Source organism: Dermacentor albipictus, chromosome 6, assembly GCF_038994185.2.
Source record: "Dermacentor albipictus isolate Rhodes 1998 colony chromosome 6, USDA_Dalb.pri_finalv2, whole genome shotgun sequence".
NCBI lineage: Eukaryota > Metazoa > Arthropoda > Arachnida > Ixodida > Ixodidae > Dermacentor > Dermacentor albipictus.
Genome location: NC_091826.1, coordinates 25,799,697 through 25,943,875, shown reverse-complemented (window position 1 = coordinate 25,943,875; position 144,179 = coordinate 25,799,697). Strand labels below are relative to the sequence as shown.

Here is a 144,179-nt window from a genome sequence, read left to right as displayed (position 1 = left end):
TCCCGTCTAGTAACGTTTGTCAAAAAACTCCAGGAAGGGAGGAAAAAGAAAAGCAGAAGGCAGTGAGGTTAACCAGAATAACGTCCGGTCGGGTACCCTACATCCGGGGAATGGGAAAGGGGAAAAGAGGGATGACAGGGAGAGGGAGGAGGGAAGGAAAGAAGGACGTTAGGCGGCGAGTTCGCTGACTCCGTGGTTTCAACTGAGTGCATGCGTCTGCTGTTCCGGCGCCATGGGACGCTTGGCCCTCGCAAGACCGGAGGCGGTCCAGTGTCCGAGCGGGGGTTTCGTACAAGGGCCGAGACTGACTCGCGGTGTTGGTCGACCAGGGATTCGGGGCCCTGTCCGGCGCTCATTAGCGCGGTGCGGTCGTCTCCCGGGACGAGGCATTAGGCCGCATCGGAATCACGCCCGACTCCCCGAGCAGCAGCAGCAGTCGTGCCTTCGATGCTTCAGCGTTTCGTTTTTCTCACTTATTTTCTTTTCTTGTGCCACACCCTTAGAGTTAGTTGGTCCTCACGTGCGGAGTGCTGTCGTTCCGTGAAGTTGGCCGCCGAGCTCTCACCATTTGTTGTTGTTGTTGTTTTTCTTTCTTGGTCCGTGTTACGCGCCTAATTGTTGGGTCATCGGCACTTTGGGTGCGTAAAGCTATATGTGTAACCGTGACACCTTCTTCACGAGTGACAGAAAAGCCAGCGTCAGATTGGCGCGCTAACATTTCCTTTTTCTTTATTGTTATGTCGATGAAAAAAAAAGATTTCTTAGCTGCAAAGCTGAGTTGAGTCGGTAAAACAAACGAAGCTTGTTTCAGTTAGCGAGGTTATACACAGAGAGCGTCGCTCCAGAAAAGCGTCATTGTATATCGGAGCTCTTAGCATGCGGTGTCGCTCCCTAATACGTAAAAAAAAAATTAAAAATAACGAATATTGTCGTCGCGGACATTGCGCGTAAATTTGCACAGTCAATATATTTCTTGATTGGACATATCGGTGGCAGTACTCAATCTGCCGAAGGAGATCCCGTAGCCACTGTTAAATTGGGGAGCTCTAATAACTAATAAATACAAGGTACACAGTACAAACGAGGGACAAAAAAATACAACAAGCAAATCGTTTAAAGTTATTGCTCAGAAAAAGTGACACCTGCGCGCCTGTTGCTGAAGGAAGTTGGGGCGTGGTCTGTTTCATGTGTCGCTGTGGATGGCTTCAAGTCCATGTTATCCTCCACAGCCCTCCCACTTCTCTGAACTTGCGGCGTTTTCTAGACCTAATGGCAACTAGAATTATAGCCTAGACGGTTAGAAAAGGTACTAGGCCTAAAAAAAAAACATTGCATGGGTTACAACTAATTTCTGAAAGCTTTCGTCACACATAGGAAAGCGCAAGGACGGCTACGTTGGCAATCACCTCCCCAGGGTGAGTGCTATGCATACACAAGGGACGTATAACTGAATTTGTACGTCAACCCGTGTGGGAACGCCAAGGGCCAAGGACATTTCGGGAAATGTGCTAGCCTAATTAGGTGACGTCGTTCGAGGACGTAGTCCTGTCACGAGCTAACGTCAAAGAGACACTTAACGCAGTATGGAGTTGCACATGTGAAGCTTCTATAATGAGTCACACTTAGTCTGACGCGTGTGTATGATGACACCTTTATTGAATATCGCGCAAATTGATGGCCTGGGTCTAGGCCAGCCTGCCTTCACTTTACCCACTTCCACAAAGAAGTATGGAGCCAACGCCTGAATACATTATCCTATATCTGTACGCTTAAAAAGTAGCGGAGAGAAATGATATATGGCAATGTTTCTCCCAGTACCCGGGGAAGTCGCTATGCAGCCATCTGACACCAACGAACTTGTAGGTCTGCAAATACGGTACGCGAACGCGCACACACAAACACCGCACACGCACACACTCGCCCACATACATCATCTACCTGCGCACGCATACACAAACACACCCGCACACGCATGCACAAGCGTCCAGTCTCCACGGACGGAGAATCAGAAGACCCTCGGGATCGCCCGTTGAGTATTCCAAACTATCGCGCGGACGCCGTTGTTTGGGCGCCTTGGAGACAGCACGCAGTCCGGAGGAAGTCACGGTCGCGCGGTAATCCCGGAGCATTGGCGCGGTTCCGCGGTAGGCTCAACGGCCGAGTGAGTTTCTAATCGAAACTGGGTGCCTGCGAGCGTGAATGTGAGCGTCGACGGAGCCCGAGGCGTGCGAGCGTGAAGGCGAGCGTTGACATAGCCGGATGCGTGCGAGCGTGAAGGCGAGCGTCGACAGAGAGCGATGCTTGCTCGAGTTAAGCTCGCTGCGTTAGATGGTTAAGTGCGTCCTCATTTCTGCGCGTCCCGTATTGAAATCACGCAATAAGGAACAGAGGTGAGAGAGGAAGAAAGAAAGAAACGATTCGTTAATGGTGCTGGAGCCTTCCAAACGTCGTTCTCATCGGTTTAAGTCTACGAACTTGTGGCCAACTCTGTCTTCCTGTTCAAACAAGGTTCCGTTGTACACACGATGTGGCAACGCAATTAAATGTTGTTGGAAGTCAGCGCTGTGCATGTCGTCTTCGCAGTGCTTGTCTTTCGCGCTGTGCGTTATTTTTGATCATGAATTACCAACTAGCTCAAGCAACCACCCTAGTTCAGGCTCCGTTGTTTTCTGCTCAATGCTCGCCTGCGTCTCCCCTGATGGCAAGCCAAAGTATTGAGGCATCTGCGTTTTCTTCACCTCAGCTTCAAACAAAATTAAAGGCACTCTCTGCGACTGCGTCTACATAAATGTTGCGCAACCCTAGCGCATTGCGTTAGGGCTCGTATATTCTGCCAACGCGTCAACATTTTGCGCGATTGCGCATATCGCATTCGAGAAATGGTGCGACACCTAGTGCCAACTTCGCATCAAAATAGGTAGGTTGGGGAACTGCTGTGGCGTCATTTTGTACGATTTAAAACGCGGGGCAATGACGAAAACGTAAACGCTTGTGTGATCTATCATTCGTATGATGTATTCAAGAAGTGGTCGTCAGGACAGCGAATCATGCCATTGTGGCATCTCTGTTAAAGACCGCACTCGAGATATACACGCACCGTGCGGGCGGCGCCAGCACAGAAGAGCGCTTCCGTATGATTAAAAAAAACTTGATTTGATGCTATTCATTCTTGTTTTCACGACTCAATGCGTGTACGCAGATCAAGTACTTCATGGACCCAGCTGTGCACGGACTGCAATACCTGGACGTGATCCAGATGAAGGACTCGACGCACAAGTCACACTTCTACCACAACCTCAAGACGGCGCTGCCAAACATACCAAAGGTATGCTTTATGTTAAGGGGCATTGAAAAACAACCGGAAAACAGTGAAATAGGGTTTGATTTATCGTACATGCATAATGAACAAGTGTTGCAACAGAAGACCCGCGTACTAATGTATGTGGTCGACATAGTGCTACTAACGGAGAATGCAAGAGATCTACAGACACTTACGAATATCTGCGGCAACGCGGCGACAAATCTAAGCGCTAAGTTTGTCTGTGTCCATGTGTGTCTTCTTTTGTCCCGTCTTTTAATCGCGCTACCGTACAACCCTATAAGTTTAGCACTGAGAAATCGGGAATTGTTGTATTTAAGGAAGGGACGAGAAACTACGCGGTGTCAATTCAACAGCAACTCATATCCACGGTCAAGCAACACAAATATCTCGGCGTATGCATAAACAAGCATCCGCAAAGGTAATATGAAAATAAAAACGTAGAGAAATGGAACAATAGTGAAACGTAAAGCACTTTGGATCCGCGATAAATATGAGGTTGTGCGTGGAATAGGGAAAGAGGTAATGGTGTCGCCGCTAACGTTCGCAAACGCCATTATTCTGTGCATAACATCGCATATCTTGTCGGGGTTGGAAATTAACCAAAGCTCGATAGGCAGGTTGGCTTTGGTAGACCACGGTAAAACCTCAAATGAGGGAGTGCATAGTGACATTAATTGGGCCTATTTCGAAGTCAGAGAAGCGCAGAACAAAATTAGTTTTGAATAAAGACTCAGGAACATGGATCAGAATAAATGGGAGGCTAAGGTGCACAAATATCTGTACCCGAAATACGTGGACACGGAATGGAGGAAGATATCAAGGAAGTTGGCAACCAAGCACACGGTAATTGAAGGTGTTAATACACAACCAGGATTGATCAGAAAGAAAGTGAGTGAAACAGAGACAGCGAATTCAATGTAAAAAAAAAACGAGGAACAAGGCTGACCGAGGAGATTTAGAAGAAATAGGAGAAAGAAATTAGAAGGCAAAATCTGTAGGACAACAGAAAAGGGCAGTGCTTTCCTATGTGAGGCTCGAGAAGGTTGCCTAAGGACAAACATATACTGGAGCAAATATTCGCAACAAGATGAGGCATGTGTATGCTACAGGTAAAAATCTGGAGATCATTCAGCACATCCTAACGGGATGCGAAGGGATTCACACAGTGAGACCTGTAGCTAACGTACACCTTCTAGAAGCACTTGGATTTAAAGTATATGGAAGCATCAACCAATCAGCAGTCGAGATAAACAAGAGATGTTTAGAGTATTGGCGGAACAAAAGCATGGAAGAGATTGATACAACCTGATCCGTTACAGGCATAGATAGCGGTACAAGGTATATATAGAAGCTTTTAGGACGACAAGAAAATGAAGGATTGAGAAGGTATAAAAAATATTGTAGAATGAAAAAGACGTATATAACACCTGAATAAATCAAGCAGGCAAGGTGACAATTTGTCTCCGCCCAGTTTTCAAGGGGGTGCCAATAAATCCTAGCTATCATCACTACCAGGTGGAGATCACTCTCCGCCATTTTCACTCGTAGCGAATGCACCGGCTATGCAATACCAAATCGTGGCAGAAAGAAAGCAACAGCAAAATAGTAGTAGGCTATATGAACAGAACGAATTGCGTAATCGTAGCCACACCGGACATTGAATTATTCACAGTAGTACTGTATAATTTGTACCATTAACCGATCATGCAACACATTCAACACGAAAAAGAAAAACAGCGGAATCGCACTTTGTAATCCAGCAGTGAAAACGTTACCGTAATTTTAGAGCTGTCATCAAGTGATAAAAGACAGCAGATATTAGGATGTATTTTTTCTAAGTGGATGTAATTTGTCTAATGACATTTATTTATTCACATACCATAAATGCCCATTGCGCTCATTACATACCGCCGGAGACAGCTGTAATAACAAATCTGTAAGAAAAACAGCATTAGTAAGAAGCAGTGACATATTTATATACAGAAAAAACAACATATCCTAGTAAACACTGAACACAGAAACAATCACACATTTAGGAAAAGCTTCAACTCGTATTTATGCGCAAAAAAGAAGCGGAAACTTAAGGTATGCATCAAGTAGGGCGGGCACTTAAAGTACAACACTTTTTGTTTCACCTTAATTCTTTATTTATATTGCTATAGTTGTTGTCCGAATGCTCTTGAATGTTTCACACGGTTGCAGCAAGGTAGCGTGAACAGCTGCACAGAGAAAATATACTGGAATAATGGCAAGAAAACGACCAATGTATGACAGTACTCGTTTGAACGTGCAGTCCAGAATGCTATCAATAGAAATTAGTGTTTTACCGTTGTCGTACAATTGATAATGGGTGACACGTATGGGGTCTCAACTAAATACAACACATTAGGAGAAGAGGTTAGAATATTACTTTGTGCAAAAAGAGCATCGATCTGTTTGTGGCTTTCAGCGTTTTACCAATTTTGATGATGACCGTTTACAGTCGTCACACTCATCATCATTAGCATCATAATATTTATGTGCACTGCAGGACAAATGCCTCTCCCTGCAATCTTCATTCACCGCTGTCATGCGCCAGCTGACCTCCTTTCGTCGCGATTAAACTTACTTCTTTTTTTTAATTAGCTCAAGATACAGCTGACCCGAGGATCGCTGAAGCGCGGGTTAAATGTACGATGTACACAAGTGATAAGTATGCATCTCAAGTAGCGGTTTCAACCAAACGTTAACCAGCGCTACTCATAAACATATATAAATATAAAGAATGCCACAAATGTCACAAATTCTGATGGTATCACGGTCCAGCCATAAGTGCGATCACAGATCGCAGGGCAAGTCGCAAAGCAAACGAATAAACAAAGGCAATTGTACAAGGTCGCTGTGCGGAGAAACAGGAAAAAACGCCGGAGCGCAACATGTGGTACAATCACGGCAACACTAAGTTTTACTGTGACGTCAACTGCCGGAATAAAGAAAGGAAAAAGAAGGACAAAGTGGCGATGGAGGATTTCGACACAGAGTTCCATTGGTGTTGTCGTTGTTGTTTTGTTTTTTTAATGGAATAATCCTCATCGTAATCATTGTCATTATATGGTTCCCTCGTTCTGTGGTTTTCCTGCCACCATGTCTTGACTGCCGTTTCCGCGCCACTCAGAGGTGGAACCGGGACGTCTCTACGGGACTTCCCTTCTCTCCTCCTCGCAGAAACTCTGGTGGCAGCACGTGCTCCCCTCGCTCAAGATGGAGCTGCAGTCGCCCGAGGTGCTAGCTGCCGCTCTGCAGCCCCTGCTCTTCATCATCGAGGAGAGCACGGTGGACGAGTACCAAACCATCATCTTGCCCATCTTCCGAAGCGTCTTCGGCATGCCCAAGTCTGTTCAGGTGCCCGTCTTAATTCCGCAGGGCTCTGGTTTTATTCCTCCATTTTCTTTTTTTTTCTTTATTTCGGTGAAAAAAAGAAAGATGCTTCATTCGATGGGCCTGACGTAAGCTGTAACAAGATGGCATAAAGCATGGCAAGCTTTTTTTCTTTATTTTTTTAGCGCAACCTTTTCCAAGCAGAATGAATATTTCTTTTCCGCACTAATATTCACGTGACAGATAGCTTTCATGTCGTAAGTAGGACGTTTAAGCAAATGTCCCAAATATTTAGTGGAGCCTATATCGACGGTAATAAAGAGGGATACGTGGCATAACAGAGACCAGAAGCGCCGCCGAAGGAAGGGTCGTCATTCAAGAACATTCTTCCCACACAGGTGCAACTCGGTGTGTGGCGCATGTTTTTTTTTTTTTTGCTTTATATAGGTTCTACTTAGTTATCGGGACATATCTGGAGCTAGGTTAAGCGTGTTATTTTGTAAGAAAGGCGCATGTAATTTAAACCCGCGCATAATACTAAGAACAAATTTGTATTTGAGAAATTGCAAACATTTCACTTGGGGAGACAGCTTGCGTACAATGCAAGGGAAAAAGAAAGGAATTCGACGGTCTCATACAAATAAAAATTGAATGACGTACTATGGAAAAAATGAAGCATTGATAAGTGTTAATGGAAAGATCGGTGCTTTTCACCACAGATTGTAAGGTCGGATTGCTTTTTTTTTTTTAACTGGAGCTAAGCACACTATTTCTTCCAAGTGGATATGACTTCATTACTACTGGGCGTGAATCCTGCGACTAGAGAATGGTGTGATCAATGCGATTCGTAATGCAAGCGTTGCCAACCTCTTCAAGTAATTCATATAGTGCGACAGAACTGCACTATCTGCCACAGCGGATTTGTAGTGAATCCGTTCCCCTTAAAAAGGTCATTCGGTACACATAGAAGGTTGAGGGACACCCGCATGTTCGACCGCTGCTTACTTTCAAAGACAGTAGGCTGTGTTTCCGCCGCGAATTGTGTTAAAGTTTTAATGAGTGCTACAGGCTTCGAGTACACAGCAGCGTGGTATTCTTCGACTTTAATGCGTTAGAATTTCACGGGACTGTGTTGTAAGTGGTGTCGAAAAGCGAAATTTGGAATGGAAGAGAGAGCTGGCGCGAGCGAAGGGAACGACACGTTGAAACAAGACAAAAAAAAATTTAATGCCACAGGAAGGTGGATACAAATAGGTCCACAATAGGTGATGAAAGGAAACTTCACCTTGGAGTCAACGCCTTGGCAAGGACAACTTTGTCTTCGTCAATGGCCGACATGTGGACATGGAGACTTATCTTGCTCAGAATATATGACGTAGACAAGTCCCTTTTATTGGGAACGTTTCCCAAAAGCTGACGATCCCTTTGTTCACCCGCTGTCGGCCACGTCAAGACGAGCAGACGTGAAGTCGTCAAATCGTCACCACGACAGCTATGTATCAACGAGCCCGACGTCGTACTTTACTGAGAGGAGTGACGCAGGAGGAATGTCAGAGGTCACGTGAGAAAGAAGGAGCGCGCGCCCGGGTCTATGGCATGCGCGGGAAGGTATAGGTCACGTGATAGGAGCGATAGCAGCAGCAACGGCAATCAAAAGAGGGATAGTTACACCGAATCTCGACGGATTAGAATCGGATGGCAGCAGCAGTAGTGCTAACGGCTTATATCTATATAGATTCGAGACCTAAGGGGTTTTTTTTCTGCTTTTTATTCATCCATGAGAACATAACGCATACATGCACTTACACTAGCTAAACTAGAAGAGGGGAAATATTGCAGAAGGGTATTGCTTAAACGCCGGCCTTGCCCGGCTACTGAGGTCATGGTGCGCTGTGCTTACACTAGCTAAACTAGAAGAGGGGAAATATTGCAGAAGGGTATTGCTTAAGCGCCAGCGTTGTCCGGTTACTGAGGTCATTGCACGCTGGGTTCCTTTGTTCATTTGATTCTATGGCAGCTGAACTTTGAAATGCGCTCTCGCAGGCGACGGTAACGCTATTGGAGAATCTCGACGTCCTGATGAAGAAGACCCCCAAGACGGACATCAAGGCGGACGTTCTTCCGATGCTGTACAACTCGTTTGATTCAACAACCCCGCAGATTCAGGTGCGTCCTTGCAGCGTCACGCGGTGACAAAGAAAGCTGTCGCTATTGTGGCTTCCTTTATTGATTGCTTTCGGTACACATGCAGAAATGAAAGCCCAGAGGCCGAACAGCGTGGCGGAGGCTATTGCTCCGAATACAGTTTGGCATCCCGGCCTAATATCAAGGGGCAAGCAACACTTCTTGCGCGAAACTCGGGAGAAGTAAATTCAGTGTATACAATCTAGTTTGTGTTCACAGGTTGAATGTGAAACAATATTACAATATTACCAAAAATATTAAAAATGCTGCAGAGCTGTACAGTCACAAGCAGAAAGAAATATATACACAGAAAAATAAAATCAACAGTGGCATGTTGATGACAATTTAGCAAACAAGAAAAAGAAAACAATATGACACAGGTTTAAGCATTAATCCAAACTCTGGTACGTTGAGGTTGCCCATGGCTTTTAGTAACGCGCCTCTTGTTCTTGAATTTCAATAGAGAATCCCCTAATTATTATGCTGGAAATTCAAAGTGAAAATTGATTTACTTTTTCTCCTCGGCAAACTTTGTATGGACATAGCATTACAGGGCATATTATACCATAATATCGCTTCGCATATTCTTTTGTATACAGTGCAGTAGCCGGCTGCGCCCTCTCGATGCCAGCAATACAGAAATTAATGTAGGTCGCTGTGTACAAGTGTTCGCTCGCTTTTTTTTAATTGTTCGATTCATAGTTGATTGTGTTTCAAACGTTGAAAACCAAACAGCCCTACAAAAATCACATTTCTCCAACGATCCCATATCCGATGCTCTCGATATATATTAATATATGTAATATCCCAACTGTCCCGAGCCATAATTTAAACTTATGCAAATGCCACTTAGCTGGAAAGAACCGAGCTGATGTTGTTTGGCGTCGCTTGGAGATACTCAGATTATTTTTTTCATTCTGTCTAATTACATGATCACCCTAAATTATTTATGATACTTCTTAAATTTTATAGTTTCTTTCTTTCTTTCTTTATTGATTTATTTAAGACAATGAACAGATTGCCTTAGGGGACACGGCTAAAGGCAAAACATTTGCCTGACTAGGCCGTGCCACCCGTACATTGGCAGCAACATGCCATGTACGGGTAACAGGTAAGAAAATCTACGTCGCGTTGTCTGAGCTGAGTAATTGTTGTTTAAACAAGTAGTAGTCATTCGAATAGCACTATTTCTTTCTCCAATAAAGGCTAAAAGAGGTTCTTTCTCCCTAAGATACTAAAGTTTGCAAAAAGTAGAAGTGCTAAAAAGGGGTCCCGAAACTGAAACACAAACCTTAATGTGATGCCAACGTTTTTTTACCCCTAAATTCCCTCGTTTCATCACGATTTCAGCCTCGCGTAATCAAGGTTGAAACGGCACTGTACACCATACCCTTAAGCAGCGGACCGCTCAAGCATTGCCGTGACACATTTCTTTCTTTATTTTTTTGCCACGAGAAAGGTTACGGAGCAGCGCTCTTCTGCTAATGAACGTTGAAACCGGTCAATGGTTGCCTTCGTCTTCACTAACGCTGCCGAGAGCGCAGCGAATTGCAACCTATCTGACGAGCCTGCTTCAGAAAAGCTCGCGCCAGAACCGCTTTCGGCGACGGCCTTCAGATGGCGCAAGGTTCGAACATCCGGAGCTGTAACGTCACGGTGGCGCGTGCGTGTATTCGTGGTAATTTATGCTACGGCGTACTAAAGAAAAAAAAAAAGCCAGCTGGTGCCTGCACGCCCCTCCAGTGAGGCAACTGATACGGCATTCGTTTGCTCCACAGTCCGGGGCTATGTTAGCGAAATCAATCAAGTAGTATATACATATATATATATATATATATATATATATATATATATATATATATATATATATATATATATATATATACATATATACACATTTAGTTCCTATATTTAGCTTCAACTTTCTTTTCACGCCGTATTTTTTTTTTCGGTGTGTCGCATCGCCGGAATCGTCAATTCAGCGATTCTCTTGTCATTTTGTGGTAGCCACCATGCTCTCGGCCATTTCCCCGCTCCCCAGATACGTGTCGCGAACCTATGCCTCAGCAATCAACGTTAAGCACGCGTAGCTGCTTAATATCGCGCAGATCTACACCAACTCTTTGGCTTTCCACGTGGGCACACCTATCGCCCACGCAGCAAACCGAAATTTTCAGATGAGCGTAACAGGCTTTGTCGCTCGTCGCCGCCGCAGTTCAATATATCTTTTTTTCGTCGACACTCAATTGAGATTACTGTTTGTGAACTATCTTATCTTTTATGCGCTGCATATTGCAATCACTCAGTTCAGCCCTTGGGCGCGGCCGGGCAGCCACCATTGAGGGTATGAGCCATCGTTCATTGCTGCGCGTCTCATATGTGGGTCTATTCTCTTTTAAGTTTGCTATGTTTGTTATTAAGTTGCTTCTATTCTTATGCGTTGCATATTGCAATCACTCAGTTCAGCCCTTGGGCGCGGCCGGGCAGCCGCCATTGACCTTTAGCGCTACCACGTGACGTGACGTCACAACAGCCGGAGGAAAAGCTGGGCCCCAACTCGCGCAATATGCAACGCATTCTTGGCTTAACCAAGCTAAGACTGGCCATCTTTCTTTCTCCCCCCCCCCCCCTCCTTATCAGTGTGCAGCGATGCATGCGATAGCGCAAATTGCAGACTACCTCGAAGAAAGTGCTGTGCGCAAAATGGTGCTGCCGAGGACAAAGCAAGTCTTCGAAAACAACTCCGGAATCAAGGTAAGGTCCCTTTTACGGCGTTTTTTTTTTCTTTGCCCAGCATGAAATGGCGTCCCAGTGCTACTGCAAATACTGCTCCTGCGGTATTGGAGAGGCCTCACTCAGTAAGATTACGAGGAGCGAATAAAAATTATTAAGAAGGGATGTCCCAATGGGTACTTTTTGCTCATCGCAAAGATAGCGACACTTCAAACGGCAAAACAACATTCTTGGACGCGCAAATGACAGCCGTAGCCCCCGTCCAACGCAACTTCCTAGTCTATGAGCAGCCTTGTCTGCTAGAAACGATCCCTCTGCAATATGTCGACAACGCTATCACGCTATCTTTCGGGGCTGTAGTTAGCGCGTCTTGACTAGTTCCACCGGCATAACCTTACACAGGGACGACATTAAAGGAACAGCGCTAACTAAACTATATTGTAAATATGCAGGAACTTGTTTAGCAATGCCAAAAGAAAACTTGTGCAGAAACCATCGGAGATGATTGCAAATGTAAGCGGATAGCCGAAACAAACGAACCAGCGATGGGAGATTGCTCGTTTGGCGAGAGGTAATCTCGGTGAGGTGCAGCGTACGAGCGAGATGGCGAGTGAACGAGAGAGTGAAGGGGAGAGAGAGAGAGCAAACGTACGCTTTCTCTGTCGAGTCCGGCCACCGACCGAACACCAACCAACCATGAAAACTGTCGAAGAAGCCAAACAAAGTTGTTTTGCTTTAAAAGAAATCTACAAAACGTGAAAATACGTGCAGCAGTGTATCTGCATTATATTTCCATACAAGTTTTACTCTTACTGGAGAAATATATTCGTTTTTCTTCTATAGGGTAAGCGATTAACATTACATTAAAAATTACATTCTGGATCCTTATTCGCCAAGGCCATGATCTGATCATGAGGACACCATAGTGGGGGACTCTGGATTAATTTTGATTACCTCCGGTTCTTTAGCGCTCGCCTAAATTAAAGCGCACGAGCGTTTTCATTTCTTAATTTTTCATTTCGCACGCTTCGAAATGCGACTGCCTCGGACGGAATCCAACCCGCGAATACCAGCTCAGTAGGAGGGAAGGAGAAAAGCAGATGGCAGGGAGGTCTACCAGAATAACGTCCGGTTGGCTACCCTACAGCGGGGGATGGGAAAAAGGAAAACAAAGATGACAGGGAGAGAGAGGAGGGAAGGAAAGAAGGAAATTGCGGTGAGTTCGCTGACGCGTGTGGTCTTATAGAAATTGCATTAATAGTCACAGATGGTCACACAAGCCTGTCGTCCTCAAGAAGCACAAAAGCGCCTTCACCGCTTTATTGGCCGACAAGCGATGGGAGGCGGTATTCCAGCAGCACCTGCACAGAAAGCACACTAACGCAACGCCGTAGCCAAGGGCCAACCGCATAGGGTGGCAAGGAGATTCACGGCACGCTCATGGGCACGAGCGAGCTTAAACGTCTAAAAATGAAATATTGATAACGTTATTTATCGCTACCGAACGCGGTCACCTACTGGCAAGCAGCCATTACGAAAGAGAAAAGCTTTCCGAATTCGAGACCCCGGTTCGCAAACTAGAACTTCAATATTCGTGCCCATCTCCCAAGCGAAGACTTGGCAAATCTCGGCAGCCGTTCTATTCGTCACGAGCACGACGCCGCAGCACGTAACCCTTGTTTTCAGCCTTCGTTCCTCGGTAACGGTAATATATATATCAAAGCGTTTATTTGAAAGAAAAAAAAATGCAGAAAGCGAGTGGGTGGAGCCCCTAGTCTACGGCCCCACTGGCTTGAGCGGTCCGCTTGAAAGGATAAGGTCGGTTCACCACGGTCGTTTGATGTTCCATGGAGCGGCAAGGGACGAGATCAATTGTAGGGGCGGGAGCTCGAGCTTTTTCGTTAGGACGAGGGCCTCGAAGGGTTACGCGTAGCACGATTAAAGTCACGTGTGTGGGCTGGATTGAAAAGAAATTTAGCCGGAGGAATAAATTCACAGAGGCGTCGAGCCTAGGTGGTTATTATTAGGTAAGCGCGGATGTGTCACGAAGGCCATGGAGTGGTGACTCACGGGTAATGAGAATCGTTATTAAAATAGCCACACTTGTTGACGTGAAAGCGGGTATTCTTGATGCTGGTAGCCGATACTCGAGCTTTGAGCTTCTAGCTTCCTCAACTTGTAGTTGTTGGTAAGGCTTGTAAGTACTGGCGACAAACAGGAGGGCAACACTGGCACAGAAAGGAAGAACCCATTAAGTCGTCGCATACCTTCTTTAAAATATTTTTTTTATGCGCGACTATAGCTAGACACCCACATCTATTTATTCTTTTTCTAGAGAAGATGAGATCGCAAAGCGTGCTTTTTTTTTCTTCTTGTGAGCGACTGATTGTCATAATGGAAAGAACATTGTAAACACTGCTTATTTTTCTCGAATTAGATACAACTGTTACTAATTTGCTGTTGTGTGCCTCGACCCTTGGTCACAATGGCGGTAAGGATTGCTCTTGCATCCACGGTTTTTTTACAGGGTCAAGGCGACTTAAACTGTAAATTGTAATACCCTGAATTTCTTTTTCTATCAAGTTTAGATCGATTTGTTATTTTTTAAATATTTTTTTCATATCATGCATTACTAACGTAAACTCATTCTCTGAGATCAAATTTTTCTTCTTTTTAGCTATTCTCAACCTTCGTTTGATTTCTTTCACATTTGTTATTTCTTTTATTGACTGGAAATTAAAGGATAGGTTGGCGCCTTTATACAGACGCCGCCTACCCCTCTAGGCAGGGAAAGCGAAACTAAAATCACAAGAAGGGTGAAAAAAGCACAGGAGACTCCCAGATATTACGAACATTTGCTAAGTTTTGCACGCCAGCAAACGAAGGCACAGAAAAGAGTAAAAAAGCACACTAAAACATGCGCACAGTTCTTAAACAGGTGAAAGTGCACCCCGTTTTCGGTCAGCCCTTCCGAGTGGGTACGTACCACTAACTCCAATGTTCTACGTATACGCCTCTCTCTCTCTTTCTTCTCTTTCTCTCTCTCTCCACATCGTAGGTGCAGGCTAACGCTCTGATCTGCATCGAAAAGATCATCGACAAGCTCGAGAAGACGGACATCTTGGATGAAGTCCTGCCCATGTTGGGAAAGGCCAAGCTCCAGGACCCGGCCATACTCATGCCGGTCGTCCGTAAGTATACACACGTGCACTCCGTCAGCAAGATAGTTCGAATCCCGTTTCTGTTAACACCTCGACAGGGATGTATACTATGCAGAGGGTGGTGGTAGGAACGTAGTTAGATTGTTCGACGCCTCCGGATTTGGAAACCAATCCTATTTCCCCATTTTACTACTCACTAACGCAGATCTCGTTCAACTCAAAGTTTTAACGAGATCTGCGTTAGTTAGTAGTAAAATGGGGAAATAGGATTGGTTCCTTGAAGTTACGGAAGACGCAGAATGAAAGTAATGTTAGAGTTGAGAGCAAAGAAATATACCAAGATTCGATGGTTTGCCAACCCGAAACACGTACCTTAAGGGCTCAGAATAGTCGCAACAGGATGGTCATAGTAACGCAGTTAGGGGTATTAGACTCCACCCCGATTTGAAGAAGATGCTCGTGAACAAAATCCAGTAATTCAATTTATGACGAAAAGAGAGCCGCATAGGTACCATAGCAACGCTGACTCGTGGGAATAGCTTCTACTGACTGACTCGTGTGAAGCACTGGACTCATTTTTTTGTTTTTTTGTTTTTTTTTTGCTCCACAAAATTGACAATAGTAACGGCTGGTACAGTCTTGCACCCAAAACTTGGTGCAAACTGGCACTGAGCCATTTCATCCAAGGCCAGCCGGCTTGGCTTATTTTGCTCCAGCATGCCAGTAGGTGTGCCATCTTCAGTGGCGCAGCCAGGGATTTTTTGCCGATGCGAGGACAAGCACTCGACTCGGCACGGTAAGAGGGTGCTTTCATGATTGCATTTCGCTTAGTGTTACTCTGACGAACACAAGGAACAAGGTGCGGACGTACGTGGCGCAAACTACCAACTTGTTTAATACTAATAAAGAACACGCTTGTATACAAGGATATGTGGTGAGGGGAGGGGGGAGATACCAAAATATGTGACAAGGTGACGACATGCGGTGATGCTTTGTGCCGGAAAAACATCGTTCCCTTGCACCCGTTCGCCTTGGCAAACTCGACCTCAGCTTCGATAAGCATGATGAACGGGCCGCTTGCACACTTCTTTTCTTTTGCTATCGCAAGTGTCTCCCATATTTCTCGCTCCGTTTTTGTTTTTGATGCGCAAATTACCAAACAAATTGGTAGTTTGCGTCACGTACATCCGCGTCTTGTTCCTTATGTTCATCATTGTAGCACAAAGCGTATACAATCATGAACGCGCACCAACTAGCCCCGCTTATTGCTTTACTAAAGGAGGGTGCTTGGCCGGCTGCTATCTATCTAACAAATGAATTTCGGGGGGACGGGAGTTCGCGTGTCAGGTGGGCCAAGATGCGCCTGACAATCGTAGATAAGGACATATATCTGGAGGTAATTTTTAGCCGGGAAGGTGCTGCACTGTTGTACAGCCGACAGCCTCGCTCAATTTGATGTCCGCCTCTGTGAACACTGATTGAGTCTGTGCGGTGGGCGTGTTGTGTGCGCAGGGATCTACAAGCATATGCTGAGCGACAAACGATACGGACTAACGGTCAACCTTCTCGCCACCAAAGTGATGCCAGCCCTGATACCCGTCGTAGTCAGCCCAGCCCTGAAGCTCGATCAGGTCAGAAGCGACACCACTCTTTGGTATTTCCAGCTGATTAGCTATTGAGAACCATTGAAGCTTGACTTACGAGTACTGACTGCGGTACTCCTGCTAGCTCTTTCTATGCTATTGGGGTTTGCCGAAGTGAGTCACTCGGATATAGAGAAAACGACACATTCTAAACCTCAAAAAGACTTGTGCCCATTTCTGCTATTTGCCTTACTACAACTCCAATACTTGCTTAGAACACAGCCATGCCTTCGTTCATGGTTTGGGTCATGTCATGTAAACTTACTTTAACCGCCTTTGGCTAGAGACTTACCAAGCCAAGGTACTCCATCCCTCAAACGCTGTACACAGAACGTTACCTTTCCAGAGCCGAATCGTATTACACAATCCAACAGTTCCGAACCAAATTTCTACATAAAGATGAGCAGAATCAAAAGACTCCTAATGGTATTTTGTTTTTAGTAATGTGTAGGCTGTTAGTCGCAGTCTCGCATGCAGCCATTTATACTAACAGAGGACGATTTTAGTTCACACTCACCTGCACTTGTTGACGCCGGCTCAAGAGATGTCAGTCGAGTTTGTGTCCGGACCAACTCACGTTTACAGGCACTCACGTTCGTTCTAGCATCAAGTAACATTCGTGAGAACTTGCCCGCCTGCCAAGTCTTTTTCACTAAGCACTTACGGGCAAGATCCAGTTAAGAACAACAGCCAATCTCTGTTACCAGCATCGACTCGCTTTCGAATTCTTCCCTCCTGAAAGAGACGGGATGCGTGACTCGCTTCAACACTACGCTGTTAAACACGCTTGCTATTCTTACGTCATCGCCTGATGTTAAAACTAAAAATAACCTTTCTTTCTAATTTTCAGTTTACGAGTCTTATAGAGTTACTCCAAGAAATGCTCGAACACGTCTCCAAAAGCCAGCGAAACAAGCTCAAGTTGGAAAAGCTGTCGATACCTTCGACGGACATGTGAGTATGCAATCTCATGGATTTTCTAACTGCTCTTTTATATTAGACATTCGAAGTTGGCGACAATGAATGGTATTATCAGGACATTGTTCTGATGGCTACGTAATCGGAACGCAAAGAATGTCGTCAAGCCGGTGCTCTCTAGCTTTTGCAGCTGACATGATCTGATGACTTCGTTGAAGCAGATAGTGAGTGAGCATATTATTGCCAGACATTCCATCGGGTGTGAAGTGTTTTTTTTCTTTGTGCTGCGAAAAAAGACAGGCACAGATGAGTGGCCCATAATAACACCCTTGTATTTCACACTTCCCAAGGGACATTTTTTACAGTTCGTGGCCCTGCAGAGATCCGCTGACACTCTGAAACTCTCATCCACTGGTTTCATATCTATCACAAGTGCATGGCACTCAGGATAAAACGTATTGTTGCTGTAAATGCACCTGCGGTCATTGTATTTTGTTTCTTCTATATGTACTACACTGGGAGATATACGTATTTCCGTTGTGACCCTGCAATAGGCCCTTCGAGGCAAAATTTCTTCAAGATGAAGTTGTACGCTGCTAAGTTAGAATGCACGGGGTCGAATCCCGACGGTGGCGGCTGCATCTCGATGGGTGCGAAATGCAAGAATACCCGTGTATCATGAACGGGAGGCACGTTAAACAACTTCGTATGATCGAGATTATTCCGCCCCCTCCCCCCTACAGCATGCCTCATAATCACGACGTCGTTGTGGCATGTAAATCTCCCAAATTTAATTTAAATTTAAGATAGGTTGAGGCTCTGGTTTCCGTCAACAGGCTCCCATTACAACGCTACAAATTATGCGCGAGACACACAGAAATAACTCCCACTTGAAAGCTTAGGGCCTCCCCGAGGTGAGGTGGCATTCACCTTTTCACTTTTGACAGTGAACGACTGAAAATTCCTGCCCAACGACGCTGTGCACCACACTAGTCCTGATCACTTGAAGAAACTATCATTGTGTGTTGTACCCAATTCCGTAATATTATACCGAAATACGGGAAGAATCGAGGTGCATTAAAGAGAGGAGAAATGGGAAAGTGGGTATGTGGACCCGAGTTTTGGGGATCTGTGGAGCTTTGCGGGGTAGCGAACTCACGGCGATGTGAAAAGCGTGGCTGTTTGGGCGAGTTGGTATGCCATGACTCCTTTAGGCTTGTAGCGCAGCTCAGAAAGAGGAAAAAGGAGGGTTGAAGGGTACCCCTTCCACCTTCCTTTTTGCTCTTTCTGAGCTGCGCTACAAGCCTAAAGAAGTCACAGCGACGTGGAAAAAGGTCCACGACTTGTTTCAGTGCACCTCACTCAAAGATCAGTGATCTTACACGCTATGTTAGCAACTGTTGTTCTTGAATGAGTCACTCGCTCTTGAACTTGGTAACAGCTGCAATTGGAAGGGAGAGAAAGAGAGAGAGGTGAACAGGTGCTGCAACGCCGTTGTTTTTTCCCAAACAACAGCGCAACGACGCCAGACGAGGCGCAGCAACACCGGGTCGTGAGTCCGCCAGATAGGTGTGTACCGATAAGCTGCGCGGTCGCCCGCGGAGTCCAGTAGATGGCTTTGCCATGCCCGGCCCGAACCCCTTACGCTCGCTCTTGTAGCCTGAACGCGCCCCTCCCCAGGAACGCGCTCTTTCCCATACGCGGCTACGTGGGCTGCCGGACGTTTGCAGTAGAACGCTTCGCTCTTGCATCGATCCGCACTGGCGTGGCCTGGGACCTGGCCATGCATCAGCATATCAGCACGTGATGCCAGTTTTGCCCTCGATTGCGAGAGTGGTGTGTGCGCTTGTTCTTTTTTGTTTACTTGCGATAACAAGCTTATCACAGTGTTTGGTTGTATCTCTCATTATCTCTCATTCAGTTCAGTTCAGCTTATTTTCCGTAAGGACCTCTGATTTCAGGGGTATTACATAAAGGGTGGGTACGAGATTCCAATTTACCCTCGTTTTTATAAGGTTCAAGTTCAAGCGTGCATATATATACACATACATAGTACACATATTTAAGTATATTCGCACATGTGTACACATCCTCATTTTTAGCTAATATTGCTTGTTGAATGTGTTTTCTTTTTTCTTCTGTTGTCGAGCTTTTCTCATTTGTTAATGGTAGGAGTGCGGCACGGGAAATGTTAAATCACGAAGTGTGATTCTCAAGAGCGAAAGCTTGACGAGCTTTGATTTTCAGAATCGTTGTCGTGGTAGCAGGCTTGAAGTAATTGTGATTCTTAAGTCATTCAGGTCATCCATGACAGTCGCGTACACTGCGCTGCCATCACATAGACTAGGTGATGAAAGACCAGAAGGAGGGTGAGCGAAGCAAGGAGATTGTACCTCGATATCCACTTTCCATTTAGCATGAGCAAAATGGCACACCCATTCGTGATACCGAGGTTTCACAAATTTAGTTTTATTTAGAAAGTTCTGTTCATAATTGGGAACACAATGAAACTCATTTTTTGTGTGCGTGTCTAGCACTGACTTTTTGCTTCCGACCCCGTGTCCGTTTATCGACAGAGGCTTTGTGCGATATGTGCTGCGACAAAAGAAGATCCTTGCTGTTTATTAAACGGAAGACCGAAACACACTGCTCTCGCAATCAGTATCAAAACTCGCACGCCGTGTTTACTTTCTCCTCGTTCGTGAGAAGATAAAGCAGCATCAAAAGGTTGCGTCACAGATTCCAAGTGACGCCTATCACGTTTGCATGACACCCTTTGCACTTTACTGCGGACAAAGCGACTGGCAAGTACTCGACGAATGACAGCCGCTGTTTATTTTTTTTATTCTGCTTCTAACTGCAGTTTCTGTCAGAATGCAGTTGTCAGTGTCTGGTGCGTCGTAGGAAAACAAGATTTAGGTCGCGCTTCTGTCGTGCTCCACAAATGAAAAATCAGTCGTTGTAAAAGACATTGACGTATGCGTTAGCCACGAAACAGGTGGCCCCTATGCTCTCAAATGAAATCGAAACAGACATGTCCCTAAAGGACGCGGATAAAAATATGCTAATCGACATCAGGAGAACAAATTGAAATGGTCAGCGTTGACCGTGTAAGTACGGACGCTGATCATTTGCCACTCTGGAAGTTTCGATACATATCCTGGACAATATTAGCCTAGATTGCTTGCTCATATGAGCGGTCCTGTGTAGGATATGTATTTCTTGAGGATTTCAAATCTTGTTGAGCTGTGCGGAGCCGAGGCCTGAACGCGGCACCGTAGCCCAGACACATTGTAGATAGAGTCCTCCACATCTACACCCACAGCATGGCACGACATTGCACAGATCCGGTAATGCAGTGCACGTAGGCCCCCCCCCCCCCCGATTCCTCACAAGCGCCTAAAAAAATCAAGTCACACGATCCACCTGCATTGTTATTACATTGCACTGTGACAGGATTCACGTTCTGGCGACGCGTTAGCAGTGACAACGTTCACTTTGTGTCAGAGCAATTGTATCCGTGCACTGCGGGTTACGGTGTTGGCGAGAAGCGGAGAGAATACCCCTTAAGACGATTTCTTATTCCGGATTGAGCTTCCGTTGAAAAAAAAAACAATACCCGCAGCTACGTTTCCAGTGCGAGGCGTCTTCTCTGCTCAAATGACTGAATTCAAATTTGTTTTCGCGGTTGGTTGCTTTTTAGCATGGCCATGTTAGACCCGCTTGCATTTTGGTGCCATCTTGGCGAAGAGACGAAAGCATCCGCAAAGCTCCCAGCGCTATGGGCTGATTTCATAGATTTGCACGTGCTTCTGTGGCCGCAATAGATATGCGCACTATGTTTGCATCTTGGTGCATATTTGCTTAGCCAATAGTGCGCTTGCTTCCGGCTGGAGTTCTTAAGAACTCTGATTGCTTCCTAAGTGAAAGCGCTTTTCTTTCAGAGTCTGTACGCTCCTGCGTTTCAAATACAAATGGTGGACGTAAGAAGAAAAAACATTTAGAGTATTTTTCATAAGCACGCCTATCGACGACAGTGGTACTTAAGGCACTAAGCGTTTTCAGATCCATGCTTCCGCTTAACTACATAAATATTAGAAAAGTAGTCAAAAAGATTCTGATGTGTATCACCATTCGACGTTTCAAATTGCGAAATTTGAGAATTAGGCCCGCAATTTTTCCTAATGCTGAAAATCTCAATTCGCTTTTTGACACTGCATAATGATGTGTATGTAACACAACAATAATTTTCGCAGGCATGGTTTAACAGTTAGAAGGTGATAATAACTGCAAATATGCAGGCAACAAACACTCTGCAGGTAAAACACATGTATTTACTGTGCCCGCAAAATATAACTGTTCATATCGAATTTCACTCTACTATGCCGCCATGAGTATGCATCAGTTGTACAAGCTTGTAAGACACGCCATTGACTTTACATCGAGAAGTAACACTCGTGAGCAGGTATGGTGAAATATTTTCGCCCACTGACATACCATGACTTCAGAAGACCAGTTTGACGGGCCAGTTCCTTCATGAATACTCTACAAAATGACTGCGCGAATACGAATAAAAGGACAGCAAACAAAAAGATACATAGAAGCGACGCAACCGCAGTTGTTTCACTGTGCCTTCTGCAGTGTCCCAACCTCAATAACAGACGCAAGAAAAAGGCGTACTGTGAGAAGAGATAAATCTATTCAGCCTTCTTTAAATACAGCATTTCTGTAAACAACGTGAAGGTTTAAAAGTAATACTTGAGGGAAAATATGGAGCCAACATCTATCTGAGATTCCCTAATGGACTCTGTGCCACCTTGTGAATGCCGAGATATGGGTAGTCGAGACTTTTTCCCGAACGTGGCTTGGCCTAAATCATGGTCATACTGCTCAGGTAAAACGTTCTTAAAACGAAATCTTCAGAAAAGGTTTCGCTCAGCTTTAATGCGCCTTTCATTACAGTTTACTCACAAGATTTGCAGCACGAGCAAATGAGGAAAACTAAAAACGAACAGCTTAAACTGCCGCACTGTGAGCACAGACCTTTTTCGCCTGTCCTCCAGCTATAGCGGGTCCGCCTGTACATTTCACGTTTCATATAATTTTATGTGAAAGCACAAGTGCTCACGATTGAATTTTAAAAAAACAGGAGTTTTGCACTATATTGAATAAAGCACCTCTTCACGAGCTGTTTCTGCAGAGAATGAACCCTTGTGACAAACGGAACGGCGCTCTAGCCAGATGCGCCTGCGAGCGGTCCTCGTTCTCCGAGAACAATGTCAAATCTACAACCACCACATACATCCCTGTATTCCCACGAACACAACAGCGGCATCATGAATTCGTTTCGGTGTGGCCTAACTAGAGCGTTGAACCAGAGGAAGAACAAAACACACATACAATGCTGTGTGTGTGCGTGTGTCATCTTTTTCCTGTGTGGTCTCGTACTGGTTGCGCTATACCGAAAAGCCTTCATGACGACGCATCAACAATCTCAAATGTTTATTTCATCATCAGTTCAGCGTACATATCCAGTGGTACAGCGGGAAGGGGTGGCGAAAAGGCAACTGAATGCGTGACAATGCGCCAATCCCCGCCTAGACCACGATATATTGCAGTACACTCAGCCTGTAATACATAATGCATAAATAGTATACTACATAATGACACATAATGTAACACTAATACATCATGTAATACATAAATGCAGAAGAGAAAAAAAAGAACTAAGCCGAGGCTTTAATAAGTGAACTAATTAACACTGAATGACAGCAGCAGTGAAGCAGCGCCAGTTAGCCCTCTAGGCAATGTTGTAAGAAGCTCTACGGTAGAGAAACAACCTCCCCCCTTCCTCCCCACCGCTGAAAAGTTACGCGCCGCTGTAGCTGGCCTATAGAACACAATGAGCAGATGCACGCTCAGCGAACCTTGAGAAGGCCACCCTGCCGAGCGTTACCCGTGTGACAGAACCGTGCCGCGCGCCCCGCCCACAGGCTGCCCGTGCAGACGCCCTACAACATGGAGCAGCCTACAGGATACCCACACCGCCCACCTTCACTCCGCCTCGAGTCCCGACGAACGTCCATCAGCATGGACGACGTCGTCCGCAGGACCTGCAGTTCAGGTGGGTCTCTCTTCACGTAATGGCCAAACGCATTCCATATCGCCTCTCTTTCTGTTCCAGTGATTCCTGTTGAGAATCATTATGTCTTGCAGGAAGCATACGACGTCCTGCATTCGACGTCCAAAAAAAACAATAAAGACAAGCGATTCTCTGAAAGGTGTCAGCGATGCTAGTTACGTAATTTGTCGACTTTGTGCTTCAGATAAACAGGGCTCCCCCTCGCATTTCACAGACGCTCGTGCTTCGCATTCACGACGAAGTTAGGCATCTGTGCTTTAGCTTTGAGAGCGAGTGAGAGAAATAGCAGACAGGAAAGGCAGGGAGGTTAACCACACGCACCTCCGGTTTGCTATCCTGCACTGGGGAAAGGGGGTATGGGGATGACGAGAGACAGCACAGTTTTGCGCACAGTTAAGGTTCGCACCAATCCCGATGCCTAATGCGTATAACCTCACTTTGATGGCACAAAAAATTGTATTCAAATAATTTGTGGCCATGTTTCACACCGTTGTGGTTGTTTATGAATATATGTGAAGAACCAGATGCAGCTTACAACTTAAGCTGATGTGAGCTCATGAGATAGACCTTGAATTTCATTGCCAGAAACTTCAATTAGAATATTTTCTATATTTTCTCCGTCTTTTGTTGTTTGCCGATTAAGTGGGCTAGTTGGAACTTAGACAAATGCATGTGTCAGAGCGTAATGAAAAATGAAAAGCGGTGCAGAGACAAAAAGGACGACAGAAAACGTACGCACTGGAACATGTCTTTGTTTTTCAGGCACACCTAATATAAGACTGTCGCTTCATTAGATAATTTGGATCATAATTAATTGTGCAGAAAGTTGCGTCTATAAGGAAGCCGAGTACACGTTCGCACTCAAATTCGACACACAGGAGGGATATTGTGATGCACGAACATTATCAGCACGTTTGAAATCGTTCATTCGGTAAGCTTTTCGTTCGTAAGACGTGTTTGCCGTTGACCTGCCTCCTTAGCTAAGGATACAACTAACATCACGTTTGGCTAGAACTTGCACTTATGGACAGTTCTAGCATAAAGAAACAGCGATCGAGCAAAGGATAACAGAAAGGCTGGGAGGTTAACAGAGACTTGGCCGGTTGAAGCAGTTTCTTTTTTTTTTTTGCGAATATGGACCCAGAAGTACCCGTCGTATGCTGCGACCTGAAACAAAAGAGAAAAAAAGTTAAGTTGCTGCAACTTAGCAGTGACGCCATCTGTCCCTGCTACATCAGAACACGATGCTCGCCATGTTTTGCCATAACGATGACAGGCGGCGCCACCACTCACTTCCTTATTCCACGCTGCACCAACTTCTTTCATTTATCCAGGACGATGTGGTCGAGTAAGCTTTGCAAACCACTGGCGGATTCGCGACAGTATCGAGCTTCTAGAGAACCTGTCTGAATGGCATGGCCTACTCATTCTCCTCCCCTCTACCCTATCCCGTCCCCCTCCTCCTCCTCGCAGCTTCGTCGTCGCCAGACTCGAACCTGCTGCGTGTTCAGGCCACGCTCCCAGGGCGGAGGCACTCGGACAACACGATCCAGCCCCCGAGGATCCTGGTGGCCCCCTGTTCGCCCGAGGGCACCGTCAGCTATACCCCGGGGGGCCTCCCCGTTCGCAGGCATTCCAGTGTCGGGACGCAGGACTCGCGTTTTTCGGGATTCTTCAGTTCGCCCAAGATGGTACGCTCACTTCGCCCACTGCCTCGCCTTCCGGTGGGAAACGGAAGACGTTGGGATGTCGGGGCTACAAGTTGGTTCACGTGGCTATGGTGTTAGGCTGCTGAGCACGAGGTCGCGGGATCGAATTCCGGCCACGGCTGCCGCACTTCGATGGGGGCGAAATGCGAAAACACCCGTGTACTTAGATTTAGGTGCACGTTAAAGAACCCCAGGTGGTCGAAACTTCCGGATTACTCCACGACGGCGCGCCTCATAACCAGAAAATGGTTTGGCATGTAAAACCCCATAATTTAATTTTCTTTATTAATTTGGTTCACGATGACAAATGTACGTTGCACGAACAGTATAGTCCAGCATTAAAAGGAACATTAGTAGTCTAACGCCGATTAGATATCTCATTTCGCATAAAATCCTGTAAAAAACAGATTTTTTAACAATGAATATTAGTTTAGCGTTTCGCTTCATCAACGGTTTCGTCTGATGTAGTTGGTTCACGATTACTGGTGCGTACAGCCAAAATTTGCAAGCAGAGCAGTCATGCGCCGTGTTGCCTCCCTCATGTCCGGTTTGTAAATTTTGGTTTCGCGCTGCATTTCACGTCAGCCAGTGTTTCCACGTACCTGAAAGGTTGAAGTTCATTTGTATGCAGCTGTTGCCTTTAGCAGTGTACCGCATTGTACATAGGGGGCTGACTAGCATCTGAATATTTTATTCAAAATGGAAATGTTTCATCGGAGTAGGGCACTATACAAGGGCACTGATTGGTCAGCGCTGAACATCAGAGCCATGTGTATTAGAAACGTGGCTTGAAAGAGGGAATATTTGTACACGCTGATTTCGGCCTGGAGGTTTGGGCATGTGTTCACACGCAGCCCCACGGTTAAAGCACCGCGGATAGGTGACGCAAAAAGCGGATTTTTTCTCCTTGGCGGATACCGGCAGTGTCCTGTGGTTGCTGACTTCGCTGTAGGATCAGACACCATCTGCTAGGTGTAACTGTGCTGGAGAATTTATTTCGTAAATATACACGGCTAAGAACCGCTGAGTAGGAGCTTTAAAGTGGAACGATACAACAGTGATTGTCAGCAGCCTTTCAGTGTACCTGTATAGAAAAGAAATCGAATATATTCGCTCTCTATATAACGGGCTCTATATATTAATGGGAAAGTTAATTCTTGAATAAAGCGCCATGCAATTGCGTATAAATGTTGGAGCTCCAGGAAGAAATCTCAGAAAGCATTAGCAAGCCCACGCTACCCGGTAGCGAGTTTACCAAGGATTTATCGGTGCTGATACGTGTGCCTCCGTCCTTAAGATTTTCTGTAAATTGAAACTTACCTCTTGGGGACCGGAACTATTTATCTGCATTGCGGAAAAGCCAATGGATGGGCACCAGCTCAAACATGTCTGTGGGAGCAGAAACCACACACACACACATATGATGATGTTGATGATTCAGAATCGAAAGCTGTACAGTCGGGACTACTTGTCCCAGGTATACGCAGTTGCGCGTAACAGTTATTGCCCTTTGGTGTGGAAATTTCATCATCATCAGCAGCAGCAGCAGCATTCATCATCATCATCATCAGCCAGTTTTATGTCCACTGCAGGACGAAGGCCTTTCCCTGCGATCTCCAATTGTGCCACTGCCACAAATACTGTTAAACTTGTAGACGGAACAACGCTATAAAGTCGTGCTTTTTGCTCGTTTAGAATTTATGCTAATAGGACCTGTGTGCCACCCACACGTGGCTCGTCCTAGATGTCCTAAAACGCGTGCCTGACTCTCCGGCACAGGCGAGCCCCAACCTGGGCGTGGACTTCTTCAGCTCGAGCAGAGCCAACGTAAGGCGGTACTCCGCCGCTGCAGTATGCGGCGCTGCAGGACTGCCCAACGCCGCCAACCAGGCATCCAGTTTCCTGCAGCAGATTGGCTCTGGAGTTGTACGTACTATCCCCCCACAAAACATGCTTCTCGCTGTCGTGTACCACCACCTCCGCTGTGTGCTGTTCAATGCTGCCTTTCTTTCCAACTGTCTCCCCTGTCTTTCCCACCAACCGCTTGTGCCACAAGTAGAATTGGTAAACATCGCGGCAGGACACTTCATTCTGTTCACCACTCCGCGGTTCTAGATAAGCCGCCCCCCTCTCTTGTTCCTTGCTCAGAAAGCAGCCAGCAGGAGCTGTTGATGCATTTCCCGAATATTTACTGTGGCGATTGTCAGCATTTACCATCCAGTCCAAACCAATGCCTGTAGAACAAAGCGAATTTATGAGAAATTTGCACTTTTGCTGAAGAGCTTTCTGGATAAGTTAACCGCGGACAAGAATAATTTACAAAGCCACGTTCTTAAATTACAAAAACATATTTTAAGAGACGTTTCGGATTTCAGGAATTTCATATTGATGCACCACTACATATTTCGAATGTTCTTTTTCCCTAAGTGAAAAAAAAATTTGTTGGTGTGTCTCACAGAAATTATTGTCTGTTCAACGACTACATTCTTTCTATACCGCAGAAAACTAGAATAACACAGATGTGAAGAAGAAATGAAAAAAAAAGTCATCCAAGTGAGAGTAGCACAGTACCACAAGATAAACCCAAGCGGGTTTTCTTTGTAACGGAACGAAAGCAGAGTAAGAAACTTTTGGAATTTTGAGGCGGGTTGAAGACATTTCGCCGTAATATAGCGTGAACAATACTTCCAGACAAGCTTCCACAAGTTTCAGGCTGATGAATGTCATCAGTCAATGTCAAAGAAGGCGAACAAGCAAGCTGTCAGTGTATACGTTCACACAGTTTCCTGCAGTTTCGATAAAGGTTAACTGGACACGATTTCACATTACGCTATGCAGCACGTCTATTCTTTTAAAGGCATGTAGTTTCTCCACTGGGTATCATGTTCACCTAACATGTTAGTAGTCTGTGTACTTAGAGATGTTACGCACAATGTTGTGAAGCCCCACCAGCAGAGGTGCATTGTTTTGAGTCTCAGTGCCTTGCAAACAATGCTCCTAAACCATGCTTTCAATAGTTGATTGCACAGCAAGTGCTATCTTTATAAAGGTTTGTTCATTCACGTCACTTTAGATTTAGCGTTGCCTCTCAAGGTTACTTCGAAACGATGACGCCACGCTTACCTTAAGCTTACCCGAACAGGTAGTTTTAAGGTTGGCTTTACCTTAAGAGGTAAGACTGAAAGCTGGGCTTGTTGGCGTAGATCCGTGCTCGAGAACAACACAGCGCGAAAAACACTGAGACGAAGAAAATATGTAGAAAGCCGAACGCTTTCGTCGTCTGCTTCTTTTCTTCGTCGTCATGTTTTTCGCATTGAGTTGGGCTAGTTGGTACGGAATCACTTCCCTAATACAGCCCGAACAAACAATATACAGAGAAGCGCGATTGTCGTTTTTCCTTTCTTTATTGTCTCTTTGTGTCGTTGTTTGTTCAAGCTGTATTAGGGAAATGAGAGGAGAAACTGCCTTTTAAGGGTGCCCTAAGGTGGTTGCACTAAGCTTGCCTGAACGTTACCTTAGGCGGAAGCTTTAGCTCGGTGGTCCCTATCTAAAAATAAATGAGAACGGAGAAGGCGGTTTTCTCGTCAACCATGATGCCGAATATGATGAGGTTTGTTATGTCTAAATGTACAAATTAATATCTACTTACAGTTGCAAGCAGAATTCTGATTTCGGCCATGAATATTTATTAAAATTGTTGAAGATCGATAAACTTTTAAGAACAAAATAGTAAAGTTAAAATTCTCTAACTCAGCAATGAAAAAAAGATATGACAATTGAGCGAAATGCACGTAACAAATATAAAGCGGACAAAATGTTGTATTGTACACAGTTGCTATATATGCCATCATTACGTGAGTAAGACTTTTGCAAGAGACTCATAAACACTGTAGCAAATTTACGTAAACTGTAAATTCGCAAATAAAAGTTGTCCGCTTTAGATGCTCTAAGAGCAGCATTTGCAGAAAAGCAATATCTGTTTTTGGAAAAGTGACGTATTTGTAAACGTTGTGGTTGTATTTTATTAAACATGCCTATTCGGCAATTTTTCTAAAGCTTCTTTAGTCCACGATAAGAAATCCACTTGAAACCGCCAGTAGTATGTAACTTTCTCACTAAAATGCAGCAAGTTTCATTCAAGTTGGTCTCGGAATTGTTTCATAAAAGCGTTTCTGCGTTTTACGTGTATTTGAATAGGCGACATCGGAGTTGGCCCCTAGCCAAAGCTTCCTTTTAGGAGGTACTGTGTAGGCAAAGTAGCCTGCTATGGCTCACCTTTAGACACATGAACTTTTTATAGCTCAAGTCAATGGCACGCGAAACTACACTTTGCCTGTGAGTTGTCGGCGAGCTGCCTGCGGTAGCGTGCTAGTTGGTGACGTAGCGCTTTGACGGGTCCTGCCGAGGTGTTATGATTTTGTCATCTGCATGCTTTGCACCCTCTCTGCATGTTCGGCTCACGTCTGCCTTGCACACTGTTCGTCACTTTCTGGCTGTTCTGTGCATCTCATTTTGGCTGGGACATGGCCACTTTAGTGGGGCTAGAGCCTTGACTTCACAAATTTCTTGATGTTCACCCAGAATGTGCCTTGAAATAAGGAAAAAGAGTGTAACCTTAAGAAACGGTTAAGTGCTCCTCTTCGTAATGTTATGGAAGTGTATGGAATCATAGCCTTCCATAGAGGATATCATGTTATCATAGGGGATCAATGGATATAGCCAATATGAGATATTCTGGTTCTTTGATAAGATAAAGTTGCTCCGATTGGATGTGCTAGTAAAAGAAGTGTGATTCCTGAAATCAGTCCTAGTTTTTATGTTTAGGCAGGTTGAGAGCAAGTATGTACAGAATAACACTTTTGTCATGAACAAGTGTAAGTTTACGGGCGTTTGCTCCCTGGAACTTCCCTGTTGAAGTAAGGCTCACAACACTATTTTTGTGATATTTTTGGAGAGTATAAATTAAGGAGCAAGAAGCATGCCAAATGGGACAACATAATTTGTAAAATGAGACTTTGTGACATCAAAAACTCAAGTTACAGATCTTTACAAATACTCAAGAGATGTTCGTAGCTCAAAGATTCACAAGGGTATGCCTGAAAAAAATGAACTAATAAGCAGTAAATTAAGCATGCAATAGCATTTTTAGAAGTTCCTCAGTAAGGCACAAAAAAACCTAATGTTACGGAATACAGTCGAATGTTTGGTTACTGAAAAGATTTATTCTTTTTACACTTGTCACACAAGTGGTTTGATGTGTTCAAGCCGCGCAATGTACCGGTAACGTAAAGAACCTTCTTCAGCTTTGATTGCTGCCTAACCACAAATACCTTTATATCTTTTGTTTCTCTTGAGGGTCTGTCGCAACATTTTGATGGAATCGATTCCCAAGATCTAAAAAAATGCGATGAATTGTTGAAACAAACAACTGGTAAAATAGTTTTTCTTCAAGCCCTATATCTTAATATCTCTTCCGTCCTCGGGCATTAGTTAAAGCACTTCATACGCGAACAGAAAATTTTGTCCAACATTGCAACTTTTATTGCAAATGAACTACAATATGATCCCTGACTCCGCTATGTTAGGAATGTAACCTTTTTTAAAGCTGGTATATTGGCTTTCCCGGGAAACTCGATCACGGAAACATGGTGGCAATGCTAATCACTAGGTTCTTCACATGTTGCTTACTGCATTGGAAACCACTTTTGAGTGCTACAATCTTACACTGTTTGTATAAAATGAACCGAACTCCGCACATGGGTAAAACTTGAACGGTTCGAGGACCACCAAGTTTTGCGAATGTGCAACTGCGGGAAAGCTACCTTGCTGCTTATCGAAAGCCTTATCGCCATTATAGCACATATTAAGCTAGCACTATATTGACTTGTGATACGAAGTTCAGTTGAATAGTATTTTTTGAGCGTGTTGCTCTGCACGTGTCTTTTAAGTCGCTGCGATCACATGTTTTCTGGGGCGAAGGCACGCTTGAACGCTTGCTTTTGTGCTGTTAGCGGCAACCTGTTTAGAATCTTTGTTCGGGCATTGTAAGAGGCTTTATGCATTCTCTGTCGTTGTCCTTGCCCTCGGTGTTGCTATATGTTGCTGCTGAAGTCCGAACACTGTTCTCTCCTCGCACAGCCGGGCACTTACGCGTACCTCACGAATCTCGCTTCGCACCGCTCGCACCTGACTTCTCCAAACGTCCGTCACGTGTTCGCGTAAAATGTGGTCTGCTCTCGAATGCGGAGACGAAATTCTCGAATAAAGTGCACCAAAATGAATTTCCGAGAACGTCGTTAATCTGAAGGAAGAGTCGTCTGCACTGATGCTTGCTGGTGCAGCCATATTACTCGAGATAAGGCCTGCTTGGCATGAAAAGAAAACTCCGAATACAACAACAGCACGACCACTGAAACCACACCGAGGCGATGACGCTTTAACGTTCCTGCTCATGCGATACCCAAAACACATAACTGCTGTTGGGACTGGTTCTGTGTTAAGAATTGAAATGGCACAAACAAACATGTCCGAATTTTCAGAACTGCAATGAGAAAATGAGAAATTCAGCCATCATTTCAAGAATTTGTGACGAGATAGAAAGTGCAGCAGATACTTTATTGATCTTTTCATTCTATCGCTTCCTTCTCCCTGTGTCAGTTGCTCACTCCTGTGGCGCAGGCCTAAAGCCATGTAACAAGCTAGACTGAATTACCTCTTTTGCCAAGAAAATAGGCCAATTTCATCAGTATAACGGGATAGGCCCTAATCTTTAAAACTTTCTCAATCACAACACTCAGCTTCCTTGAATATAGCCAACTTCAAAGAAAGAAATCATCCAAATTACACGAGTACTTTTGCACGAAATAAAACAGAGATACTTTATATGTGCCTGTGTTGTACGAATGTGTCCTTATCAGTTGTTACAGCCGTGTGGCCTGTCATACCGAATAAACAATGATCCCGACGAAACGAAATTACAGCAGGTCTCCTGGCACTCCGCAAATGCTATTAAAGGGGTCACGTTCTTGCGGCCAGTGAACGTGTAGCTGCTCATCTCCTAGGCCCGAGCCGTGGGTTCTGATTTCGGCAAGTCCCTGGCGAAACGCATTTGCCAGGATGTGGGAACCGAAGGGTTCCTCGCCATATGTGTGCGTCTTGCGCGGAGAGAAGCTGTGTTCCCGACTCTGGGCTGAATGCGAAATGGCTGTGCGTAGATGCAGTAATCATGCTCCCTGTGTGCTGTCTTGTGTTTTCTTGCTCTGGAAGCACGCTACACTCTAAAAAGCGCCATTAGAAACATGATGCAAAATTTTTTACAAAGCCTGTACATGTCGAATTCCTGACATGTAAAAGTTACGTTTGCTTTCCTCGATCTTGCTTCTTTCAGTACGTTTTGTTGGCACGACATTAAACGCTGTGGTGCTTTTTTGGTCAAGCGGACTGCATTATCCGGTGTCTAAGAAAGAAAATGTGCATTTAAGCAGCGCTAAACGCTTTAGCGTTTCAATACTAGCCAACTTATTTTGTAGCAACCCATCGATTGGCACCACGTAATTTATAACTTCTATTTTCGCCTCTTAATTTCTTTGCTGACTTTTGACAACCTTCTTTTTACCCAGACTCCAGACATTTTGGTCAACTGGGACAAGACTGGAGATTTTTAGAGTGTACATGAAGAGAGAGAAGCTTTTTTGTTGCCTTTTTTTCTTCTCTGGTACACAAAAACATAGTTTCGTTTTCACTGGGACGCTATTGGAACAGTACCCAGATATCAGATTTTCAGAATTGGGAAGTTCTTGAACTATTTTCGATCTCACCATCGTAGTGAGCGCATTGGACCTCATTTCTCCCCCACGTGCCAAATAGTCTTGGGTGAAATTCGTATTCCCACAAATAAAACACGTATTATGAGTACAGCGTTGACATCATTTTTCTTTATTATTTTGAAAAGTTGGCGGCGATGTCACATAAAACGGATTAAAGACTGGTTTGTAGTTTCACTCACGACAAGCTACGATGTAAAACAGGCCCTAAGTTATTATCTCGTGTGCGCAAATTCGCTGGCAGTCTCAGTTCTGTTAAATAATGGAAAAAAACAGCGTATTATTCATCACCTTCAACATCACAGAGGCTAATTTTGCTGCTTTAGGTGCTGTAAGGCAGATATTCAGCTTTTCAGTGGTCATCCGGATATTTTTAAATAGGAAAAGAATCGTGATGGGGTACTTCACTACTTTCTTGCGATTGGCTCTTGGAACGTTTTATACATCTTAGGTACTTGTCTTAATGAGTCCTTAGTAAAACAAGACAAAACTTAGGTGTAGTAACCTGCCATCAGTTACTATGTCGGCAGTATAATATAAGAAACTCAAAAAAGACTCGTTTCCACCATGGATGTAGGTGGTCAGCTCCATGAGTACTCGTGGTCATTTCCAATTCGAGTGATCATTTCAAGCAGCTCACTAAATTACTGCTGACAAACCTCCTCCATTGCGACGTTTCCGACAATTTGGCTTAAAACGCATGGATTGAGATCGCTTAGCGTTGATGACCATTAGCAACACAGGGATGTACTTTACTGCCAAAATATCGCGTCCTCTTCGAAGCACGTTATGCCTTGTTCAAATCTCTGAAGTGGTAGTCACTTACACGCAATGAATTTCACCTGCCCGGATTTTGCAGGCACCTGAAGCTTCGCCATTAAAGAAGGCATCATGATCTGGCATGCAGAATTTGACTCATCTGGCCTTAAGGAGCCGGAACGGAAACAAAAGCACCCAGGGCGCTTCTTAGATTACACCGATCAATACCGAAAGCTTGCATCCCGTCCCTGAAACGCCTGCATCGATGTTGTCCCCCTTGCATCGCAGAGAAAAAAAAATTTAACTGAATTTGCGCGCTGCGGACGGAGAAAATTGTTAATGGCCTGTTCACATATCGCCAGCGCCGAAGAATAAAACCACTGCTGGAGCAGATCCGCCGCAGCTCCTCTTTCCTTTTTCTTCTCTCTTTTCTCTCTCTTCCTCACCTTCCCACCCCTCCACCAGTCGCAGCTGTTTTCCGGCAAATAGCTTGCGTCTTGAAGTCGCGGGCAGGCCGCGCCCAGGCCAGGGTTCGCAAGAGCACGCAGACAAGGGGACACAGGACAGCATCCCGAGCCGTCGAGATTGCGAAGAAAAAAAAAACTCAAAAAAAAGTGAAAAAAAAGACAGAACTCTCGATGCCGATCTATCTGCGCTCTCGTGTTCCACCCACTTCTTCCCGCTCTTCTCCTCCTTCTTCTTCGTCCTCTGCCACCACCGCCACCACCTCTTCCGCTGTTCCATCTTCCACCTCCATCCTCCCCGTCCCGTTTGCCTCCTCCTCTTCTTTCGATCTCTCCCGCTCAGCATCTTCCAGTGCCGATGCCGCGGGCCTCGTCTCCGACGGCGTCGCCCCACCACTCCCCGCGGTCTCCTCTGTCGCCGCGGTCGTTGTCGCCCAGGTCGCCGCTGTCGCCGCGTTCCCCGGCGTCGTCGAGGTCTCCGTCGTCGCGGTCTCCGTCGCTGCGCTCTTCGCCACCGAGGACCTCGCCGGCGGTGTCGAGGTCGCCCTCGCCCAGGGCCTCCAGGAGGCTCCTGCCGCAGCCCAGGATCCCCTCGCCAGCCGTGGGAAACCCCACGCAGGCGTGAGCGCGGCGACCCTGCATACACGGCCCTACCAAATGTTTTTATCTTTTGGCACTGATCTCAAGTAGCAACCACTTACTACGCCACTACTAACAGCAGGGGAGGTGTGGACTGTGCAGGTTAATGCATTTCGATGAAGCTAGGAGGGTGCTTTTCGGTTTATCTTTATCAGAAGGTCTTACGCCACAGTGCGATCGTGGTCTGAGCGAGCTTAAGGCTCTGTGCTGGCGCTGCTGTCACTATCGTTGGCCTGCTTTGCTGCTGGAGGAGTCGCTAGAGGCCTAGATGCTGCTACAGTGTCGGATGAAAGCCAGCACATGGGGAACGTGGCGCAACCGCAAGCCGTATGCCCATATGTACCGCAGCCTCGTTGTTCGGGGACCTCTTGAGATAAGTTGTGCTTCTGTTAGTTATCATCTTCTGTTAATGCAAAACATTTTGTGTTTTCTGCTGAAGCGCACCAAATGGTACATATATTTGCATGTGTCTCACAGTTCTTGGAAACATTTATGTCAGCTGTAACGGTGCTCGGGACCCCAGCGAAATGTCCGATTCAGCAGGATTGCATTTGGGCTTTAGAGACCTGGTAAAAACGAATGCCATAACGGTTCCGTGCAAATGAAGGACGCAGGCATGTTTTTTTTTTTCAATCAGTGTGTTCACGTGTGCCGGGCTATCCTCAGTGAAACTTTCACTTGACATGTAATGAAGTGCAATTGAGGAGGAAATGCGTGAACTTGGTCCGAGTGAGCACAAATTTCCTCTGGCTACTTTTTTCCGCAAAATTGTATCTGTGCCCGTGGCGGATTTCATCGCACTGTGTGTAATTTTCCGCATCGTTATTTTTACTGAGCGGTGTGCACTGTTACACTTTATGTGTAATCTCACGTTCATAACGCAAGAAAAGAATCCAGGGCGACAAGAATGGTTATACAAGGATGGTGCTTTCACATCTAAAGCTGACGTCACGCTCATTTCTCAAGCAAGTAACCTTGAACGTGCAATTTGTGAACTTGAAGCGTGTAGTGTATTCGGCACTCTTTGACGTGGCGCTAGGCTTTTCTTGCGATGTCATCTAATTTTGTTTGAGTAATCGCAAGCTGATGTGCAAGTGAACTGGAGTACGAGATGATGCATTATATCATTTTTGTTCTCGTAAGCCCTTAATGATACTCTAGTAGGAACGCTGCTGAGAACACACCACAAGATGGATACTTATACGAGTCACGATTTCAGTGACGCCTTGTAGGTAGCCTTGTTTCTCATTCTCCAGCTTCAGTGCGTAGCACGTGCAGTACTGATTTCTACTTTATGTCACTCGGGACTGTCGCCGGAAGGTGTTTATGGCTCGGATGTCGACGTTTTTCGCTACCAGTTTTTCCTGACACTGGCCCAAGTGGCGCCTGATAGGTTTGACATTGCAACAACTAAAACATGTCTCGTACCACTATGACTACAGCGACGAAAAAAAAAAGAAATAACAAAACCGCACAGGGTCTCATAACGGCCGGCGACTGGTGTCGATGCCGTTTCTTTACTATGTGTTGTCCTTGGAGCAAGGAAACATTGCGGCTACACACTACCAGGGTGCGCATTCATTTTCGTTATCGCGACCTACCTGTTAACTTCTATAGAAGACCGTAGGCACATGACATATACAGCCATGTCGAGACTATGATCGGAGTGGATGCTTTTCTCACCAGCCTTTCCTGAGCACTCGGCCCGAGTGGAGTGCTAGTTCCAGCCAGGCTGCAACGAGCAAAGCAAGAACACTTCGCTCAAAGAGTGGTCTTCTCCTCAAGGCAAAGCGTGTAATGCATGCAAGCCTATCTTTTCGTTGAGCTCTCACAAGAGGGCGTTGGTATTCAGTATTTAAGCTACAGTCATAATTGCCAACCAGCTACGAGTAACGCTTCCTTTGACAAACCGCTTGGTATAGTGGGTAACTTTCAGCCAGCCATTCATTTGGGATGAAGTAGAGTCAGTATTAAACTGTCGTCAAATGGGCAGTAAACTAGGAAATAACTCTAGTCTTGTTACGCGGCATTGAACATCACGAAACGGTGTGGTAAAGGATTGTGCTTCAGATCGTTGAGGAGGTAGCAACCATAGAAGTGCAGAACTGACAGCAATGCTGCTCAATGACTACAAATTTATGTCATCTCGGCATCCCATTAGCTACACAGAAGCGTTTTGTGCAAATTACTCGAGGTTTGAGAAAACATTGAAGGATATATTACGACTACCCCTACATTAACCGAAGTAAACGCTCGCACACTTTCCGTAAACATGCCTTGTTTTTTTTTCGTATATTTATCGGATAGAACGGGTTCTTTCTTGTCTATTGTTTCAATTTCTTAAAGTCATGTCTTGCTGTGATTGCTATGAAAGTAGCCTTAAGCTAACTCAGGATTGATTATGAGTTGTGTGATATAAAACTTGTCGTTGTATTTTCGTTTCGCTTTCCATAAATTGTGTTAACACTTTCTTTATAAAGCTAATTTTCAGATGGTATTGTAGAAATGCCTCAATTGTTTTAGTCCATTCTCTATGTAAGGTTGTAGCCTCATCGACGCATACTAACCAATGCCAACTGAGCACTGCAATGGCTCTTATTTCTTTGTTTCCAAGTTAATATGATAGGTTATTCTGGTCTCTCATAGGTACCCTATTCAGACTGTCCAAGTGACTTTCTTAAATGCAGGGTCAATATAGTGCAGTCGTCACTATTCAAAAGATTTATTTTAGGATTCCCAGATATCACATCCTGTTTGAATTCTTCATTCGCTTTGCAACGCGCCAAATAATCTAGCCTGAACTTGGCAGAAGTTGCCGAATATGTCGACCAGGAATAAATATTCCCCGGATGTTGAACCTTATATGTTACTCATTTGTTGACCTGTACTCCCGCCAGCCCGCGCAATCGCACGACACATTTCAGTGACCCATGAACGCTGACCTCGTGAAAGGCATTTTTCGCTTCGCAGAAGTAAGAGGCGCCCGTACTAAATAGCAGTTTCCATCTCCAAGCTCTGTAAACTTCGTGAACCACTCCTCGAAACTCATGCTAACTCGAAATACAACGACGACGCTGATTCTGAAACATGAGCTACAGGTTTGACGATCATCGAACTCAAAGCGAGCGTTTACCGTAGATGTCGGCAGTGTGTGTGTGTTAAGCCTACACCACCACCCGCAGTGTCACCCAAACGAAGCTGGCGGCTGATCCTAGCGCAGTACCAATACACGCGAAGGCAACATTTTGCCCATAGCACTTGCTACACCTGCACTCCTGTGACCAGAACAGCAAAGGCGACTCCTTTTGACTCCATCGATTTGCGCTGCGGAAAACTCAAGGGGCAAAGCCGGCTGTCTTTATGGTTCAGAAGTCGTGACAGGCGGTGCTTCATGTGAACTTGTATCAATAATCACAAACTACTTTTGTTGTTGGTGACCCCTGTGTCTCCTCAGTGCAAGCGTGAATGGACTCTATTTTGTATCCGTTAATCGTGGCTTGTTGCAAACCTCGATTCTGGTTAATGGCCCACTAAAGCCAGCACGTTAATTTCCCCGTGTGACCATGTTATAAGCTCACTGCAAAACGTAACGCGCCTCCTCCCCCTTCAACATCCATCCTTCCTCTTTCAATTTCCCTCGCCTCCGCATTCTTTATCGTGTGTGAAACCACCCCTGAAGGTCTATGCAAGCGCGTCAGTAGTACGTAGCATGTACACGCGATTTGTTGCTTGCCCGAAAGGTTGGCGGAGGGTGCGGAGTTGCTCGCATATAACCAAGCTTTCATCGCACCGGGACAGAATGATATGTCTCATCTTTGTAAGCGCCAAACAGCGGTGACCAAATTTTTTAAATTTTTTTTCAACACCTAGTGCCGAAATATTTCACCGCCTCGTTAAAACTAAGGCACTCGCAGAAGCAGTGATCCATTGACTTTTTTTGTTTTCCACGCAACGAAATGTTTTTATGAAAACTACTACGGCTCTGAGGCTACAGACATTTTCATTGATTAACAGTGGTGGAATACGAAGCGTCGCTGAGACCAGCGTTTCGACAGCAAGATTTATCCTTGTAAGGGCAGCAAACGCTGCACTTACGAAGTTCCCTTATCGACTTCGGCGAAATTCCTTGTTCGACCCCTTTTTAATCACTTCAAGCTGCCATCTTCCTGTAAAGTTACCTCATGTTGAGAGATAGTGTCATAATAAACGTTGCAACGTCTTGTCACAGAACCTACATCTCTGTGACAACTTTTAAATTTTCATAGCTCGATTGAAATAGTGCCTTTCACTTATTTTCAGCTGAATATTACCTGTCGTGACACAGGAAAGGTTCGTGTAATAAAGACCGTACAGACATTTCCAGCATCATCAATTCTGACTCTGGGATAGGGGCATTGAAAATATCAAACGAAGTTACCAATTATAAACCTGCAGTAGTTAAGAGTCATGTCCCTGCTTCTTCGTATCGCTGTTCAGTTATGAATGCTGATCCGTTTGTTCAGGGCGCTTCAGTGTATCCATGATTTCAGGGATGTACGCCTATCGCGCAGAGGGAAACGCCTATGTAAGAGACGTCGTCAGAACAAATTTTTCATGGCGGGCACTAAGTCGAAGGCGTTATCACTGCTTCTTCGTTTCTATCATCTCTGCGTGTGTGTCACGTGACGAGGCGCATTCTTTTCTGACAATCCATCGAGCACCCTCCTAACCACTCGGCCCTTCGTGCTGACGTGCATGTGCGGTACTGTGCTCTCTGCACCTTTCACACAACCATCGCTGTTGCTCACACACTGTTGTTTTCCTCGTGCCGACGTTCCTCTGACGTGCTTTCATGAGTGCACGAAACGCTTGCGCCACACGCTTGGAAGCAGAGCATCGTACATAATCACAGAGTTTCTCACTATAACACGTAGAGGGTAATCTGGCGCCACCGTCTATGGGAGTTTCTTAAGGGGGCACCGTGCCGTCATGGGAATGACGGTATATGTGTCTGCGAGGCTCGTGCTGGCTGGTGTTGTAAAAGGCTTCGTCTAAAACGTGGATATGGCTACGCAAATAACGCGTTCTCAAAGTAAAATCTTCATAAAATGTTTCCATTCACGCATATTGCATCTTTACTCACCCACGATGCATGACCAAGCGAAGAAAAGCAAGAACAGACGACCAACTGTTTCAAAGCGAGCGCGAACCTTGTCGTCTGTCCTTTAGCGGCCCGCTCATACTTTTTACGTAACATGTAGTCGTACACACAATAACAAGTTCTCATAGTTAAACAAAACATGTTTTCGCGTAATAATAAAGCTAAAACAGCTTTACACGTGCTGTTCTAGTAGAAAATAAATCATTGTGACAGACGGAACGGTATTTGCCAAGCGCGTCTTCAAGGCGTCCTGTCTCTACGAGAACGATGCCAATCGGAATCCACAATATAACGGCATTCCCATGCATACTACAGCGCAGCAGCGCCAGATGTCCCTCTAGGCAATGTAGTGAGAAACTCTATGTACATAATGATCCCAATACGAAACTGAGGGAATTGCATCACAACCAATGCGGAAACCCCGATTCACCTTGTTTCTGTACCATTCGAACGCACATCGGGCACCGTTCCGAAGCGGGGCGTCAACGCGTTTCAAGGAGGATTGCATTCTCGCCAACTAATGACAACGTCTGTACATTAGCGGACAACTTTCTCGGGCAGTGAAGGAAAAGCTACGAGTGTGGAGCTTCTGCGCATGTGCTAATGCGCCGAGCAGTCCCGTAAAGTTTGTCAGCGCTTTCTGTTTCGGTTTCTGAGAGGACATACTGGATTTGCGTAACTTGTGACTTGCGACAGTTTCGCATTCCCTAAACATATAAGAGAAGAAAACAGAAACATAAGGAAAATCTAAATCCCACACTCGGTGGTCTCAATGACGTCTCATTTTAAGGGAGAGATAGAGATATGAAAGAAAGGCTAAAGGCAGGGATATTAACCAGTGCAAAAAGTTAGGTTTGCTTCCCTAGACCGGGGACGGGAAGTGGAAGATAAGAAAGATAAGGAAATGGAGAGATACAGCACGGGCTTATGCTCACAGCCGTTCACGGCGTACGATAATCCTTAACTCTGTTCTTAAAGTCGCTTGATCAACCTTGTTATCCTTGAGAATTGTAACAGGGTTTTGTTTCAGTGTAAGCGCTGTAATAAAAAAGACGATTATGGTTTCTGTTCTCCAGCTTTTCTACAAGCCTGAAAGAAACAGTGGAACCGTTTTCGGGAGTGTTGTCAGGCGCGCGCTTCATCACGGCAGCTTTTCCTTCACTGCCACAAATAATAATCCGCGAGCATGCTGTGAAACATGGGGCAAAATTGTAGACTTGAGTACAGTAATCGTGTTTATTACGAATGGGAATCTGCCTCACTTGTGGCACGAGCGTTTGGGGCAATATTTTTTCGTCAACACCCTCAGCGCATCACGCAACTAAAGCAGCCATAAGACGGGGAAAAGCGTAATAAAGACGTGCGAAACCACAGGCTTCGATGCCGCCTTAGTATCCGTCACTTGTATAGACGCCGTTATAGAGACTGTTTTAGACGCTGTTACATTGCCCTGTTGAATGCGAGTGTGACGTTGAGCCGCTGTTCTCGCTCGTAGAGCATGCACCTGCGTACGTGTATACATAGTCTACCCATGCTACAGCATGACCTATTGTTAGAAATCTAAGATTTGTGTGTTACCGGTGTTGTTGTTGAACATGGTGTTTGTTAGAATGTCATATTTTGCGCTGAAAAATTGCGCTGCACTGTTTTGGAGATTCTTTGCAATTGCAGATGTCTCATGAAGGCTCTCAAAATTGTCGGTGCTCTGTCCACATCATCTAGAAATCCTATTGCATTTTCGTGCACCACTTTTTTTCCTCTTAGCGTACCGAGGAATGCGTGTATCTTTACAGCTAATCCGAAAATCTTGGCATAGTATTACTCATTGCATTGTCGCGAGTACGACCAAACCACAATTTTGTTATCGTCACGTTGACAACAGCATGAACAACGCACGATTATTATGACGTAAAACGCCGGCGTTTATTGATTTCACCTGGATGGTTTCTATTTTTTGTGGGAGCCCGTCTTCAGCTCCTAAGAATTCACGTTACTTGCCCATATGTGACCAGATCATTTTGAAACCCTCTGTGAGAGGCTCGCTAACAGGTAAATCTATCGGATTCTTGTGCATCCAATCAAGCATATGTGCAGGATTGCGGCAGGTTTGTGCGATTTTTTTTTCTGAATAATTATCTTTCGCAGCCCATTTCTGTCTAAGGTCGAGCCATATCGACATTTAAGGGTATAATACATATCTCTTATATAGATATCATATAGAAAGATGAATGCGACTTAATGCATTCCTTTATTATTGCTAGTGCGTGCTAAAATTGAGCATCCGCTCCGTTGATTATTCGAATCACGCCATTTTTGTTCACATTTCAGTGCCAAGTGTCCCACTTTTTCTGTCTTATCAAAGACTAGCATTCAGGTGATATTTTAGACATGGACATATCTACTTGTATTTCCTGGCTCATATTTTGACGAAGCCGGAGTTATATTTATGAGAGAAAATATATGTCGGGGAACTTAACTAAAGAAAAAAAAGCCAACGTCTAGGAGCAAACATTACAAGATGTTTGCAAGTTATTTCAGGGTACTTAGTTTCTCTCTTTTCTTTCTGAAAAAGCTGAAATATCTATGCACAGGCTCTGAATGCCAAGCCCTTGCCTCGCGCCCTCCAATTTTCGTGGTCGAGTCCGATCTCGCTAGTCCTTCGCCTCATATATCAGCGTCCTCGAATTTGATGCTCATTTCAACTGCTTTCGTCGGTCATATTATTTGGAACTGTGCGTAGAGCTGACGCGAACCCACGCGCCTAAAAAATGGGGCGGAAAGTACTGGCATGAGTAAAACCTAGTACGTTCCATGGCATTCTCGATTTGCAAAAACAGTTGTGTTGCATGTCATCCTGCGCATTTCTCCGACTAATTTTACTCAACGAAACGCTAATTGCAAGTCGACATTAATTTGCTGCAGTTTTCGGATTTACCCTTTATGGTTTCCCAAATCGTGCCCATTCCTCTGCGGCTGTGTAAAGCTAAAAGCACTGCACCCCTTTAAATTCCTACTTTTCGTTGAAGGACGCGTCCCCGAGGACATTACTGACTGTTGTAAAGTTCACCAGTTGTGTCGCATCGAGTCCACTTTTAAACTGCTGTGTCATGCACACCTTCGGGTACAGAGCACTTCATGTACGATACGATCCGTTTCTGGCACATGTGTCGTGACCGGTGTGTTGCGAAATCGCGCATTCCCCGTCGCATCCCATGAATCTTTGCAGTGACGCTCATCCACGCCTTTTCCGGCAAATCCGGCACGCGTTCACACGTGCGACTACGTCACCGCACTGCCGCGCGGCACACTGTAAGCACCCTCTTTCCCAGTGCGCTAAGAGCTCTCACCCGGACCTGTGGCGCCTGACGTTGACACGGCCACATGAAGTCTACGAGTCGAAATCTTGAGACCTGCGAACGTGGAGGCCCCTGTAGCATTTCGCTCGCTTCTACACCTCGCATGCATCAATGTCGAATGCAAGAGTGCCCAAATTTAGTTGGTTTCTCGATGAATCAGCCGAATGCGTGTAAACAGAAACTGACATCTGAAGTGCACGACTTGCTCTCGAATCTCAAGCAGTGATCCGCGACGCGGCGATTCGGAACGCACGTGTGAACGCAGCCTGGCGTTCACATCACCGTACTTCGTCACTCGTGGATGTGAGTGTTTTGAACGCACCCCCCACCCCCCTTCTGCACCTTTGTGTCACGGCAGCCCACTTTACGTTCGGGGTCGTCTCTCCATTACCCGTCGCTGCTGCCTTGCACGAGTGTTTCGTCAAACACGCGACGGCAATTGGCCGCTCGCTTTCTCCCTCCCACCACAACGTGCCCGGTTTTCTTCCCCTGCGGCGGCTATGAAGCACGCGCGCATTGAAACCAGGAACTTCAATATGCATATCAGCTTCACGCGAATGCAGCGGCCTGTGTCGGCACGCTGTGGAAGCATCTATCACGTTTCGGTCGGTCGTGAGTGACTTGTGTTGACGAATGCACAAGGCAAAGCGTCTGAGCCGGCGTTTACTTACTTCTAAAACCCCTCCCACGCACCTGTTTGACGAGGTTGCTTGATGCGTCCGCAAATGAGGTAAAGTTTTTCTGCGTGTTCAGTAAAGACTCGATGAGACTTCGCTCAACCTACCAAAGAAGTGGCACAGTTAAGTTTAGCTGAACAAGGACATGGCAGCGTATGGCTTACCGACGCTGTGACAGAAGTTAATTTGACTCATGGCTTGAGTTGTTTAATTTATCCGAAACGCTTCACTTATTAGAAATAACTTTTCTCGGGTCAAGTTAGCCTGCAGACATGAAAGCAAAAGTGAGCCATAGGTAATCAGCCTTTCGTGCTTCAACGCATGTTTTAAGTGGTACACAAGAATGCAGCTACGCAAGAAGAGAAAAGTAGATTAACAAAACAAGCGTTGAATGCGAACAGAAAATTTTACGCGAAAAAGCAGGCGGCGAGCATATCTGTTTTTGGAATACGAAATATTTAGTGAAAGATGAGCCCAGATAAATAAATATATGCAAGCGTCACCAAAGATAACAACATGGTCAGCGAAACTACATCAGACAGCCATGTTTCTCTCATAACATGAATTTTCGTAACAAGCCGAGTTCCATGTTTGTGATGTAACTGGCACACTCGCTCGAAAAACAAAAACAAATTATATTATTCCTTACGGAATGTTTTTGAGCACAGTGTGCCCAAAGTTCTAGGCGACAGTTTATTCGATCAATTGCTATATGTTGCTACTGTTTTACTAGTTTACTACAATTCGATATGACGGTGATTACGGATGCGTTTATCTTTATTTTTACATTTCATTGCGGGGAACTTTAGGCCACATCTATTGCCTGCCGGAAGAAATGGACTTTAAACTTTTGAAACGCTTGCTTTTTTGCCTAGCTCTAATAAAGCGGGAAACATTAACCATCATAACAATCACAAAGGTAACGCTTGTAACTACTCTTCTTTACATCATCATTACCATTTTATCTGGACACTTTGCCCTGTCCAATCGTCAACTGTTTGTCGATGAGTAACTCTTTGTTCACTGTTTCCCTTGTCTGTGATGTCGAAAGTACTTATGGTGAACCTTTTTACCTGTGACTTCATTCCGTTTGTTCCTTGAAATAACATTTGCTTGAGTTGAAGTTCTTGGTACAAATACGTTTCTGATTTTGTATCTCGTTAACTTGAATATTTAGTGACAAAAATAAACTGCGCATGGACATGGCAATGGCACCCATAGAATTGGTGCCAAGTATCAGAAGCAGTGCCTATTGCTCACTAGTTGTTTGCGAAATATTTTCTCACACAGTGAATCTCTGTAAGAAAATCACGGGCACAGCGTTTTCATAAACTATAAGGCGAACGCATTTTGTTGTTAGCACTGATGTTACTCAGTTGAGCTTTAGTTGCTTGTCTACGATGAGGATAAGTATACAAATCATGATGAGCCTCACATAGTTGATTTCCCAAGCGCTAAAAGCATAAATAATTTGGGCAGCTAGCAGACTGATGGGTTACTTAATTAGGTACAATAAAAAATTGGCCAGGTACCATCTGAGGATTATTGTCAAAGTGAACCAATGGCTTCCCAATATACCTACTAAGATATGCTGCCGGTGACACTTACTGATTAGTTCTGCTGATTAAATGTTATTATCTGCAGCGTTGCACTTACTCCAGGGTCGACCCGCGTTGCAAACTAGAATGAATTTGTTGCGAAAACAAATCTCGGGGACAGGAATTAGAACCGGCCACCCAAATCACCACCTTTGATTACACTGTATCTAAGATCGGCCCAGTTCACTTGGCCACAGAGCCGTCAACGCAAAGTTAAGGGAAGAGCCAAAGAAAGCTTTGCCTTAAAAAGTTGTGAAGCGTGTCGAAGGCGGCAATCTCTCCCACAAATTACGTCATGTAGCTCGTTTCCAGGTGCCATCACCATGTCTATTCGCATTTTACTTTTGTTAACAACCATGCGCTTTTGCGGCGGTTTCAAAGGAATAATTTTCCCGTATTTTCTTTTGTCAGAGTTCTTGCATAGTCAGACAATATCTACGCTCTTCTCTGTACAGCTGTGATGACTACAAAACAAACACCAGTGTACACTGATGTGCCATCTGTGTGTCCACTCTTCAATCTGATCCACCTCCTAGTCATAATGGGCAGGAACAAAACGCCTGTGTCACCACCTAACGTGCACCAAAACATGGAATGTGACCCTTTGTATACGTTAGTGCACCTGAAAGCCAGAGTAATCACGTGATCCCCGTGGCGACCTTTGACATGTTTTTTCTGGTGTGTGTGCCGATGCCATTGATTTCCTCCCTGTGCCTCCTTCTCTGTATCGTCAGTTGGTTCCTCTATGATGCCACTGACCACTGCGCCTAAAATAGGTATGTTTCAGCCCTTTGCGTGACTTGAATGCGCATAATAATTCTTCGTAAAGAAGCATTTTAGTGATCACACTAACCTTGTGCGTCTTTATTTTGTGCCTGTCAAGTGTCATACGTTTTGTGTTGGTGCAAGGTACCCGTGCGGTTTGCTTATCCACTGACGTTTCCGTCTCATGTGATACACCATGGGTCATTTGACAAAAAAAGAGGCATTATTTGCATACTATACGTCGGTTCACATTGCCGAAGAATCTGCTTGCAAATAGAGTTAGAGTCTGCTGTTTATCTTCGATGCGATGTCGTAGCGTGGTAGTAATGAATAGCACGACCGAAAATGAATAAACTCTCGTTGAAGCATCCTGAAGCTTTGACAACCTGCAAACTACACCACAAAGGGGAGGTCGTCCCGATAAAGATCAGCAGGAGGCTCTCAGGCGCATGCAAATAGAGGCTAAATTTTAGCTTGAAATGATTGAAGAAGGCTTATCTAATTTCTTAACTGTAAGCATCATGAGCTTGCTAATGCTGATTTATTCTTATTGAGTACATTAATTACTACATTAATTAGGAGCAAGAGACGGTGCGCGTTTGAGAGTGGAGGCAGTAACCTTTTTTACAAAGTGTGCTGCGCGTTATATTCAAAATTAGGTATCTTCTCCGGGAGTCGACGGAAAACTAAAAGGTTACCGATCATCACTGACAAACAAAAGGCATTATATTCAATAAACAGTACCTACGCTGTTTTGTTCTTCAGAAGACCATTTATGAATTCAACAACTGACCTTTCTTTAAAAAAATTAACATTGGTAAGGCAATGGTAAAGCTCTCAGTGTTTTGTCAGTATCACGCATTTTATACACAGATTTCAAGTTAATTCTTCCCAGCAATGTTATGCCGGCGTTTCCGCAAGCTGAGATTGTCAAGTTATGAGAATAACTTTCGTTACGCGAACAACTTCAACTGCCTATCGCCAAATAAAAAGAAATGGGCGCATTAGCGTGTCCACAGTTGCCGCTAGGGTGAGTCACGAGGCAGGATGGAGTACCTCTTTTATGTCAAATGACCCGTCGTGTTCGCCGCACGCCCTGTCCGTTCGCAGAGGTCACACGTATGCCGACAACTGCGCATAATCTCGTTTCGGCGTCGACATCGCCAAGAACGCACCTCGTGAAGCAAATTTGTGCCCACAATCGAGCGAATGTGCTGATTCCCCGCGCAACACCGCAGCTACGCTGCCGTGAGGGGGAACCTTTCTCGCCCTGTTGCTTTTTTTTGGACGTGTGTTTTACGCACAAAGCCACCCTCGACGAAGACACCTCACTCGAGTTACGTGCAACACAGCAGCAACTAACCACGCCGCCTCCGCCTCTTCTCAAACCGCGCCAACCAGCCGAAGCCCTCAGCAGGACGCAAAGCACCTTCTAATCCCAGCAAAAAAGAAAAAAAGCTCGCCGCTGCACGGTTTTGTGACGCATTTGCCTCAAGGAACGACGTCGACCGTAAGAGGGGGGAAAGATCAGAGCAGACGATGGCATGCAGACGATGGCATGCAGACGACGGCATGCAGACGACAGCCAGACGTCGGCGAACGTCGAAGAGACCGGTACTCCCAGAAGGATGACGTCACCAGAATTATCTGGCACGGCCGAGAAAAGAGGGGAAGAGACGTAATCACTGAAAGTGTAGCGTAGCAAGGCGAGCGAGCGAGCGCCACCTTTACCCTCTGCTCAAAGAACTCTCTCGTTCTCTCACTCCGCATAGTGGCCCTCGAGGAACATTTTGTTTCACTTTCCCGCCGCGCAATGCCGGTTCGTGTGTGTGTGCGTGTGTGTGCGTGTCCCCTGGACCCAGAACTGGAAAACGAAACCATGCAACGTGCCCTCCTGTGAAAAGAAAAAAAAACAAGGCCGGCTTTGTTATCCGCTACCTTCTATCGTTAAATCTCGCGCCTTGCTTTTCCCACTCGTTCTTTTTTTCTTATCGCGCCGAGAGTCTAGCTTCTAATACCGTATTATCATGGTTCTAGGGCATATCACTCGTAGACGAGGCTGCCTTCCCTGGCACCGGGCTCTTATGTCATGTGGTTTCGCCAACTGTGATCCGCCCGCCCCGGTGGGTAGCCCAGTAGATCAATGCCGCGTTTCTGGCGGCCCCTCGTAAGCTGACTCACCAAAGACATCTTATTCAAGCCACGGAAGCCGTAACCTGGCGAAGTGTTCGGATGATCTGGGAGCGTGTTTGAAAAAAAAAAAGAACTATTAAGCTAGAACTGTTCGCAACAACAGGTACCTGCCAACCGTCATATTGGACGTACTGGCGAAGGCAGCCAGTAACAAACAGCTGTTACGAAGGAACAGCTTTGGGATCTCAACCCCTCAACACTGCAGGTGTCGTGACGCGTTCAATCAGCAATGCCGTGACAGTGGAAGATTGGCTATAGAATAAGCGCGATAGCCTTGCATCACCTCATGCATCGTTTGAAATGCAGATGTGTCGAAACGTCGCAGCCTTTGTTTGCGTTGTTACTATGTCCCGGGTCGCTATCTGGCATAAACACAGCTATCTGGCTAGGAAATTTGTTGCGACGGTTTACACTACACTGACTGCAAATGAAAGGCTCCCTCTTTAACACCGACTCAATCGCAGCTACCGCTACTATTTGAAGTTGTATCGCAGCAGTGCGCTAAAGAAAAGAAAGTGGCAGTAAAGCGAGTAGATTTACAAGCAGAAGCAAATGGTAGTTCCTTTAGGATATGAAACGTAGTTAGATTACCAAGAACACAGAGACTGATTTTAGTTTTGGTTAAATGAGGTTTTTATGGCAATTTCTTGCGCATGCATAGCAATGGGAATCTGCTGAAACGTACAATTCACCTATTATTGTAGAAGTTGTGTTGTTTTCTCTATGAAGCCGTAGGCAGTTTGCTATATGGAGAGTCCTTTTTCACTAGCTCAGTTAAGGTATTTGGACTCGTATGACATATACACTGTTACAATATTTCGTATTCGTGACAGTAGCTCTAAGTTGAATGTTGAAGGCTTCTGTCGCGAAGGTAATTAGAGACAAAAAATTTTATTTTTGTTGCATTCATGCAGCTGTATCTCATACGTTTACTACTATACTTAAATTACGAGCTTTCTTTATTTACCAGCATTTTAGTGCTTGCTACGTATCCGTATTTCGCATAATTATTTCAGTAATAACGTACACGCATCCAACAGATGTATCAAGAAAGCCTTCTATCCATAAACCTGAAATCTTAAGTCGCTGGTCGTAAGCCGCATATCTTGCGAGCCGGCCTGATGTGATATCTTTGGGTCAGCTTCCGAAAGGCCGCTTGCGATTGCTCCTCGCTGTCTCTCCTTCTCTTCTTCGACCAGTTTAGTCTACTTATCATGACTTAACCTAAAGATAAAATAATAATTTCCTCAGTGTCGCAAGTGCCGTTGAAATAACCTTTCTATACATAACAGGACCGGATCGCCCGCGCTCATTCTCTCAACATCTCTGCCTGTCCGTAGTGTCGGTGTACATAGTTGTGCATGAATCCGCAAGATGTTAAAAGGAAGACGCCATGCCATCACACGTTGAGAGTTGCGTTTCTCTCGCATTAAGCGAGATGTAGTGGTTGTTTGCGGAGCTGGTGACAAGCGTGCTCTTGCGTAGGCCATTTGTATCGTGGGTACCTTTTTTATTTTTATTTTTATCTTCTGTTACCTCGTCCTTCTTCGTAGACCTTTTGTCCTACCTTGGCTTCACGAGTGCGTACGCAATATTTCGCAGATGTTATCGTTATTGAATGTGTTATCGCTTGTTCGCATTTTTCTTTTCCCGGCTGCTCGAGAGTGTTCATGTGTACAAGATGTGTTCGGGTTTACTTCCGGTTTCACTTCCTGGCTGCTTACCCAACGTGTGTTCCCCTCGGGTTTGCTTTCCCCGTTTTCTCTCGCGAACCTTGCACGTTTCAGTGAACCATTCGGCCAGCAAAATTGAGCAGCCCCCATTGTTTAGCAGTGTTTTCAAAGTATACATGTGTGTAACAAGACATTCTCGAGTGTGTATGCGCCTACTATGACTCCAGCTGTTGAGTAAAAAGGTTTTAAAAAGAACAGGTCTACGCCTCGCTTCTTTTCTGCAACTTGGACCCCGATGGCGATGACTCCAAGCAGCGACCGCACGCTTGTAGCCGGCGTCGCGAGGCATGCGAACGCGCGACCTACAATAGGTAAGCGATGGTTATGCCTGGTAGAAACGTGTAGGTTAATACCGAAACTTCAGGAAACGTTAAGGACGGGGCAACGAGCGATGACACGAAAGATGTTAGGCGTGACCTTAAGAGAGAGGAAAACAGCTGCGTGGGTTGAGCTGTGAGATGCTTTGGTTCTTGCTTTGTGAGATACTTTGTGAGATGCCGTAGTTCTTGGACAGCAAACATGTAATGATCTGTGCGATCCCCTGGCAAGCAACAGACCCCTAAAAGCTGGACGCTTGGCCACAGGTTGCTAATGCCCGCCCTATAAAACCATGACTATCCGGCGGTGGGTACTAAACCACGCACCATCCGCAGCTGAGCTGGGTGTCCTACCCATTGGGCCGTGGTTTCGGTGACAAGTACACATTAAATAATGCCAGATGGTAAAAATTTATTCGGAGCCCTTCAGTACACGGCGTCTCTAACAGCCCCAGCGTTACTCTGGGAACCTTAATCCCCCTCAATTCAAAAACATAGTTATTTTTAATAACCTGCATAAAAGCGCTGCAGTTACCTTTTAGTTTGCAGTGCCCTCATTTTTCTCGTACGCTGCGCGTAGCCGTACATGTAACGCTACTCCACAGATACGCTTCGTTTCCAGGTTTTATAAATATTACCCTATACCTCCAATACCTTTTGTTTTGGCGCAGTTGTATTAAACAAGTTATCAGGCGAAAAAAAAACTGAAAGCGCCGGTAAACAAGGACAAAGCGCGCGCAGGAATGCAGTGTCTGCGTCCCCTGCCTCCTCTGTGTCGCGATTTCTCCGCACTACCACGTTACAAGTATTATTATTCTTGCCCATGTCAAGCTGTCGCTTTATGGTATCCTAGATATCGCATAGCACGTATTTTAGTTTACGTTTACTGGTGGTAAGCGCCACATGCATGTTACTTATTTCTTTGTGTTCATCTGTAACAAGCGTGCCTGTACTGAAACCTCAGCATCATAGTCTATGAGCAGACTGGTTATTTCACCACGAGCTAAGTATTCAGAACAAACTGTACACTCACACGAAAAGTAATGTACAAGAGGGGTAAGGGCCACCTTAACGCGAAAGACGGGGCCTGGGGCATTTTGGTTTACGTTTACGGGGTTAAGCACCAAATGCATGTTACTTATCGTTCTATTTCAGTCTGTAACAAGCATTCCTGTACTGACGCCTCGCTATCAGAGTTTCTGAGCAGGCTGGTTATTTGAGCACGAGCTGAGGATTCAGAACAAACTGTACACTGACACGAAGAGTAATGCCGAGAAGGTGCGAAGGGCCACCCTAACCCAAAAAGACGGGGCTTGGGGTTTGGCACAGGAGGACTCTGTGAAGTGCTCAAGGTGCCTCGGTCCCGCGTTTGCTATGTGAGTGTTCAAGATATGCTGTGGCTGGGCCCAGGAGCACAAGCCAAAAGAGAGAGAGAGAGAGAGAGAGAGAGCTCAAGAGTTATCGGGGTACGGACAGACCAGCCCGCACGCTAGGAACAGCCATCTCTTGCTCATTGAACAATGTATTGTTGTGGAAAAGCTGTGCGACATAACAGTTGCAACACTTCCAATTTCATCAGAACAAATCTCTATCACAATTATGGACAATAAGTTCAACAGGTAACTTGTGCCTGCGTCTTCGCGGAGAAAGGCCGCACGCATTAATTGAACCATATTGCGCCCTTTGACAAACCGTGCAATATAAAAAAAGCATAATACAGACAGGTAGGACCAGGCACCGGCTTGCAACCCCCGATTTTATTCCATAGAAACCAAATAAACCACGTGAGGACAGCGTCACTGTCCACAGTGTAATACAATTAAAGAAAAATATCTCGGAACTGAATTTTATTTTTTCAATCAGTGATGTGGCGTAGATACAACCGTCGTTTACCAATCTGATAAAATATGCATCCGCCACCTCTAGCTCAAGCCTACCGCAAGGCATTTCTAGAAACCCTAGTCGCTTCGATGAGTGCGTTGCGTTGGAGCTGCGTGCGATAGAAGGCATCCTCTTGCGTGATCCTTCAAGCCAGATAATATTCATGTGCACACTAAGTGAAACTGCTGTCACCCGATTCATAAATGTAGCTCATTGCATAAATTTACAAAATGTCATATACTTCACGACTTCACGGTTCCACTTAGTAAAGTATGGTGGGCTTTTTTTTTGTTTTTTTATCTATATCGCCACAATGTCTGCGCGCTTTTCTTGGTATCTAACATGTCGTTTTCAATTTACCAAGTCAGCGTAAATTGTCTGCACCATATTGCTACCTCCTTCCTCTAGATCGCAACGTGCATATATATATATATATATATATATATATATATATATATATATATATATATATATATATATATTGAACGATCATGTAAGTGTCTCTAGCCGTGGTGGCATGGTAGGGTACGCCTTTTCGTTGCGCAACTTTACAGTGCTGTGGACTGCATTTGCTTCTTCGAGTATGAGTAAGCGAACGCTCCCTACTGATAAATAAAACACTGTTATCGCATTGTGTACTGCACGTCCACTGATTATGCATTGCGAATTTTTGTTATTGATTGCATATGCAGCTTTTTTAACTACCAAGAAAAACTGAATTAAAAGTGCTGTCTCTCTGTAAATCATTTGCATTCAAATACACATATATACGACTTTGTTTAATCTGGTTCCTTCGTGATGTGTCAGACAGGTACTTGAAGCAGGATCCCTTGATTCGCGTCTTGTCTATCGTACAAAGTGATACCTATGCGAAAAACATGCGTTACCGTTCATCTCCATGAGTCTAAGTGTGATTATGATCGGTCGATCTGGCGATACACCCTAGAGGAAAGTTAGAAGCAGGCTTTCGCGCAATGTGCAACTGCCCGAAATGTGTCGGCGAGAACATTCGTGCAATATAGAAAGGAGCGGTGTATATGCAAAGCATCCCTGCAAGTTCGCGGAATGCCTAAACGGGTATAGTTTCACAACTTTTCTTTAGCTGCGATGACGTTATTGTAGCACCGACAAGTCGTTGCATCAATCAGAGAGTATTTGAGCATAAACGTTCGTTGACGAGTGGAACACAGTCCAATTTTTTCGGTGCCCCATTGCGATTGCAAGTGTACTCCCAATTTTTTTTTTTGACAGTACGGCTTTCTTCAGACAGGAGAACGAATAAATTTACTTTATGCGCGAGGCATGGCGTATCGTTAATGAAGGTAGCACGTGCGTAAGTGAATCTCGACAAAGGATTGCCATGCTTGACCAGTTATCTGCCACGCAAGTGTCCTTGATTGACGGGCTGGCGCTGTCTTTCCTGCAGCATGCGCAGATAAGTTTTGTGTCATCTTCTTTCTTTTCTTCCCGCCATTGCGCGACTTCTCAGTGGATGGTCGGCATTTGTGTTGCCTATTTCTTTCCTTCTAGTCTCGCGTTTTCCCCACCTGCCGTTCAGTAACACCAATCTTTACCAACTCCTTCTAGTTTCATTCGTTATCAGTCAGTGGAGTCCAAGTTCACGGCCGGTGACGGCTCCCTCTGGATAACAGAAACACATCTCGAACAACGCTAATGCCGACTGCATGCGCCGGAAATTATTCGGAAGCCTGAAACACGTCATAGACGCCATGTCCTGGACATTATGTAATTGCTGAGCCACTGCCTGTAATAGCTCTTGCTTTCGATGAGGATAGATCGGGATGCTTTCGTACGGTAAATCTGAAGCGAAGGCATACAAGAAAGCAGGAATAACAGACTAGCTTGGCATTAATCAGCATGGTAAACCAAGGACGTGGACTGGAATGTCGTGGGCACTGCGTGCTGCGGGAATGCCAGCTTGGCACTACGCTGAAAGGATCTGCAGTAAACGCCTTGTCAGGATGCTAAGCGGGAGCCTCTGTTGAGTCATGGATGGTCGCTTGCCGCAGGAGTTTTCTTCTTCGGACTCGCTCGGCGTGCTCCTCCTTGGCTTTCAACTTTCGGACCATATCCTCCAGCCGCTTCTCTCTGAAACGTTGAAAGGTAGGCAGGCTTAACTTCGATGAAAAGCACACCGAAAAAGTGTACAGGGTGATTATTTTTAGCATTACCAGAATTTATACACATCGCCGGTCGAAGATAGCATAGCTCTAGTCCTTGAGCTGGAGTATTCTTAGAGGAGGGCATTACTTAGACTACAAATCAATACACGCATCCAAATAATTAAAAAGATCACTAATTAACTTCTTAATTACTTTAAGGCACATATTACTATTACGAATTGTAGCTGGTGGGCTTGCAAGGAGTATCCAGTTGAAATGAATTTGCAGAATGACATCAGTTTGGAGATACGCGCCATCAAACTCGCAGTGACAATGCACTGTTGTTCCACTTACGTTTTTAAGAAAACGCTTTTTTATGCATTGAAGCACAAAGGTAACTGGAACACACATGTATTTCGACACACCATTTGTGGAAATACTATCTTGAAACTGGTGTCAGCCTAGAGATTCATTTCAAGGGGATACGTCTTGCGAAATTACCGGCTACGATTCGTTAATTTAAATATGTGACGTAAAGTAAATAATTAAGAAGATCATTAGTGAATTCTTGTTCATTAGCTGAATATGTGTAGATTTCTCGTGCCACTAATGTCTACCTCTTCCAATAATCCAGCTCAAGGACAACATTTAAGCTATCTACCACAGGTGAAACTTTAAAAATTACTGAAAACGTTAAATTGGATCACTTCATTTACCATAGAAGCCCATGAAATAACCGCTGTATCAAAATAGCTTTTATGTCCAAGCTTCAGCTAGAAAGCCCAAAGAAGTGTTTTCATATTACTCCAGCGTCTAACCCGTACGCCTAAAAGTTTATGTAGCCAAAATAGTCAATCTTGTGCGAAGAAAGCGACAAGCCACTGTCGGCCGTCTAGAGCGGATTTTTTTAATTGTTTTCCTTTAAATATTGGGTTCTACGTGTGAAAACCAAGATCTGATTATGAGGTACGCTGTAGTGGGAGATACCGAAATAATTTCAACCAGCTGTGGACCTTCAACGTGAACCCAAAGCGCGGCATCGCATGCTTGATTTTTTTTTTGCATTTCTTCTCTACCGCAATGTGGCCGTCGCGGCTGGGATTTGATACCACGACCTCGTGGTTGGTTCAAAATAATGCCGCCATTATAAAAATTCGGCAATATGGCAGCATTTGACAATGTGCAGAACGAGGAGGCGTAGGGGGCTTGGATCGGGGGGGGGGGGGGGAGGCGTGGCAATCTGTCCACTTGGCTTCGCAGTATTTGCAGCCGAACACACTGCGTGGCTCTAGACGCCTCCTAAACCACATTGGGAACTCTGGCGCTGCGGTCGTCCAGCTACCATAGGAATGGCGGTCAGTAAGTGAATTTCCCTGACCTTCATGCTCGTTACTTCACGCGTCCTTGTGGCTTTGTTTTTCTATAATTAACTTGCCTGAAATGGCCTAAATTTTGAAGCAATCCTGTATTTCTAAACGCACGAGTAAATAAGACTCTGCCATCCTGCGTTATCGTTTGCAAGCTGCGTCATTTTATGACGCAATATTTTGTTGGAGATGACCAGTTTGCAAATTCGCGAAGCCGGTTGAAACCGGAAGGAAGAAGTTTACGCAGATCCGTGTTTAATGCCGATCATTCTCACGCTAGCAGAAGCATCATGCTTCTGTAGACACTAGCGCCAAAGTTTCCTCTAGCAATTTTTGTAAAAAGCTCTGTCTCCTAAGCCTCCATGCGTGGACAGTGCATGTGCCATCTTTAACAGGACAGCACGAAGGCCCAACTTTTAGCGTTCGTTTAACTGGCATCGCAGTAAAATAGTTCTTCCCCTAATCCACTCAATAAGCACAAGCCAAGCTTTATGCGAGATCTCTGTAAAACTGTGCAACTACTTCACATGTCTGTAACCTAAGTTTCCGTTTCGTTTGTGGATAAATTTTTCCTCGTGAATCAGGTAAAAGTGACCCCAGAGAAGTAGTCCTGGCAGTCATTTGCAGGGAACACAAGTGAAGTACCTTTTGGGTGTCTAAAATTAAACTATAGGTTTGAAGTAAGGCGACTGCAAAACCACTCAGAACGCAGTAGCACCCACACTGTAAATGTGAAAACACAATCATGACTTTCAAAAGCACCTCTAGATTATTACCTGCTTTCTGCCTTGGAAGTCATTTTTACAGCATGATTAACGTTCGCCTCTTCTTCCACCGGTTTCCTCGCTGGGCACGTTTCTTCTAAAAATGCCTTTGCCTTTCGAACCTTTTCTTCAACTTGTTTCTAAAGAGAAATTGAAAAAGAATAAAAAAAGCATATAATTTTCTTAGCATTTCCTAAACACAAGCACTCTTCACGCTGTATAAAGTGTTGTGTCAAAGCATTTTCAACAACGAGTGACTACAAGGTCACTCTTATCTGGACATACCGTCCGTAAATAAGGAAATAAAGGGTCAACCGTGTGTCGGTGCTCAAGAAAAAATCGACGTACAAGGTGGTCTAAATCATTCCATGATTAAATGTTCCTTATATATCTCTATTATGTATCCATCTGTTCCTGTCTTGTGTTCATTATTCACTTATTTCGTGTCTTATTGGTATCGTATTTCAAGGACAATTAAATCCCCATTGTCTTCTATAGAGTGTACACTTGGTTGAGCATTTCTTTACCAAAAGACCGATCGCGGAGATAGTGCAGTCTATGGTGCAATGTTATTATTTTCGTCTATGTCGGTAGTGCTATGGTGCAATGTGGTTATTTTCGTCTATGTTGGTAGTGCAGTCTCTGGTGCAATGGGGTTATTTTCGTCTATATTGGCGCTATTTTTGACGTACAGTTAATTTTCCTGACTCTGCGATTATATCTCGCTTCTTTTCAGCGCTACCGAAGCTGCCTTCCAGAAACTACAGACTTGCGAAAGCCGTGCTGAGTCCAAACTCCGTCCATTTTCCAAAAGTGTGCCGTACGGTGGCTTTGCCTCAACATACTAATATGCACGGCGGTGCACCCTTTACAGGGGTAGAGTGCAATGCGGTTGTTTTCGTCTATATTAGCGCTAATTACGCCTGTATCATTAATTTTACCAACTCTGAAACTATATCTCACTTATTTTGAGCACTGCTGAAGCTGCCTTCCAGACACTGTAGCCCTGCTTTGTCCAAACGAACTCAATCTATTTACCAAAAGTGTGCCGTAAGGTGGCTTTACCTCAACATACCAATACGCACGGCGGTGCACCATTTACAAGGGTAGAGTGCAATGTGGCTGTTTTCGTCTATATTGGCGCTAATTACGCCCGTATCGTCAAGTTTACCAACTCTGAGACCATATCTCGCTTCTTTGAGTAACGCCGCGGCTGCCTTCAAGACATTGTAGCCTTGCGCATGCATTGCTTAGTCCAAACGAACTTAATCTATTTCCCAAAAGTGTGCCGTACGGCGGCTTTGCCTCAACGCACTAGTATACACGGCTGCGCACCCACTACAAGGGTGGAGTGCAATGCCGTTTTAACGCGATACTGTTAAGGGCCCCGTGTCGCAGAAAACCCAGCGTTGGAGTCCGGAGTCCCACGTCCTGCGCCCAGCGTCAGACGTTACTTCGGCAAAAACAATTTCGAACCACTCTTACCCAACCACGATTACCCTACATGGGGCGCAAGGAAGTTACTGCACCGATTGAATTTCTCAAAGCAAAATACGAGGAAACATTGCAAAGTACGACTTACACACGACCTACAAACATGATAGCATACGGATTGTAATTAGAATTTACGAGAAAACATACTTATGTTACGCGGAAACTGAAATACAAACCCCTTTTACCGCAACAACGCTTTCCAACTGCCGTTTGAGGTATGTCTTAGCAGAAGCGGCGCGGCGCCCTCGGTTCCTTGCACACCATGAAAAAAAAGAACCACAACGCCCGCCTTCATGCATAGCGTTCGCCGCCAGCCTTTCCCGGTAAACGTTACTGTTAAATAAGTCGCAGTTGCCGGGAAGCGTGAGATGCACTCAGGAATCATTGAATACTATCGCGTACCACTCTAAAAGGCGAAGCCCCCTTAAGCGTCCTCCGAGTTATTTTCGTCTATATTGGTTCTAATTATGCCCGTATCATTAATTTTACTGACTCTGCAACTATATGTAGCTTCTTCTCTCGTACACAGCTACGTCTTTATAGCTCTGGCGACTCGCTACGACACTCTGGAAGCGCGAAATCGCTATTTGTTTTCTGGAAGTGGTTACAAGATACAGAGACATCAGATTCGTCAAACCAGGGTGAGGTCAGCTAAGAGGAGCTTGCCTTCAAACACTAAATAATTGCATGTACACTTTCCGCACACTGCCTCTGTTATTTGTGGATTGTTTGAAAATATTTCTACGTGCATATCGTGCACACTTGAATTTCTTAAGAGTGTTTCGATGCTGTGGAGTGTAATCGAAGAACACTTGTTTTTGTTTGCTTCTTTGCTTGTTTGTTTTCTTTGTGTATTTTTTACGCAACACGAGACGGTTGCTGGCAGTCAACCAGGCTACAAGTGACGGGGTTATTACTATTTTTTCAGAAACCCACCTTCCGCCGGTCTTCCGCCTTTTCGAGCTTGTCGAGAATACTTTCTTTCGTCACACGAGTGCGTTCCTTGTTTTTTCTCTTCTTCTGAAGCAAGGGCGGAAGCTGTCGCACGGGACCTTTGGAAGGCTTTACCTCGCTTTCTGTAGATACAAGCTCGAACCTATAAGAAAGAAAATGAGAATTTCTTTGCTGATAAAGGATTATATTAATGATGAGGATGATAAGGAGGAAGAAGAAAAAGCTGACGATGTCGGCTGCAGGCGGATCTAGCTTTGCTGGGATTGACGGCAGTTGCTGCGCCCCAGCGTCCCCTTTTACCAGAGTTTAGGAAACCTAAAATCTATAGATATGTCTTTCGGTGAAACTAATTAAATTATGGGGTTTTGCGTGTCGAAGCCACCATCTGATTATGATGTTCGCCTTTGTTGGGGACCCCGGATAATTTTCACCACCTGGGATTTTTTAACGTGGACCTAAATTTAAGTACGCGGTTGATTTTGCATTGCCCCCGCCCCCCCTCTCATCGATACGCAGCCGCCGGGGCCGGGGTTTGAGCCCGCGACCTCGTATTTCGGTTTATCCTCGCTCAGAGCACACCGCGAGACGGACGAACAACGCGAGGCGCATGACCATCCGGGGCACAACGCAAGCTCGTAGCTGGTGAGCCATTTATCGCACACTGCCGCCCCTGCCCACCCACCCCCACCACACAACGTCCCGAAATCAGCCTGCTAAACTTTACCAGTTACAATTGAAGTCCACATCAGCTAAGAACTTCCGTAGGAACCGGAACAACTCCTGCTTAAAGGTCCAGTTTCCTCGCGGGAACAACATGTTTTCTCGCTGATTAAATAACGTTCTTCTAGAGGCAAACAATGCACTCTGTGCGTGCTGTTTGAGACGGCTGTGACGTGGCAACTGCAATCGCTGCCCAAACCGACTACTGCGCATTTTCTTTGGCAAAATCTACGAAGATACCCGGATTTAGTTCACGTGCAGTTTTCTTGATCCCGTACACCGTTCCTCCTATGCGAAAGAAAGGGACGATTGCAAGAGAAGTCATTATCCCGCGTCGATCAAGTCACTTCTGGCAAGATTAAAACACCTACAAACGTCACATTAAAGCTATTTGTTTACAATCCAAATATTCGTACTAAAATAGAGCTAAAACGTTTTAGCTTAAGCAACTTACTGCGGTAGCCGGTAGTTACTCTGCACTATGTTCATCTTCCACAGATAAAGCGAGGTGCATTTGGTTCTACTAGTGCTCTCTAAACTTTTTTTTCCATATAGGATACGGTAAGCAAGTGCACATTTTAAAAATATGTTTCGCTCGCTGAGTTGAACGTACTGAAAACGAAATTCGAAGTCTTACACAGCAGCAGTTGTGAGGAACTCCACCAAATAAAAGCGCCAGCACTCAGGGACATCACTTTCGCATAGGCCCGATCAACTTAGTAACTTGATTTCTGATCCACCTGAAACCGCTTTTCTCAGGCGCCCATTGATAGGCATCACGGTAATGGGCAGTTTACGTGGTGTCAACTCGTCGCATAGTAATTAGGCAAAAAAATCACATAGAAGCATTCAGTAGTGAGCGCTGTGAGCGAATTCAAGCATTCGTTTACAGACAGCAGGCATACTGTTATTTTCCAGCACTGTCATTGTTTCTTTGTTAATTTTTCTTTATTTCAAACCTATAAAAATGACATAACTTCAAACCTTTCTAACAATAACTGTCTTAATTCCCCTTAACACATCCTGTTTGCCATGCCTGTTGTGGACTTCTTCGTAAGTTCCTTTTTTTTTTTAAATCAAACATGTCAGTATGACTGAATCTGTCTGTGCAAGTGCAAATAAATAAACTTCTCCGCAATCCATCTAATGCACAGATACATCATAGCTTCACTTACGAAATTCCGCCGGAGGCTTTACTCTCTGGTCGTAGGACGAGGCCTTCAGTCCTGAGCTTGTTCAGGATGGCTTCCTGCTCGTGCCTCTCCCTGTCCTTGCCACTCATGCGACGAGGACACTGCTTTCCTTCGACGACCAGCTCTGTCGAAAGAAAATGCAGCAACAACGCAACAAGATGCAGCAGCAACGCCCGACTAAGCGCAACGCTTGTTGACGCCTCCAAACCGGGAAAGAAACAAAGCCCAGGCGAGTTTAACGCCGACCAACTGCAGCGTCATGCCTATACGCGCTGGGCGTGTAGCTCGTGTGCTGCAGCAGCGAAAAGGTGTGTTGAAAGCCATGCAGGGCCACCAACCGGGGAGAGTGTAGGTGGGGTCGACACGGAGGAGTTCCAACAACACCCGCTTAGGAAGTGCAACTTCAGGAGGCATTGTCACGTGTTTTCGGCCGCGTCCAATGACAGTTTTAAGTGGCCACAATGTTCGGCTATTGAGCACAAAGTGTAGGATTCGGTTCCAAACTGCAGCACTGCGATAGAATAGAGCGCAATACATATATATAGGATGCCTAGCTTGCGATGCACCATGTTCCAAGCCTTCAGTGCACATGAAACCAAATGCGTGTTCTTAGCCGCAACCTCAAGAAGCATTGAGTATTGCTCATAACTAATTAGTTTACCATGAATACATGTTTTTAATTTATTATACTTCAGCTAGCCTTAACAGCACTATGTTGTTGAACACATTCGAAATCGCCAAGCGTTTGTGGCGCCCTGTCTTCTGCGCAGCTGTTTTTGTAGCGTTCAGAAGAAAGCTCGCGGAATGTACCGTCTCGCTTCCGCGTGCCTTAAGTGCTGCTCTCAAACTGTGTTAGAACAAACTGATTCCGCCTGTGTAATGGAGTACTTCGATAACAAATGTCGAATTTATTTCTAGCTAACGGCAACAGTGGTGCCCGTGTTCTGGTTTTCCCTTACGTAGCAGATCAATTAGCTTGCGCTGCGGTTTTATTGCTATAACGTTATAGACCGACTACACAGACTTTATAACCATCATCGTTTTGGCCTAAAAACGTGCGCCGGTCGCGAAGGCGTTACATTCTAACACGGCCTCACAAAACGCTAGCTGCCAAGAGGGAAGAATGCGAGCAGCTGACACGTGACGCATGCACCAGAAAGTTCAGAGAGCGAGTTTGGCTCGAGAGAAGCATGCATGCGATCGGGGCCGTAATGTCTAAAGCATCGGGCTGCTGTGCTGAACGGCAAAGGTTCGATCTCACTATCAGGCGCGCGTTTCTTTTCCAACAATATAGGCTGACTTCACCCATTCTGGAGCTAACAGAGAAAACTCGAGACGTGTTTAGCGTACGCTAGCGCATCTCGCTGTGTACGAAATCGCAAGCTTGCAAGAGATGCAAGGTATATAAACGTCACTTTCATAAACGATGGTGTGCAAGATCGCCCGCGATACACACATGCGCTGCTGTCGAGTCATCCACCCCGCGTGGGATGAAGTGGTCGGATCCTGGGAATAGTGCAATAGCATAAATGGCCCGCTGTCTTGCTGTGTTGGGCCCACTCATCACTGTGCTGCAAAATGCGTTGCATGAGAGGGACGATATCGGAGCATTTTACTGACCACATCACGAAAGCTTTGCTTCGCGTTAATTTTAGCATGTGCGTTGGATCTGACGTCATTGTATCTGTATAAAGAATGTGTATTTCACAAACTCATTTGAATCATGTACACATTTAGCGGGAGCTAAATCTTAGCAGATGTGTTTCTATTCTTTTTTGACAACCTTGTTCTTGCACTCTCCTGAACTTCAAATGCTGTCGTCTCTTTTTCTTTCCTTTTTTTTGCCTCTCTCGTAGCATGGTGGCTGGTTACATGGAGAATTAGTAGCCAAGGTTCGCTAAGCTACATATTGTTCTTGGTCTCGTTCCATGTAATAGCTACGTTTCAAAAAGCATAAGTGCAACATATTTGAGTAAACATTCTACTTACTGGTAATGAGCAAAACGAGAACAAGGTGAAAGCAGCAGCCAACGTTTCAACAAGTCCACTGGTCTAAACGCTGGCTCTTGCTTTCACCTTGTTCTCGTTTTGCTCATCGTCTTGAATTTCCAACTAACGCCTTCCCCCTGTTTTCCCTACTTACTGGTAATGTAAATTATGCGGAACGATGTATCGAGTGAGCTCACAGGGCTTCAAACGGGCGCCACTAGTGAGGGGCGGAGAGCCACTTACCGATGTCCGCTAGAGGTTTGAACTCCAGCTCGACGGCGCGCACTTTCTCGGGTGCCGAGAACTCGGTCACCACGTCGGCGTACTCGTCGTAGAGCTCGTGCACTCCCGAGTCCGGGCTCTGGGCCTGACCCGTCAGCGGCCTTGGTGTGGGGGTCCGCTGCGGAGAGAAAATAATTTTGTTCGCTCGCGAAAGTCGTAATGTACTCGCTCAACCGTGCCGAGTCATTCCCTGGCCTCCTTTCCCCCACCCCCAGTGTAGGGTAGTAAACCGGGTGCTCGTCTGGTTGACCTCCCAGCCTTTCTTGTCCTCGCTGTATCTCTCTCGCTCGCTCTGTCTCTCTCTCTCTCTATCCACAATTTTCTGGAAATGTCTATTCGACAGCTTCGAGGCATGCAATGGTGGCAGACAGCTGTCAATGCCTCGTACCCTTCATAGCAACACTCACGATGAAATGTTAACATACAAATAACGGAGGTGGAGGCAAAGCTTTCGGCGTTCTTTATCTTTCTTTTCATAAAATTCAGCGTATTTTATTTTATTTCCGTACAAAGAAATTTTCTTGATGTAAATATACTTTTACTCATCAGCATTCACTGCATTCCCTTGGTAGATAATTCTTGCCGTCCAGCAATGAGTTTTTGTAGGTTTTTTTTAAGAATATATGGTTACATAATTTAGTTGCCGCTGAAACTCACTATATAGCTGCAGACTCTGTGCTCCAAGGCTGTGGTTACATCCACTGCGCACACAAGAAAAATGTTTTCTAGAAGTCGTGTAGTAAAGAGCAACTCGGTATGACTAAAGCTGCACGTTGGGTTTGTTGGTATATCATGATAGAGGCAAAAGGCGTAGCGCATCAGAAACAGGACAAAAAAAGAACACGGACGACACACACGCTTGGCGCTATTTATGCAGATAACGTTATGCGGGTACAGATCTCTAACAAATATAAGAAAGAAAAGCACTCTGGCGGAAACCATCTCAGGACGACCGTCGACGTTGTCGCGAATTGATTAGCTTCGAAATGGTGTAGCGGCGCACCGTATGGCCATCGCCGAAGCGCGTCATGTGTGAACCATGTACTGCAACCAAGCTCCTCCGTCCCACTTCCCTTCATTGAAGAGCGTCACATAGCAACTGGCACACACCCAGTAGCACATACGAAGTGGCACATATCAATTGACCCAAGTTGCGTCAGAGGCGTTTATTGAAAAGCGGCGGCCCCAGTAGCCCAACTTAGCATCAAATAGGTTCCTTGAAGAGCGACATACAGCCAGTGGCAGATATGCACAGTGACCCAACCAGGATGCCAAATATCCCTCGTGCTCCACTCAATCGACTTTGCAGCAAAGCCAGGGCAGAGTTCAGCCTCCCACTGATGACACCAGCGCTGTGCGCGCGCAAACGCTACCGTTCCTGCAGGGCTGCTATGTTAGTGTCCCACCGTTATTGCTTACAGATGTCCAAGCGGAACGGACAGAGTAAACTTCAAGCCACAATCGTTCACGGTTTTTCTCCGGTCTCATCAATGGTTCATGTGACGACTGCAACTGCGATGGCGGCGCTGCTCAGCATGTCAGCGTGGTGAGATGCCTGTGCTAACTGCTAGGGCGCTGTTTCTGCAATACCAAACATTCCTGTTGCTATCCGCGCTTCAGCCTTATGGCGAAACTGGCCAATTTTTAATGTGTTCGCATTAGGAGTGTCAAAGTGGAGAAAAGTGTGTATGTATATATATATATCCATTCTGTAACTATAATAATCCATTAGTTACCTGCCCCACGCATTTCATAGCCTGGCCAGGTCCATATCTTTTCCTTTTTTTGCTCCTAATGTCAGATAGAGTATTGGTTATCCCCTGTTGCTCTCTGATCCACACCGCTGTCTTGACTGTTAGCGTTACGCGTGATGTTCCATCGCTTCTTGCATGGTCCTTAATTGCCAGAATGTGACAGAATTGGTGCCAAGAGAAGGGCAGCACAGTCAAGGACGACAGAAGATTAGGTGGGGTGGTGAAATTAGGAAATTTGCAGGCGGAAGTTGGAATCATCAAACGCAACACAGGGATAACTGGAGCTCGCTAGGAGAGGCCTTTGTCCTGCGGTGGACGTAAAAATAGGCCGATGATGATGGTGTATATATGTATATACAAGGTGTTACACGTAAATTTAGCCAAACCTTAAATATGTGCAAATGTCACGTAGCGGAACAGAACCAAGTTAATCTTGTTTTCCGTCGCTTGGAGATACTCAAATTATATTTTTTTAATTCCGCCTAATTACATAATGCTAATTAATTAAGCAATTTCTTGGATATTATAATTAGATGAAAAGTGTCAATGAGACAAATTGTAGAGCAACAAGAAAAACTCCCGATACAGTTTTCTGTTGCTCAGTACGAGCTACATAAAAGTGTTTTGCGAGGGTGAAAAAAGCCAGCGAATACATGCAAAGTGCCTCGAGCAGCCGGTCGCGCGGCAATTTTTCGTGTATTCGCGAGCTACATCCATGCCCGGAAAAATACTTTTATGTAGCATGTTGCGATAGCCAGCAACTTATATCTTGAGATGCACGATACATTCTTTCATGTATCGTAAATGCAGATGCTGATACACGTCTTTCCAGACGTATCATGGTACAGATACAAGATACCCAAAGAGTATCAGAGAGTATCAAAGATAAGGTACATGTATCTTCGATATTGCCCACGAGTGCCTACACATAACCGTAAACTTTGCCTCACGTGGTGCTACCCAAATACAAGGTTCCGGAGGAGCTGTCTTGCCCGGCATTAATTTTACATATTTTGATGACTTTCCTAGGATTTCAAAGAGAAAGATACAATATATCACTTGTCGGAAGAATGTGACCTTTACTAAGACCTTGACTGCTTTCTTTTAATTTTAAACGGAAATTGTGAAAGCTAACTTAAGGCGTATAATATAACTGCATAAATATTCACCAAAACGAGACATCACTAGGCGGCGTGTGCTATTTCAACTACAGTGAGCCACATCATTCGATTATGCATTTTCTCAACGCAAACGAATACATTATGAATAGGATTATTGTACCATAAATTGCTGCAGTAAAGTAACATATTCACGTCAGCTTTCACTAATCTGTTAAAGCGTTTCGCTTTAGACGATTTAACACATCTTACATTAATGCGTTATCTGTTCTTGAACAGTACTTATAGAGCTAAAGAAAAGAATTGGCGCTTGAATTGTTGACGTTGTGATTTTTCTGAAATCCTTTTCTTTGTCTTAATCCGATGGCTGCAGTCATAAGTATGCTACATAGAGTCAGCAGATGTTGGCATTCTATTTTAAATGCAACGATAACTATGCAAATCTTTCCAAGTATTGTCCCATTCAGTCACGTGTGCCCTTAACACGTGTTCTTTTTTTTACCAGACAAGTTGTAGTAGGGCTAGAGAGAGATGTACATAATTTTTATTGGCAGAAAGGTGGAGAGGTCGGCCTTAGTGAAGTGCCTCTAACCTGCTACTCCACGCTGGGTAAGGGGTGCGGGTAAACGACAGAGATATAGTGTGAAGGGGAACGAGGGTAGTAGTAGAGTGAATATGATGATGATGATGAGGGCTCCAACGAATATCGGCTTCTGTGCAACGTGCACGTGCACACTTCACAACACAGCACAGTCATCTACACGGGCAGAGTAAAAGCAATGTCTTAAAACAGCAGTTGAATTCTTACCTGGACCAGCGCCTGCGGTTCCGCTTCCTGCAAATCCGGTTCGACTTTCTGCAAATCCGGTTCCACTTTCTTCAAATCTGGTTCCGCTTTCTGCAAATCCGGGTACGCTCCATCACTCCTAAAAACAGGTTCACCGTCCTCAATGTCTCCGGCAGAGTTTGTGAGCACCGGCGTCGTCGGCATCGAACCCGTGTCCTTGACAATGACGCTCTCGGCTCTAGGCACACTCGACGAAACCCGCGTGGAGGGAACGCAGCCCATCGTCCCAGAAGAAGTTGTCAGCTTCTGCACGGACGCTTCTCAGCACCACTCGTCGTGCAAACGATCACCGACAGTCGCACCTTGAGACGAAGTCGAGAGTTCATGTGGCGTCTTCAATGCCAAACAGCCACCTTCAAATTTGCTTCGACGCAGCAGGGGTCATCTTGAGGCTCTCAACTGCCAACGAAGAAGACACCCGCATCGGTGTCTTTCGAAAAATGGTGATGGTGTAAAGTAAAAGTGTAATAGCACGTTCCTTCTGAAACCCAGCACTTTCTTGATGAATCAACCCCCCAGCGGCCGTATACAGGTAAATCACACGCTCTAAACTGTTTTTGTGCGCCTCAAAAAACGCCGATCCTAGCATCTACCGACAATTTGAACTCAAGGAAGGAAAATCTTCTGCGTTCCTACTGCGCTTTGTAGATTCGTTAACGCTGACAGGATTAAGGCCTCGTACAGCTTATCTCTGAACTTCTCTCACGCCAAACAGTGAGCTGAGTTGTGACAATTAATCGGCTTGCTTTGTCAAGGGTGAAAGAAGGTTCATAGTGGTACCTGTTGGTGGACGATTCTCCGACCACTCAGTTACGAACTCGGAAACGTCGACAGCTATCAACGGGAAAATAAACGCGGCTACATCTCTCCCAACTGAGGTGGTCAACCCTCTACATAAAGCAATCTCCCCGATATCTCACTTCGCTGCAAAGCACCACTCGCGAGCGTTCATCGCAGCTACGACTAAAATATATGGGAGCTACCCTCTGGGATCGCGCATACGATGATCGAACCACCAATCATATCGGGAGCACCCGTAGGACTCAGCGCTAAGCCTTTCAACAGTCGGCTCTCAAGGTTGTGGCTCCGGCGCTTTCAAGACAGCACTACGCCTTCAGTTTCTACATCTCGCAGCTTGCAATAAGACCGACGCGGCATCTACGCGTTGCCCAACATCGTTTCGCCATCCGCCCTAACCTAATGGACAGTCCCAGAGACTACACCGAGCTTTCCAGACTCCAGCGTGTCCCCCTGCGCGTTCGTTCAAACCAAAGCCACTTTCCCCCTGCGGTCAGTTCGGGAAGCCATTGCGGCGTTCGTCTACGGGGAAATGAAGGGAGTGCGGGGACGTCCGCCGCACGCGGCGACATCGATTCTCCGGGGAACGCCATGTGTGCGAACGGCCCCGAATCGGAGGAGAAGGAGGAGGCCCGGTTCGTCGATTGCAAAGTTTTGTTGTTCCCCGGTACATCATCGTTTTCCATGGAAACTGTTATGCCTCGCGCTAAGAGGAACTGGCGCGTCGGTGGCGATGGACGAGCTGACTGCACGAGTATAGAGTGCGCGCCGGGCGGTCAATACGGTTTTCCGTTTTTTTGCTTAGTTTCGTTTTCGCCGAAGAAGCGGGAAGGAGCGTCACGCGCTGAGGGGGCTGGCCCGCGCGCGCCCGATTGATCGGAAACCTGTTCGCTCGCGAAGAGGCCAGTGGCTTGGCGAGACGACGGACCCCGGGGGTCCGGACACCTCCTCTCTCGGTGACCCGGTCGTCTGTAGAGGCGAGGCGCGTGCGAAGGGCAATTTGTTTCTGCGTTTTGTTTGCGCGCTCGCTTGCTTCCTTCCTTCCTCGCACGCTCGTTTTCTTGTGCATTTGTATTTAATGTTCGCTTTCAGTGACGTAACGGGTGCGCACGCGGTGCACGACTGGGAAAAACAAACGCGTTCCGAGTGAAACAGAGGCCACGCTAACACTTGGGGGGCGGCGCTAGTTCTCTCGCGTCTGACCAAAGACCTGAGGATATTGCTCTCCACTCGGATGTACTTCACGAACCAAACGGTGAGACGCCAATAACAGACACTCTTGTAGCAACAGGCGTCACTCACCCGTTACTTCAAATTGTTCGAAAGATCATGCATACCGCCGTGAAAATAAACTGTTTTTTTTTTTGTTAGGGATACTCGAAGGTGCCGACAACATTCGACAGTTCGCCGCGCATCTGAAGTTCGATCTTCTCGTGTGCAATAGTTCTAGACATGCTTACCGTGCCTTGTTCTGATAAAACTGGAAGCAAGGAGCAACAAGGCTTCACGTGCTTGGTGACCGTGCACAGCTCTAAGTTATGGGGTTTTACGTGCCAAAACGACATAGCGTTCGCCACCAGCGTTTGCCGGTAAGCATTGTGGTTGTTGCATAAGCACGCAGTTGCCGGAAAGCACGAGAAGCAGTCAGGGATCTTTGAAAGCTATCGCGTTCCACTCTTAATGACGAAGCTTTTCGAAGAAATTTCGATCGGCTGGATAGTTGCCTACCCCCAAGTTGACGTCTCACGCGCTGTCCGCAGTTGAAGGATGCTCCACAGCCAACAGTGCAAGAGCTAACCTTTACACATACACAAACAGTTAGAGAAAGAAATGCACGAGAAGACGGCCACCACAGTAGTATATTCCGTAAAGCGCAGCACACGTGAAGATGGACATGTGAGTTTGGCTTCCAGCTGCGACAAGGTGTCCTTTCGTGGACTTGCATTTCCCTTTTCCCTAATTATTATTTCTTCTCGTAAATTAAACATATATACTATTCCCATATGCTTTTCTGGCTTCATCGTCCATACGGTTGTAAGGTTTTAGCTTATCACGTCGTCTGCCCCTTTCGTGCCTTTTGGTTTTCACGTTTTCTTTTTTTTTCATTTTGACATGTATTGGTTTGACATTGTTTACTTCCGTAATGCTGTTTTGGCGTAACATGTTCTCTTTTAAATGTGTTCCGGCCTATTGCTCTGCGATATTGTTCTTGGTCTTTCTTCTTTTCTTTCTTTATCTTTTCTCCTGAACCGAGCCATTGCTTATGTTCTGGTGTAACGGGAAAGCTTAAATCTACGTACTCTCTTGCGCAAACGTTACACAGACCAGGGATTCCTCGATAAAGCCGATTATCTGCTCCGCGTATAGATGCAGCTTCAAACTTTAGTACTGCCGTCCAAACTTGGTGTAGCGAAATTATTTCACTCGAAAATTTCGGTTTGTGTGTCTGATTTACGAAGACATTCAGTTGTTTTTCTGCAAACCGGTGCACCGCGTATATTTGCTCACGGTCACTTTGCGTGATCCTCGTGTTTATTTTTATTTTTCTCTTCCTTTCCCTCCTCCCCCCATCACACCTAAACCCCCCCCCCCCCCCCCATATATAGAACGAAGTGCACCAACGGTGCACTGGCAAAATGGGCGAGTACCCAGGTAAGCTGCATTACAGGGTCTTTTTACTCTCCCTCCTAATGTGGTACGAAACATGAGAAACAAACTTTTATTTCTAGCAGTAAAACAGCGCTAAACAATAGGACGAGGAGAGGGACACAGACACCACCGCCAACTAACAACCAATTGTCTTTATTCTTTCAGTCAGCATATACATACTCCGCCGCTAACTCAAAGCACAGAATCAACAGAATTCAGCATGCGCAGGGGAGAAAAAAATGTTTTACTGCTCGTGATCATGACCCAACCAGCCCAAATGCGTACTCTTTCATTTCTATTTTATTCTAGCGACAGTTGGTTATTGAGGGCCGTGAACGACGAAGACGCCGTAAATAGCACGGGCGTGCGGTTGAAACCTCCCTTGTCCCTGGCGTCGTTCTTGCCCTTGACAGGCGTGATGGTGACGAAGGTACGAATGCGGTCGTTGTAGTCGAAAGTGAGATCGGGGTCCTGTGGTCCCCACATGGGATCAGTGCCCAGGGCCTTGCTGAAGTCCTGCGCAAGACGGGATGGACAGTGGAGAGCGTCGTCATTATCCCGATGACCTGCTGATATTGTATAATTACGACCAGTAGTTGCGGGGGGGGGGGGGGAGGAGGGGAGGTCCTGCGTATGGCGCATATTTTTTTTCGCCGTCCCAATGCATGCATACCTCGCCTACTTCGCCGCGTGTCATTAAGCATTGGAATGATCTTCGATACGGCGCCACCGAAATTGAGATCCTGTAAGCTTCAGATAGGTCGACGCAATATTTTGGTAGTGTCTTGGCTAAAGGCCACCGCGTGATTTTTTTATATTTATGGTTTACGTAACCTTACTAGCGTTGAAGAAAAAGTTACTAGCGTTGAAAAAAATGTATTGCATTCTATAGTAGATATTGTACTTAACCATTTCACGCTCTTGTTTACATTTGTAACACCCGCCGTGGTAGCTTCGTGGCATTGCGCTGGCTTGATCAAGGTCGCGGCTTCGAACCCGACCGTGGCGGCCACATTTCCGTGCCGGTGATGCAAAAAAACGCTCGTGCAATTGAACTTAGCACAAAGTAAAAAAACAAACGCCCGGGTAGACAAAATTGGTCAGGAGTCCCTTCCTATACCATGCCTCACAGTGACATCGTGGTTCTGGAACGTAAAAATTCAGACTAAAGTTTATATATATATATATATATTCTTTCGCCCCTTCTTTGCTGTTACCTGAACACTTCCTCGTGCAATGCTCCTTGTGGTATCTGTGTGGTGTGTCACTAAAGGAACAAGGAAAAAAAAGAAAGAAACGGTCAACCAAGTGTCGAGGCTAAGGATCGAAAGCAAGTTCGTCTCAAGGGAGGCCCGTACGAACGGTGGCGTGTCGCATTGACGCCAGAATCGCTGCCGTCGCGTGCGGGCTCTGCCTCGACTCACCGGCCGAACGCAGAACGCCGGAAACCAAGATTCCGGCTCGTTTCGCACGAAGAGAGACGCGCCAGATGCAAAGAGCTGTCGCGTGTAGCAATGAAATCGCGATGCACTAAACAATGCGACACGACACACGGTGGCATTCACGTAAGCCTGGCTTTCGTACTTGCTTCCTCTCTGCCTCTGAGAAGCATTCATTCATTCATTCATGGCACATTTAGGTCATCTTTTCAATGAATGCCTTGAATGATGAATGAATGGAGTGATGCACCGCTTCGGCAGGTAGCTGATTCCAGTATTTCCCTGTTTGAACGAAGAAAGAGGTAAGATGGAGGGAGTAAACAGCCTTTGAATGGCTATGACGGGATGAAAAGTGCGATGCGCAGTCGTGATGTCGGTCTGGTGAAGCAGCGAGGGATAAAGCTTGTAAAAGAGACACGGTCTTGCTGTTTTGCGGCGGTGCTCGAGGGTTGGAAGGTTCGGAGATGACTCAGGTATAGTGACGCTAGTTTGGTAAGAGTATTAGCGGTATGTAGCAGAGTCATAGCAGCATCCCTCTCATCCCCCATCACATGATTCGAAGCATATATCGCCGCAGGCAGGGGGTCGGGGGGTGCAGTATCCTCGCTGCGGACAGACGAAGAGAACGCTTTCGTGACGTCACAACCCCGTGCGTACTTACCATGTCGACCCGCAGCCAGTGCCTGAGGGCCATCACCGGAACGGGCAGCAGGCTGACCCCGCTGGACAGCCACATGAACACGGCCACCCACGGGGGGTACTCGTAGTCGCCGATGGTCAGTGACGCTGATCCGGCTCCTTCGCTCACGTACACAGCGGCGCACACCTGCGTGAGGGCGCCAGAGTTATCGCTCCCGGTTTGTTTCCTTCTCTCCCATTTATGCTTGACATCATCACCATCATCATCATCATCATCATCATCAGCCTGGTTACGCCCACTGCAGGGCAAAGGCCTCTCCCATACTTCTCCAACAACCCCGGTCATGTACTAATTGTGGCCATGTCGTCCCTACAAACTTCTTAATCTCATCCGCCCACCTAACTTTCTGCCGCCCCCTGCTACGCTTCCCTTCCCTTGGAATCCAGTCCGCAACCCTTAATGACCATCGGTTATCTTCCCTCCACATTACATGTTCTGCCCATGCCCATTTCTTTTTCTTGATTTCAACTAAGATGTCATTAACTCGCGTTCGTTCCCTCAGCGAATATGCTCTCTTCTTATCCCCTTAACGTTACACGTTATGCTTGACAATGACGTTTATTTGTATCAGTACATCAGTACGCGACGCGAGGGGCATGCAGAGAAAGCTGCCACATGGACAGCTTGACGAAGCCCCAGGCTCCCGCATTGGCGTTTGCGCGCCGTTAGCAAACACAAAGGCAGTGCATCATTGTTTACAAATGCCGTTTTCACAAAATTGACCATCGCGAACCATGCGAAGCAAATGAAGAAAAGAAAAATGTGCTCTAAACAACAGGGCCATAGTAAAAATCATCTCCAACCAATAAGGACAAAAAAAGCATTGGTAGGCATTACGGTATCGAAACTGTTCGAAACACGAGGGCGAGAAAGATATAATCAAAACACGAGCCGTAACAATAACATTTCTCCTACAAACTAAACAAAAGAAAAAACCAAGAATATAATGTATACAATGGGACTCGTTAGTTTCAATTAGGAAAAATTTGCGAAAGCCAGGGAAACACTCCAGTGCAGGCAGAAATGTGTGCTTTTACCCGCAGCCTTGCTTAACACGTCACGTGACGGCGTAATACGCCCGAGGAAGCTTTCTCTTAGAAGCTCCTGTTCAAATACTTGGGAACGGAAAGTTCTTTTTCTCCCTTGACAACTGCAACACCGATGTTGAAGAAATTTGTTGCACTTATTCGTAAAAGTTAGATCTACAAACTGTAGGAAACGTATTTCTTATTCAGGCCGTCGACTTGTTTTTTTGCCGAAAGAATTTCTGAACATCCCAAAATAACAAAAAGAAAGAAACGACAGAGAATAGTTGGTTCACAGGGAGACACTGAACGGATGCGAGTAGTACCTGCATTCGTTCAGTGTCTCCCTGTTAACCGACTGCTTCCTCTCACATCATTATTGCCCTAGAAACTAACTTCACGTTGTTAGTTCGCGGCTCACTCTTATGCGTTACTTTCACTACATTGGGAAAGTGCGTTTCCGCCTCGGCCACAAACCTACTCTTATATCAGAATTCGAGACGATTTTATTTATTGCTTCAAAACCTTTATTTATTTAGGTTATTTTCGTTTTCTCATTTCTTTCAGCGGCTTATTGTGGGATTACAAGCGCTCGAAAACTTTATATGCACGTTCTCAAGGTGTTCTGAAAAAAAAAATCTCGACCATTCCTTGAGTTTACATTTAGCAAAAATATGATGGGGAGTGCATACTATGGGTGATGTTCCGGCAAAACTTAATGTGTGTACCATAATTAGAGGCTACAAAACGCTGAGCCCTCATTTACTGCCTGTTTAGAGATGTTACAATGTTTCTCTTCTGACGCGCAAAAATCGAAAAGTCGCAGCAATATTATGCCGGGTTTCTTTTTCTTTAAGGAGATCTTTTTTTAAAATCGCTTGTGGAACACAGCCCACATGCGTTTACTGAGGTGATTACTCGCCGTGGTAACCGCGCGCTTGTGCACACGCGACCGAACACCGAAACAAGGAAACAGGAGCGTCTTGTCGAAAGTTTCTCTCCGGGCTAAGAATTACATAGTTCGTGCACTTATTATCATCAAAAAAGCTGCATTGCGATGTAAGTAACTACGACTTTCTCAAACAAAGAAATCAATATGCGCGACCATACGAAGAAACAATCAGTGAAACCAGAGAATACCCAAGGGAAAGTTGATTGCAACGTTTAAGTGAAATGTAGAACTAATAAGGTAACGGTAGACGAAAGTGTACGAAATAAGCTTGCCGTAGGCAGGAGCAGAATTCGTATCTTCCTCATTGGGCTGGCGGTGCTTTTCTAACGTGACGCCTTACCCGCGGCTTTATTCCCAGTGGCTACTGCGTTGTGCTACTTATTAGTTCCAGGTCGAGGGGTTCGATCCCCTCCACAACGGCCTCGTTTTGATGAGGGAGAAACGCAACACCAAAAACTCACATGTGCTTAGATCTAGGCGCACATTAAAAGACACCACGCGGTAACAATTACTCTGAGCGAACACACCCTCCCCCCACTATGGCGTGCCTCTCGGTCAGATCATTGTTTTGTCATGTAAAACGCTAAAGTTTATTTACCAACCCATGTCGACTCAAATAGAGTTAGCACCATGCCCATCTGATTAAGTCAGCAACCGCTAAGCGTGTTCTCGGCATGATGGTTATAGCACGTAAGACGGCATACCTTGCTTAACTACGCTTGTCGGCTCAGCTGCAGGGAACATCGGCTTCATTTCATTAGGTGAGGGAGCGATATGCATAGAAAAAACTTACCAGCAGGACGGCGGGAGCGGAGAAAGCCCAGCAGTAAACCCAGTAGATGCCGACCGGGTCCTTAAGCATGTACTCCAAATCGAAGCATAGCCTGAGCACGCCTGTGGAATTGCCAGACAAAAGAAAAGTAGCAGATTTTTTTTTTTCAGGACCAACTGACAGAGAAAGAAAAGTTGCTTCGTGTTAGTGCTGATGTAGACGGTGATTCTCCTGCTGTGGAAAAATAGGGAATGGTTACATCTTAACCTCTCATCCAAGCTCAACCCACCAACCAACCAATCATTTTTTTTCACCTTAAAGTTACATGATTACATATCTTTATACAGGCGAACCTAAGAACAACTTCGTGGCAAAAAACAAGGCTTCGTTTTTTATAGCATAGGACTGTAAAAAAACTCCGAGACAAATAAAAGAAATATACACGCGTTCAAGTGATCCTGTTGAACGTTAGTAAGTGGAGCACTATATAAAGCTTGCACAAAAAAAACATTCAGTAAAATGGAGTTATTTGTTCGAGCTCGGAAAGTGAATAATGGGCAAGCTGCATGGTTAAACAAATTATACGATGAGTATGAGGTCACGTTATGCTCAAAAGCATTCTAAAATGTTGAAGCTGTCGCTAATTAGTGTATGCATTAAGAATGACGCAGCGCAAGACACTAATTATATATTTACGAAGCACTTAATCTGGCTACCAAAATCACGTGAGTGAACATGTACACTTGAGCCATTTTCGAAACTTGCAACTTGATAACTAATACCAGTGAACCCTTTGGCAAAATCACACCTTTGAGTGGCCTAGAAGCATACAAATTTGTATTCATTGCTGTGCCCGCGGAACAAGTTGTGGCAGGACGTTTATATGTTCTATATGTGAGCAGGCTGTGTAATGGCGGGAGCTGGGATGCACAGCCGTACGATAACAATCTGGCGCGTGCAGAAGTTGATGTACTTGCCGTAAAACCATACGAGGCTGATGACTTGCAATAGGGAGACGATGAAGAAGAGATTGCGAGCGATTCCTTGCTCAAAAACGTTCTGAATGTAAAGTCCTCCCTGGTGGAAGAAAAATAAAGGAATGCGTGCAGTATTATCAACACATAAAGGTAACCTAACCAAATTGCAATTCAAGCACCAATTACTACTTCAGATATATAAGTAGGTGCCTCGACTGACATTTGAGCAATTAATATCTCCCTAACGCGTCACATGAGTCGCCAATTTTCGTAATGACACGCGCAGACTTCGTGAAGTCATACAACAGAAGTCATTGAATGCTAACGTGGTGTTTCGTTTAAGAATGGACGGTACCGTATCAAGCATGGTCCGCCCTACAACAGAGCCCCCAGTCATAAAGTGACGTGAACGGCAAATACCATCGCTTTGATTTTGTCTTCGAGTGAGTAAACGTTTTTTTTTTTTTTTGTCCTCTCACATCACCTGTGGAAAGCATTGTTCCACCTTCTTGGTTATATCTGGAAAAGGCGTAAATCACTCGCAAAGGAAATTGCAGCGGCTGGGTAGCTGAGTTTAAGACTCTTGGTTGATTATTTTTTATTTCCTTTTGTAGCCCAGCGGATGACCTCTAAACAGTAAGTTGAACGTTCGTCGATCGTGTCCCACGGACCTCGCTTTGCTATTTCTTCAGGTGCGCGAAGTACACGATCGCACTCGCTTCCGAATAATTAATGTGAACACACACAAAACGGCGTGCATGTCTTAGTACGCGTTCAGCTGCTTGGGCAAGTAGGTATATATTGACTTCAGATGCGTGCCGCATGCTAAACAAGGGCATAAAAAAAGACACACAATAAGAAATCGCAGGGACAGGAACACGCCTATACTCTGTTTCATTCAAAGCGTGCAGTGCTGTGGAGACTAGCAAAAATTTTTGCGGTAGCTGCATTCCCATCAAGAAATAGTTCGATGGTTTCAGCAGCAAATATATGGAATCGTTCTTCATTCGGGTTGCATTATGAATGAACAAAACTTTTATACCTTGAAGGTGAAGAAACTTTGCTTTACCGCTTTTAAAATAAGTTTGTTTTATATTGTTGTGCTTTCCGTTGTTTTCCTTCTCGGGTTTTTATTTCTATTCTCCTTTTTTTTATTATTCATAACCATTGCGGCAGCCACACGCGCAGGCTCGGGCGAACGTGTGCCACCATGGGACTCGAGCACGAAACGCGCGAAGTGATACATTTTGATCGCCACACTTCTTGCGTAGGTTATTACCCATCGTTAAACGGTAGGTGTGCCTACGTCTACGCTACACGGTGCTAAGCCTGTCCCTTTCTCTCTCTTTCTCTCTCTCTCTCCCTATCTCTCTCTATCTCTTTTTGTGCTTGTTTATCGTGCGCTTGGCGCATGATGACATGGCGCAACGATAGTGACAAAGTCAAAGGCACGCACCTTTGTGCAGAACGGGATGCTGCAGGCGTAGGCGAGCCCACACACCACCATGAGCGTCCAGGTGTAGGCTCCGCTGGTTGCGTAGTTGAGGACCGCGGTGATCTCGGCCACACACGTCTTCACGAGCAAAACCTGCATAATTCGTCAGCTTTAAAAATTGCATTCGTTGCCTTACGTACGTGAAACGTAACCATCGTTGCGGTACGTTATGGTGCGCGTCCCATCAAGCTTAGAGTTTCCTACAATATAATATAAGGAACTATGTCGCTGCAGTCGTTGAGCCACCATGGGGAAATACGCATACAGTTTCTCACTATAACACCTAGAGGGAAATCTGGCGCCACCGTCTATGGGAGTTTCTTAAGGGGGCACCGTGCCGTCACGGGAATGACGGTATATGTGTCTGCGAGGCTCGTGTTGGCTGGTGTTGTAAGAGGCTTCGTCTAAAACGTGGATATGGCTACCTAAATAACGCATTCTCAAAGTAAAATCTTCATAAAATGTTTCCATTCACGCATATTACATCTTACTCATCTACAATGCATGACCAAGCGAAGAAAAGCAAGAACAGACGACCAACTGTTTCAAAGCGAGCGCGAACCTTGTCGTCTGTCCTCCAACTTTAGCGGCCCGCTAATACGTTTTACGTAACATATAGTCGTACACGCAATAACAAGTTCTCGTAGTTAAACAAAACATGTTTTCGCGTAATAATAAAGCTAAAACAGCTTTTCGCGGGCTGTTCTAGTAGAAAATGAATCATTGTGACAGACGGAACTGTACTTGCCAAGCGCGTCTTCAAGGTGTCCTGTCTCTACGAGAACGATGCCAATCCGAATCCACAATATACCGGCATTCCCATGCATACCACAGCGCAGCAGCGCCAGATTTCTCTCTAGGTAATGTAGTGAGAAACTCTATGGAAATATGGGAAGTACATGGAATTGTCTGGTCTTCGTGCTTGTGGATTCAGACCCCCTTGTGGGTTCGTATATAACATTTTATATGCCAGATATTTCTTCGCGTGCGTAAGACACTACGAACCTTAGGCTCGCAAAATGGCGTACGTTATCGTTGCACCCGTAAACCACAGAAACCCAATAACGCTCGAAGCATGCGCAGTAAGAACAACGCTAGATCTTTAGGCAGCGGTTATTCTTGATACTTGCTTCATTTGTAATGCGTTATAGCATCGTGCTTCAGCTATTCTTAATCCTACCATGCGTTATCTTTTCCCGTAAGAAAAAACACGAGGATAGCTGTGTCCCCAAATGATTCCCATTAAACTGTCACGGCTCGTGCTTGTGCCTGCAGCACGTTTAATTTCGCCGGAGGTATCGGCTTCACGCGCACGTCAGAGCCTGTAATTTATAACGTTCCTTTTTTTTCTTTATGCTGCGCTAATTAGGTGTCGCAATGATACAGCGATAGCGTCGGCCTGGCCACGTCGGAGCTAATCCCCACGAGCGAAATAAAATGAAAAATTTAATAAATTATTACAAAACAAAAAGAAATGGCGGTCACCGCCGTCTTAGCCGAGATTGAACTATCACATAGAACCGTCTGTCGACATGACGAAGGCCGTGGCTGGAGAAAGAAGCTATAGGGACTTAAAGATAGGAAATGTGCAAAAGACATAAATTTAGAAGCGCGATTTCCGCATGTGCAGTTACAACATGCGGTTTATTTTCTACCTGACTTGCCTCTTTGAAAGATATTAGTCGAAAAAAAATACGAACCATTCTGCTCTGACCAGCGAAGCTGTTTAGCAGACGACACAGAGATGATAGAATTTTGAACAAAGGTACGAACTCATTTACACTGTGATTCTTATATACATTCCCGTGGACCGTGGTACCGCCGCCCCGAGGAGCCGGAAGAAACCAGTCACGCGTGACATTTCGAAGGGACCGTCACCACAGGATAGCGAAAGGAAAGAACGTGCAAGGAGATTAGACGTGCAAGCGCTTGGAACGCCGACAAAGAGAGGGCGGTGCGAACGTAGACGTGGCCGGCGCGGGTGAAAGAGTAGTATCTGTTAATATCAGTTTCATCTCTGATACGGGTGCTACTTGGACCCAAGATATTAAACTTATTTTTTGTAATTCCAGCAGAACTTTTTGTTGGTTTAGTTGGTGCATGTTACTGAAGTACTAAAGCGCCAAACAGACGACACAAGAAGAAACGAACAGACGACACAAGAAGAGAAGGATGAGCGCTCGTCCGTGTCTCTTCTTGTGTCGTCTGTTTGGCGCCTTATACTTCAGTTATTTTTGTAAGTTGGTGGAGTGCTTGAAGCCTGCTTTACCTCCGCCGCGGGTGGGCCTGGTGTTGCACTATCTTCGGGATGGGCCCATGGTTCATGCACACGCACAGAAAAAATGTGCGGAAGCCTAGCCATAAACAGCGTCGCTGTAAAACAAAATATCAAATGAAGACGTGCGAGATCCAAAATGTTCTTATATCTTTGCGTTCCGGCCTACTCGTATACGGAAAAACAAACTGAGGCGCTGCGAAATAAAGCTTTTCCGATAAGGACAGAGGCGGACAGGGGAAAGCCTTCCTCGCTGAAGTTTCATTTTGTCAGCGCTTGAAGATACGTCGTTTATGTTCCTACTTGCCCGCATTTAGCAACCCTGTTGATCTCACAGAAGACGTTTATCGTGATTGTTCTATACCCATGACGAAAGTTTCACTCTTGCTACAGAGATAACGATCTGACAAAGATAACAATCACAACGCTGTTTGAAGATTGCGATGTCGTGTTTCGCAGCTTGCGCGTACCGCGCAAACTAACAGAACGACCAACTATATTATCGTTTACTGCTTTTTGCTCGATAACGTCCTAGGAAACGGAGGTTCACGCACTAACGTTGAGAGTGGGTATCGAACAAAAAAGAAGCGACACTCCAATTTAAAGCAGTGATTTGGGGATTACGAAAACAAAAGAAACGTAACTGTGCGCTAAGCCTCAGCAGCGTCACTCTTTCAAATTTACGAGCCCCGAGCCTCTTATGCATGACGCCATGGTTCGAAGTCTACAGACGTTCTTCCAACTAAGAGACGTTCGTCAGTGGCAACTTCACACAGAACTTTTTGTTGGGCTAGTTGGTGCATATTACTGAAGTACTATAGCGCCAAACAGACGACACGCTCGTCCGTGTCTCTTCTTCTTGTGTCGTCTGTTTGGCGCTATAGTACTTCAGCAACTTCACACCATTGGCTGTAAAGAAGGACATTGTGCTCACGTTCACGGTCAGGCCAGTCGCAACGAAGGAAGTGAACACGAGCGCGTTGCATATGGTTGGGGACGCGCAGGACACCACAAGCTGCGCTGCCGTCACCAGTTGGCGAACTGCGTGGTGATAGAAAATCGCTCAGAGTTACAAAATACATTGCAGATTACCAACTAGTGCCATTTCCCCCCAAGTGTCATCGAAAACTGCTAGAGCAGGCCCGATGACAGTGTCGACTCGTGTAAGTCGAACTACTCGGGATAAAAACCGGTTGCAAACATGTCACCATGCAAACCGAGTAAAATGCAACATCCACACCTCGCGAGTCGCAAACGTCGCGGAACCGAGTTCAACCGAAGCGACGGTTGCAAATCCTCGCTTTGGCCGAAAATGACCGACATCTTGAAGTATCTCACTGACTAATTTTTCAAGAGCCTCAATTAAAGCTGCCGAACGAACCAGCTGCGCATAAGCAGGACTTCGAAATACGCCGATTATTATTTTACGTAGCCAGAGCAGTGCTAGCAAGCGTGAAAAGCACCACTTGCGTGTGGCGACAGGCACGTAGCGTTCGTCGGTGTGAACATCGGTCGCCGTGAATAGCTCTGTGGTCGCCAGTAACGGTCGGTCGCGCGAACTCTATCAATCACCCCCTGAGCAGGCTGCCATATTTTACGGTCGTGTGTTTTTAACGCAAATGTGCCGCCTTAGCACACGAGGCCCGTAGTCGCGGCTGACACATGGTATTGAAGCTCAACTCCACATGCACACTCTTGCAATTTTTAATTAAGTGGGTTTTGATTGGTTGCGGAATCTTTGCTAATGGCTCACGCTTCGGCGCCGGCGCAGCTGTCCACTCATCATAATGCAAAAAAGGGGCAAGGCGTGCAGACACGCTCACGAGAGAAGTGGACAACACGACCGCCGACTATCATCTGAAGGAAGCACTGAGGCGAAAAGAGAAAGAAGACACAAAACTCATCTGCCTCCTTCAGTTGATAGTCGGCGTTCGTGTTGTCCACTTCTCTTCTCTCGTATGCGTGTCTCCACGCCTTGCTCCTTTTTTTTGCATTATGAATCCTTGCCAACTACTTCAGCTTTCTGTCGTTTCACTCATCAAACCATCTCTTCCCGCAGCTGCTCTGCTCTGGGAGCAACTGGGTTTTTACGTGGCCACTACAACGCCACTTGTGAGGCAATACAAGCTTAGCTTCAACAACGCAGGGTGATCTGAAGACAGTCTGTCTGTTTTCAGTCACTGCTGTTCCTAGTTTGCTACTGCTCGTGCTGCTACGTCTAAATCATCGTAAAGACGTACTTATCCCACTGAATGTGTGTGCTAAGGGCAAACGTTAAAACATAAGTTCGTACTATATCCCGCCCCCGCCTTTTCATGTTTACAGAATCACTTCGAATTTCAAGGTTCATAGTTTTGTAAGTATATGCGTTCGAGACATTTTCCAGATCTCCGACACTCTTGCCTCCAGATAAGCGTTCGGAGATGTCACGATCGATGTGAACCCTTCGTTGAACTGTGCGTTCCGGCACCGCTGTCGACTGGGGAAAACTTCTGCGCAAGTTGCCTACGGTGTTCTTATTGAAGCGCTATTGCTGAAATCTGCTACGTGTACTTTTGCACCTCCAAGTATTCGGCCTGCAGACTTCCGCAGCATACCTTGAAAGCGGCGCAAAACACGCCACGACAAGGCGACCCAGTTTTTGACCGCGCGAAGGCAAAACAAATCGATGATCGAATTCAACCGCGGCCTTACCGGTGACCGCGCCGTGCCCACTTTCTAGCACGAAACCTTAAGTGCATGTCGGTGCGGCACGCCAAGCCACGTGTTTTCGTCCGCGAAAAGAAATCGCTTTGTGCGTGGTTCAGATGTAGAAGCATCCATGGAACGTGCCTTAAACTCGGGAAGGCTCGTGAACTAGGAGACGCACACGGTGGGAAATGTGCCGGCATGCACCATGATAACCGAACCATATTTATTTCCGGATAAAGCGCGCCTTCTAATGGGGATGCGAAGGGCGGGAGGTGGGGAGGGTAGGAAGGGGGAGTGCAGGGCAATAATGTACTGGCATTCACTCTCCGATCTCGTAATTCTTGTAGAAATCACAATGCCTCACGAGTCCAAAGCAGAGGTTCACAGGAAGGCGGAGCATTGAAATCATGAGCAGTGGTCGGAAGTGGAGTCTCGGGAGTGGACGTTTCGACAAGAGATTGTGTCTTCGCCAGGGCCAACGTCGATAATCAAGCCTCCATAAACTTTGATTGCGTGCTTCGTCTAGACTTGGTGCCGCAGTCTATTGATTTTTCCAGAACTTTACTTAATTTTCCCTCTTTGCGGGAAAACTGCGGTAATACGTTGTTGCGGCTCGAGGTGGGGTTTGGGCAAGGAATCCACAAAGCCCATCGACGAGTAGGTTCGGAACAGGAATGAAGAAAAAAGGGTTTATTTTACATTACTTACACTCGCTCCAGATACGGAAGCCCACTCCATGTAGGAGCACATTAAACGTCTGAGTTCACATCAAAACACGTCAGCACCTTGTCTCTCACTGCACCGAGGTCTCCGCTTCTAATACCGTCATCTTCCTTAGTCGCCTAGACTAGGGAATCTGATGACTGCATCGCGGCCAATCACAAATGTCGAATCGGTTGCAATATCTCGCCCATGATATCACACAGTTCCGCTGAACTCTGCCTCCTATGTTGCTACTTCGCCCCTGCATATGACGGTAAGTGCGTAGCAATCTGGGAATTCGAGGTCGACGTCGTTTCCACGGTAACATTCGACGCTGGCCCTTTTCATCAACTAGTTCAAGTTGTGAGGTCCAGGTAGAGGGGTCTTTTGTTTGTGACGGGTGATAAGAATCACCCGTCAACAATCGGCATCAACGCTGTGTCGATTTCTGGATAGGTGCTGAGAAGGGTGGCGGGGGGGGGGGGGGGGTTGCCTCGTGCTAAACGTCGAGGGAATGCTCGTCACCGTATTGAGACATAACGTTTGTGCCGCCCGTACGAAGTTTGCTGCTTAAAGCCGGCTGTAGTTAGGGGACTTGCAAACAGCCTTCAAATAATTTGTGACCATAATATAGACAATTAAGACTGCGAAGTCAGGAATAGAAAATGCCACAAGCAGGGTTTGTAGCAGGCGGCTTCGATATCCTGATCAGACGTTTCAAGTCAGACGTTATTACGTACTGGTATGTTACCAAGGTGAAAAGCCGGTTGCTTTTATACCATGGTTCGATTCGAATCGTGTTTCCTGTCGTAAAAAAGACACCTTTATGTGTTTCTGCACTGATATAAAGATGTACCATTGTGCGATAGGTTGAAACTACGTCCTTCATTTCCAAATCAACTCGCTGTATTCGAAATGGACTTCACGGCTGAGTTTCACCATCAAATTAGTGTAAATTTTCGCGAAAGCGAACGACAAGAATATGCTTAAAACACTTGGACACATTTCCCCATGCATTATACTTTATATATGTGAGGAAGGTTTTACGAAATTCTTACCGGGTAAATTTTGAAAAGGATTGACGGTATGGCGCATTACAAAAAAAAATGAGCCACCTAGGTGTGCGTGTGCGTGTGTGTGTGTGTGTGTGTGTGTGTGTGTGTGTGTGTGTGTGTGCGCGCGTGCGTGCGTGCGTGCGTGCGTGCGTGCGTGCGTGCGTGCGTGCGTGCGTGCGTGCGTGCGTGCGTGCGTGCGTGCGCGCGCGAGCAAATCTATGTACACGAGCCTGCTTTCTGCATTTCGACCTGATCTGAATGCTGCCAAGAAATGAACTATAGTGACCTCGTGCCGACTATGACAACGCCATAGCCACTGAGCCTCCGCGGCGGGTGCAAAAGTTGTGTTCCTCAAAACGAAGCGCAGATGACGGCGCGAAGAGTATGGCGCGCTTGGTGACTCACAAGTGAATGGCACGGCGGGCGTGATCTCGTGCTCGGTGTTTCCGGGCTTGTAGACCCAGAAGCAGGTGGTGAGGGCGATCAGGTCGCAGGCGGTCATCTCCGCTACTATGGTCCAGGCGGCGCACCTGCCGATGCGACAGCGTCGTGTTGGCGTCGCGTCCGAACAAGAGCGCATCAATATTCGTCACCACGGTACACTTTGATGCCGAAGCAGATCGAATGCACAGTCCGCCAGTTTACGGTCGCATAGGGTGTCATTATGACGAACGAAATTCTCACTCAGGGTTAAGGGGAGGCTTTAGCTCGGGGCTGTTAGGCTTGGCGTTCAGCATTGTTGTACCCGGCGTCTCTTCAAGAAAATGCTTCACCGGCGAGCTTGCCGCTATGAAAGGCCCTTCACGCTGCATCGTCGTTTTCTCGGGGCCAGGGAGCTGGCGACAAAATCAGCGTAACCAGGGGGAGCTGTTCTGTAAGCGTCCACCTAGTGGACTGTCCATTTCGGCGGCTGCTGATTGGATGTAGCTGTACGAGAGAGGAGGAAGACGAGCGACCCCAGCCAATCAGCAGCGGCCGAAATGGAGAGTACCCTATTAGGTGGACTCTTACAGAATAGCTCCCCAGAGCTGTGGGGCGAGACGAGCACCCGCCAGCTCGTCTCGGATGCACTTGCCACCGAGCGCGTTCTGCAGCGAGCATCACTAGGTCATTGACTCCTAGGTCATTGAGTTGGTCAACATTGACTGCCTGCCAATGTCACTAACGGCAGAGTACATTCACTCAAAGGGTCAACAAAGTATTCGCATGACAGGGCTACGTTCATGACAGGGCATGACGTTCTGCAGCGAGCATCACTAGGTCATTGACACTAGGTCATTGAGTTGGTCAACATTGACTGCCTGCCAATGTCACTAACGGCAGAGTACATTCACTCGAAGGGTCAACAAAATTATTCGCACGACAGGGCTACAGCATATGGCCGATTGTGCAAAAGAACGAACGGGAGAAGAAAAAGTAGAACAGAACAAAGCATGGGTGTGTTCCACCCCTTGAACGCAACGCGAAACTGTGACGTCACCGTACCTTTCGAAACAGCTTCCGTACTTGCACCGCGAGCCCAGAAAGAACACGAGGCCACTGGACGTGCCCAGAGAAAACAGCGAATGCTCGGCTGCGTCGAGCCACACCTGAAATTAACAGTGCATTGCGTCAATACGCGCATTACTACAGCGCACTCCAGAGCTAACAAGGTGCAAGACGAATGAGAAATTGAAAACGCATGATGTATGTACGGCAGTAATCCTTTGCAAGCCAAGCTCTTTAGGTGCGTTTTTTTAATCCTCGACACAGGGTGAACAATGCCTCCGTACGGAAGCCGAAACGTCTTGAAGTTTTTTAAACCGTTTCATTTTTGGTCGGCGTTTCTCTGTTTCCATTTTCATCAGATACTCTTTGTACTCGGAACATATATACTAGATCACGTCCAAATCCACGCCCCTGCCACGGTTCACTCCGGCAAATATGAGGCAATCTCGAAGGTCGTGCTTATGGCGACTGCGTGAGCCGGAAGCAATTGCGGAGCCGGAAACGCGTCACGGACAGCTTGTTTTGGATAACAGCTTGGTGGCACCAAACTTCATTAAGTGTATGCTCGCAATGCCCATCCATATCTTCATCCTTGCACACACGTCCGTCCGTCCATCAGCGCGTGTGTTGTGTCAGCCGTTGATTCATCCATACACCGGCCGACTTGCCCATCAATCGGTTCGTACATCCATGGATGATACCCTCTTGGGTGCGATCTTATGACTATCCGGGAAGTGAACCATTCCCCTTCCCTCGCGTGATTAGTTAAGACAACCCAGTACTAGAGGTCCAGAATGGCGCTTTTTGATGATGGCACGTTCTTGAATGAAGACGCGAAGGCAAGCAAACAATTCGTTTCCGAAGTGTTCTGGGACTGGACCCTTGGGCACTGTCAAATTCTGCCGTGTTATCGAATGGATGGCGCCCAAATCCAGCGCCCAGCGACAGATTTCACGGAGTAGCAGAAACAGATCCGAATGCCATTCTTCTGAGGGTCGTATGCGCCAGAAGCAATTGCGGAGCCGCATCGCTCATTATACTCCACTGGCGTTTTCATCTGACCGCAAAGCGCGTAGTTGCTCTGCGAGCCAATGACAGCCGAAAAGGTGGCGAAATTGACGACGCTCACAATTTTACTACCCATCCAATATTCCCGGCAGCACAAACCTTATTTTCCAGGAGCGTGGTGGTATTGTATGGCCTGCGTTTGGTTTCTTAAGCCCCATTCATCAGAGTTCAAAGCAGCGCAGCAAATGTCTGGAAAAATTGTTTTGTCATGTTCATTTTCTATGAACTTTCTCGATTATTTTCGTGTTTTTTTTCTTTACCTATATTAGGCAGAAGCTAAGTCTCGGGAGCTGGTATTTGAATACACAGGAACGAGGACAGTTTTCTTTTTTTTTTACATCGAAGCTGTTAGGGCTAGTTCCCCCAGGATCGTGTCCGTGTGTAGACAAAAGATCCCGCAGATAGTGAAACGCCGGGCCGACCACGGCGGGAGTGAAGCAAGCGTTAAGCACTCGCCATACGTGGGCCGATCCCCAAGATAGTGCAATACCGGGCCGACCCGCGGTGGAGGTGCAGTTCACAATTAAGGGGCCCACATACACAGATTCGTGGTCATCCTTCTTCACAGAGTGGAAGGGCACTGAGTTTTTTGGTTACTGTTTTCTATACCAGGCTTTAAGACTCGCAACTCTTAAGGTGCCATCAGATAATCACTTTAATAGAGAAGCATGACTTCTCTTTGACCGATTCCTGCAGCACCATCTTGTTTTAAATGTGTTGTCTTGGACTGTAGCGATTGATTGGATGATGAAGGACATGACAGGAACAAACAGTGCTTTAATCTGCCAATGCTGAGCTTGCAGGGTTGCCAGGTGCGTTTATATTTTCAGTAGGAAAAAAATAATCGGGCATGTAACAGCATTCAAGCTACATAGTTGCCAACTGGCCTTGGATACTTGACTGCATATAGCAATAGACACACAACATTCAGCACCTGCTCATCGGCGACATATGAGGGCGCAGTGTAAAGTACGTAAAAGGTTTGCCGGCGTGGGAAGATAACTACAATTCTAGAAATGGAGTCGTGAAACGGATTTCCGTATTTGAAGTGACTCGGACTCGCCTTGCTGCTGGCCAGCACAGCCAGATCCGGCGTCAGGATCTTGAGGAGTCCTCTAATGGTGAAGTGTTGGTAAGTGCTATGGACCATGAACGGAACGAAGCACAGCATCGCCACCCAGGACAGCGCCTGGTAGACCTGTCAGTGAGGCGGCCCAACCCTCATGTTCAACCTTGGCTGCGTTCACTCTCGCGAAAAGTGGTATACGACAAGTAGCATAGAGAGACCAATATGCTTACTTCCAAAATATATTCGCGGCCGATAGATTCTTAAGAAGGAATATTTCTTTATTAGACCTGTCCGCACAGCAGGAATTCACTTGAGAAGACACAAATAGCCTGCGCATCACTTTCTGGCGTAACCCACTATAGTGCGAACCAGTTATGTTTATCTACAGCCGCCCTGATATTGCAGCAAAGCTGTTTACCTCCAGCTACCATATGTTTGCTTGCCGTTTGCTTTAGTTGCACGTGCATTGAGCTTTATATCGAGTGAGGCGGTCGAGGTGCACTCGCTGCTGTTTTCGCGTAACTCTTACATCACCCGCCGTGGTTGCTCAGTGGCTATGGTGTTGGGCTGCTGAGCACGAGGTCGCGGGATCGAATCCCGGCCACGGCGGCCGCATTTCGATGGGGGCGAAATGCGAAAACACCCGTGTGCTTAGATTTAGGTGCACGTTAAAGAACCCCAGGTGGTCTAAATTTCCGGAGTCCTCCACTACGGCGTGCCTCATAATCATAAAGTGGATTTGGCACGTAAAACCCCAAATATTATTATTAACTCTTACATTATGAGCAACAGGCCCTACTATGATGCCGAGCTATCGCAGTGCTCCATCGTGTGTATACGTTCCTTTTTGTTTGTTGCTAAGCAACGGGTGCCTGTACTTAATGCTTCTCTTACTTTTCTCGTTCGGCTCTATATCTAAATATACAACTGTGCTGTTCAACGACCCCTAAACTACAACAGCGGCTTACTCTACATAGTCAGTGGAAGACTCCGGGTCAATCGTGCAAGCCACCTGGTGGTCGTTAACGCGCACACAAAACCGCGGTGGGCAAGCCTGTTTTGTACGTCTCTGTGCTGTCATCGCCACGCGGCACTCACAGCGTGAACGACGTCCGGCTTCTGACTGGACACGCCAAACACGATGACCCACACGACCGTCATGAAGACGAGCAGTTCGAACCGCATGGCGCCGATCTCGTGGATGCCGCTGCTGCGCTGAAGCACGTAGTCCCTGCGCACCGACCTGCCTTGTTTGCACTGCGGCTCGGCAGCGTGTAGTAAAGCGCTGAAATTCGTGTTGATGATGTTTGAGGTTTAATGGCGCAAGGGCCAGGTATGGCCAAAGAGCGCCATGCTAGTGGTAATGAATATGTCATGGTCTGATGGGCTCTGTGAATTTAATGTGGCTTGGCTGTAAAGGGGCCTAAAAGATTTTGTGTAAATTGCATAAAAATGACACGTAATAAAATTATGGCAATGATTAATGACATGTACTATTATCACTAAAATGCATTAAAAAGACTGATGCATTATATAAAATATGCGAGATGCTAAAATTGTATAAGAGCACTACTGCCTCGCCTGAGCCCTTGAAACGCAAGGGCCGAGAGGCATGTGCTATACGAAATAGCCATTACAGCGGCATCCTCTGGAGAGAGGAGACGCTATGAACGTTTAGGGCTAATTACATGTAACACAACATCTTTCAGGAAGTCTAGGACTGCCTTAGTGTCAAAGAGTGGTTCTGGGCCGAGTAACATTACAGGATGAAGGGGAATGTGCTGCCGGTATGCTAATGGAAAATTTTTCTTTCTGTCAGATTCGGCTTTCCGACACTCCAGGAGGACATGGAGGACGGTCAGCTTCTCCTCGCACCTCCCACAGGTTGGGGGCTCATTTCCAGTGAGTAAAAAATTGTGGGTGCCAAATGTGTGTCCTATTCTTAGACGACAGAATAGGACATCTGTTCGGCGTGATTTTGTATCCGAGGGCCAGAATCCAAACTGTGGTTTTATCAGGTGGAGCTTATTATCCGTTTCCGCGTCCCACATGTGTTGCCAGTGATCTCGTAGCCTCCTTCGCAAGAAAGGCCTTAGATCTGTGACAGGCACCTGAGCGGTAGGGTTAACAGCTTGCGATGCGATTGACGTGGCCATCTCGTCCACCAGAACGTTTCCATCTATGCTCCTATGGCCAGGCACCCAGCATATGATGATACGCTGGTCAGATCTGTATGCTATAGACAAGACGGAATATAGTTCATTAAGTACTGGATTTTTGTGTGTATAGAGTGACATCAGGGCCTTCACGACACTTAGGGAGTCTGTATATATCGCTGACTTTTGGAGTTTTTATTTTCTTGTATGCTTCAGAGCAGACAGTAATGCGTAGGCCTCGGCCGTAAATATACTTGTTTCCGGATGTAGTACATCGGATTCTGAGAAGGATGGGCCGACGGCAGCATACGACACCCCGGCATTAGACTTCGAAGCGTCTGTGTAGAACTCTGCGCAGGAGTGCTTGTGCTGGAGTTCTAGGTTCGTGTTAGAGCGCGGAGTCGACCAAACATGAAGTATGAAACGCAAACAAGCACTTCCTCACAACAAGCGCTCAGTTGTGAGTGAGCCGAGATGTGCGCGCTAGAAGGGGGGTGGGCAGGGGGCGGGGAGGTAGGCGGAAGGTTAGTGCGCATCTATTCCCCTATACTCCAGCGGCGGTAGCTGAACTCGGGCGCACGAATCCTATCTTGGAGGCAATCTGCGCTGGGTTCGAAGGCTATAGCCATGGAGCTGGTTATACCTGATGGCGTCGTGTGCGCTGTGCTCTCGCGCACTTCTTTGACGTTGGAGCCAGGGGCAGCGCGAAACGGAATCCGCTCGCCGCTGCTGCCACTTTTTCGTCACGCCAGCGTTCTGACAGCGACTGTTCGCGATCGTCGAACGAGATGTGTTAGCGTTTGCCTGTGCTCGCGCGAAAACAGGCTTGTATTTATTGTCTAAGCGAATGTTTACAGCAGTTTATGTAGCTTGAAAACGACTAACCTTTCTTCGCATGGATGTCTAATAATTCGCTATCGCAATCAATTCTTCGCCTCTATGGCGAAACTGACAATTTTTTTTTTGGTTAGCGTGTTCAGCTTTATATAACTAGTTCATTGTGGTTGTCTAGTTTCAATGTTATTGTTATTTGTGCTACAATATGGCCTTCTTGTGTGGACCCTTTTTAGGACTGCAGTATTCTTGTAAATAAAGAAGTGAGCTAGCTAGCTAGCTAGCTAGCTAGCTAGATAGATAGATAGATAGATAGATAGATAGATAGATAGATAGATAGATAGATAGATAGATAGATAGATAGATAGATAGATAGATAGATAGATAGATAGATAGATAGATAGATAGATAGATAGATAGATAGATAGATAGATAGATAGATAGATAGATAGATAGATAGATAGATAGATAGATAGATAGATAGATAGATAGATGGATAGATGGATAGATGGATAGATAGATAGATAGATAGATAGATAGATAGATAGATAGATAGATAGATAGATAGATAGATAGATAGATAGATAGATAGATAGATAGATAGATAGATAGATAGATAGATAGATAGATAGATAGATAGATAGATAGATAGATAGATAGATAGATAGATAGATAGATAGATAGATAGATAGATAGATAGATAGATAGATAGATAGATAGATAGATAGATAGATAGATTAGATAGATAGATAGATAGATACTGCACAGCGTACTAACTAAAAACTTGGAGGATGCTTAAGCTTCGCCTTTATGAGTGGAACGCGATAGCATTCAAAGATCTCTGTCTGCATCTCACGCTTCCAGGCAATCGCAGCTTATGTAACCGTAATGTTGACTGGGAAACGCTGGCGGCGAACGCTATGTACGAAGGCGACCTTTCTGATAGAAACCCGGCCTCTAGCGTGGTCAGATCCCGGAAGTAGTGCAAAGCCGCGCAAAAAGAATTACACCTTTTTCAGGTTTCTGTTATTGTTTCGCACTTCTAATATATAATTTTGAGAAGACGACATAAAGGTATGCGCTGCCGGTGTTTTGTTTCATGACATTTGTTTGTAGGCAGTTATTCTAAAAAATTCCGAGCAATAACTTCAATAATGCAAAACGAGGTAGGAGCAACCTTAGTGATAAAAAGATGTGGTAATGTAACGCGCAGATATCGCGCGTCACGTAGCAAGGCCTGGAATATCCATATACCTAAATACGTACGGAAGTTTTCGCTCACGGACAACTCCGCCGACGCCGACACCGGATCTTCTGCGACACGGGGCCTTAACGATATCGCGTTAAAATACGCCGATTTCGTAACGCGCGTCCATTATGCGTCCTACCCCTTCGATCGCGGAGCGAAACGCGTCGTCACTTTGTCTCTCCCTTCGGCGGAGAAATTTCCCGCGATTTCGAGAGTAGACGCGAATGTCCTCGTACGTGAAGTAGGCCTCCGGCGGTGTCCGTGATGCGTTGATGCAGTACGTGCCACTCGGCTGCGCCAGCGCCTCGCTCTCGTTGACGGCAGGCTGGACGAGCTGCTGTACGTACTTGCAACGAAGCTGCATACCGAGGAGATGTATGCAAATAACGCTCAAGAGAGCACGTCAGCGATCTGGCATACGGTTGTCGGTATCGTGAGGTTTAGAGCGCGTGTGTGTGTTTGTCACGTCTCACTTTCGTCCCTGTCTTTTTTTCACGTGCTATAAACCTCACGATGTCTTACCAACAAGCCCAAATCACTGCTTTACAGGTTGTCGGTAGCTTTAGCCTGGCACTGTACCTGGCATTTGTGTTTTTTTTCTGACTCATGCAACACAAAAAAAAACAGTTTTTAAGGCTTCTCGGTTGCACATATAATTGGTTACACAAAAACCGGACACGCCGAACGGAGTAACGGCACTGATCTCGACGTCGTGTGACGCTGTGCGTAACAAGAACGCGCGTTTGAAACATTTTTGTCTTGCATGAGCCGTCAAGAGGAGGGTGTGACAAGTAATGACTATGTTACTGTGAACGCTTTCATTCGTGAAGTTGAGTAGAATATCATCACCATAAAATTAACGATTCCGTCTTCTCCTGTTAAAAGGTCCCGTGATGTCGCTACCAGCGCACTGCTGCTTGCCGTCTATGCCTTCGGTACGGCGGTATCCCGTAAACAATCAAACGCATATCAGCAGACTAAAATTCGCTATTGGCCTTTCAGGTTAACGAAGTGATCGATCAGGCACTTGGCTGACTCATTGAGTAATTGATCAGTCAAATTATTGTTTATTTCTTCATTCGATTTGTGAGTGATTGGTTGATTCATTGATTCATTTTGAATGCTCCTATTCAAAGCTTATTTTCTTAGAAACGTCTTACGCTAAAATTGTCTCTAAGAGCATTTTTCCGCAATCCTAATGCTAGACGTATCATTAGCGAATGGTGCTAGCCAATGCCAGAAAGGACTTACAAATGAAAAACTTTCTGTATTTGTGCCCAGCTGACTTGAATTTATTTATTTATTTATTTATACATACTGCAGCGCAATTTACGCTATAGCAGGAGTAGGTTGAGTAAAGGTACAGAAAGTGCATTGGAGTATACAGCGGTAAACACATGTGAACACTTTTAGAAAAGAGCACTGATGAAACAAAAATACAGAAGTTATATACAAATGCTGCCGGGCATGGGTGAGCACGATTATGCATCAAGGATGGCGGTTGCGAAAATTCGGGATGAGCATGAGCGAATGGTCCCAGGTAATGAATTCCAGTTTTCGATTGAGCGGGGAAAAAAGCTGAATTTGAACATGTTATTACGTGCGTAGTAGGGTATCAAGTTTAGGGCATGATGTCTTCTCGTTGATGATCCTGGTGCGAAGTTAATGTAATTATCATTTGAGAGCCTAACCAAAGAATTGACAATGCAATGCAAGAATTTTAATGATTCGACGCGGCGACGAGAAGAGAGCTTGTTTAGGTTCAAGGAAGAAAGTGTTTAAGAGGGCGAATAGTCGCGATCGTAACGATGACATATAAATCGCACAGCTTTTTTCTGTATTGCTTCGAGCTTATTAATCTCTAACTGCTTATGCGGGCTCCAAACTACAGATGCATAATCAAGAACAGTGCGGATTAGAGATTTATACATTAGTAACTTTGTGTCTTTAGGAGATCAGGTTAGCGTTCGCCTCAAGTAACCTAATTTTTTTAGTGCTTTACTGCATATGTAATCAATGTGTTTAGACCATGACATGTTATGCGTGAAAATGACACGAAGATAGTTATACTCAGAAACCTTATCTACAGCACGGCCATTGAACGAGTAACTAAAAAGGGAGGGAGAAGATTTGTCGCAGAAAGACATAAGAACGGTTTTATTGAAAGTATTGTTCATTTGGCAAGTGTTACACCAATCGCAAAACCTAGGAAACGACTCTTGAAGGCGATAACGATCATTAGAAGAGTTAACCACTTCATATAGAACGCAGTCATCAGCATAAAGACGGTTGTTAGAAGAGCAGTGAAGTGGCAAATCGTTTATATATAATAAAAAAAGAAGCGGCCCTAGGACAGAGCCTTGGGCACACCTGATGTCCCATCAACAGTAGCGGAGTCAGTCGAACTGTAAGAGACGAACTTGGAACGAAATGAGAGAAAGCTTAAAATCCAGTTAACTAAATGAGGATTATTCAGTACAGCATTAAGTTTAGCAATAAGTTCAAAATGTAAAACGGTGTCAAATGATGCCTTCGAGAAATCTACAAAAATGCATCAACCTGGTTGCCTACATCAAGGTTAAATGAAATGTCATGCGTGAACCCAGCTAGCTGCGTTAACATGCTAAAACCGCGCCTAAACCCATGTTGCATGTTAGACAGTAAGTTATTTGATTCCGAAAAGCGCGTGATGTGCTTATGAATGACGTGTTCCAGCATTTTGCATGATTGTGACGTCAGTGAAATTGGCCTGTAGTTCGACAAACATTGCTTATCTCCAGATTTATAAAGAGGGAGCACTTTGGCTAACTTCCATGAAGAAGGTACAGTAGAGGATGATAGGGACTTTCTGAATATGACGGACAGATATTTTGATGACCACAACGAATAACGTACAAGGAACGCGTTGTGTATCCCGTCCGGACCGGTGCATTTCTTAACATCCAGGTTTAATATAAGGTTGAGGATGCCTTCGCAGTTTATCTCAACGTCACTGATTGCTTCAGAAGAAACCATGTTGGTAAGTGTCGGGATAAAGTTGTTATCGGAAACAAACACGGACTGGAAATACCTGTTGAAAGCGTCGGTTATCACCGCCAGGTCGTTGATGACGTCATTATCTATTCTGAAAGAAGTGGATGAAGCATCGCGAGGTAAAATAGAAGACCAAAATTTTCGTGGGTTAGTTCTTAACAAATTGGGCAGGTGAACGCGAAAAAAGAAATCCTTGGTCTTTTGCAACTTAAGATTGATTTCTTTTTTTGCCTTAACTAATGACTGAGGAAGGGGGAGGGGAGGGGGAGGAGTGCTGATTGAGTAATTCATCGAAAGGTTTATTTGTTGAATGACTGATTTAATAATTTTTTCAATGAATGTGTAATTGCTTGGTCATTAGTTTATTGACTCTTTCATTCCTAATGATCCAGTCTAGCTGTCGACTGAAAGCATAGTTGGTCGATTGATTTCCTGACCGATTCATTGAGTTAATTGAATTTGTGTGCGGTTGACTGGCTGATTCTTTCATTAATTGACTGATTCATTCATTCCTTTATTTTGAATGTTCCGGTTCAGCTGCCTTGACTGACTGATTGACTGAATTGTCGCTCACTCTACTATTGACCGGTACACTGATTGAATCTGTGAGTGCGTGATTGATTTTTATAGATTAGTTGTTTGATTGAATAATTCTAAACGTTTTTCTTCAGCTGGCTTGATTGGCCGATTGACAAATAGTTGTCACATACATTGGTCTGTTTGTTGACTGAATTCCTAAATCTGATAGATTAATTAATATTAAATATTTGATTGATTGATTGATTGATTGATTGATTGATTGATTGATTGATTGATTGATTGATTGATTGATTGATTGATTGATTGATTGATTGATTGATTGATTGATTGATTGATTGATTGATTGATTGATTGATTGATTGATTGATTGATTGATTTGTCCGTGATTTGTGCGCCGGATCCCTGTTCCAATGCTGCCTCGACCCGATTCCGCAAGCTTTTCAACTTCCGCTGTCAGCCGCTCGAGCTTTTCGGCTTACGCACGGTCAGGAGGGGCGGGGCGAGAGCCACGTACGAATTCGGTGCCCGGGGTGAAGCAGTCCGTACTCCAGCTGTCCCTGCAGTTGGACCACGGGACGCTCTGCGCGCTTCCGTAGAGCAGGAAGAACACCGCGTAGGTGACTCGCAAGGAGTGGCAGGAGGCGAGCAGGAAGCAGTACCACACGGTCACGTAGCCGATGCCTGCTGCCGTACAGAAACAGGCGGAGGCGTGAACAACGAGAGTTCGAACTTGTACAACGTTCTCGAATCCGTCTGAAGGATCCCGCAGTCATTGGTTTCGTGGAACGAGCTAAGCTGAAGGGTCGATCCCGCCACTGGTCGTGCATTTCTTTGTGCCAATACAGGCGGACTTCCACCGCTTTGGAGGTGTCTTAACAGAAAACTTGGCGTGCGATTAGCGTGCGCGAGCTCACCATAGTGTGCACGAAATAGCAACTTTTTTTATAAAGAATTACGAGGTACAGAAACGTTTACTTTGATAAGTAAGTCATACAGATACTCCTAATCATACTCGTACAACTAAATTTTCTACACGACTTTATAACGTCGCATGGAAGTGGCTACAAGATACGAATTACGAGGTATAGAAACGTTTCTTTTGATAAATGAGGCATACAGATGCTCTTAATCATTCTCGTACAATTGAATTTTCTACACGACTTTATAACGACGCATGGAAGTGGCTAAAAGATACGCGATGTACACACAAGTGCGTTTGGTTACGAGCCCAAAGTAGAAGCACACGTGATAACGCAATGTAACCCAAACGTGGTCGAAATCATTGCACATCGTTTACAGGCTCAATTACGGGTACGAGAAGAATTCACTCGCCGTCGCGTGTTCGTGACGTCACGCCTGAGCGGCCTCGCGCGTATACGAGCCTCCCTAGTGACACTTGCCATTGAGCAGGGGGAAGCATTTGTTGACGTCACTCTTGAGCAGCCTCATCCGCGGTGTGGCAGCAGTGCGTGCATGACCCCACAGAACTTCCGTTCAGTCATTTTCGAAAGTTCAGTTAGCCAAGAAAAAAAAAAGTATTTTGCCGCATAGTATAATGTAGGCACATATTTTTAATGTTTTCAAATATAAAAAAACGTGCGCCGTATGTCGAGCTCATGTATACGCGTTTTTTGTTGCATTTAACACCGCAATTCACTCGTCAAACGCTCTTACACTGCAACAAAACTGGTGCCAGATGTGAGGTTCTATAAATTTTTAGGCTATTGTAACTTACGTTTCTCTGGACTGCTTAACCGGAAGTCTTCTGGGAACTATGTTTGTAAGCATGAAAAGGGTCTATACGAGCCTCCCTAATGGCACTTGCCATTGAGCAGGGGGAAGCATTTGTTGAGCCTGGTGACGCCGGAGCCGACGAACTGGCCCATCGCCAGCTCCAGGTAGAACACGGGCTGGGCCATCAGCACGTAGATCACCATGCACGCCAGCAGGAAGGACGCTGCGGCGGCACGGGGTCAACCGGTTGATCGCGCTTCGAGGAAACTGTTCGCCGAGCTTAGCTCGAGCACACTCGTAGACGTTACTACAGAAATGCAGAAAGTCACCGTCCATCGCGTGAAGAATTATATGAGGGCAGAGCTTAATGTCGAAAGTAACAAATATAATTAAGCAGAGTTTGACTACTATACGAGTGATAAATTACTCTAGTTGCCTGTGTATACGGCAATCGGTTGTACGTACACTCTTAAACAAATGTACACCCGGCCACGGAAGTTTACGGACCACGTGATCTCAGAAAACGTTTAATTACAAAGCAACCTGTGACAATAGCCAGTAAAACTGTATAAGATAATGTTGTTAGCATATTATAGTCGAGGCCTGAAATGCAAATACCAGGCTGCGTTGCGAGGTTGCGGAGATATTCAGCTTTTTCTCACATTTCATGGTCCGTAATATCTTGTGGCCGGGTGTACATCCCATGGGGTGTATATTTGCCCCACAACAATAATCGTCATCTGTCTTGCTTGCGTTTGCTTCCTTGAAAACGCTGCGCTCGCTACTTTCCTGTCGAGAATGCTCTGTCTTGCTGATAACGGGCATGCCGTTCGTGACGTGGAAGTATTTGGGCTCGCCGCGTTAAAGAAAGGAAATGCGGACAAGGCAGATGACGATTACTGTTGTGTGGCAGAAGGGTGTAGTTTTGCTTAAGAGTGTATGTGATACCGCAATTACTCGACTGTAACGCGCACTGCAATAGGTACTGTCCAAGTATCCCCCTCCCCGCCCTCCTTTCCCTAATTTCATATGAGGGACAAGATAACGTTCTCCGGGGCTGTTGTGATCGTGATAAGGAGGCATCTAACAGGGACGACAGTTGATGCCCGGGTCACCTAGTATCTGATGCAGTTATTTGTTATTTATTTCTTTTTTCAAGTGATAACAAATCCCTGTTTCTCAATCACTTATGAACAAAACGGCCGTGCCTTAGCTTGGTTAAGCCTGGTGATTGCGAAGCAATAGTGTGACCGTAGCGCCCCTGGTGAGAGGAGCGGGAGTTAGGCCGCCATTGGTGGCTACCGCCTCGCCTCGCGACGGCGTGAGATGGGGCCCCGTTTTTACACAGCTGTTGTGACGTCACACCGACCGTAGCGCCCCTGGTGAGAGAAGCGGGAGTTAGGCCGCCGTTGATGGCTACCGCCTCGCCTCGCGACGGCGTGAGATGGGGCCTCCGTTTTTGCACAGCTGGTGTGACGTCACACCGACCGTAGCGCCCCTGGTGAGAGAAGCGGGAGTTAGGCCGCCATTGGTGGCTACCGCCTCGCCTCGCGACGGCGTAAGATGGGGCCCCGTTTTTACACAGCTGTTGTGACGTCACACCGACCGTAGCGCCCCTGGTGAGAGAAGCGGGAGTTAGGCCGCCATTGGTGGCTACCGCCTCGCCTCGCGACGGCGTGAGATGGGGCCCCCGTTTTTGCACAGCTGGTGTGACGTCACTCTAGGTCACGTGGTGTGACGTCACGCAGCGAGGTCACGCTAAAGGCCAATGGTGCCTACTACCGCCTCGCCACGGAACGGGCTGAAGTGCGACCTAAAGTAGTATTGCTTCGCAATAAAATCTAGTGATGCACTGGAAGGTCAGAGGTTTTCTTTTTTTACTGTGCGACGCTCTCACCTCCATGCTCGGCCATCAGTGCGGGAAAGCGCCAGAAGCCGGAGACGCCCAGGCAGAAGCCGAAGCTCACGAGAAACGCGTCACGCTGGTTGCAGTGGAAGCGGCTGTCCGTCGAGGTCTTGGGAGACGCCGCCATCTGGCTGTGTGAGAAGAACTTCGGTTTGGCCTATAGTTGGTTTTTACTGCATATCATATTGACCGCAAATGAAGACGCCCGTGTCGTTTATGAAGACGCAAATGAAGACGCCCGTGCGGTCAGTATGATATGTAGTCTGGCTGTGTGTCGTGGCGGCATTGCGAAACGCTGACGTCACGATGTTTTGATGACGTCGCAACGTTACAAGCAGCTACGGAGTGCGTGATACGCGCGACGTAAGTCGCGGACGCCTGATCAGTGAGACCAAGATCTCCTACAGTTTACTTCGGGGTTTCATATCACGTGGTACTTTCGTAGATGAGAAGACATCGTTTATATGCCCCCGCCATCTAAAGCTGGACGTCTGTGGCGCATGACATGCGTATATCGCGAGCACGTGAGTCTTGATGGTGACGTCGGGCTACGTAGATAGTTTCAAGTTTGAAACACAGCGCAAAGACAGCAGAGGGGACAGAATACAGAAGAGAGCGCTCGTTCACTCTTCTGCCCCTTCTGCTGTCTTTGCGCTGTATTTTTTTTTCAGCCTTTAAAGCATGTTTTACCAACAAACCCAACCCTACACCTTTCTTACGTAGATGGCACGTCTTCCTGGTGTGGGCACAGGTGTGTGCGTTATCTATAGTACATGTCGGTAGTGCCCGCCTCCTCACCAGGTGTCAACGGGTTAACGATAACGTCAGCGATTATAGCGATAATCTGCTGCAGTAGACGCCACGTTCTCACCCCCCGCCCCGACCCGCACCTCCCTCTCCCCCCCTTCACTCATACGAATAATCTCGATGGGCTTTGCACAGCGCGCTTGGCCTCGATAATGGTATAAAAGCCTGATACCAGCACACTGCCCTTTGCGAGCTGATTACGGTTCTAGATGGCCGGAGATGACCTTGGCGATAAGCGGTACGGCGCCCTGTACTAAGCGGCGTACCTGAACCTATCGCTACTGGCGTTTTTATTACTCACCTGATACTAGCTAGGAAAGGCCAAATAACGAGTCAGTAAGCGATACCTGAATTTGTCAATGCTAATTGCCAGTGGATACTTAACCTGCTGCCTTTGTATAGCTTTCCGCCTTCTGTTGAAGCGGCAACTCTTGATATCGATCGCGCGTTATCTGGATTGCCACTAGAGGAAAATTTAAGGCCCGAACCGCTTCCGACACGAGTACCTCTTCACCTCGTACGAGGTAAGCTTTTCTATTAGGGCAGCACGAGGCTCACGCAACAAATTCTGTGTAATTAGTTCGTTTATATATAATATTTTTAGATAGTTTTCACGGGACGTCACAGACGCAGCTTTTCAACCTGATAGTACCCAAATATGGCGACCCTCGGCGGTGGATTAGCTGCCATCGTATTGCGCTGCTAAGCAGGAGGTTGCGGGATCAGGAACCTGGCCACGGCGGCCGCATTTCGATGGGGGCAAATGTGAAAACGCCCTAGTCCCGTGCATTGAGACACGTTGAAAGAAGATCAACTGGTGGTCAAAATTGATCCGCAGCCCTACCCACTACAGCGTGCCTCATAACCAAATCGGTGTTTTGACACGTAAAGTCCCATAATTCAAATCAAACCATGGTGGCCGCGATGACGTCAGTGCACCTTACTATCACGCGTACGATGTTTTCGTACATACCTTTTTTTTACCTTTTTTATTTATTATTACCTTTTTTTTCAGCGGATCATCGCTGTTATCCCATTGTCCCCCGGCGTAAAACGTGCACGCCTGTCGCGCGCTGTCACCTTTTTCTTTAAGGTACGTCCACACTATAGCGAAAAAAAAAACTAGTGCTGCATGTCTCAGACGGCAAAAAGCGCCAGCATCGATTGTCATGGCTACATTTGCGGGCGTATTTTGCCGTGGCAGCAAGCACGGGACAGATTCGTTCTCGGCTTGAATCACTGCGAATGCGATAAGTGACGCCGAGAGAGGGCGTTCTTCACGTGTTTTGCGAAGGGAAGCTCATTACTTTTCGAAGCGAGATCGGGATGCCTTAGAACACGCACCTACATAAAGCGAGATATAAGTAGGAAGAATAAGCATGTTCTTGCTGCAGTAAAGCTAGGGAAACGATGGAGCATGTTTTATTAGAATGTTAAGACGTTTACCAGCGGTCCATTTAGGCACCACTGGCCTCCTTGAAGCCCTTGGGTTCAGCGGGAGCAGTGGTAAAGCAAACATGTCCGCAATAGGCATTAGTAAGAGGCGATTGGAGGATTGGTGGAAGAAAAGTAGGGAAACGACAAAAAAAATGGAGACGGAAACGATGGTAGGTGTGTAGCGTGGCACAATACTGTCAATGGTGCATGAACTGTGAATTTTGAAGGGTAGATGTAACACCAATGTATAGAGGCTTGAAAAAACATGTAAAGTGCTCAAAATATATATGCACTAAGGCTATGTGATGTACGAGAAGAGAGGGGGTTAACCGAGTGGCCCGATTTTTTGTTAATCTTATCATAAGAAGCCAGCAAACAAAGACACCAAGGACAACACAGGGGAAATTACTTCTACTTACTAACTGTATTAAAGAAATTATAAAAGTTTATAATTTCTTTAATACAATAAGTAAGAACTAATTTCTCCTGTGTTGTCCTTGGTGTATTTGTTTGTTGGCTTCTTATGATAAGGCTATGTGAATGACACGTGAGGTATCAGACGTGATAATGGTCACAAAATCTATGCAACGAGGTTATGATAAACAAGGTGTTTCAACGAACACTTTCAGAACTATTTAAAGGTTGTCTGTGGCAGATATCACATTCTGGTTCATGAGCTGGTCTACTCGAAGAGGCGGATACTTGCAAAAAAATTTGAAATGCATAATCATCTAATTAACAGAAAATCACGAATTAAGTTTCTCACTAATTACGTTACGGCCCATATTGTAATTTACAAATTCCAGCCATGGAGTTCGCAAGGCGGATCCACTTGGAACTAATTCTGAGGACGACGCCAGTTTCGAGATAATCATGCCCGAACTTTGCGTAGAAACGCATTGGCGTTCCAGTTACTTTCTTATCAAAACGTTGCCTTATGCATTTAAGCACACAATTAACTGGAACTGCAAAGCATTGCTCCGCAAAGTTCGGGAGTTTACTATCTCGAAACTGGTGTCGTCCTGAGAACTCGTTCCAAGTGGATCCACCTTGCGAACTATTACGTTTTTACTGACATGATGTACTTCTTGATGTGTTTTCTTGGTGCAAGAAATGTGGCATGAGATGCTGCATTTTTACGATTTTTTTGTCTTCTCGAGGAGTGCGAATTCTTATGCGTTTTTCGTTTTTGTATAACTATATTTCCTTATTGTACCAATTTCACTATGTATTTATGTGCCTATTTACTTGTTTCCATGACTACGAATGCTGTCACTTTTCTAGCTTGTATTGCTGGGATGTGGGGCCAGTCAAGCTGTGCTTATGTCGCAGCTTTTTTCCCGCATTCCACACCACACATTGTATCTTTGCCTCATGTATGAATATGTAAACATTGAATCACTGTGGGGAAATAAACTCCAACTCCAACTCCACGATTAGAATTTGTAAATTGCAATGTGGGCCATAAGTTAACTAGTTAAAAACTTGATTAGTGATTTTTGTTGATTGGTCGATTATTCACTTCAATTGTTACGGCAAGTAGTGTTCACCGCTTCGAGTAGACCACCTCGTGCACTATGATTGAGCTGTCTGCCACATAAAAATTTTAAATTTTTTTTGAAAGTGTTCGCTGAAACACCCTGTGTACAAAAGGCGACGATGCTGCCGTACACCTGTTCCCGCGCAACGCGCTCCATCGCTTGCGACAAGCCGCGCGCGTCTTTTTTTTTTATGCGAAGCATATTACGAGAGCTCAACCCAGCTCCTCAGGCGCGGCGGTGTCGCCTTCAATACCACGTGACACCATGACGTCACGACAGAGGAGAAACGGGGCTCCAACTCGCGCCGTCGCTCGCGGCGTCGCGGCGGGTATATAAGCAGCTGCGCTTGCCTCTGCTAGACACTCACGAGGCGAGATGCCTCCTGGAGACAGAGCTGCTCGTTGGAATGAGAAGCGAAGGTTGCGGCGTGCTACAGAGACTGATTTTCTAGGTGACTTTGGCTCAACTCTTGCAAGATGGGCTGGGTGGGAATCGAACCAGGGTCTCCGGAGTGTGAGACGGAGACGCTACCACTGAGCCACGAGTACGATGCTTCAAAGCGGTACAAAAGCGCCTTTATTTTTTTTTCTTTATTTCTACAAAAGCGCCTTTAGTGAATGCGGTGTTGCCTTAGAAACGAGCTGTTTCTAAGGCTCAGGCGTGCGTCGCTTGCTCAGGCGCACATTTCGTTGCCGCGCCGAACGCTGCGTTGCTCAACGCTCACCGCGTCCAATGCGGGGCGCGTAGTCGCTGCGCCGTAGCCCATTGTCTTACAACCCTTGGCGGGTCGACGGGAACGCTGTCGCGTTCCACTCTTGAAGGCGAAGCAGAGTAACGCATGAGTTGTTTCTTCGTCTAGCCGAACCAAATATAGCCAAGCAACAGCAGTTCACCAGGCTAAACAGTGGTTCAACAACTGAAATAAAGGCTAGTATGCTTCGCATCCTGGGCTTAACCTTAGCTGAGCCAAAGCCATTTTTTTTTTGATGTTGTGAACGCAACTTTAAACAGTCTCTCGACGCGCTAGTACTAAAACATGGCGGCCACGATGAGGCCAATGTCAAAAAATGGCTGTGGCTTAGCTAAGGTTAAGTCCAGGATGCGAAGCATACTAGCCTTTATTTTAACGCGACAGCGTTAAGGAGCTCGTGTCGCAGAAAAGCCGGTGTCGTCGGCTCAGGCGTGCGGCGCTTGCTCAGGCGCACATTTCGTTGTCGCGCGGAACGCTGCGTTGCTCGACGCTCACCGCGTCCGATGCGGGGCGCGTAGTCGCTGCGCCGTAGCAAAGCCACCTAGAGACAGTCTCTGTAGCACGCCGCAACCTTCGCTTCTCATTCCAACGAGCAGCTCTGTCTCCAGGAGGCATCTCACCTCGTGAGTGTCTAGCAGAGGCAAGCGCAGCTGCTTATAGACGACCGCACGCCATGCTTCATCCTAGACGCCAGCGCTCGTTTCTCCCCTGGCGGAGCGATTTCATCTCCAACGGGTGTAGGTTTCCGCCGTCGCCTCCCTTCGCGGTCGCGCCCGCGTTCAGTTCGCGCTGCGCGCGAAACGTCTCTTGTTTGCGACGGCGCCTCTTCGGATGACCGGAAATTATTATTGTGTTGTTAACTGTCACGACAGCAATGTAAACATGAAAAGGTTGATGCCACCAGCGAAATTCTGCCGATTCACAAGAAAATGGTACGAAAGAAGCAGACGGCAGACATGGATTACTGCGGTGCGCCGAGCGAAGTAAACATCTGGCAAACGAAGCGAGCTCGTTCATTGATCACTCCTGAGTGTATGGCGGTTTCTATATGTAACCCACGTGAAATTAATAATGACTCGGTACATAATCCTTTTATTCATATAAAAACTAATTTTAACGAGCGCTTGTCCTGCCTTCTTTCTCGTGTTTCGTTTGTGTGTGCGCTGTCTAAGAATGGAAACCACGTCTGTTGTATGCGCTAGCAGTGGCCGAAGTTCACGCGTGCCGAGAAATTGAATATGTGCATGATGCATTGAACATGACCGGAGTTCATTCCCGCTTCACCACTGCACCGATCGATCGGGTTACTGGACGATACACACCCGCGTCTTGGTCGCGCCGGCATTGCTGAAGCAGGAATGATTATAATACTTTCAAGTTCCGTCTCTTGAGTACTGCTAAAAAATGACCAAGCTGTCTACATTGCCGCCTCTATTCCATATTGTAGGGGACGTACTAGTTAAAGTTGTGTGCGCATGTCGTACTTGTGCTATGCAGCGATATATCTTGTTTATTTCCGCACAGTGTCGATAGAAGTCGTTGCCATCAGAGACAACACGGATTTGTAGCAAACATAATGTGAGAAACTGCAAATATGACTTTAGCTCGTAGGTGCCGTATGTATGTGCCGCATCGTATGTGCTGACGATTTTTCCGGCGGCACATACGATGTCGTTTCCAATTACCTGCTCAGAGTCCCTTACATGGTTAAGCAGACGCTGCCGTTTCGCCGCATTGCAGCCATAAAAATAATCGTCAAGCGTACCGATCTTCTTAAAGGCAAATATAGCGTGTGCAGTTTGTTTCACACTAAGGGGAAAACTCGGAACGTATTGCGTCGCGATGCGGCAAGCAATGGAGTCGTGCGGCGGCAGCAGCTCGAGCAGGCGCACACGCTTGAGGGGCAGTGTCGTGATCTGCGTCGTCTGCTACGGCGGCGCGCGCTGGCCGCATTTTCGGGAAGCGTGGTACTGTCAGGGGCAGTGCACCGATTTCATCGGTACTGCGGGAACTGAGCTGATATTCTTTACTAAACGTTGTGCGTCGCCACACTCTGATCCTTCATTGGCGATAATGGAGTTCCACAAACTTCTTTTGACAGCATGGTTCATTTGTTCTTTCGAAAGGCCGGAGTACTGAGCGTGTGCACGTATATTTCTTCACTGTGTGTGCTACCGTAATGAGCAGCGACAAAACGCACCAAGATGTGCGCGCAACGTGCTCAGTCTTTGTTTGACTCGAAAGGAAAACAAAGCACTCAACAATGGGAGTCGAACACGGTGAAACAAACGGACACGATTAAATGAACGTTTTAGGTTCAGACAATGAGCTGGAAGTGATTTTTCTCGACAATCATTCGCTACACCAGACAGACCCTGCCCGCCGGTGGGGAATTTGACACGTCACGCTCGGAACTTCAGTTAGTATCTCGTCAGTCCCCAGCGGCAGCGATGACAGCGCTCATCCTGGAAGGCAGTGAAGTGTAGAATGACTTGATCAGGGATGTGTTCATTCGCTGCACGTCTCAGTCGCTGACGATGGTGGATCGAAGCCTATCCTCGGGCGACTGATAGAGGGGATGTTGCGCCAGCGATACTTTCAACGAGCCCCAGACATTTTAAATGATGTTGGCGCCCGGGGATTGAGGCGGCCGCTCCAAGAGAGTGACTGCGCGCTCTTCTAGCAGTTCTTGCACAGCACGAGCAGTGTGGATCGGCGTCCTATCACGTTAGAATATATAGTCGCCTTCCAGAAACGGGCCGTCAAGAATGTATGGAATCAGTACGCCGTCTATGACTGCCATGCAGCGATGAACTTACATTCGAGGCGTATCAGTGGGCGTCGCGCAACGCTTAGCAAAGAATACCGGCTCATTTCACGCAGTAACGATGTGATCGGCGCCCTGCACCTGACAGTAGAACGTTTCTCGACAATGCGGCCAGCGCGCGCCGCCGTAGCAGACGACGCCGTTCAAGATCCCGCCCCTCGAGCATCTGCGCGAGCTGCCGCCGCCGCGTGACTCAAGCGCTCACCGCATCGCGATGCAATGCGCTTCGAGTTTTCCCCTAAATGTGAAACAAACTGTACACCGCCCTTCGAAGGAAATGTCCACGCGCACACACCGCGCGCGGAACGAAACGTGCCCAAACACGCGCAGTGCAGGAGGCAATCAAGGCGGCGCGAACGAGAGATGGGAGAGGGGTACCACCCGCTAATAGAATTTTGCTTCGCATGCGGCGCTCTCAACGCCGGCGCAGCAGCGCCGCTCTCGGTGCCGTTCTTGTCTATATACCGCCGCGACGCCGCGAGCGACGGCGCGAGTTGGAGCCCCGTTTCTCCTCTGTCGTGACGTCACGGTGTCACGTGGTATTGAAGGCGACACCGCCGCGCCTGAGGAGCTGGGTTGAGCTCTAGTAATATGCTTCGCATAAAAATCTGGAGGACGCTTAAGCTTGGCCTTTAAAAGTGGAACGCGATAGCTTTCACAGATCCCTACTGCTTTTCATGCTCCCCGGCAACTGCAGCTTACGTAACCGTAACGTTCACCGGGAAACGCTGGCTGCGAACGCTATGCACGAAGGCGAGCTTTCCGGTAAGAACGCCGCCTCTTGCGTGGGGTCGATCTCCTGTTATTGTTTCGCGCTTTGTTATATTTCAGTCCGAGAAGAGCTATCATAAAGGACATGCGCTTTCGGTGTTTTTTTTTCATTACATTTGTTTGAGGGCTGCCCTTCTGAAAATTCCGAGGAATAACTTCGTAAAGAATGAAAGACAAGGTTTGAGCAACTCTGGTGGTAGAAAAGTGGTCGGGTATACGTAGTTCTAAATTTGGTTCGAGATTTGTGTAGAAATGCCTTGGCGCTGACTTAACAAAACGTAAATCATTTAAGGACACAATTAACTGGAACTGCGACTCATTGCTTAGCAAAGTTCATCGTTGCGACGTCCGACGCGAGACGCCGACGCCGGATTTCCTGCGACGCGGGCTCCTTAACGCTTTGTGGTGGTCCTTAACGCGCATTGTGGTGTCGTCTCCCTTCCGTCCTTGTTTTCTGGCGCTAAATATGCTTTCAGTTTACCAGCACGCCCAACAAATGGCAATCCTCAACGCTTTCCCGTTAAAAGTCATCTACGCAGGTGGTCGCCTGCGTGCATACCTGATCATGTGCCGCGGCCTCCAGAATTCGCTGGAGGGCGCCTCCTGGTGGGAGGCGGACGACCTGGGCGAGGCGGCTTCTTCGCCCAGCGACAATCTCCCCGCCGCAGCGGCGGCCGCCTCGTCGGCCCACACGTTGCGAACGTTGATCAGCATGCTGGGCTCGCGCGTCGGGCGTGGCGACAGCGCCGATAGAGCCGGCGTCCCGGCATCGGTGGCCTCTGCGTTCACCGAATCGTCACCGTCGAGTGACTGACGCCACTCGATCGAGTCGAGTCACTGATCGAGTCACTCGACGGAGTGACCGAAAAATAATTGTTTGGCTGAGCAATTCACTGCACTGTAACATAATTTAACATTTCATCATCATCATCATTTGATGATGATGATGATGATGTCATTCCAACGAGCAGCTCTGTCTCCAGGAGGCATCTCACCTCGTGAGTGTCTAGCAGAGGCAAGCGCAGCTGCTTATAGACGACCGCACGCCATGTTTCATCCTAGACGCCAGCGCTCGTTTCTCCCCTGGCGGAGCGATTTCATCTCCAACGGGTGTAGGTTTCCGCCGTCGCCTCCCTTCGCGGTCGCGCCCGCGTTATGTTAAATCGTTAAATCGAGTTGATCGAGTCGAGTCACTGATCGAGTCACTCGACGGAGTGACCGAAAAATAATTGTTTGACTGAGCAATTCACTGCACTGTAACATAATTTAACATTTAAAAGTGAAATGGAGTGTAAATGTGTCTGTACAGCTCACACCCACAGGGTGTCAGTTATATAATCACACCCGTAAGGGTATCATAAGTAACATCGGGGGTAACATAAGGTATCATCGAGTCGGTCGAGTCGAGTCACTGATCGAGTCACTCGACGGAGTGACCGAAAAATAATTGTTTGACTGAGCAATTCACTGCACTGTAACATAATTTAACATTTCATCATCATCATCATTTCATGATGATGAAATGTTAAATCGAGTCGAGTTGATCGAGTCGAGTCACTGATCGAGTCACTCGACGGAGTGACCAAAAAATAATTGTTTGATTGAGCAATTCACTGCACTGTGACATAATTTAACATTTAAAAGTGAAAAAGAGTGTAAATGTGTCTGTACAGCTCACACCCACAGGGTGTCGGTTATACAATCACACCCGTAAGGGTATCATAAGAAGCCAACAAACACTGACGCCAAGGACGACATATGGGGAAATTACTCGTGCTTTATAAATGAACTAAGGAAACGATAAATTAATGGAAATGAAAGTGGATGAAGCAACAACTTGCCGCAGGTGGGGACCGAACCCAGAACCTCCGCATTTCGCGTGCGATGCTCTACCAATTGAGCTGCCGCGGCGCCGTTACCCCATCCATTTTCTTGGGTATTTATATGTCTACTAGTAGAACCCTGGGAGTGTTAGCCAGCGCCACCACTCAAAGACCTTGGCGGCGGACGTGGAACGTCCTTTCTGCCGCAGGCGTCACGAGAACGTGATCTTTATGGGTGAAGGCGACCGGTCAATAAACCCACTCATGCTACCTGAAGGCAATAATGTTGCCGGATTCACTATATCTGATACCATAAGGGTGTATGATATAGACACATTTACACCCTTTTTCACTTTTAAGGGTGTAAATTATTTCACAGTGTGGTTGTCTCGTGAAAAAAATGGCTGTGGCTTAGCTAAGGTTAAGCCCAGGATGCGAAGCATACTAGCCTTTATTTTAACGCGACAGCGTTAAGGAGCTCGTGTCGCAGAAAAGCCGGTGTCGTCGGCGTCGGCTCAGGCGTGCGGCGCTTGCTCAGGCGCACATTTCGTTGTCGCGCCGAACGCTGCGTTGCTCGACGCTCACCGCGTCCGATGCGGGGCGCGTAGTCGCTGCGCCGTAGCAAAGCCACTTAGAAACAGTCTCTGTAGCACGCCGCAACCTTCGCTTCTCATTCCAACGAGCTGCTCTGTCTCCAGGAGGCATCTCACCTCGTGAGTGTCTAGCAGAGGCAAGCGCAGCTGCTTATATACCGCCGCGACGCCGCGAGCGACGGCGCGAGTTGGAGCCCCGTTTCTCCTCTGTCGTGACGTCACGGTGTCACGTGGTATTGAAGGCGACACCGCCGCGCCTGAGGAGCTGGGTTGAGCTCTAGTAATATGCTTCGCATAAAAGAAAGAGAATTACGCAGACCTAGCGCACACGTCAGAAGCAATGCTTTAGTGACACCCGCCGTGGCATCTCGCGGTGGCCATATATGACGTTGTGCTGCTGAGAACGAGATCGCGGGTTCGACCTCCGCCCCTTCCCCCTACCCTCCCCCCCCCCCCGCCTCCATTGCGAGGTCCGCAGTTCGATGGGAGCAGAATCCAGAAACATTTGTGTACCGTGCGTTGAGTATACAAGTTAAAAAAGAATACCCGGGTGGTAAAAAATTATTCCCCACTAGAGCGTATTTCACAAGCGGATCGGCGTTATCGCAAGTAAAACCCCGGAAATAAATTAAAGCGTTAAAGGATCCCGGGTGTTCAAAATTAACCCGGATTCCCCCGTTACACCTGATGATCGGGTCGTGGTTCTGGCACGTAAGGTCCAAGAATTATTCCCGACTTACGTATGAACTTACAGCTTACGCAAATTGTTGCAATGTTTCTGATAGTTCCGAGACTTTTCGAGAAAAAAATGAATATGTACACATGTTTTCCTTTTTTTTTTGTTAACACTCCTAATGCTAAGCCGTTACTAGTATCTAGTATTTAGTTACTAGTATCTAGTTACTAGTATCATTCCAGTAGCCGAGCTACTGGAATGATCTTCCTGATCGCATCGTTGCATTACATGACACTGCAGCCTTCAAAGACCAAGTACTGCTCTGGTCTTCCTAACTCTTTTATTCAGTGCCTTGCGCTTCGTTAGTCACCCTTTTAGCCGCCATTTCAATGTTCCTTCATAGATTGCATATACTGTGCAATATTTTTCTGGCCTTATATTTGTAACTTTATACTTCTCATTAGTTCTTTGTGTACTGTGAAACTGTTCCCCATTGTATAATGATGCATGAGCTGTTTTTTTTTTGTGTATCCTTCATTTTCTGTACATGCTCCCCTCACACAATACTCCTATTTGGAGCCTGTGAGTATTTTGAATAAATAAATAAATAAGCATAATTGGAATACCTGCAGTGTCTTTTCACCGGCGCTCTTGTACGTGTAATGCCTGCACTTCGTTTACCAGCTGTTTCCATCTACGTATACTGTCTGTCTGCTGAAAGTAAGTCACGACTTGTTAGTCTGACGCCCCTGTCGACGTCTTTACTTCCTTCGCTGAGCGGGCGCGCTCATCTCACCCTTTGTGGCTGGCGACGTCAAGTTTCTTTGGGGCGGGCTTCCCTTGCGCGACTGCGGGGATGAACCCGCGCTCCCCGGCGAGTCCCCAACCCGGCCACCGGATTGCTCGCCGCCTTTCGCCGTCACGGCTTCCTGCACGAAAATTTCAACTGGATTGCAGCTTAGTCACTTTCTCACTTGAACGAAAAAACCAGTCAAAAACACAAAAGACAAGAGGAGAGGTTCACACCACAACGACTGGACTATCAACTGAGGTTTAACGTGGGAGATGAACCTCAGTTGATAGTCCAGTCGTTGTGGTGTGAACCTCTCCTCTTGTCCTTTGTGTTTTTGACTGGTTTTTTCGTTCAAGTATATACCAACTGGCCCAGATTTCAACCCTTCTCACTTGAGCCCGTCCCGTCGTCGGCGAGTAGCGGAACAACAAGCGGGAGTGCATGTATAGTGACGACCTGGTAAAGTACAGTGCACAATGGCGCGTGGCCATATGAGAACCTTCTTTGCTGACAGTAATCCAGTTCGCTGTTTTTGTAGCTATAGGCACTGCGCCGTCCAGGGTGCCATCCGCAAACACAACCGCGGCTAGCGCTCCCGAAGAGTGCCGTTTATAGGGTTTTTCAATTACAACGTTTAGGCGCACCAGTAGCCGAAAGGGGCAGTTCAGGACTCGCTCACTTCACTGATTGATTGATTGATTGATTGATTGATTGATTGATTGATTGATTGATTGATTGATTGATTGATTGATTGATTGATTGATTGATTGATTGATTGATTGATTGATTGATTGATTGATTGATTTCGACCATGGTGTCGCTGGTTCGATCACTGGCCATGTTGTCTGCGATACAATGATATAGGCAGGCAAAAATTCTGATCTACTTAGACACTAAACAACCTTAAGAGGCCGGTGATAAAGACGACTCCTCCGCTACAACGTCCCTCGCACTCCCTGCGTTTCTTCAAGGTATTAAATCTCCTAATAAACGTGAAAACACGGTATAAATTTCAAATGCACCAATAATGTTCGAGTCAATAATGCACAAGTGCTGGCTGACTCATGCTGGATGGAATAATGACGGCACCGTAAACTGCCCTCGTGATAGGCCCAAGTGTTATCGTTACCGCCGTCCAGTGTTTACTGCTGCCCACGTCCCCACTCAATTAGTAGCTGTTGCCTTTAGGTTCTTTGGTAAGACCGCCTATTTTCGAGAAGTTGCCATTGCCTTCCCCAGCATCCTACCTTGCCGGTGGGTCTCATGCGTCCGGTTTGGTCGCTGATCGATGAGCTGCAGGCCGGGTAACGTTGGAGAGAATGTCTCGTCGACGCGGCTTGGGGAAAAAATTGACGATGGTCACCTACGGACGTTGCCTTCTTCTTCTGGCTCGCGGGTGAAGCTGAACGTGCTTCGCGCACCCTGCGCCAGCCAGATGGCGCCACAACACTTTCAGTTCCTTTTTTGCGGTTATGGTATGGTATGGTATGGTATGGTATGGTATTCCTTATGCGATGGCGCACACCCACTGTGGGGGATTGGCCAAGGTTTGGGTGAAATTAGGCAACCTTTATTAAATACTAAAATTGGTCAAGCTAACTGGAGGAAACGAACAAATTAAAATGTTTAATAATTAAAGACAATCTCTTTGTAGCAATTATAGGTTCATCCACGCTTGAGCAAATATCCCTGTGACACTTTCCAAGAGAGGAAGCTCCTCTCTTGCGGTTATGTGTGTGTGTTTTTTTTTTCTTTCATTTTTTCGTTTTTCTAGGGGTGCGCGAATCACTCGAAATTTCGAATAGGAATCGATTGGGCCTTGCTGTTCAATCTGTGTTCGATTCGAGAAGGATGAACTATTCGAAGTTGTCGAATATTCGTTTCCTCCGTATATGTGGGGAATGACAACGCCTATTGGAGCTCCAAAGGAGAGAGAACGATGGACGCGAGGGTTGTTCCAAATGGTTCGGCTGCAGGGAAGCGACGCTTGCGGCGCATCAGTCCCAGTTTTCGAGCGAGCGGCATTGGGCAGATAACTTCTGCTCAATAATTTTCAGGGGAATTGTGTTAGCTACTGAACCCCAGTGGCGACTGAAGTAACAGTTACACTTCGCCGTTGTCTATTATTCCCCCCGTGGGAGGGATTTTACAGCGCTAAACGTTCCTCTATCGTAGTGCGAAATCATCTATCTGTATTCACAGTGTGTCGCCTATCTCCAGTGCCCCAATATGTTTTCCGCTACAAATGAGGTATGCGGTATGTACGGTTCAGTTATAATTACTTCTCGTTTGAACGTACTTCACTTATCGCCGCTGGATGAGCCGTTAAGTATGTCTAAACCGCGTTTCTATGCAACTTTGCAACAAACAGAATACAATGAAGACTCCCGCCAGTGTAGAAGTGGTACTCTTTAAACACTGCCTGGGAAGTACTGTGTTATTCCCAGTCGACAGCCCTTGAGCAAAACGCCCGGCTTTAATTTTTCTTCTCTCTTAGAACATGACGAACAAGGCAGACGACGGGTGCATGAGATGAACACATAGTACCGACGCACTGTCTGTGCAACTATTTTATTGTGATTCCTGTGGGGTATATTCCCTCAGTCACAAATTATGTGATAGATGTCGACAAACGTATCAGTTTGATAATGTTCTTCCAGGACTCTGCAGACTCCCCTGAAGAAAAAGCTGAGGCAGTAGTATGACACTGTGCATGTTTGCTAGTCAACAACCTTATTGAACAGTGATCAGATACCGATTTCGTGCACAATCATTGAGGTCGCGCTTACGTCATCACAGGTTACGTCACAGGTTCAAGGCACATGTACAAATTAGTCAGTGACTGCAGGCATTACGAAAAGGAGAAAGCGATTTTCTGGCATTTGCTTACGTAATACAGCGTCTGTCACTCTAAGGCAAAAGAGAGTCGAAAAGGTGTGGGGTTCATCCCTTTGAGGACGAATTGCGCTGTCGGAGCCATTAATCCCTTTTGGGACTAACAGCACCACGATTAACTGTTCGCCCCCATGTAGTTGCACCTCAATAGACATAGTTTAGTTCTGATTTGCACCTAGCCATACAGACGGCTAGTCCGAACAGATTCACTAGAAGGATAATCCATTTATCCCGAGCTTAGATGTTCTGTTCATCCCCAAGGATAAAATGTTAATTTTACGAAATAACGCCCTCAAGCGTGACGACGTTCCGTCCTACACCACTTCATATCGCGGGCTAAATTGGTATTTCCACTTTACTTGAAGGTCTGCTAGCAACATATGCTAATTGCTTTACTACTTTGGCTGATACGGCACCAGAGTGTCGCAAAAAGGGATTGCAAATGACGCGAAACGTTTTTATTTCTCTCTGTACAGTTACTTGAGATACCACACGCAAAAAATTCCCTGAAAAAAAAACTAAATCTGGGCAAAGAAACAATATATGCACAAAAAAGCAACACAAGGAGTGTGCCTCCTCGAACAGCAATCTTCTACATTATTCAAGACATGCTTTCAACAATAAAAGTACAACACGGGCCCGTGGTAAAGGGCATGCACCCCTTGGTACGACTATTAATTTACCGATGACCTCCAGCGTCTTCCGTTCTCCCATAGTGCAGAAAATTTGGAATTCTCAAGACATGGCGAGCAACGTAGCCATCGCATCAGATAGTCGTCTCTCCCGTTTCTGAAGCTACTCCGAATAGACGAGAAAATGCTTCCCATTCTATCCGTCAGCGTACTGCACATTTGGCACATTGTGCACAATGTCCCAGCCCCTTCAAGAAAGAAATTGCGAACCATTAGTGACACACTGTGTAACATACATTGATGTCAATAGAAACTAGCTAGACGTGACGATACACCTGTAAGTATAATATACCAGCATGTGAAAATATGTAGGAGAAACATTAAAGCATGAGGCCCAAAACATTTCTAAGTACTACAGCAGTTGATGTGCTGCAATTACTGAAAAGATTCTGACAAGACTCAAGGAAATGTGTCAAATTACTGCTGCCACTGTGCGAGCCCTAGCGCCTAAACAGAGCATGTTGACCACGCTCAATAAAGGCGAAAAAGTGTGAAAGTGTGCGTCCGACTGAGATATGTTCGGCGAGCTTGCTGTGTACTTAATTTGGCACACAAGCACCGGAATGACACTTGCGTCACTGCTATACCACAGTTGTTCGTACCGAAAGCCAGTCCGCACGTACAATCATGATACGTTAGCTTACGAGGCATGGACACCGCTCCTCAGCTGTTTACGCTGCACGCTATCGTCGAGGGCGGACACTGCGTTTGTATATAGCTTAAAGAATTGAGCGCAAATAACTTACCTGTCTCGCAATATGTCACCGAAGACGGCCATATTGCCAGGGGAAACACAGAGTCCGCTTTATACGAAAGACGCAGCAGTCTACAGCACGGCACAAAGTGCAATGCCAGGACCAAATAAACTAACAAACACATGCAGCCGACAAAGGAGCTGCCAGAGTTGTCAAGGCCACTGCATTTCCCTACGACCGCGTCTCAATAAGAGAGACAGAGAAATAAACTTTATTGCTTGACCAGGCTTCTTGAGCCCCAAAGTGGGCGGCCTCCTCAGTCCAGGTAGCCATGGCTCGCTGCCGCCGCCCGAGCCTTGTTCACCAACCGTAGCTGTCTGTCAGGGTCTTGCGTCACCGGCAGAACCTTCCCCTCTGCAATTGATACAGCAAATGCTTGGCCCCTTTTCGTCAATCCACAGACTCAGCCTGGCAGCGTCATTTCGCGATTCTCCGTGATCTAGCTGGAATGTCATTGAGGCCCGGTTGCACCGGGCATATCACGACGCTTAATTCTGACACGATGCGCACAAGGTATATCCGACGATCGGCCGACCACTTGGCAGAATGTTGCTGAGGGAGCACCCTGTCACAATAGGCCGACAACGTCTCCGACATGACCAACGTCTACGAGTCGGCGTAGTGTGATAGGTTTTCACGCCACCGACGCCAACCAAAACCAATCTGCCGACCCCCGCTCGTCAAGTCATTGCGAGATCAGCCGCAGAGCGAAAAATTGGAGGACGCTTAAGCTTCGCCTTCAAGAGTGGAACGTGACAGCATTCCCGTCGACCCGCCAAGGGGTGTAAGACAATGGGCTACGGCGCAGCGACTACGCGTCCCGCATCGGACGCGGTGAGCGTCGAGCAACGCAGCGTTCGGCGCGGCAACGAAATGTGCGCCTGAGCAAGCGACGCACGCCTGAGCCTTAGAAACAGCTCGTTTCTAAGGCAACACTGCATTCACTAGAGGTGATTTTGTACCGCTTTGAAGCATCGTACTCGTGGCTCAAATAAAGAAAAAAGAATCGTACTCGTGGCTTAGTGGTAGCGTCTCCGTCTCACATTCCGGAGACCCTGGTTCGATTCCCACCTAGCCCATCTTGCAAGTTGTTTTTTATTCATGAAGTGCCTGCTGGGATTTATCGCTCACGGCCGCCGACGCCGACGACGCCGGCTTTTCTGCGACACGAGCTCCTTAACGCTGTCGCGTTAAAATATATCGCACCGAGGCAACGCGTTTGCCGCAGCAGCTGCGTTGTATGCTTGCGTAAGCGTTGTTAAAGTTTAGGCATACGTGCTTCCGAAGTTGAAACACGCTATCGTCAGCCCTTGCCAGCTGTCGTCATCAAGTCGTTGAGCCATTGTTCATAATTTTCAGCTGAGACGGGTTCACAAGTTAAAGAACACAAGTTACAATAGGCCGGAAATACACAGAACTCTCCAGCTGGCACCAGTTTTGCAAGTGTAGCGAGCATAATTCTCAAGTGACTTTTACTGCTGATTACAAGTAGGAAAGCTGCGCGCATGAGCACCACTCATGGTGCACATTTCTTATATCTGAACACATGAAGAATACGTGTTCATAGTGCACCACGTGGGACAAAATATCTTTTAAAGCGACGCTGTCAGCCTCTAATTGGTTTGATTTTTTGCGTGTCCGCGTGCGCCGTTTTGCTCCCACAAAGACAAACGACAGTTGGGAGGCTTTGTGTTTGCAGTTACCGCGTAACAGAATTACGTTTCCTGTACGTTCAAATTACAATCCGGTGCTCTTATGTCTGCAGGTCGTGCGTAATTGCATTTTACGAATTTTCTGAAGCATGTTACTTTGCGATATTTAAGTCATTCAATAACGCACTTGCGCTAGCCGGAGGGCTTACAAGAATCAGGATGTGTGCTGCGCGAACTGCTCCGCCATCGATTCAAGTAGCATTGGGCGTAGGCTGTCACGAGCGCACGTTAAAACTTATTGTGCGCAACAAACAGGGACGAAGAGTAGAAGAAACACAAGCACAACCGCTATTTCATGTGTTAATCTGTTTTGTTTACATCAAATATGATGCATTACATGTGATGTACCTCATATTGTACTTTTCGTTTTTACCACAGTTGTAAGCGTGCCTACGGGTGAATACATTTCCTTGTCAACGTTCCAATAGTGTGTTGTGGGTCGCGACCGCATCGTCCTTTCTGCCTGGCTACCTATGTGACTTCATGTGGCGCCTAGAGTGGCAAGTGCGCCCAACATGTGACAGACTAGAGCGATGGGTCGCATCGTCGCTGTGCCCCAATTGCACCCTTTTGCAGGTCCGTGCATTCTGGTTCCCGTGGCCTTGGACTGGTCGCTGCTCACGTGCCCGCTTCGAGCGACTTTTAACAGCTGTGGGGTTTTTTTTTTTTTCGTCTGTGGCGTAACCGGTGCGAGGCAGTTGCCGCAGGACATCGTCACCGCGCTATGTTTCCACTGCTGGAGAGGCTCTACTTTGAGCTACTATCGTTTCTGTCGGAGGAGTTGTGCTTTCTTGGGTAACAGCAGATCCTTTGGTCATGCCGTTTCCGGTCAGTGGCTGATGGACGCGTATGGCTTAATTTTTAACCAGCCTGATTCTTGAAGCCGTGCCATCAAAAGTACTCGCTGAATATACATGCATGTGGGTGCCGTGATTTCTGTGTGCTCTCGTATGCATGGTCATTTTTGTATATACACATCTCATAAATTCGCTACAAAACTATGTAAAGTCCCATCATCATTGTACATAGCCACTGTGTACACTGTATATATTATACGTCATCTTGTGTAATGTGACAATTAGTTTATGGGTAACTGTGCGTTTCCGGGAGTCTGTGTGGTTATATGTAAGTGTGGACTCGGACACTTCTTTCGAAACGTGCCAAGTATACAATGTTTCGTACTTTGTATATGTTATCGTCCTGGTGGAATTTCGCCGTGATTGTGACTCAGTGTTCGTATTTCTTTTTCTGACGCATTTTACTTTCAAACGTTCATTTAGTTCAATAACGCACTTGCGCTTGGCGGAGGACCTAGAAGAATGATGACTCACGCTGCGCTTCCGGGCGCATTCGTCCGGGCGTGACGTACTACGTCACTTGTGGTGGTGGTGGCGTGTAACGTCTGAAACAGCTGCGCTTTACATCTATAGCATCATCTATTACATCTATCATCTAACAACATCTTTTACATCTATTACATCTATAGCAACAGTTAGCTGCTATAGTTACCGCTCGTCTTGTCTACTTCGTCTCACGTTCCGTCTGAAGTCGTGGTCCTTTTCCTCTTTAAACATGTCAGACCAACTGGCCCAAAGTTCTCCCCCTCTTGAGAAAAATAGGTCTCCAGATACGCGTGTACAATACTTTCGGCGAGCAAGCGCAGTCGCGACGTTATATGCTCAGAAAGAACGATATTGTTCTTCAACCCAAGGCAGGGAAGTATTGGCGAGGCTAGGCTTTCCCCTGAGATCAAGGCAGAAAGCTGGGCCAGTTGGTGCGTCATCATTAATCAATCAATGATGATTAATCAATCATCAAATCGAATCTTTTGATTAATGTTTGCCCTGAGACCCCGGCACTGCGGAGAGGAAACGGCACAGATAGACCACAACGTTCGATCGCACTTCGCGGTGGCCCCCAATTCCCAAAAACATGCACCCGCAGTGCGCTGCCAGGCGACGCAGAGTAAGGAATCTTCACAAACTTTCTGCGGCATGGGGCCGGGAGTGCATTATACGGATGCCCGTCGAATCAGCTAAGACACCTTCACCATGGCCTCTACGCGTTAGAACAACATAATAATGACATCCTTCAAAACCATCTCGGTATGCGTGGCAGAGGCTGCAGCCATCATCTTGGCCATTCAGGACGCCGAGCGCCAGACCAACTCCGCCGTCACATTATTTAACTAACAAGCGGCTTGCTACCTGTTTCTAAATGGAACATCATCCCAATCATTAATCCAAATTTTACGCAATCAACTAGAAGGTCACCACACTATCGTATGGTGTCCGGTACACGAGGGACTGGCAGGAAACGCGAGGGCAGACCGTATTTCTCGAGGATTAAACGTCCGAGCAACGGCATGGCCCAGTGACGACCTTCTACCGAATTATCGTGACATCCTCTTGCAGCAAAAGCAGAAGCGGACACGTTTTGGACATCCTCACTAAAATTTAAACAGGCAACAAGAAAGGGACTGGCGTCGTATTCAGACGAATACACACCACAACCTGCGCCACCTACACAGAATACACCTCACGATGTTCACTGACCAGTGCCCGTGGTGCACAGACACACCCACACTAAAACACTTCACATAGGAGTGCCCCAAAGGCCTCCGCACATAGACAGCCCCATAATACACCGACATCCACTAATGAGGAGTAAGCAGTGGGTGGAATCACTTGCGGATGAGGGTCGGGAGAGCCAATTGGATCTTCTGGACCAAGCCCAGCGAGTTGCCCGTGCCAGTGAGGCCTGGAATAGGCGCTCCAACCATCGTGCCTTATTTTATTTCTTTTCAATAAAGTTTTTGCTCGCTCACTCACTCACTCACTCACTCACTCACTCACTCACTCACTCACTCACTCACTCACTCACTCACTCACTCACTCACTCACTCACTCACTCACTCACTCACTCACTCCAGATACGCGTGAGTCGTGCAAGGCTTTTAGCGGCAAGGGCGACGAAACCAAGTGGATTCACTCCCATGCACCGCTCCATCGACTGCGTAGCGGAGCAAAGACACCGTTCCGCCTCCCATAGAGTTTCCTAGAGGGAGCTCAGCCGCTGCAATCGTCCAGCCACCGTGGGAATGAAGAGTAGTGCATGGAATCGTCTGATCTTCTTGCTTGTGGGTTCAGGCGTTCTTGCGACTTTGTCCTTTCATGTTTTACCAGCCTGCATTTTCCTAAAATTCAAAGTGACGTATACTGTTCTAAGTGCAAGGAGACTCTGCGAACGCGAACAATCGCTACTGATCGCAACGGTTCAGCTTGTCTAGGCGACCAAATCGAAACGTGCCAAGCGTCTCAATTGGCTGCAGGCTCGCCCACGAGAAATTCACAAGCGCGTTCCTGCGGCCGCTTGTCGAAGCATGCCTCGGTGGCGTAATGGGTTTCTGTGCTAAAGGTCCCGTCTTCAAATCCTTCCATCGGGCAATTTAAAAAAAAATTTATTTATTTACTACGCAGTACTTTGTTGAAGATGACGAGTTTACGAAGTCGCGAAGCCGTTTGAAGCCGGAAGGACGAAGTTTAGGTAAATCCATTTACTTCCCCATCATTCCCATGCTGGCTGAACGGCCCTGCTTGCAACTCCCGTAGACACTAGCGCCAAAGTTCCCTCTAGTAATTATTGCATGAAACTCTATGACGCCTCCAACTGCTACTATAAGCCTAGTGCGCGTATACACATACCGCGTTCCTGCTTCTTCCATCTTTGTCCGCACACCCCACCTTGTTTCGTACATAGTGGTACATATATCGTTCCGAGCGGAATGGACTAAACGCTTCGAGCTATGCTAAAGGTGGCACTTTTCCGTCTCTCTCATCTCGTACGTCACTGAGGCGTGACGCCTGCATCGCCGGAGGTGGTGCTCCTCATCCCGCCGGCATTCTGAGACGCCTGGTAGTGGCCGGGGCATTGTTTATGGTGCGCAGCTGCAGTTCCCTCGCGTGCTGCGTCGAGCCAACGTGTTGTCCCCGAGTATTCTTGGAACACCGTCTGGCGTGCTTCAGTGCTACGTTAAATATTGCCCTACCGCTTTCAACGTGTCGCCCCTCGGGCAAAACCATCCGATTTCATTTTTATGCACCACTGGAAAGGAATTGCAAAAGCAAGTAGCGTACGCAAGAGTGTATACCGTGACTAGTAAGATATATGACAGAAAGATGACTACGTTCGCGGAATAAAGACTCATTTGGCAGTCAATGCACCCTTCTAGTTTGAGTATATAGGGCGTTCCAGCTAATGTCAGCTAAGCGCTTAAAAGAAGAAAAAGATAGTTAAAAATTACGATGCGAGATACGGTTTTAAGAGTCACGCTGTTCGCTGACGACAGAACACCGTAGGTCTTACAACTGCATGTTGCGTCGCGTTTCTGTATTCCTTTGTTGTTGTTGTTGTTGTTGTTGTTGTTGTTGTTGTTGTTGTTGTTGTTGTTGTTGTTGTTGTTGTTGTTGTTGTTGTTGTTGTTGTTTAAAGGCTTGGATACCGTTAGCTGGAGCACACGGTATGTATTTTGTCCCGTCGTGTACTCTGCCGGCAGTGTCATACCACAACCAACCATTCCCGCCTCGAACTGTCGTGCTGCTCTTTGTTCCTTCTGACAGGTGTCCTCCTTCCGACCCCCGCGATATGCTTCGGCGTTTCGGCGATCGATTATTACGCCCTACGTGCACGCGCGTGAGAACCTCCATCTAGATATGGCGAGGTGGCCGTGCGTTCCGGGCAGCCTGATAGGTGTGCGTCTCTCGCAGCCGCTGTGCAATCGACGCCACTTCAAACTGCGCGTTCGCAGCTGATAAAGCAATCTCTTATCTGCCGACCCATAAACGTGACCGGACGTGCGAAATACCGTACGGCGAGAACCGCAGGTGACGCATGTCAGAGCTGCGACACACCGCACTCTCCTCCTGCTCCGCCAGCTGCTACACGGTATGTTCCTGTTCCGTCAGTTCCTTATTCGTGCATAACGAGTTCACTTGTCAAAACAACGCTGCTATTGTCCTATCCAAAGGTTAAGACGCTCAAAGAATTAGCGGGGAGGGAACGCAATTTGTATTTTACCATTAGCTATGGAAGTTTAATAAGTTACACGCCGGCAGCATCTCAGTGGCTACGGCCTTGAGCTGGTGTGCGTGAGGTCGTCGGTTCGATGCCGACCGCGGAGGCAGCATTCCCGATGTCGGTGAAACGCAAAAAAAAAAACGCTCGTGTACCATGAATTGGGTGACCGTTAAAGAAGCGCAGGTGGTCCGAATTAATCGTCGCGTTGATTAATTAACGTCGTGTGATTAAATCAAGGTCGTGTTGACAGGGCCTTGTGATCACGAGTGGTGAAAATACATCTGAATGTTTATGTTATAATGTTTGCCTTCGCCAGGCTGAAGTGCCATATTACTGCCATATCCCGAGCTCAGGTGCAGAACATTCCAGTCATACTTTGCGATGCCGGGAGAACTATTCTTTTTTTTTATGTAGCGCACCAGTCAATGCGTACCTACTTCGAGTGTTATCTATATTCACTTGTCGGGGAATACTAATGAGAAGGTGGGACTGATTCAACGACTAAAGAAAGCGAGAGAGAGAGAGAGACCACTTTACTTAATCGCACAAATGTAATGTTATACGCCTTTTTAATATGTCATGAGTGAATATAAATTTAAAGACAAAGTTAGCAAAACTAAATACTTCAATCACTAAACAACTACGGTAGAGTGTCATGAGCCTACTGCAACCCTGGAAAGACTATTGTGTTTATGAGTGCAGTATTCTTCTGTGTATTATATCTTCTTTGTATATCATATGTTGTCCCTACAATTATGTGTTATTGACAATATTCGAAGAATGGCTGAACAGAGCACAAAAGTTTTAAAAAAAACTTCCGCTTCAGCACAGAAGATCATGAGTAATTAGGTAAATCAAAATGAAGGTAATCTACAGCATCTACGCTTTCATAACAAAAACAGGCTATAGCAAGCGTTTTACTGCAAGGAAGAAGCTGTTCAACGCATCACAATTTCTGTTGGCTGTGACGTCATCGAACCTATATGAAATCCTTGTTGACGTCCCGTTACCTCTTCTATATCTCGACTGTACAAAACATCAGAGCTCAAAGATCAAACCAATATTAACTTCAGTAACTCTGTGCAGTTTGCCTAAACGAGAGGTAAATTCTCTTATAAGCAAAGGCAGTAAGGGCACCGCAGAGGGGAGACCAGGCTAACGGATATGACTATGGCTATCCAATAGCCTGAGGCCGGATTCACCGAGCGTTTCACTCGTAAGCTTTGTTTGCTATTTTCTGGTCACCTTCACTAACATGTCCACAATCATTATTCGATGGCGTATGCGCACTAGCGTTAGAACGTTCTTGTCAGTGTGACCGCGGTCTGTTGCAAGAGCAGCTGTAAGATAGAAACAGGGGACATTGTATTGAATACCAAGGAGGGCAGAGTTTACAGAAGTAAAAAAGCGGACAAGTCATCTCTTAGACGCGAAGGTGAAGGACCAAAAAAGACCTTCGGACTATAAGTACTGGCCCAAGAAGGCGGCATCGTTCGAGAATTGGGTCTCACAACACGTGCTGACGTCAAGGAGACCTTTCGAAAGTCAAGGTTTCACACTTAGGTACACTTCACCCGTTCTCCCTTCTCCTAACCCAGTTCGTGTTCGGACTTCGAACTATCGTTTAAATATCGTTCTCTGTCGTTGGTGGGGTGTGTTCCTTTTCTTTTCTTTTTCTTTTAGTTATTACCAGATTTATATTTTTATCCTCGCGACATGCAGCGCGATTCTACTTCTTAATCTAGGTTAGTTTCACAGGCGGACATTATTTGCACATTAAATGAGAACGGATGTTCGACTAATTACCAAGCCTCGCTAAACAACGTTAAACTAACTGTTTTATTTCCCACATTGCAATTTGCGAATTGTAGCCGATGACCTCGAAAACCAGGTTTACTTCAAATGAATTCTGAAGACGACCACAGTTTTGAGATATAAAACCCCAAAGCTTGCGGCGAAAAGCACTGATGTTTCTGCCATATTGTAGAGCTGCAATGCATAAAAAATGCATTTTGTTGAAGAAAGTAAGCTCAACCATCATCATCATAATCAGCCTGGTTACGCCCACTGCAGGGCAAAGGCCTCTCCCATACTTCTCCAACTACCCCGGTCATGTGCTAATTGTGGCCCAGTCGTCCCGGCAAACTTCTTAATCTCATCCGCCCGCCCAACTTTCTGCCGCCTACTGTTACGCTTCCCTTCCCTTGGAATAGAGTCCGTAACCCTTAATGACCATCGGTTATCTTCCCTCTTCATTACATGTCCTGCCCATGCCCATTTCTTTTTCTTGATTTCAACTAAGCTGTCATTAACTTGCGTTTGTTCCCTCTCCCAATCTGCTCTTTTCTTATCCCTTAACGTTACACCCATCATTCTTCTTTCCATAGCTCGTTGCGTCGTCCTCAATTTGAGTAGAAACCTTTTCGTAAGCCTCCAGGTTTCTGTCCCGTAGGTGAGTACTGGTAAGACACAGCTATTATATACTTTTCTCTTGAGGGATAATGGCAACCTGCTGTTCATGATTTGGGAATGCCTGCCAAACGCACCCCAGCCCATTCTTATTCTTCTGATTATTTCAGTCTCATGATCCACATCCGGGGTCACTACCTGCCCTAAGTAGATGTATTCCCTTACCACTTCCAGTGCCTCGCTACCTATCGTAAACTGCTGTTCTGTTCCGAGACTGTTAGACATTACTTTAGTTTTCTGCAGATTAATTTTTAGACCCACCCTTCCGCTTTGCCTCTCCAGGTCAGTGAGCATGCATTGAGGTTGGCCCCCTGAGTTACTAAGCAAGGCAATATCATCAGCGAATCGCAAGTTGCTAAGGTATTCTCCATTGACTCTTATCCCCAATTCTTCCCAGTCCAGGTCTCTGAATACCTCCTGTAAACACGCCGTGAATAGCATTGGAGAGATCGTATCTCCCTGCCTGACGCCTTTCTTTATAGGGATTTTGTTGCTTTCTTTAAGGAGGACTCCGGTGGCTGTGGAGCCGCTATAGATCTCTTTCAGTATCTTTACATACGGCTCGTCTACATCCTGATTGCGCAATGCCTCCATGACTGCTGAGGTTTCGACTGAATCAAACGCTTTCTCGTAATCAATGAAAGCTATATATAAAGGTTGGTTATATTCCGCACATTTCTCTATCACCTGACTGATAGTGTGAATATGGTCTATTGTTGAGTAGCCTTTACGGAATCCTGCCTGGTCCTTTGGTTGATGGAAGTCTAAGATGTTCCTGATTCTATTTGCGATTACCTTAGTAAATACTTTATAGGCAATGGACAGTAGGCTGATCGGTCTATAATTTTTCATGTCTTTGGCGTCCCCATTCTTATGGATTAGGATTATGTTAGCGTTCTTCCAAGCTCAACGACAACCCGTAACTCCAAACTGGTACTACTTTCAAGGTTTCTTCCAAGTGGATCTGACTTGCGAAATCAGTGGTGTCAGTCCGTAATTAGTCAGAAAGTTTAATCGGTGGAGATATTGTTAATTAGGCAGTTAAGCATTTGAATGTCCAACATATTTGCATGACACGCTGTTTCTTCGCAAGCGACACCCCCTGACCAATTTTAAAGCTGTTTCACGCCAAATTCTGTTGGCGATAAAAAAAAGAAAGACACCCCGTGTAAAACGCACTCAATTTCAGATGCAGCCGCTCGTCTGCTGGCAAAGCCTTTTCGCTCTTCTGTCTCTCTCGGTCTTCGACTGCGGGCACTGCCAGCTGTACCGGCGGCTTCGTCTGGTGCCGCCGATGAACGCGACCGCCGTCTGCCCGAACGTGGCCTGGGCCGGCCAGGAGGGCTACGCCAGGACCGTCTGGTTCTTTCCCAACGGCAGCCGCGTCGTCAACGGAGAGAGAACCGCCGTCGACGAAGCTCGCGGAGTGCTCGACGTCGTCGACCCCAGGAACGAGGACCTCGGGGTGTACATGTGCGTCTCGCTCAGGGGCTCGGACACGGCCGGGGCGAACGCCACCCTGGCCTTCATGGAGATCTACAGCGCCCAGAGGAGGACGCTGGCGGAGAGGCTGTGGATCGGGGGCCTGGCCTCGCTCTGCGTCCTGGTCGCGGTCGCCTTCGTGGGCCTCGTGATGAAGTTCCGGTACCGACAGCCGCCGACCGACAAGAGGGCCGGAGCTCCCGCGGACGTGAGGGAGGGAGTCGTGAACAAGAGGTTCGATAGCGATGAGATGTCGACCGTTTTCTAAGTGCCTCCCGGGCTTCTCGCGACTTAACCGACGAGGAGGACGACGACGTCGGAGGGTGGCCGTGGCTGTGTGGAACGGCATTGCCAGTATACGCTCCATATGTGACTTCTACGGGACATTAATTTTTATCTGTATATTTTTTTACGTCTTTATCCATATGTCATAGGTGAGACACGTAATACTCGTTCTGTCTCTTTTTTGCCAGGACCTGTGAAGCAATTTTATATTTCCAGAAAACAAGGGACAAATAATGATTAACTTATTACTTGTTGAACAACTCGATTCTCTTGACTGTTTCGCAAAGCTTTATTGTTTCTGTGTGCAGTGAACTGTACGTCGGTAGAAGTTCGTTATTTCCAATGCCAACAAGGAAAACACAAAACAGAGTGCGAAAAAGAAAAGCGCCTGCTTGCCTTGTTTACATTCCTTGCGAAACATTAAATATGTGTGGCAGGAGCGAAACATGCGACAAGTTTCTGGATTTAAGAGCTTTATTGGCATTTTGTACGTCCCAAGTGTAAATGCTGAGTGAACCACGCTGCAGTCTAACGTATTCAATTCATTATTACAGCGGAGGATCATTTGTTTTTTTGCTACTTCTGGGCAACCACTTGCATAATAATCTTCCACTTCCTGTGTAGACATACTATATATAACAAGACGTGATTATGCCCATCCTTCACTCAACATCTCACGGCGTGCTTTCACTTAGGCCTGTTGATGGCGCAGTAGCTGGCGCAGTTGGCCTTGCAACACATGTTGTTGGCGCAGTCGCTGTCAGTGCTGCAGGTCGGCAGCATCTTCATCAGGGCGCAAACGTGCGGCTTCTGCACTGAAGGCGGTATGCATATCTTATCTGCGACACAGACACAAAAGGCATGACGTAATCAATCGTCGCTCATGTCGCTCCGTGGGAACGGGGACGATAAAGACACACCTCGGAGCCAGCACCCATAGAGTTTCTCACTATAACACCTAGAGGGAAATCTGGCGCCACCGTCTATGAGAGTTTCTTAAGAGGAAGCTTTAGCTCGGGTGCTCCTATCTAAATACATGTAAAAGGAGAATTTGTTTTTCTCAGCGACCGCTGCACCAAATTTGACGGGGTTTGCTGCATTTAAAAGAAAAGCTTAAAATCTAGTGACTGTTGGTTTCGAATTTTCGATTTAGGTCGCCAAATTTTATAAAAATTTGGCAAAAATCGCTAATTTTCAGAAAACGAAACTATCAAGTTTACAACTCCGTAACTCAGCAAGAAAAAAAGATATCGCAATTCTCTGAGTTGTACCTTACAGCACATCCAAAGCGGACCAAATTGATATGTTAGACATGAACTTCAATAAATGGAGCAATGTGTAATTACAACTCTTGCAGAACTTTTGTAAACAACGTAATAAATTCACGTAAGATGTAAACTGACATATCAAATTTGTCCGCTTTGAATGGTCTAATGGATGCCGTTTACAGAATCACGATATCTATTCTTGATGCAGAGCTATTAGCTTGTAAACTTTGTGCTTCTATTTTTTTCAAACGTCTGAATTTTTGAAAATCCTTTTAACAAAATTCAAGCCCTAAATCAAAATTCCGCTTCCAACAGTCACTAGAATTTAACTTTCTCTCTCAAATGCAACAAATTTCATTAAAATGGGTCCAGGGGTTATCTTAGAAAAATGTTTTTGCGTTTTTACATGTATTTGAATAGGCCGCGTCGGAGTTGGGCCCGAGCTAAAGCTTCCTCTTAAGGGGGCACCGTCCCGTCATGGGAATGACGGTATATGTGTCTGCGAGGCTCGCGTTGGCTGGTGTTGTAAGAGGCTTCGTCTAAAACGTGGATATGGCTACACAAATAACGCGTTCTCAAAGTAAAATCTTCATAAAATGTTTCCATTCACGCATATTACATCTTTACTCACCTGCAGTGCATGACCAAGCGAAGAAAAGCAAGAACAGACTACAAACTGTTTCAAAGCGAGCGCGAACCTTGTCGTCTGTCCTCCAACTTTAGCGGCCGGCTGGTACTTCTTACGTAACATATAATCGTACACGCAATAACAAGTTATCATAGTTAAACAAAACATGTCTTTGCGTAATAATAAAGCCAAAACAGTTTTTCACGTGCTATTTTCGTAGAAAATGAATCAGTGTGACAGACGGAACGGTGCTTGCCAAGCGCGTCTTCAAGGTTTCCTGTCTCTCCGAGAACGATGCAAATCCGAAGTCACAATATACCGGCATTCCCATGCATACCACAGCGCAGCAGCGCCAGATTTCCCTCTAGGTAATGTAGTGAGAAACTCTATGCCAGCACCAAATGACTTTATCATTAAGGAACTGTAGGTTCTGGGTGGCCGCGCGTCGCCTGCATTTGGGTCAGAATGCAGCGATCGCGCAGTCAAGAGTTGAACGAAAGTTCATCTAGTCAGGTAGCTTGTGCGTTAAGTTGGCGTCTGCAGTCAGTGGGGAATTCCAGAGAGCGAGAGCATTTAGGTACTCACTCTAGTTGATTGTATGCATAGAACGTAACAATGACGTCAGTTGAATTATGCAGGACGCGATGTAACGATTACTACAACATCATATACACAGTCGCGTCCGTGTCCGCTTGATAGAATTAAGCGTCGCTTATACCAAGAGACTCAGGTAGCTATCACTGTCCTTTCTTCATTCAAATCTAGCTGGACTATAAGAATCAATGTACTTGATTGATCCTGTGCGCGTGACACATCTCTCTTGTGCTGACACATCTATACTGTGCTCGACACCTTGGGAAAATAGGCGACATGTATCAGTTATAAAAGCATTTATATATTATTGACTGCACGAAAGCCCGCTGTTTCCTGCTTTACACGGATGTCAAAGCATCTGTTAATGCAGCTCGCCAATTTGCGGGTTTCGATATTAGCGTTGCATCGCCAGCTAAACCTAAACGACCCGTACAGGCCACACAACCTGTCGGTCAGCGAGTCGCCGCTAGGCGTCAAAAAGTGCAAGGTTTTTTATTCATGATGAAATGATGCTATCTCTAGAACGTTTAGTGCTGTTGGAGTATCTATTCTCCATAAAGTGTGTCACAATTGTACTAAACATGAAAATGTGCCAGAATACCACATATATCTACATACGTGCGGCCACAAGATTTTGCGTTCATTGGAGTGTTGTTATTTATCGCAGTATTTCACATCATGTGTCCGCTTACGAATAAAGTAATCCTCAAAAAAAAACATACCTGGAAATGATTAAAGCAGTCTTTTTAGTAGTGACCTTGCAGTTGCATTGCACAATTAAAAATGCGAGCTTTGGAAATAATGGGTTAGCGTATATGTGTTCTCAGCGTATACAAACACGCGAAAGAAAACCTATTTCTTTCTATTCCTTTTACGTAGCAATGCGGGCTATTTTCGTACTAGTAATGGGCTTATCGTGCTCTTTGTTTCCCTCGGAAAATATTTTTCAAAAGTTCATTCAATATTAACTTTCGTAATAGTGGTTCTTTCTATACAGTAAGCGTACGGGCGTGTGCTGTAGTCCATTTTCGTGGTTTCCTGCAAAGACTCGAGTGAGAGAGCAGCTGTCTTCACCGAATAAGTTCCACCGGGATGAAAGCACTCCGGTTTCTCCGTCACGACGACCTTTCCTATGGCTTTGTGAGCGGAAAACCATCGAGAATGTTTCTGTATAAGGCTATACAACGGTTCGCACATTTATTACGATCAAGGTCTGTGCTCCGAAATTCACAGTTACGTACTTATCAATACTTCCCCGGTGATTAGGTGCATTGTTTTACGTGTGTTGTGCCGTACTTGTATAATGCCGCTTGATTTCATATAAAGGATGGCCCAAACATTTCGATTTGTGCACATCCACTCCATTTCGTGAGGAGAATCTTATATTTAGCGCGCGTGCGTACTTGCGTGCGTGTGTGTGTGCGTGTGTGCGTGTGCGTGTGTGTGCGTGTGTGTGTGTGTGTGTGTGCGTGTGTTGTGTGTGTGTGTGTGTGTGTGTGTGTGTGTGTGTGTGTGTGTGTGTGTGTGTGTGTGTGTGTGTGTGTGTGTGTGTGTGTGTGTGTGTGTGTGTGTGTGTGTGTGTGTACGTGTCTGCGCCTGTGCGTGTGCGTGTGTGTGTGTGCGTGCGCGTGGAAGCGCGTGCAAGTGACATAAATTGATTGTATTTAAAATCATTGAGTGGATAAAAAATAAATAAACGCTAATGAAATAATTGATGAATGCATTGAAACAATTGAGAATTAACCTTATGTACGAAGGAGATGGTGCCGAAATATGTCGCCGGATACTGCTTTTTCTCACAAATAGGTTTCATGGTTACGCATGTAGTTTTGTGCATTTCGGGACACAGTTTGCGCAAACGGACGTGTTAATGCACACAAACGTGTACCAAAGTACGTTACAGCAAAACAGTCATAAGAGTACAGCGACACTGCGAAGAGACCCCCAAAGGAAAAGTTAATGGGATCAGATATCACATAACATACAAGGCGACTGGAGAAATAAGAAACATCCTTGCGAACAAAATGCATTTCACATTGGTCAGTATCAATTCTGCGGATACACAGGTGGGCAAACATGGAGCGAAGCGCTAATGCATCCAACTGGAGTTTAAAATAATAAAAAGCGGCAACACAAAACCACCGTTTTTCCTTTTTAAATGGCTACAGTCACTGACACGAGACGGGCAGCTGCTGCTGATATGATATGATATGATATGATATGATATGATATGATATGATATGCATTAATGTGGGATCATGTGCTTTATTCCCACATTGCTACATTCCTAACATCTGTCAGTTTCTTCTACCCTAACCAGTATGGCTTCCGTAAAGGTTTATCTTGTGATAGCCTGTTAGCACTCTTTATAAATGACGTAAGCTCTAACCTTGATCAAAATATCCCAGTTGATGCCCTCTTTTTAGATTTCGAAAACGCCTTTGACAAAGTTGCGCATCAAAGACTTCTCCTAAAACTTTCTCGCTTGCACCTTAATCCCCTTGTTTTGAACTGGATCCGAAATTTCTTAACTAACAGACAACAGTTTGTGTATGCTAACAACCACTCCTCCTCTAAGAGCCCTGTTCTCTCCGGTGTACCCCAAGGCACAGTCCTCGGGCATCTCCTATTCCTTATATATATTAATGATTTACCGGCTAATCTTTCATCTAACATTCGTCTTTTTGCTGACGATTGTGTCATTTATCGCCCAATCCTAGCTGATACCGACAACCACGCATTGCAAGATGATCTAGACAAAGTTACCTTTTGGTGCAGCATGTGGCTAATGTCACTGAACACTACAAAGACTTTACTACTACCTTTTCATCGACGGAAGCTTCGCCATACTCCTAAGTACGTTCTTTGCAACTCGGAAATATCATCAGTGGAGTCATGCAAGTACCTTGGCCTCACTCTCTCAAATAACCTTTATTAGTCCTCTCATATTACGAACATCACCAACGAAGCCAATCGCACGCTTGGTTACTTCCGCCGCAACTTGCGCTACGTACCACCATCCTTAAAGATACTAACTTATCTAACTTTTGTCAGACCTAAGCTAGAATACGCATGCTCTGTTTGGGACCCACACCAAACCACCCTTTCTAACACTCTAGAAGCAGTTCAGAATCGTGCAGCTCGCTGTATTTATTCTGATTATTCTTACCACACTAGTGTCTCTCAGCTAAAATTAAAAGCAGGAATTTCCAATCTAGATATAAGGCGTCATGTTTTCAGACTGTGTCTTTATCACAAATTTCGTCATTCTGCTCCTAGTGCTTCAGCCATCATTCTAGCACACTGTCAGTCTTGCCGATTATGTCATGAAAAATCTGTGTATCCTCCGCCTGCCCGGACCACTGCGCACCTACATTCTTTCTTTGTGAAGACTGCCCGGGACTGGAATGACCTTCCCGCCGACGCCGTGCACCACTCCAATCCACATCATTTCAAGGCTGCCATTGAGTCCACATTCCACTGAAGTGGTCACCCATCCCTCATGTAATACCCCACCTTGGGGCCTTTGAGGTAATAATAAATAAAATAAAAAAAAAACTTGCTCCGAAATAATGAAGTCAACAGCTGGTTACCACTCTCCGCATACGCCACATATGGCGCCTTTATTAATTTTTATTTATTTATTTTTATTTTTCGCAGATGAACGCGCAGATGAAGTTACGCGTTCGACTCGTCAAAAAAAATGGCTGTGGCTTAGCTAAGGTTAAGCCCAGGATGCGAAGCATACTAAACTTTATTTTAGTTGTTAAACCACTGTTTAGCCTGGTGAACTGCTGTTGCTTGGCTATATTTGGTTCGGCTAGACGAAGAAACAACTCATGCATTACTTCTTCGCCTTCAAGAGTGGAACGCGACAGCGTTCCCGTCGACCCGCCAAGGGGTGTAAGACAATGGGCTACAGGGCAGCGACTACGCGCCCCGCATTGGACGCGGTGAGCGTCGAGCAAAGCAGCGTTCGGCGCGGCAACGAAATGTGCGCCTGAGCAAGAGACGCACGCCTTAGAAACAGCGCGTTTCTAAGGCAACACCGCATTCACTAGAGGCGCTTTTGTACCGCTTTGAAGCGTTGTACTCGTGGCTCAGTGGTAGCGTCTCCGTCCCACACTCCGGAGACCCTGGTTCGATTCCCACCCAGCCCATCTTGCAAGAGTTGAGCCAAAGCCACTTCTCCTCTGCCGTGACGTCACGGTGTCACGTGGTATTGAAGGCGACACCGCCGCGCCTGAGGAGCTGGGTTGAGCTCTCGTAATATGCTTCGCATAAAACATTAGTTGGTTCATATATACCATTCTCAAGAAGTGACGCTGCGCTGCCACTTCGATCCCTTGCTCGCCACCTCACGCATCTACGATGAAATTCACCGTGTTTCACCAACTTACGCTTGCGCTCGCTCTACCTTAACTTTCGACTTCGTTTGCCACCTGGAAACTCTCGTCGCGAAACAACTTTATAACTGTGTCGTGCGTGGTCGGGCATCGCATTTACCGATGGCAATTCTTTCCTAATGGGGATGGCTAACCGTGCGGCCTGCAAGTAGTGCGGGTGCGATGAGAGTCTAGAGCACCTTCTGTGTCACGGCCCAGCATTCGAGACTCAACGCTGTAAAATAATTTACACCCTAAAGTGAAAACGGGTTTAAATGTGTCCATAGCTCACACCCTTAGGGTGTTATCTATATAATGGACACTTTTTAGGGTGTAAATTATTTTACAGTCAATGACGTACTCTACAAGGTACACTCGACTTGTTGGCTTATAGAGCGCTCTCGGAAGAAAAGATCCTTGGACCATGGTCCAAGGATCCAAGGATTCGTTTTGCATGCATTCTTGCATGCAAAAGGCCACAAATGCCCTCTTGCACTTTGTGAAGGATACTGAATTGTACGAACACTTAGATACTGGATACTGGATAAGGATACCGGATTGTACGAGTTCTTGAACACTTGTGACAGCGGAGATCTCTCTGTGACTGACTCTCTGAATGACTGACTCTGTTATTTTTTTATCTGATTATCTATTATACTATCCCTTCTCCAAGGTTAGCGCCGCCAACCAGGCACGTCCTTGGTTAACCTCCCTACCTTTCCCTGTGCATTTCTCTCCCTCTCTCTCTCTCTCTCTGTATATATATATATATATATATATATATATATATATATATATATATATATATATATATATATATATACATATATGTATGTATATATATATATATATATATATCTGGAAAACTGAAAGAAAAAATTTTAGATGACTACATCGAGTAGAGGAAGCATGTCTTTGTACCAGCAGGAATGATTGCCACCTCTCCAAGGAATATGCAAACATCACAATCGGTCGAGCGAACGCAGACCTACTTAAGCGTTTCAGCAAAATGAAAGGGTCAGCTTTGCTAGTAGTTGTCAAATCGAATGAACTCAACTGGAAAATTTATGATCAGATGCCGAAGCCACCTGTACAAATGAGGGAAGCCCATTTCTGTTGTGCAATGATGTCACACCAGTTAAACGATCAGGGTAATATGCCTTTGTGTTTTGGGGGCTGCTTTCTTTTTTTTTAATTGAAGGTAAGCCGCTCATTCACGTATTACCTGAAGTCGGTCAGTTGCGAACAGAGCAGTGCAAGTGGAGTGCCTGGCTTATATGCAACCTAGCAAAATCAAAGGGCAACGACCCACGAACATGTACAACCAACTCTGGTGTGTCACTGGAGGTGTTCGTGACACGTTTGTTATACAGATTCGCACTGTTGAGCACACATCGGGAAATAAAATGGCTGGCTACAACTGAATATATATATATATATATATATATATATATATATATATATATATATATATATAAGGGAACCGCACCAAATTTATGAAAATTATTATGTAATAATTTAAATAACGTCTTACTAGATAACTCGCAGTGGAAATGGCCCACTTGGAAACGTAAACGGCTGGATGTTTCTTACAACTTCAGTAGTAGTGCAAGTCCTCCAAAGTGTACAAGACTAAATGGCAGTAAATTCTAAACACAAATCGAAAAGGCAATACGCAAAAGAAGAAAAAAACTTGTGAGGGAACAAAACAACAACAAGAAAACAATGAAAACATCACTGACACCAGCTCCGTAGCAAAAGTACATGAAAGGCCAGAAATCTCAAGCGCCGTCCTCCGTGCGCAGTTTCGCTCAACTCGCGTTGCAAACATCGAAGCTCGCCCAATTCTGATGAAGAAATTACGGCCACTGACCAAGTCAAGGTGAAAAAACACACAGAGACGTTTCGGGACCCGTACGGGTTCCTTGATCACACTCTATGTTACCTGACCATCATTACCTGATCATCATGTTACCTGACCAGACGAACTTTCGTCGAACTCTTGACTATATCGCCCAATTCTGTACGTCGACGTTAACCCACCTGGAAACGTCCAGACGACTCGGCAGGCACAAGCTACGAGCAGGAGAGAAAGGCCTCTCGAATGCATCGTGACGAGTGGCAGCTTCTGGATCGCAACCCGCCGTAAATACGCGTTTGCACAAACGCGCCACATGTTTCGGCGCCTGTCAATAAGCGCTCGTATAAGCGCGCAGCGATGAGTTGTCTGGCAGTCCGGAACAGTGCGAGAATCGAAACCTTTATTGTACTCGAATCGCCCAATCCCCTACATCCGTACTCCGTAATCTTTTTAACAGGAGCAAGAAATTCTCGCAAGACGAAACAGCGCTATCTCTAGCGTTCCAATTAGGTCCCGGCCGGAGGTCACTATAGTGTTAACCCGCGGGGAGCATATGCCGGTCGGGACCTCTAGTGCCCTCTAGTGCCCTAGAGGGCACTAGAGGGCACTAGAGGGCACAGTGCCGACGCGCCTTCTGAGAGTGTTGAGGTATCTGTGCAGAAAAAACATTGATTCACAGTGGAGGAAAAGAACTAGGAGGAAGGAGGAGGAAAGAGAAAAGAAGAAGGCAGGGAGGTTAACCAGAATAACGTCCGCTTGGCTACCCTACACCGGGGGAATGGGAAAGGGGAAAGCAAAGATCACAGGGAGAGAGAGGAGGGAAGGAAAGAAGGAAATTGCGGCAAGTTCGCTGACGCGTGTGGTTTTACAGAAAGTGCATTAATAGTCACAGGTGGTCGCGCAAACCCGTCATCCTTAAGAAACACAAAAGCGCCTTCACCGCTTTATGCGCCGACGGGCGATAGGGGTTTACTTAAGAACTAGGAAGCTTACCAGCAAGTATGCGGCCTGTAGGGTGGGCAACACAGCAACAAAGAACGTCAAGCGGAAAGTCAGAGAGGCTGAAATAACCTCGTGGGTGGCCGCTATCGAAAAGAAACCTGCCACGAGTAACTACTTCAGAGGAAACGAAAACGAAATCAGGAAAGAAACAATCTATGGTAACTCAAGATGAACCTCATTAGTTTTCGAAGCGAGATCGGGATGCCTTAGAACACGCACCTATAAAGCGAGATATAAGAAGGAAGAAGAAGCATGTGCTTGCTGCGGTAAAGCTAGGGAAACGACGGAGCATGTTTTATTAGAATGTGAAGACTTCTACCCAGCGGTCGATTTAGGCACCACTGGCCTCCTTGAAGCTCTTGGGTTCAGCTAGAGCAGTGGAAAAGTAAACATGTCCGCAATAGGGATTAGTAAAATGCGATTGGAAGATTAGTGGAAGAAAAGTAGGGAAACGACAAAAAACGGAGACGTACAAAAGCAAAGTTCGCAATAGCGGGTCAGAAAATGTGGTTGTGGGAGTTCATAGTGTTTTTTTTTTCTTGTTTAACCTAGGTAGAACATTAGGCAGCATACACTCTGAACTTTTTACACCCTTAAGGGTGTTTTTGTCGCGCGGTAGCACCGTTACCGTCAGAGCCCTAAAAAATTTTTAGAGGACAACAGCGGATCTCTGACGAGATGTGCGATGACAAAAGACGTAGTTGAAAACTATGTAATCATTCTAACAGCCTTGGGCGCACAGAAATATCCGACAAGAGAATTTCACAGGGAGAGATAGGAAACTCTCCTGTCGGATATTTATATGCGCTCAAAGCTGTCAGAATGATTACATAGTTTTCAATTACGTGTTCTGTTATCCCACGTCTCGTTAGAGCTCCGCTGTAGTCCTCTATAGATGTTTGTAAGGCCCTAACGATAAGGGTGTTAAAGAGCGACAAGAAAACACCCATAAGGGTGTAAAATGTTTAGAGTGTACTAGCAAAAGGTTGGTGGCGCAACCCACTGCCCCCTTCCAAAGGGGACGCTCACAACATCCATCCATATCCTCTGTCATTCACGTCCGCTCATGGATAATGGGAGGACGCGCGCGGCGCGCTCGCCACAGAGGCTCGTCGGTTCAAGGCCATCCGGGACCACACTCTACACTCTTAATCAAAATCACACTTTTGCCACACAACAATAATCGTCGTCAGTCTTGTCCGCATTTCCTTTCTTTAACGCAACGAGCCCGGCACTTCCAAGTCACGAACGGCGTGCCCGTTATCAGCATGACAGAGCATTCTCGACAGGAAAGTAGCGAGCGCGGCGTTCTCGAGGAAGGAAACACAAGCAAGACAGATGACGATTATCGTTGTGTGGCAAATATACACCCCAAAGGGTGTACATTTGTTTAAGAGTGTAAAAATGTGTGCACCCTTTGAGGCTCATCTTGTCCCCAAACAATGCATGCATAAGTTACTGGTCAAACAAATTACAAAAAATATTGCTTCCGAGTTCTTCCTATTATTTGTTCACAATATCACTCAAGCTGCAACTTCTAGTACGCTGAAGTTTTATCTGTCATTTCCGGTAGCTACGTTCAAAAGGCAGATACAGGGCACTATACACTTGATTGTCATCTTCTGGCACTAAGTGCTCTTTTCAACGCCAGCGGTCCGCAAGTTCCGCGGCGCGGGATTTGCGTCGCCTCGATAGATGGCGCCACACCGCGTGGCGCCTCCTTCAGGTGCTTCTACCCACCGCAGTGGCTTAGCGGTTATTGCGCTGTGCTGCTAAGCAGGAGGTCGCGTGATCAAATCCCGGCCGCGGCGGCTGCATTTCGATGGAGCCGAAGTGCAAAAAAAAAAAATCGCCGCCCAAGCATTTCGTACAGATGGTTAGCCAGCGAAGCTGAAACGTGCGGCCCCGGTGTTTATCACTGGGTTAATCCGGACGGTTCAATAAATGGCGGCCCCTCCCCCAGTACAGGGTAGCCAACCGGAGATAATCTCTGGTTGACCTCCCTGTCTTTCCTTTGCCTCTCTCTCTCTCTCTCTCTCTCTGCCGGAACCTCGGTACGCAGTACTAGCTGCTTGCGCTCGGCTGCACGAGCCTGTGCCCGGGCTGCAGCTTCGGCACGGCGTGGACGAACTCGTTCCCGGTTCTGCTCGCGGCATTGCTGATCGAAATCTGCCTGTTCCTCAGGAGTCATATCGGAGCCGGCGAGAAACTACTGCGTGCGCGTTCGGCTGCGACGGAGAGCAACGACGTCACTAATGGCGCTGCCGATCGCGCGCCTCCCTTCTTATTTTTTATGCGAAGCATATTACGAGGGCTCAACCCAGCTCCTCAGGCGCGGCGGTGTCGCCTTCAATACCACGTGACACCGTGACGTCACGACAGAGGAGAAACGGGGCTCCAAACTCGCGCCGTCGCTCGCGGCGTCGCGGCGGTATATAAGCAGCTGCGCTTGTTTCTAGGTGGCTTTGGCTCAACTCTTGCAAGATGGGCTGGGTGGGAATCGAACCAGGGTCTCCGGAGTGTGAGACGGAGACGCTACCACTGACCCACGAGTACGATACTTAAAAGCGGTACAAAGGCGCCTCTAGTGAATGCGGTGTTGCCTTAGAAACGAGCTGTTTGCTCAGGCGTGCGTCGCTTGCTCAGGCGCACATTTCGTTGCCGCGCCGAACGCTGCGTTGCTCGACGCTCACCGCGTCCATTGCGGGGCGCGTAGTCGCTGCGCCGTAGCCCATTGTCTTACACCCCGTGGCGGGTCGACGGGAACGCTGTCGCGTTCCACTCTTGAAGGCGAAGTAGAGTAACGCATGAGTTGTTTCTTCGTCTAGCCGAACCAAATATAGCCAAGCAACTGCAGTTCACCAGGCTAAACAGTGGTTCAACAACTAAAATAAAGGCTAGTATGCTTCGCATCCTGGGCTTAACCTTAGCTAAGCCACAGCCATTTTTTTAATCACAAATGCACATGGGGTTGCACCAGAGCAGTTTTCGGCGTAAAGGCCACAGAAGGACGGACGGACGAATCGGCGAGCCATATACAACTTCACTGTAAAATATATGTGGGCCATTTTTTTATTTATTTTTTTTTTGCGGACGGGCTTTGCCACATAAGCACTATTATTGTGGTAAAGCAAGCTTTGACATGCGTGTTTTTTTTTCGTGAGATAAAACTCTTCAGTCGTAGTGCCTACGTGCCTGAACGCGAATTTATTTGACCATTTCTTTCCAATGGTGACAACGTAAAAAAAGATGAAAAAAGCATGAAAGTGACACTTCGGGTAAATTTTCTTCTTCTTGTTGTTGCTTATTAACTGAGACATCATGGTAAGTTTGGCTACTGAAGCGCCCGCTATCCCAAAATCGTAGCCAAACATACACATTAAAAACCCTGCACGATAGAACAGTATAAAAGAAGAAAAAAATTATAATAATCAAAATACCTCGCAATCGTTTATAGTGAAAGAAGTTCTCTAAATACACTCGGCAAATATGCAAACAGCTCGGTATAAAGTTTAAATACGTACAAATTAAGCGGAATGCGTACTCGGCGTATGACCATCTGCGTACCCGTATCATTTCGGTGCTCTGAGTGGTGTTACAGACGACCACTTTGCTGAAGGCGCTACACTGCCTCACGGGATGTGAGGCAGTATAGGCGTTGCATTGCCTCACCTGCCGCATTGTGTCGGTAGGGCCGAAAGGATCCCTTTTAAAGACGATGCGAGTTACCCCCACTTTTCCGTATCGTCCTTGCGTATTTCGAGCCTCTTTCGTGGGCCGATCGCGGGAGTAGTGCAGTCTAAGGATGTGCTCCGACACCGATAATATCGGTGGTACCGGTGGTACCGGCACCACTGGTACCGGTGGTGCGGAGGGTGTTCTCGCATGCTTCCCTCGTGGCAGCTAGCGTTTTGAGGCGCTGTTGTTGAGGCGCCGCGCCTCTGGTTGAAGACGCAGACGCTTTGGTTTGAGACGCTGCGGGACCTCTCAGAATTAATTACGTGGTTCGTAAACCCTATTCTCACCACCAATTCGATCAGGGAGACAATTGTCTTTCATCGATGTCAGCTAAAGGTGGAATCACCTTTCAACTTTTTTTTTATTGGGATATAGCATGGACTCTAAAACTGGTACAGCGCAACACAGAAAGGAACAAACAAGCCGAGCAGTCCAGATGAAAGAACAGAGTGCTACGTTCTTTCATCTGGACGGCTCGGCTTGTTTCTTCCTTTCTGTGTTGCGCTGCACTACCAGTCTTAGAATGCAATACCAACTCACCCAACCCTCAACCGTATAGGGAAAGCATGGACGCTGCAAGTGACTTTTCGCTGTTGTCCTCGCCGCCGCCGTGAGCTTCCATATATATTTAGGTATATGTATGCTATATGCCATGCCACGCTATATGACACGCGGTATATGCGGGGTTATGTTGCCACACAATTCTATCACTAAAGTTTCTGATACCAGGCCTTACGCTCTTGACGAAATTATTCCACAGGAATTCAAGAACGGCAGCCCAGAAAACAAATGTCATGAAACTAAACACCGACAGCGCATGCCTACTATATTAAATCTTCTCAAGCTTAAATATCAAATGTGTGGAACAATAACCCAGATGAAACCTGAAAAGTATGTAATATTATTGACACGGCTGTGCGCTACCTCCGGGATCGGCCTATGCAAGAGGTTCGAAACATACTCGATGCGAAAAAGTGGTGGTAAAGATGCTAAGCAATACGTTGGCTTTAATTAATGAGCATAAATGATACTATCCAATGGCAGGATTCAAACAGCGGACCCATCCCACAAGAGTTTGTTCATACTTAGTTAACATAGGTTTACCAGAGTTTACTTGAACTCATACTGCCACTACAGATACGAGTCTTCGTGGAATATTCTATCATGTTGATCTCATTCAGTGCTTCGCCCTGATTGCAAAATTTTTATTTCTTTTTTTTGTGTGTTTTGCGAAAACGAATTACATCAAGCCACTCTGCTACATTACGTTCATCAGTGCTGGCACGCCCGCACGTCATTGGAGCCAACTATACAGTTAAAGTGATATCTGTATGCGGTATCATAAGATATCCGTTCTTTCCCAGGCTATACGGGCCATATTATCAGCAACATTTCTGAACATTTTGAAGCAAACGCTTTAAACAGTTTCAGCTGCAGAACATGGCACCAAGGGTCTATAATTCTTATAGCAATATATTTAAGGCATTTATGAACAGACAAAAAATAATAAATATCCCTGTGCAGAACTGTGCCCATCTGAACGACTGAATTATTAAGTACCGCTTATTCTCTCATCCTGAGGAAGTACTGTGCTAGCGGACAACTTTCTTTCTTTCCTCGTAACGCCTACAACCAATAATTAACTTGAGCTGGGAATTGAAATATATATATATATATATATATATATATATATATATATATATATATATATATATATATATATATATATATATATATATATTTATATATATAAGCGGGAAGCAACAGCGCTTACCAAAGCAACAATGCAGTTACCAAAGTGCAGTTACCTATACTGGCAGATGCGCATGTTGGCGGTGGACCATATTTGACTGAACCTTGTGAACGAGGTTGAAAGTTTCTCAGACAAAGCCAAGTTCCCGGTTAAACAGCGACTACAGCGAACAACCCACAGCATAGCGAAGAATGACAAAAGACTGAAGAACAACATTGACCCGGCGAAGCAGTTTTTTCTTTTCGCGCAGCTCCCATGCTCCGTGATCTTAGCCTTTTTAGCCTTTCCGCCGCACACGACAGCTGTTGAAAGCGGTAATCGTATACTGCTGCTCGTTTAAATACATCTTGCAATCACCAACAACATAAGCATCGGAAACAGTTACCACACGATCGCCGACAGTGAACAACCGACGTAAGACCACAGCCTCGGAAGCACAAATGTATGTCGAAACAGCTATGCGAATCCTTCGTGTCAGCGTAGTGATGTAATGGAGTGGTTAGAGTGCTCGGCTGTCACGCGTTGTGCCCGGGTTCGATTCCCAGTGTGTCCACGTTTATGTAATGTGTGTTTCCATGTTTGTGTGATGAGTGCCACCAATTTCCTATGATGCAACCTGTGTGTATGAAACCGCACGCAAAAGAACCTGTTCACAAAAAAAAACATTTTTGCATGAAAAATTCCCATTGCGCTGTATAAACTTGAACCACATAAATTTCAGCCCCCCTAGCTGAGTAAGCCGGACAGATTTGATCCAAAATACCGCATGAAGATTTGGCGTTCTGCGTGCCGCTTTCGAAGTGGCCCTTCTCTGCAACGCTCATACAGACGAATGCAGACGCACACCTATCCCCACTTGGGAAGAGCACACCACATAAATCCCACACTACATGCCAACGCTTGTCCATGGTGCGGTACGTGGCCGTCGCTGCCACATGTGACGTGGGAATGTACAAAAACACCACGAGAAGCGAACTCGCCTGAGATGCTTGCCTACAATAGGGAGCCGTGGGAGATCCTCCTCGACCAGCTGGGCTGGGGGCCCAAAGGGGCCTCTTGGACCAGGCGGAGAGAGTAGCCAGGATCACTGGTGTCCTGGAATAGGGACCCACCCAACCGCTTCCCTCCCACCCCACCCTTTTCCTCACTCCCCTCTTCCCTCTCAATAATTAATAAAGTTTTTCCACCACCACCACCTGCAACGCTTTAAAATGCGGTCCACATATGCAGGAGCCGCATGTGCATAGCCACTTGGACTGAGCCATCTATTGTAAGCGTAAAAACTTCAATCATTTTTCCACGTTATATGCGTTGCTTTAAGCCGGTATTGACTAAGAGAGGGCCACTCGAAAAACAAGTGTATGTTGACAGCTATGGCGTACTGTCAGTGCTGAATTGCCGGCATGTCTCAAGCGGGTGTGGTGTGCCTTCTTTGGATTCACACATTGCATTCGAGCCATTCGAGCCATTGGTGAAAGGGATCATAGCGTTCAGACCATTTTCCCAGTCGCCGCGGCCATCGGCCAGCTCCCCTTGTACTGATATGGGTCCCGGTGAATAAAAGCACTTCGTCCGTGGGACATCTGAATCATGTCTGTGTGCCGTTCGCAACCTTGCATAGCCTCCAAGTTTGTAGTAGGGATGGTAGATTCATATTTTTATTCGATTAGCGATTAATCATTCATCGTTTTAGCCTTTAATGGATTAATCACTTTCGATGCGGAGTTTTTCATCAATTAATTTATTAATCGTAAACCTTACCGGACAATTTTAAAATGGTTGCAACAGTTGTACACTTTTGTAGGACCCTGTTCTAATGTTTGGGGGATATGGAACCAA

General features: G+C 46.2%; 3 protein-coding genes, 1 long non-coding RNA gene and 1 pseudogene across 11 annotated transcripts in view; 3 read left to right on the top strand and 2 right to left on the bottom strand.

The window, feature by feature from the left end:
* Nucleotides 1–37,711, top strand: part of bma (SCY1-like protein bma) — a 550,265-nt gene extending 512,554 nt beyond the window's left edge. For 2 of the 6 annotated variants that reach the window (XM_070540208.1, XM_070540207.1), the window contains 11 exons: nucleotides 3,200–3,325; nucleotides 6,527–6,703; nucleotides 8,723–8,845; nucleotides 11,504–11,617; nucleotides 14,655–14,787; nucleotides 16,270–16,388; nucleotides 17,251–17,354; nucleotides 23,312–23,442; nucleotides 24,934–25,151; nucleotides 26,949–27,095; nucleotides 34,559–37,711. In XM_070540208.1, the coding sequence (XP_070396309.1) occupies nucleotides 3,200–3,325; nucleotides 6,527–6,703; nucleotides 8,723–8,845; nucleotides 11,504–11,617; nucleotides 14,655–14,787; nucleotides 16,270–16,388; nucleotides 17,251–17,354; nucleotides 23,312–23,442; nucleotides 24,934–25,151; nucleotides 26,949–27,095; nucleotides 34,559–34,840 (1,674 nt within the window). In that variant the 3' untranslated portion in view covers nucleotides 34,841–37,711. The other 4 variants (XM_070540212.1, XM_070540211.1, XM_070540210.1 and 1 more) reach the window with 4 other exon arrangements.
* Nucleotides 37,712–70,791: 33,080 nt separating this feature from the next.
* On the bottom strand, nucleotides 70,792–113,188 carry LOC139060909 (sodium-dependent noradrenaline transporter-like). 3 transcript variants are annotated; one of them, XM_070540213.1, is made up of 17 exons: nucleotides 112,993–113,187; nucleotides 111,749–111,881; nucleotides 108,420–108,639; nucleotides 99,718–99,857; nucleotides 97,912–98,043; nucleotides 96,601–96,770; nucleotides 92,750–92,871; nucleotides 89,373–89,505; nucleotides 88,269–88,403; nucleotides 86,135–86,238; nucleotides 85,055–85,179; nucleotides 81,136–81,242; nucleotides 77,888–78,019; nucleotides 76,432–76,531; nucleotides 75,476–75,576; nucleotides 72,667–72,831; nucleotides 70,792–71,082 (listed from the first exon to the last, which is right to left on the bottom strand). In XM_070540213.1, exons 1-17 carry the CDS (start codon nucleotides 113,008–113,010, stop codon nucleotides 70,867–70,869), a joined length of 2,253 nt encoding a protein of 750 aa, XP_070396314.1. In that variant the 5' UTR covers nucleotides 113,011–113,187; the 3' UTR covers nucleotides 70,792–70,866. The 3 variants fall into 3 exon arrangements, with proteins under 3 accessions (XP_070396314.1, XP_070396315.1, XP_070396316.1); XM_070540214.1 differs by having other exon boundaries at nucleotides 96,601–96,767; nucleotides 112,993–113,186; XM_070540215.1 differs by lacking the exon at nucleotides 88,269–88,403 and having other exon boundaries at nucleotides 112,993–113,188.
* LOC139047162 (U2 spliceosomal RNA) lies at nucleotides 79,886–80,058 on the top strand (annotated as a pseudogene).
* Nucleotides 113,189–122,619: 9,431 nt separating the features above from the next.
* Nucleotides 122,620–127,431, top strand: LOC139060904 (uncharacterized). The gene is made up of 2 exons (XM_070540202.1): nucleotides 122,620–122,743; nucleotides 126,534–127,431. Exons 1-2 carry the CDS (start codon nucleotides 122,690–122,692, stop codon nucleotides 127,092–127,094), a joined length of 615 nt encoding a protein of 204 aa, XP_070396303.1. The 5' UTR covers nucleotides 122,620–122,689; the 3' UTR covers nucleotides 127,095–127,431.
* A 136-nt stretch (nucleotides 127,432–127,567) lies between these two features.
* LOC139060905 (uncharacterized) lies at nucleotides 127,568–136,259 on the bottom strand. Its single transcript, XR_011515085.1, has 2 exons — nucleotides 136,030–136,259; nucleotides 127,568–127,950 (listed from the first exon to the last, which is right to left on the bottom strand). It is a non-coding gene; the product is annotated as an uncharacterized lncRNA (long non-coding RNA).
* Nucleotides 136,260–144,179: the final 7,920 nt, after the last annotated feature.

Bases quoted from the DNA above. Each gene is read 5' to 3' on its own strand.
- LOC139060909 (XM_070540213.1), bottom strand. The intron at 85,180-86,134 runs GTACGGTGACGT...TCGCATCGGCAG, and splicing joins TACGGAAGCTGTTTCGAAAG to GTGCGCCGCCTGGACCATAG. The intron at 78,020-81,135 runs GTGAGCACAATG...CGAATTATGCAG, and splicing joins CGACTGGCCTGACCGTGAAC to GTTTTGCTCGTGAAGACGTG.
- LOC139060904 (XM_070540202.1), top strand. From the start codon at position 122,690: ATGTCAGAGCTGCGACACACCGCACTCTCCTCCTGCTCCGCCAGCTGC. The intron at 122,744-126,533 runs GTATGTTCCTGT...ACTCAATTTCAG, and splicing joins GCTCCGCCAGCTGCTACACG to ATGCAGCCGCTCGTCTGCTG.